The sequence below is a fragment of the Haliotis rufescens genome, unplaced genomic scaffold (genome assembly GCF_023055435.1).
Source record: "Haliotis rufescens isolate VD_foot unplaced genomic scaffold, xgHalRufe1.0.p SCAF_1, whole genome shotgun sequence".
Classification (NCBI taxonomy): domain Eukaryota; kingdom Metazoa; phylum Mollusca; class Gastropoda; order Lepetellida; family Haliotidae; genus Haliotis; species Haliotis rufescens.
The window spans coordinates 83,838,468-83,982,646 of record NW_025963779.1 but is presented as its reverse complement, the minus strand read 5'-3'; the positions used below and the strand labels follow the sequence as shown (position 1 = coordinate 83,982,646).

At 43.4% G+C, this 144,179-nt stretch overlaps 1 protein-coding gene across 5 annotated transcripts; it reads left to right on the top strand.

The window, feature by feature from the left end:
- The first annotated feature begins 74,234 nt into the window (after positions 1-74,234).
- Positions 74,235-139,151, top strand: LOC124136927 (repulsive guidance molecule A-like). 5 transcript variants are annotated; one of them, XM_046503002.2, is made up of 4 exons: positions 74,235-74,343; positions 129,806-129,975; positions 130,182-130,660; positions 135,833-139,151. In XM_046503002.2, exons 1-4 carry the CDS (start codon positions 74,318-74,320, stop codon positions 136,538-136,540), a joined length of 1,383 nt encoding a protein of 460 aa, XP_046358958.1. In that variant the 5' UTR covers positions 74,235-74,317; the 3' UTR covers positions 136,541-139,151. The 5 variants fall into 5 exon arrangements, with proteins under 5 accessions (XP_046358958.1, XP_046358960.1, XP_046358959.1 ...); XM_046503004.2 differs by lacking the exon at positions 74,235-74,343 and adding an exon at positions 102,937-103,110; XM_046503003.2 differs by lacking the exon at positions 74,235-74,343 and adding an exon at positions 108,055-108,708.
- The last annotated feature ends 5,028 nt before the right edge of the window (positions 139,152-144,179 follow it).

Here is a 144,179-nt window from a genome sequence, read left to right as displayed (position 1 = left end):
GACTACCCTACTACACTTAACCATTAGACAACCCTACTACACTTAACCATTAGACTACCCTTTAACACCTAACTATTAGACTAGCCTACTACACTTAAACATTAGACTATCCTACTACACTTAACCATTAGACTACCCTTCAACACTTAACTATTCGACTACCCTACTACACTTAACTATTAGACTACCCTACTACACTTAACCATAAGACTACCCTTCAACACTTAACTATTAGACTACCCTACTACACTTAAACATTAGACTATCCTACTACACTTAAACATCAGACTACCCCACTTTACTCAACCATTAGACTACCCTACTACAATTAGCCATTAGACTACCCTACTACACTTAAACATTAAACTACCCTACTACACTTAACCACTAATCCTCCCTACTACACTTAAACATCAGACTATCCCACTATACTCAACCATTAGACTACCCTACTACACTTAACCATTAGACTACCCTACTACACTTAACCATTAGACTATCCTTTAACACTTAAACATTAGACTACCCTACTATACTCAACCATTAGACTACCCTACTATACTCAACAATTAGACTACCCTACTATACTCAAACATTAGACTACCCTACTATACTCAACCATTAGACTACCCTACTACACTTAACTATTAGACTACCCTACTACACTTAAACATTAGACTATCCTACTACACTTAACCATTAGACTACCCTTCAAGACTTAACTATTAGACTACCCTACTACACTTAACCATAAGACTACCCTTCAACACTTAATTATTAGACTACCCTACTACACTTAAACATTAGACTATCCTACTACACTTAAACATCAGACTACCCTACTACACTTAAACATTAGACTATCCTACTACACTTAACCATTAGACTACCCTTCTACACTTAACCATTTGACTATCCTACTACACTTAACCATTAGACTACCCTACTACACTTAACCATTAGACTACCCTTCTACACTTAACCATTTGACTTTCCTACTACACTTAACCATTAGACTACCCTACTACACTTAACCATTAGACTATCCTTTAACACTTAACCATTAGACTATCCTTTAACACTTAAACATCAGACTACCCTACTATACTCAACCATTAGACTACCCTACTATACTCAACAATTAGACTACCCTACTATACTCAAACATTAGACTACCCTACTATACTCAACCATTAGACTACCCTACTACACTTAAACATTGGACTACCCTACTACACTTAAACATTAGACTATCCTACTACACTTAACCATTAGACTACCCTTTAACACCTAACTATTAGACTAGCCTACTACACTTAAACATTAGACTATCCTACTACACTTAACCATTAGACTACCCTTCAACACCTAACTATTCTACTACCCTACTACACTTAACTATTAGACTACCCTACTACACTTAACCATAAGACTACCCTTCAACACTTAACTATTAGACTACCCTACTACACTTAAACATTAGACTATCCTACTACACTTAAACATCAGACTACCCTACTACACTTAAACATTAGACTATCCTACTACACTTAACCATTAGACTACCCTTCTACACTTAACCATTTGACTATCCTACTACACTTAACCATTAGACTACCCTACTACACTTAACCATTAGACTACCCTTCTACACTTAACCATTTGACTTTCCTACTACACTTAACCATTAGACTACCCAACTACACTTAACCATTAGACTATCCTACTACACTTAACCATTAGACTACCCTTCTACACTTAACCATTTGACTATCCTACTACACTTAACCATTAGACTACCCTTCTCCTCTTAACCATTAGACTACCCTACTACACTTAACCATTAGACTACCCTACTACACTTAGCCATTAGACTACCCTTCTACACTTAACCATTAGACTATCCTACTACACTTCATCATTAGACTACCCTACTATGCTCAACCATTAGACTACCCTTCTAACGGCAACTGGTCTACAAACCAGACATTTTGGTTTTGCTGATCTATGGGTCAAATCACAATCAGACGAGGGTGTGGTGAACGGCCATCGGTCAACACGAAATGAGTTGGTTTCGTGGAGGGAAAATAGACACCAAATTGCCAGACGCATTGACAAGATTGCGTGTGAGTTAGTTCAAAGTACTGGAGAGTCTAGGGCCTGGAATTGGGAAATGTCCAGTTCAGAGATCGTGAAGGCATCAGGTATAGCCAACAGATGATGGCTCTTACTCGATGTCTAAGTCACAACGTAAGCGTAATATGTCCCCTTTTTAATTCTCACTTGTCGGGTCGGATTTCTTTTCCACACACACAAGGGAAGATAACCACACTTCATTTGCAATATATTAGAAGTAATATCACGAAAAGTGCCGCATGGAAATTGTGAACGAGATGTGTTTTCTTGTGGCCAATACAATCGCGCCCATGGTGTAATCATGACTCATCTCTACAGTATGGGGGTGGTGGGGTAGCCTAGTGGTTAAAGCGGTCGCTCGTTACGCCAAAGGCCCGGGTTCGATTCCCCACGTTGGTACAATGTGGAATATTGCTAAAAGCGGCGTGAAACCATACTCACTCACTCACTCACTCACTCTCTACAGTAAGCTACCCTATAACAAGTCGATGGGCAAACCCTTTCCCAACCGTCGCGCGATTAACGATTGGTCTAGGGAGTGAATACTGCGTCACGTCACTTCAGCACGACTGCAGCAGTCATTCGCGTTTCTTTCTTCACTCACGTTGGGCGGTGGGTAGCCTAGTGGTTAAAGCATTCGCTCTTCACGCCGCGGGCCCGGGTTCGTTCCCCACGTGGGCATTTCTTCTGTCCCGCACCGTGATATTTATATTTAATAAGTGCTAGACGCGGCGTAAAAGCATACTCACTCACTCTTCAGGCAAGTTGGCGGCCCGGGTGCTGAAACAAGGACACCCAGTCGTACTTTGGACATTCATGCTGTAATTAAGAGTTAAGAAGTTAACACTAATAATCCTCACCATGCACAGACCAAGTAATGAGCTAGTCTATCGTGACGACCGCCCCGCTCTTGTCTTTGCCATGTTTTGTTGCATATGATAGAACCTATGATAAATGACTCTTTGTAATGGTTGACTAACCAGGCCACACACCGTCGATTAGCCACGAGGGTGAGGATATGAAAAAGAACTATTACTGACTTTCGATAGGGGAAGCTTACGTTTCTCTACATCTGGTGTTGGGTTACGGGTTCATAATAGACTCTTGCTTAAGTGCTTATTTAACCGCTACTTAAAAGGAAAACGCAAACTACCTCAATGACTCTCAGTAAAAAATGAGACAGCCATGTTCTTAATGGAAAACGAAACTTATTTAAACTTTTAAAAATATATATCTTACTTCAAAATAAAAAAAGATAAAAACACGGACAAACATACATAAACTTAATTTCAACTTTGTTGATCAGTGATTATTCAATACAGTTTTAGCGTAAGAACTAAAACATTCCGTATGTTCAAACTCGTTAATTGAATATAAATTCTGCTTCCGTTCCACATACATGTACTGTATAACCTAGGTTATTAAAAACATCAGATTTGTGTTAATCCTTTATTTCTATTAAAAGAGGTTTAAACGGTTAACAGATTATGTAATAATAAACTGATTGCACATTGCTAGTACATAAACACTGAATTACAGAAGGAATTTCCCTGTACGAATTCTCTCGGAACAGCCGGTGAGGTCTAACTCACAGTAATGGCAAACCTCCACACAATGCGCACACTTGTATTTTCTTGAAATGCAAAACAAATGATTCCTCTCGGTGTAAATTCCTTGTATATGTTGGGCGGATCCACGTGTTTACTATCGTCCATGTTGTTGTGTCGTGGGGGACATTAGCAAGCTTGTGATACTGAATGGGAAGGGTTTCCGGAGAAAAAAAGGTATTTCTATAAATTAGGGGACCCTTGTTTCAGGCAGGGGGTGCGGTGCCGTGCTTCCCATCAAGACCAGCACGTGGGCACCATGCGGGGACAGTCACGTGTCTTATTACCTCAGTGGGGTCATTATGAACGTTGGTTTTTTTTATGTGGATGTCTCGATCATGTGGGTGTCGTTTACATGGTGCCACGTGCACTTGGAAATTGGTATACACCGTGGTTATCTTAAGGAAAAGAAATAACCTTACGGTTATTATTAAGTAGTTTAAACGTCAAATGTAAGTATGGTAAGTTGCATTGGAAATTTGTTATCAACAGGTCCTCACTAACACTAACGCCATTTGTATGATCATGAAAAATCCCCCCCCCCCCCCCCTCTCCCACACACACACACCCGCACACCCACACCCACGCATCCCACCCCACCACCACTCCCCTCAAGCCTGACCCCCAGTATCGCCACTCCCTAGCCGACGCTGATGCGTGATAAGATCACATACGACAAATACACCTGGGATTGTGTTTTTAAAAGTACGTACAGTCGTATTCAAGTATGCACGGAACGGACAAATGCCATAATGCAATAAATGTTTTGAATTGTTGATATTCCACGTATCGGTTACTCAACGTTAGATGCATGGGTTATAACGGGGACATTCGTGACGTTACATAGTGGCCCATGCTATTCGATAGGGTAGTATTCCCACATGCAGTGTACGTACGATATTGTGTTCGCTCCTGATCCAGCTCTTTCAGAATGACTTTGATTGATATTAGTATATTGTGAGTACTGTAGATACATCTAGATCTATATACGCTTTGGTTGTAGTACGGGAATAGCCTTGTACGGGGCATGGGGTAACTACAAAGAAGTAGTCGTTATGAGAAGCAGTTCAAGTGTCTTCCTGCTGCAGGCGACAATTGTCGCCTCTCCCTTCAAACGTCAGGAACAGCAGTGACAGGATGTCGTGTTAAACAGGAGGCAATAGTAAGGTAATAAAGAAAGCCAAGTAATTCTCAGAGACAGGCCCCTTCATCTAGTCATTTCTTGCTTATTTCAATCTTGTGTCTGTTAGAAAAGCGGTTTTGTGAGTTCAATGAGAGCATTTTCTGGTGTTTTCCAAGCCCCGCCACTCAACAAGTGTGACTCCAATACCATAGTGCCACAGCGTCCCCACCCCAAGCTTACAACACAATGTGGCAATCGCTTTCTCGCACCAGGACCGGGGATTGTATTGAAAAACATTCTTAAGTCTTTTCATTGGCGCTTTCAGCTTGATACAACCCTATATTATTATTTCTTTGTGCTTTGTCCCGACTTCGGAAGGGGCGGACGACGAGGTTTTGTGTGATATTCGCTACAGTAAGAGGCAACATCAGCCTGGTCTTAAGCCCCTCACGCGACAATAGGACTTCTTCTCGACCATCGGACCAGCAACCTTCGAGAGCTAGACCCCACTACTTCACCCCACACAGTATTTGTTACCAATTGTAGCAGATTTTTAAGATTCTTGGCCTTCGAACAGATCACCGAGCGATGTCAACAACGGCTTTTCTTACCGGCTCCGACGAGTCTGAGAGACCTGAAGAAGACGAGGTGGCTATTGTCGCCCGTCCTGATGAGCTGGGTGCAAGGAACAAAAGACTCCACTTCACCATTGGCCGTTTACACAAGCCAGTACCCCGTGAAGCTCTGCGCGGCACGTTCACACATAAGACAGACTTATTTTGTTATTTTTTATTGACTGGCCTCACATGCAATTCTCTTGTGTAAGCTGGTTTCATGAACATTGATCATGACGCAACAAATACGCTATCCAGGTATAGAGATTACGTCCTTCATCAATGAAAAAATGGTCTTTGAAATTTCACCCCCTTCCCGACATATAAACTTTACATATGTATCAGGATTCTGTTAAGTTTGACAATTTGTTGGGTGAGAATCTTTTTATAATATTTCGTGCCACAGTCGTTATCTAGGAGATTAGGAGAGTGTAGAAATCGCGGGTTTACACGAGGTTGTGTTTTTTTGGTCGCCATGCAATACACTTGTCTCAGTTCTGTCGCTGTAATCGAGATGGTTCCTTTCTTGGTGTTTTCAAAACCTATATCATAATGCAGGGCACTGTGGCAACCTTGATGCATGTTTATCTAAGGCAGGAAGGAGGCGCATTGCGGAAAAAAAAACTAACAATGCCGTCATATCACTTCTAGCGCGTGGTGATGAGTTGAAATACACAACACATAAACAAAAAAATAGACAATGAACAAGACAAGGGTGTGCAATTTTAACCTTTTTGAATGTGTTCCCAATCAAATTCCCACGTGAAGATAACGTGAGAATTCAGGTTTGTTCATGCAAGTGGAATCAGCCAATCACTGCTACATTGAAACCCCGTCAGTCCGGACCCTGTGGTCATATTTCATGCACGAAATGCCGAAATTCAAATAATTTCAAACCACTTTCAGCAGTAGTGGAGCTGTTCACGACGCATTTAACAATATTCTAGCTAGAAATGGGCTTTGCACTTTTTACCAATGTGGGGAATCGATCACGTGACGGACTAAAGCTTTATCAGCTAGGCTCCCTACAGCCTCGAAAGCGATTTGAACAGGCGAGGTTACATTCCAGGATATTATGTCCATTGTCTAGCTGCATTTGGCGTTAGTTCGAGTTAACCTGACTGGAAGATCCACTGAATCCCTGCTTTTCGTAAGACCTGACTGAAAGGTTCCCTCTATCCCTGCTTTTCGTAAGACCTGACTGGAAGGTTCCCTCTATCCCCGCTTGTCGTAAGACCTGACTGAAAGGTCCCCTCTATCCCCGCTTGTCGTAAGACCTGACTGGAAGGTTCCCTCTATCCCTGCTTTTCGTAAGACCTGACTGGAAGGTTCCCTCTATATCCCTGCTTGTCGTAAGACCTGACTGAAAGGTTCCCTCTATCCCCGCTTGTCGTAAGACCTGACTGGAAGTTCCCTCTATCCCTGCTTGTCGTAAGACCTGACTGGAAGGTTCCCTCTATCCCCGCTTGTCGTAAGACCTGACTGGAAGGTTCCCTCTATCCCCGCTTGTCGTGAGACCTGACTGAAAGGTTCCCTCTATCCCTGCTTGTCGTAAGACCTGACTGGAAGGTTCCCTCTATCCCTGCTTGTCGTAAGACCTGACTGAAAGGTCCCCTCTATCCTTGCTTGTCGTAAGACCTGACTGGAAGGTTCCCTCTATCCCTGCTTGTCGTAAGACCTGACTGGAAAGTTCCCTCTATCCCTGCTTGTCGTAAGACCTGACTGGAAGGTTCCCTCTATATCCCTGCTTGTCGTAAGACCTGACTGAAAGGTTCCCTCTATCCCTGCTTGTCGTAAGACCTGACTGGAAGGTCCCCTCTATCCCTGCTTTTCGTAAGACCTGACTGAAAGGTTCCCTCTATCCCTGCTTGTCGTAAGACCTGACTGAAAGGTTCCCTCTATATCCCCGCTTGTCGTAAGACCTGACTGGAAGGTTCCCTCTATCCCTGCTTTTCGTAAGACCTGACTGAAAGGTTCCCTCTATCCCTGCTTGTCGTAAGACCTGACTGAAAGGTCCCCTCTATCCCTGCTTGTCGTAAGACCTGACTCCCCCGACGGCGAGGTCTTTGCTCATCCCTGCAAATACTGGTAATTTGTCTGACAAAAGGGTTTTGTCGATTTTAACTGGTTGACCTTTATTCGCGTCGCCTTCACCCGACGGATGGACCGCTGGGCTCATCTGTCAACTAATGGCTCCTATCCTCGAGGCTTCATTATGAACAAACCATCATGAGTTAGCTGGACTATGAAAATACTTCAAGCTATATGGCATATGTGTCACACATGAAGATGTGAAATGTACAAGTCTTTATGTGCAAAAAAATAAGTATTACATCTTCTAAGAACCTTCTTTCAGTCTCTATCGTTGATGGATGTCTTCTGGTCACGTGTCAAGGTGTCACTTCCGGGTATTATTGTAACCTACAGGGATATGCAAAGTCTATTTGTAAAGATTTAATATGAAACGATAACAAACCAAAACTTAAACTGACACCATCACAATACACAAGTTGTCATTCAATGTATTGATAAAATCAAAAGTTGCTGCTGCTTAAATATGACGCAGATCCAAATTTGGTAACTTCTGCTAAGACACAATAAAATATAATTTAGAGCTAGGAATCATTCATAATAAAAAGAATGAATTATCGTTAATTAATTCAACGACCTCATAACCAGTATTGCGACTTCTAAGACACTTGAATTAGGATGCTGTTCTACTAAAATCTCTCATAATCCCAGATTTCACAGACGGACCTTTTCAAGTTGGTGGTGAACATTTAAGATGAAGGAAAGTCGTTAGCTGGAACACTAATCCCAAAGGCGTGTGATCTGGTCCTATTTCTCTTAACACGCTTTATCATGTTTTAGTTTTATTGACAAAACGTGGTCACCAATAGGCCGAGTGCAGGCTCCACGCATCGCTTGTCCAGGAGAAACGGCGTAATCTGGAGTTACGTAAACGCCACGTCACACCGTGTCGCTGACCCCTTTCAAAACAATTTGTTTTCTCAAATTAGGGAAGTGGGCTATGGAGAGAAATATTTTCTTAATCCGACTAGGGGGCTCCGCGGCTTTTAAGGTATAGCGTTTTAGATTAATGGATCTAACAGTAGCTTCGCGTCACAAAGCAGAACTCTGTATAGCTCGCGGCAGTTTAGTCGCTGTAAGGAAAGTGCCTGCTATGGTGGTTGGGTGTTATGCCATCAGTGGCTAAAGCGCTACTTGGTTGTTGCATGAAATAACGTCATCCGCTCGCGTCACGTCATCGGCACATTGTCAAAGACTTTCAGCTACCGTTTGTAAATATTGTACAAAGTGTGTCAGATCCTTCTTACTCAATCGTCGTCTTTCAGCGTGACGTAATAACGTCACATGATATTTATCGGTCATCATGTGAAGAAACTTGGGTGTTAAGATGCCTTGGTATTTATGACACGTGTCGCTTGCTGTCCACAAGCATATCAGTACTTAATTCAGAAACTCATCATGGTAGGTCTACACACATCTTGTTGCCTTGGGTGTATACCAGAAACATCACAATTTCAAAACGACAAAGATTGACATTATTGAAATATGCGACATGGTATAAGTTTAGGTGCTGTCTTTGGTATGTTTAGAATATGTCTCTGTGTTGGGAACCTTTTGCAGGTATATCGGTGGATGCGTGAATATACTAATAAGAATAGGTGGATCCTTAGTGCTTTCTGTTTATGTTTAAGTGGAGTTTCCTCCAAAGCACCACGCCAGTTATATTGGTTCGAATCCCCAGATTGGTACAACCCATTCTATGTGTAACCCGACTTAATATAGCTGGAATATTGCTGGTATACAGCCGCACTGTTTCATTAACGTGCTATGTTTGTTTTTTTATGTAAGGAAGCCATCAGTACTATCAGTGACAATGAAATAGTTGAACTTAGGCACAAACGCTCCAATGTACCGCATCGCCATGTGCGTAGGTCGGACTACGATGGATCGAGTGGTTACATCGTGTACCCCGACGGCGCTGTTCGTTCTTCATTTCATCAACCACTCGTTTGCTGATACAGATCGCTGTGATACAGCTGTAACATTGCTGACTGCGGCATAAACCAAAATTCACTCACCCACGTTCCTTACATATCTGTACCTTGTTCCATACAGTGTATGCAAGAGGCACCTATAGTGCGTGTATACACTGTCTGTAACCTGAAATATTGCAACACTGTACCGCAATATATGTCTTGCAACCTGGTCAATATTTGTTTCTAGAACTTAACAATTAGGGGCAACATTGACATCATGGCGAGCTTTGATTGACTTTCATTGCATGGGCGGATCCAGAGTAGGAGGGGTGTCTAGGGCATCCGGCGTATATATTCCATGCTATTAATTTAAGAAATGATAAGATGATTGACCTAAACAATTAGAAATCAATATGTCCACCCACTATCCACAAAGATGTGTACTATAGGTGTATGGTCTTTCAGTATTTCTGTAAGAAAGATTGATTGATTGACTTCTCAGTTTGGAGTTCTCAATGGGGTTAAAGAAAACAACGTTTGTGTCCTTGACCAAAAGACCATTTATTGCGGATGCTGTTTAAATGATACACATTTCTGTGGATGTAAATGTTCGGAAAGAGCTCAGACATCTTTCAAGTAATTGAGGATTGAAATCGATTTTGCCGAAACTGATGACAGAGGAAAGGGGAATTTCTGTTGTAATGATATCACTTACACCTTGAGGAAAATGTTTTGGCTTGACGTGAAAGAAAACGCCTGACATTTTCTCTTGGTAATCTGTAATATCCTCAACGTTTTGAAGACGCTGTCGTGTCGTCTGCGCACTGCTTCCCGCCAAAACAAACAACTGTCTACCACCCGACCGTACATAAAGCAAAGCCGGTGTTTTCAAGGTGTCGGGTTACCCGGAACTTGGCGCATGTCAACAACCGCTGACACTGTACACACAAAATGATGACGTAACACACAAGCCGTCATAAAGGAAAAGAATGGACGTCTCGGGATCCCTTTCAGCCATGGCCTGTATCAACTTTAAAAGAGGATAGACAAGAGATGATGGATGCGCATCGTGTGGTGGAATGTAGCAATGGTTAGAACAGCCTGCCCAACGTCTAATGAACGTACCGTCTGAACTGATCCTGGTGTCGTTTTACGTCGGGGGTAATAAGGGTGTTTGGCCCAAGTGGACTCTTATTTGATTAGACCCTAATACCCGCCCGATACGCCTCCCTGGGTGACATCTTGTTAAGGGTCAGCGTTGCACCAGGTTTAAATAAACTCGTCAAGGTATTTACTGACAGTTTCCGCTTTCAGTATGGTCCGAGGACTGTCACCGCGAGACACAGGCCGGCTCTGGTAGAACATGCAGAGTTGATGGGATAAAGTGGTGGAATAACAGTCGCCTTATTAAGGTCGCTTGCGTTAGATTGACATAGGGAAAAATAATATTATGTAATGTTAATATGATATGAGGCTGATATTATGGATGTGGATTTATTCGAAAGACATATCTGCAAGATATGACTGATGAATATACGACATTCTGTCTTCCAGAATTATGGCTGTGCAGCTGAAATGTGAGATTCTATAGTGTATTATACATTATTTTCATTACGGTTGGGTTGTTTATATAGATGTGCTTTCACCAGGTTGTTTGCTATTTATGCGTGAGGGTGGCTATTGGTGCTTAGGTAAGAATCCTTTTGCGTGGATTACGAGGTACATATATCACTTTGTATTCAATCCTGTGATGGAGAATGTTAACGGGCCACCCTATCCCCACCGATGGACTCGCTGTTCCTTTGTTTGTTTGTTGTTTAGCGCCGCACTCGGCAGTATTCCAGTTATATGACGGCAGACTGTAAACAATCTGGACCAGACAATCATGTGATTGACTTCTTGAGCCTCGATCCACCAACTGGGACACGATGACATGCATCAACCAAAACCTTGAGCCTGACCACCCAATCTATTCAGTCGCCTCTTACGACAAGCATATGCTGCCGAGGACCTGTATCATCCGAAGTCATCACGGATCCGACTACACAGGTTCATTACTCTCATGGTAGCAATGCACACGGACATCTGTTGACGGGAGCCAGAGCATGACAACGACGATGCTCCAGTCCAGGAAGCGACTGACTTCTCCTCCTGTTATTGCTGAGAGTTCCTAGACGGGTTGTTTGGGATTTGAGGGTATTTGTTTTGGAGCATGTCCAGTAAACGATTTATTTGATTTTGTATTTTGTGTAACAAATTTTATTTCCTACATCAAGTGGTCTGCCCTTTTGTTTTTCTCAACCCCCAAATTGGCAATGGTTCAACATTCGCAACACAGGGTTTTTCTCAACTATTTTATCTAGCGGCGGAGGACCCAGTTCTCTCTCTGGAATATTGCTGAGTGCGGCGTTAAACAACAAACCAACCAACCAACTTATTTCAACCAGGGCACATCTACACCTGATGTTGCTGGTACAGCTATCCGGGGCGGTCGGATAGCCTAGTGGTTAAAGCGTTCGCTCGTCACGCCGAGGACCCGGGTTCGGTTCCCGACATGGGTACAATGTGTAAAGCCCATTTCTGGTGTCCCCCGCCGTGATATTGCTGGAATATTGCTAAAAGAGGCGTAAAACCATATTCACCCACTCACTCACTACAGCTATTCCCCCCAAGGCGATGCAGAATCGAACCGAATGAAACATGGAAATGCGATAACACGAGCTTACCCGAACACCTGGTGTCATGATTGATTTGGTGTAATCCATTCAAAAAACACCACCAACCCCCCCCCCCCACACACACACACACACACACACACACACACCCAACACACCCCGCTATTTGTAAAGGAATCTGTCTTCGGCGGATAATCGAGACTGGCTATTCTCTGGCGTTGACATTATATTCAGTTACAACGGCGAGCGATTCATAATGATCTAACTTTCTCAAAAAATGTCTCACTGAGTAAAAAGGCAATGAGGGGTTTGAAAGAACATGTATTACCCAATGGGGTCATGAAGGTAGCGGGTGCATTAACAACCGACCTTGAAGAAGCTTGTTTCTCGCGCAGTCGTTCAAAATATGACAAACTTCAATCATCCATCCAGCACTGCAACACTAAAGAGATAACAAAGGCTTGGTAAAAACGTTGCCAGGGAATACAGCCTGGTTCGGGGTCATTTAGCCTGTAATAAACTGGGTGCATATAAAGTGTTTCACACGAGCGTTTACTCGGGGTGTTTAGAAACCTCCCAATTTCGACCCGCCGCACTGGGGTGGGCATCATTGGCGTTGGACTCGCTGGCGAAAATTCCTCATTTCTATTTGGTTAAGTAAAATATGAAGCCATTCAGGATACGACGACTACTTTTTAGGATCGTTATTACCTTTATGAGGTTAACTGATGTGGGAGAAGGTAGTTATATAATTTGTTAACACGCTCCTGTAATCACTGGGGCCTATTTGCCAGGGATGTATAGCACTATAACGCATGGACCATTACGCCGGAGTGATTTTTGTCTGCAGCACTATTATGTTGAGTATCCGTTTTGCGCTGTTATGTTAATACATTGTACTGAATATTCATTTTTTATAATATTTGCGACATTTTCACATAAGAATATTGTATGGGTGTACACATATACACTTTTATGGTATTTATTCAGGGGGTTGAGATAATATTTGATATTTTAAAAATCTTTTTTGTTTGGAAATATTTTTTGTATTTCTGGGCCATTACACCCAAATTACAAAGAAATGACAACCAATAATGTTCAAGTTCTAGGAGGTTTAGCCCTGTGGGGTTTCCGGGGCAGGCTAGATCCCCAGCACGCCATGCTTGTTGAGAGTAGTCCGATGAAGATGATGAACTAGTTATAATGGTTATACAATGTGACCTGGCCGGTTGTGTGTAATTCGTGCCCAGATCCGATGAGTTACAGAGCGTCCTTATACAGCTGGAATGTTGCTGACAACGGTGTAAAACAACATTCATTCATATGAGATGTCTCCCTCCTTTTACGCGAAGAATACTACATAATATATATTTGGTCAAAAGACCCGGGTTAAAATTCTTGAGGCGACTAACGGGATCAGGTGGTCAGGCTCTCTGATTTGGTTGATGCATGTCATCGTCTCTCAATTGCGTGGATCGATGCTCATGATGTCAATCACTTGATTGTCTGGTCCAGACTCGATTATTTACAGATCGCCGCCATATAGCTGGAATACTGCTGAGTGCGGCGTTAAACAACAAACAAACAAACAAACAAACAAACAAAGGTCCAGCCGATGTTGGACATCAACTACCAACATATATACGATCTGTGAAAGCCCTGTGAACAATTGATGAGTATTGCTAAAAGTGGTATCGTTGGGTTATCTAGTACGTTCAATACTGGTTTACCAAGGTTTGAGTGGACATAACAAAGTTCTATTCGGGCAAAAGAAAATATAAACCCATGTTTGATGGTGGCTAAAAATGAAAGATACATGAAATTGTTATTCGCCGATGGTGATGTATTCGAAACAAGTATCATAGTTGTGTTTCTGATCTAAGTTTTTGCAGCGTTTCGGCGACTGTTTCCAGCCCAGTAACATTTTGATAATGTTTGTAATTTTTTGTCCAATCCAATTTTCAAGTGTATACCTTCTTTTGCCCGGTAGTTTATCTTCACAGATACAGTTATTTGTTTGTTGAAGTTGATGATGCTGTTGATGATGAATTTGATGATGTCTGTGATTACGAATTTGATGATGGTTGTGATTATGGTGATGATGAGGATTATGTTGACTAAGAATTTAATGATGAATGGTGAGTGAGTGAGTTAATATTTAAAGTCACATCGGCAATATTTCAGCCATATCGTGACTAATAATGATGAATGTGATGATGGTGGTGATGATGAATGTGATGATGGAGGTGATGATGAATGTAATGATGGTGGTGATGATGAATGTGATGATGAATGTGATGATTGAGGTGATGATAAATTTAATGATGATGGTGATGATGAATTTAATGATGGTGGTGATGATGAATGTGATGATGGTGTTGATGATGAATGTGATGATGGAGGTGATAATGAATGTGATGATTGAGGTGATGATGAATTTAATGATGGTGGTGATGATGAATTTAATGATGGAGGTGATGATGAATTTAATGATGGTAGTGATGATGAATTTGATGATGGTGGTGATGATGAATTTGATGATCTGGTGATGATGAATTTAATGATGTGATGATGATGAATTTGATGATGGTGATGATGATGAATGTAATGATGGTGGTGATGAATTTGATGATGGTGGTGATGATGATGGTTGTGATTATGGTGATTATGATTTTAATTAGGAGGGTTATGATCGATATGAATGTGATGATTATGGTGATGATGAATTTGTTGAAGTGCAGAATCTACAAACCGGACACATGAATTAAATCTGAGACATAAGGAAAGCTAAAGTTTTAAACTCAACCACGTACTGTACGTTATTTTCGGAATAACAAGGCTCAGAATATTTAGCGTTGCTTTTGTATAAATGTAGCTTGGTGATTACACATCAGCCACATTATACGTCACATGACCTATACGTCGTCATGATGATGAGGATTATGTTGACTAAGAATTTAATGATGGTGGTGATGATGAATGTGATGATGGTGGTGATGATGAATGTGATGATTGAGGTGATGATGAATTTAATGATGGAGGTGATGATGAATTTGATGATTGAGGTGATGATGAATTTAATGATGGTGGTGATGGTGAATTTGATGATGGTGGTGATGATAAATTTGATGATGGTGGTGATGATGAATTTGATGATGGTGGTGATGATGAATGTGATGATGGTGGTGATGATGATGGTTGCGATTATGGTGATTATGATTTTAATTAGAAGGGTTATGATCGATATGAATGTGATGATTGTGGTGATGATAAATTTGTTGAAGTGCAGAATCTACAAACCGGACACATGAATTAAATCTGAGACGTAAGGAAAGCTAAAGTTTTAAACTCAACCACCTACTGTACGTTATTTTCGGAATAACAAGGTTCAGAATATTTAGCGTTGCTTTTGTATAAATGGAGCTTGGTGTTTACACATCAGCCACATTATACGTCACATGACCTATACGTTGTCAGGCAGGCGACGTTCACAAAGACACCACCAGTCTTTGCCTCTTGAGATCCTGCAATGGACACTGTTCCATCAAGCATGCGCTGATAGCGCGACCTCTATTTGTAGTTGTGCAGTAATGACGAGCGCCGTGCAACGTGATACACAAGTCAGTTTACAGGGGTTGTGGTTGAGATAGACTATATATTACCCGTAAATCGGGTGCACCTGATACATGGGGAGGGAGGTCCCACGAGGGGTGAGATGTGCCCCCCCCCCCCCCCCCCCCCCCCCTCGGAAGGGAAGGAGAGACTACATGTACGACACTGACAAAACGCTGGACAATATTCTTAAAACTGCGGTTGAATTTTAAAGGACGCTAGCGGGGAACCGTCTCTTGCTTCCCCTTCTCCCCACCCCCTCCTCGACATAGAGACGGCGCGTCGCTCTGAACCCCTTCTGTCTCCAAGCCTGAAAAGTTACACTCCAGCTTATTGCAGGCTTCCGCGCTTTGTGTATACGGGTGTAATCAGTCCGGCCCGACCGCAGCTCGGGTGTCGGGATACGCTCCTATCTCTATTCATGTGCTGGGCACATAGCATGCCGTTGCAAAATATCAACTAATCGCTTAATCCCCAGGGAGGCCCAGGTTTGTCTCTATGTCAGATGTAGGCAGGATATGGGAGGACGGTCGTGTAACAGAAAGAGGAGAGAGCTTCACGTGAAGTGTGTTCGTCACATGGGTAATTGGGCGTGTCCGATCCCGGCCACACCTCTCCTGTGGCACACGGTGGGGCGAGGACTGCAATACGGGGTTGAGGGAGTCATTCACCTCTGATTTATCTTGGCATGTCGCTTTTTGACTCTGTCACTGCCAATCAGAGACGAAATAATGAAGGTCCCAGCGACCATCACGAAGACTTGTTGATGCGTAGTGGCAGGTGGAGGGGTTGTTTGTGCTGCGACTACGTCTACTACTACCATGGCGAGTAATATATACCAGGGAGTCTATATAGATAGTCTCCCTGTATACATACACATCATGAAATACTCAGCGAGTCAGCGAGTGAATATATTTGTAGTTATAGTCTATGGGACACCATGATTGTAGTTTGTTTGTTTGTTTGTTTGTTGCTTAACGCCGCACTCAGCAATATTCCAGCTGTATGACGACGGTCTGTAAATAATCGAATCTGAACCAGACAATCCAGTGATTGACATCATGAGCATCGATCCACGCAGTTGGGATACGACTACATGCATCAACCAAGTCACCGAGCCGGACCACCCGATCCCGTTAGTCGCCTTTTACGACAAGTATAGTCGCCTTTTACGGCAAGCATGGGATGCTGAAGATCTATCGGATCTTCACGGGTCCCATGATTATAGTGACGAAGATGCTGATGGTAGTGTTGTTAGGCATGATGACGGTCGAGATGAAGTTGATGATGCTGAGGGTGGTGGCGGTGGTGTTGATTGTGGTGATGATGATGGCGGTGATGACGTGACATAATAGCTGGTGGTGATGGATGTTGAGGATGATTGTGATGATGTTGAGAGGGTAGTGATGATGATGACGATGATGATGATGATGGCGGTGTTGACGAGGTGTAATTGGTGATGGTGACGATGTTGAGGATGGTGATGGTGTTGATGATGATAATGACGCGGTATTATTGGCAGTGTTGGTGATAATGATAATAGCAGTAATGATGATGATGATGATGATGATGATGATGGTGTTGGTGTAAAGTGTTGATTTTCAAATTAAAACACTATGTTTACCGAGAATTCTGTACGTTCAATTTTTTTTATGTAAAACCAAAGAACAACCAACAAATTGTACGCAATCAACAATAGTATTACAAAATGAACTAGGTTTACAAATCAATACAAATTACTACGCAACAATTACAATGACAGTACACAATAGAGTGGTAGTACACTATTCAATGGCAGAATCAAATACAGAACATGATGGCAGTGGTGATAGTAAATATGTCAGTGATAATAATATTCGCCTATCCGCAACAGTGGTCAAGCTTCCGAGATAGGCCCAGGCTGAGAATCCGGGATGATAAGTGATCTTCACGCAAAAGTTGGACTTGATGCAATGTCAGATGAAATGTGAGATAAAACAGGCATGCGCCCGCTCCACTTATATAGTCTAACTAGCTTCCAGCACTTTCCACACAGTGCCAGGCCAGTAAAGTGTCACTTGAACACCACTGAATATTCCATATGTTTCTAAAAGGCCTGATACCAATCCAAGCTATTCCTGAAGTTTACAGATAATTCGAGTATCTATTATATAACAACTTCCCAACCACTGGTTACATTAAATAGTATTACATTCCTGACAACTGATCATTGTTCAAATACAGAGCAGTAAATTTCTATTGAATCTCAACAGAAACAATGTAATACAGTTACAATCATTGTTCAAGAATAAATTATTGCCTTATAACAGTAGTGATGATGTTAGTGATGATTTTGAGGGAGATGGTGATGATGGTAGTGATGATGACACGATTATAACGATGTCGACGACGATAATGGTGATGATGGTGTAGTATAAATGGTGATGTTGCTGCTTCTGATTATGATGGTGTGATCAAGGTGGTGGTGATGACGTGATGATGATGGCAGTGATGATGATGATGATGATGATGATGATGATGATGATGATGAAACTGCTAGGTCGAAGGTCTAAGCTGTCGAATGTAGATGTGGAAATACTCATTGTCCAGCGACAGCACTGCCAGCGTGTCGATGCTGCCGCAGACGCCGCGCCATCAACTCACACTCAATACCGTCCTTGTTCCAGAGATAAGTTTTTTTCCCCGACTCTAGCAAGTAAGATTGGTTATGTTACAAATAACGCCATTAGCGATGTGACACAGAGGCAATGTCTTTAAGATTAATCTGAGCGTTGCGTGTGTAGATATAGGGCTGTACGTTCGATGTGCATGCGATTATGCAAATTGCAAATTGTAAAGTATTTCTTGAAATATTTAAAAGCCGGAATGAACGTAGTAATGGCTGGCCTATCGCACGGAGCAATGGCAATTACTAAATGCCCCTTTTCAATGTTCGTGTTTGGTACTCCTTACGAGATTTCTGATATGAATGGGCGTCAATCCTGCTGGGACTATTTTGATGTAAATTACTTGTGATTCCTCCGCGCCTCATCGCGGCGGGTTGCTCAATAATTGTTGTGAAGCGGTGCAAAGGTGATCGGATTTATTTCCATATAAGAATGGAAGAACGTCTGATGTGAGCAAGTTATGAAGAAATTGTTGTATGCCAGGATGATGAATGAGCGTGGCGCGCTTCTACAGCAGACTTAGTTATGGCGTCTCTCCACGGCAAAGTCGAAGGCACTGAACCGCACAGCATTAATCCACCTGTTGTGATCTCCCAGGTAACACTACACCATCTATTCTAATGCTCATCGCGCGCACATTAAACACACCAGCATGCATTGGGTCCATCAGGCGGTTCTACTAAAGTTTCGAATTGAACTATGCCCAACTTATCATGTGCCACCCCGCGGTGAAGATAGGAATTATCAAGAACGATAACTCTCTTAAGGCTTAGAATGTTTGACATGCGCAACTGAGTGAACGTTGCGTCACTAGCAACTAGAAACTGATGTGATCACTCAACTCATGTTTCTGATACTGAAATCAGCACCGTCGGAGACTACTCGTGACGTTATGAGTGAGTACGTGAGTGAGTATGGTTTTACGCCGCTTTTAGCAATATTCCAGCAATATCACGGCGGGGGACACCAGAAATGGGCTTCACACATTGTACCCATATCGGGAATCGAACCAGGGTCTTCGGCGTGACGAGCGAACGCTTTAACCACTAGGCTACCCGACCGCCCCCCGTGACGTTATGAGTACACGTGTTGACGTTTACAATCCTCCTCACCAACCCCCATCATCACGCCACAACAGCTACCACAACTACTACCTAAGGCAATAAGGCAATAATTATTAGTTTAGATAATAATTTCTAGATTATTTAAATAATAAGAACAACTTGTCTCTATAACAGACTGGACTCGACATATCCAGACTTGCCTATTAGGAGGAAAGAATGACTACACATCCATGGACAATTCTTTCAGTACCGCCTTGGAGCAAGGCTACTACTACCACTACTAACCCCGCCATTCGACAATTGCTTGTTTTTCTTTTTAGTTGTTTTACGCAGCAATATTCCCTTTATATGACTGCGGTCTGTAAATAATAGAATCTGGACCAGACAATCCATTGATTGACCCATTCGACTATTGCAATTTCCACAGTTACAAAACACATATCATTTGCAACCATCATTATTACGAGTAACCTTGGTGGTCCAGTGGTCTAAGGCGATACATCTACGCTACTTGCCTGGATCAGATTGAACGGGTTCGAATCCCAATTTGTACCTGATTTCGGACCATGCTCGTGGGTTTAATATATTTTAATGGTTATTATGAATCATCCCCACCACCACACGTGATAAGTCACGTGATCAGTTGCATGATGTGCGTGCAGCAAGGTGTTAACAACATGTCTGATCATCATTTCTCAATGACCTGGGGCTTGAGTAGAACCACAGCACCTCATGCTGGTCGTAAAAGCCGACATAAATGGGGATCGGGTGGTCAGGACCTTTGACGTGGCTGGTCACGCGTCATCGTACCCTGACGTCACGTGTCATCGTTGCTCAAGGTCAAGGTTTGCCTGGTCCTGACTCGATTATTTACAAACATTTGTCAGAGAGTGTGTCTGGTTTTACTCCCCTTTTTGGTAATATTCCAGCAATATCACGGCGGGGGACACCAGAGATGGGCTTCATACATTGTACCCATGTGGGAAATCGAACCCGAGCTCAGCGTGACGAAAGAGGGATTAAACCACTTGGCTACCTCACAGGCACAACACGCAGCTGTGAAAGAACTGGAAAATTACTGACTGCGGCGTTAAACATTATTCACTTAATCGCTGATTAGCATGACTACACATACAACATTTCACACTTGTTTATTTATTGCAAAAAATATCCAACACACGTATCATACACTCTATTCCCCCGAGAGAGTAGCCCGACGCAACTGTACAGTGATTATTGCATCATTTCCAGGAATAGGTCATACCCAGACAGTAGTCCCGATACTGACAAAGTAATATTAAAAAAACCTCTGTCCCTTTAAAGTGATGAACCTTTGTCTGCTATTGGCATATCAGACATATTGATAGCTAAAAACACTCCTTCTCAAACTGCTCAGTCAACAAATGTGATGATTACGAAATCGTTAGCAATAATAGTTTCTTGCAACACAGAAATATATCCATTCCATCAACACAGATATATATATATCCATTCCATCAGCAGAGAAACCCTCCTATCATCACACAAACAGCTCTGGCGATGCATGCATATCAAGCACACTTCACATTCAAGGGAGACGGGGTCTGTCGTGAAGATTCGATAAAATATACAGGAATCTTTCTTATATTACTGTTTTGATAAGGATTAATGCCCAGTGTCCCGTACGCTACTCAAAGCGTGAATATCTACGCAAAGCATCTAACGACAAGGCTATGAATTCTTCCAGTGAGATCGTTATATGGCTGCAGACAAGATTCATCGCACCTAATGTGGGAAGAAGGGCCTCACAGGGAATTGGAAAACCCCTATCGTTCGTATCTGACTAAAGCATCTTCCGTTCTTGTCATCAATCGAATAAAACGCTATTCGGTATAATTGATGTAGATTTGAAGATGAGAAATGGCAGCGGCCTGTATAATCAATGGCGAATACGATAGACGGAACCGAGGCAGTCAGTCGTAGATTTCTTGGGATAATATACACTGAATGTATGAATGAAAAAATACGGCTTATGAAGTTATGGATTATTAACAACGCAGCCTAATGTTTATTTGATTGTGTTTGAGGTAATAAATCAGGAATACTCTCGAGGCAGAAACAAAATAAATGTTTTTTTTCTTTTGATATTATGAGTTTCAAACTTGTCATGTGAAACTTGCCGTTCTGGTGTTCTGATATGAATATTTTATTAGTCAAATCTAGTAAATCTCGTGGGTGTAATAATATCGTCAATTGATACCATATTTTAGAATAGTTTTGAATTATACTTAAAGTTCTGAAACACGTGGTCAATTGTCAAATCTCGTGAGAACCGAATGAGATTTGACCACAGGTGTCTCCATGGGAAAATCAGCCCTTCCTGCTACTCACTCATGATATTGAACACATTAATGTAGATAACGCACGAAGTCGGGACAAATCGCCCGCAGCGCTCAGAAGGTGACAGGACACGAGTCCTTCACACTTGGTATGCAGGCGCTAGTACAGGCTTATTCGCGGCTACAACACGTGGGACACATACGGTGGAGGGGCTTTTCCCTCAAGGGCCCCAAGCCTCAACAACAAATAAATAAAAGAAAGAAAATAAATCTCGAACCATGTGGCTATAATTTCATGTCAAAAATTCTATTGACAAGTTAATGCCGTGAAAGTGTCAATCGGACATGCTCGCGGCTAAAAGCCATGGCTCTCGGATCAATACTCTGATTGGTTTGATTGTGTTTTAGACTTGATAGGGGGGTGAGGTGAAACTTGTTGAGGGTGGGGGTATCGGGCACCTGCTGGAAAGGGGCTCCTAGGCATGTACGGGGATTACAATTTGCCGAGGATCAATAAAATAAATCAGTTAGATTTATTAGGGTATTGATGAAAGTGCTGTTGTGAAGTACAGGTGATTTGCTATTAAGATAAGCGCGTGTCCCAGCTTGGATATTTCACTCTACCACATGTATAGCTTGTCCCGAATATCACGAATGCCTTTCGAGTTGGACTGTTAAGTGCTTACTTGTGGACAATTCATGCACATAAAATCCTGATTTACCGCATTCAAAAAGGCGGTTGGCGTTTTACAAGAAATCCACCCTGTTTCTCCACTCAAAGCCAACTCTTTGAACAAATACATTACCCCTTGTTTCGTTTTAACCCGCTAAACACTTTTACATCTTTCCTAGGGAGAACGTAAGTCTCCGCCATGGTGGTAAAGAGTTGGGTAATGACGGGGTGATAGACAGGAATTTAGTATTCATGAGAAGGAATCTTAGTGTTAATTCTGTTTAAAGCTTTATGTAAATGGTGACATGAGATATCGACTTGTCTTCTAGAAGCGCATGGCCATCATAAGAAAGGTACGCCATTGCTCTGGTCACCTTGTATTTCAAACGGATACATTATATAGCGCCATTGTCTAAATCGTATTCAAGCTAAAACTGTAAATGTTTGAATGCAGGTTATGCTTGAGGTAAGTAAAAACCCGTTAAACCAGAGGATGCCGTTTCCATGGAAATCGTTCTGATTTACTTATAATGAATATGAATAACGATTCATGGTTACTGAGCAATGCCTTACTGTAGTTACAAAAACCTTCAAACCTATAATCCCACAAGGCGGCGTTTCATTTGATAACTTGACTCGTTTGACCTTTAATTATTTATTTCATTTAAAAAAATCTTTTAAAAAATAAACGCAGGGAATTTGACAGTCCCTAATCTAACAAAGTAGTATCAGTGTTGCTTAGCCACCCTAATTTACTGCTGAAGAATCTCAGGTGTATCCACGCAACGTAAGCAACGCCTCACCTAATAATCCGATGGTAGTTTTATGGGCCCAATGCCTGTTCTCATATAAGTTAGTTTTATATGGCAAGCCTAACCTCGAGTGGCCTCCCTTGGCTGAACGGAACACGCCTGACATGAAATATCGACAAAAATAAGCCAGGTTCGGTCTATTAATCCGTATAACTCGCACACTTATTCCGCATCCGTTGCGTTAGTAGGCGGGTTGTAGCTACGTAGGATGGTTGGCTGTTGTATGGTAAGTTACCACGATCTTATCGTTAGATTAAAACGTCAAAGCCTTGGGGTATTATTACCTGTATCTCTGTCACGTGACTAGAATCAGTCAATACAAAATGGACGGCATGATCTGTAACTGCCGCTGAAAATTCAAAGTACTTACGACCGTCGTAGCCGAAGTACTTCACAGACTGGTTTCTTTGCATCTGTAAATGCGCCAAACAGACTGCGCATTTATATGATAGAACCAGTTGAACTAAGAACCTTGCAATTACAACAAATAACCACAACTGCCGGTTTGTTCGTCAGGATTTCCGACGCTAAACTCGGCTTTCCAGACAGCTTGCTCTTCTCCGAGATCATCTGACGGGCTGTTGCACAACTCCGTACATCGCCTTCTCTCTGATCACAACGTTGCGGGTTCATCGTATTCAAGAATACCACGTTTGAGAAAATCTTTCACTTTGAAATGTGTTCTCCAAACAGCCGACTTGATGCTTGTGAAAGTGTTTATTCACGTGTGTTTGGCTGGCAATAAAAGACGCTGCTGTTAACGGACGACGGTCTCCGCAGCTGCGCTTCTCTCGCAATGTTTTTGTAGAAACAGTTAGCCGTCCCAGTTTGGAGTTCTGTGTTTTGGCAGATGGCGTAGAGCACACATCCCGACTGGGCCCCGTCTTGTCTTTCCCCACCAGCTCGGGATATGGTTCCGAGAATCCGATCTCAAGTCAAATATTTATTTGTCACGAGTTTCAGCTCATTCCGAGGGAAGAAGGAATCCGGATCGCCGTTTGACTTTTCAGGAGTTTTTTTTTTCGCAACAGCTCATTACAATCGGCCGGTGCGCGCGCACATGTTTGTTGGGCTTAGCATGCAACAAAGCTTTGTTCTCTGAACGTTTCTCCAATTAAGTTCCACGTCAAAAACATGACAAGAACTTACGAAAATATAACTTTCATTTGAACATGGTACAAGCAGCTGGAACAGGCCTTGTCTTGATTGGAGGTTCCAGTTGTTGCCGCTTATTTGGAAGACGTTACAGTTGATAGTACGCCTCTATTTAACATTCACTCGTGGTGTAGCTGAGTGTGGTGTAGTTATATACAATGTTCTGATTTCAAGACGTCACGTGACATGTCCATGAATTGCGATAAGGGAGTCATTATCAGTCAATAAATGCTTCCAATGCTGTCTTTCAATAATTATATCACATACAGACAGACATACAGACATACGTCACCTTAGCCTGTAAATAATAGAATGTCAATATATACCAGTGGTTGATAACTCAGTACCCACAACACCATCGGGTACGAGGACACATCATTGAGCCAGATCACACATTGTAGACAGTCGACTCCCCTACAACACGATCGGGGTACACACCGGTCAGCCAGATCACACATTGTAGACAGTACCCAACAACACGACCGGGGTACACACCAGTCAGCCAGATCACACATTGTAACCAGTACCCAACAACACGACCGGGGTACACACCAGTCAGTCAGATCACACATTGTACACAGTACCCAACAACACGACCGGGGTACACACCAGTCAGCCAGATCACACATTGTAACCAGTACCCAACAACACGACCGGGGTACACACCAGTCAGCCAGATCACACATTGTAGAAAGTACCCAACAACACGACCGGGGTACACACCAGTCAGCCAGATCACACATTGTAACCAGTACCCAACAACACGATCGGGGTACACACCGGTCAGCCAGATCACACATTGTAACCAGTACCCAACAACACGACCGGGGTACACACCAGTCAGCCAGATCACACATTGTAACCAGTACCCAACAACACGACCGGGGTACACACCAGTCAGTCAGATCACACATTGTACACAGTACCCAACAACACGACCGGGGTACACACCAGTCAGCCAGATCACACATTGTAACCAGTACCCAACAACACGACCGGGGTACACACCAGTCAGCCAGATCACACATTGTAGAAAGTACCCAACAACACGACCGGGGTACACACCAGTCAGCCAGATCACACATTGTAACCAGTACCCTACAACACGACCGGGGTACACACCAGTCAGCCAGATCACACATTGTAACCAGTACCCAACAACACGATCGGGGTACACACCGGTCAGCCAGATCACACATTGTAGACAGTCGATTCCCCTACAACACGACCGGGGTACACACCGGTCAGCCAGATCACACATTGTAGACAGTCGACTCCCAAACAACACGACCGGGGTACACACCGGTCAGCCAGGTCACACATTGTAACCAGTACCCAACAACACGATCGGGGTACACACCGGTCAGCCAGATCACACATTGTAGACAGTCGACTCCCCTACAACACGACTGGGGTACACACCAGTCAGCAAGATCACACATTATTACCAGTACCCAACAACACGATCGGGGTACACACCGGTCAGCCAGATCACACATTGTAACCAGTACCCAACAACACGATCGGGGTACACACCAGTCAGCCAGATCACACATTGTAGACAGTCAACTCCCCTACAACACGACCGGGGTACACACCGGTCAGCCAGATCACACATTGTAGACAGTCGACTCCCAAACAACACGACCGGGGTACACACCGGTCAGCCAGGTCACACATTGTAACCAGTACCCAACAACACGATCGGGGTACACACCGGTCAGCCAGATCACACATTGTAACCAGTACCCAACAACACGATCGGGGTACACACCAGTCAGCCAGATCACACATTGTAACCAGTACCCAACAACACGATCGGGATACACACCGGTCAGCCAGATCACAAATTGTAACCAGTAACCAACAACACGATCGGGTTACACACCGGTCAGCCAGATCACACATTGTAGACAGTTGACTCCCAAACAACACGACGATCGGGGTACACACCGGTCAGCCAGGTCACACATTGTAGACAGTCGACTCCCCTACAAGACGATCGGGGTACACACCAGTCAGACAGGTCACACATTGTAGACAGTCGACTCCCCTACAACACGATCTGGGTACACACCAGCCAGACAGATCTCACATTGTAACCAGTACCCAACAACACGATCGGGGTACACACCTGTCAGCCAGATCACACATTGTAACCAGTACCCAACAACGAGATCGGGGTACACACAAGTCAGCCAGATCACACATTGTAACCAGTACCCAACAACACGATCGGGGTAAACACCAGTCAACCAGATCCCACATTGTAACCAGTACCCAACAACTCGATTGGGGTACACACCGGTCAGCCAGATCACACATTGTAACCAGTATCCAACAACACGATCGGGGTACACACCAGTCAGACAGATCACACATTGTAACCAGAACCCAACAACACGATCGGGGTACACACCAGCCAGACAGATCTCGAATTGTAACCAGAACCCAACAACACGATCGGGGTAAACACAAGTCAGCCAGATCACACATTGTAACCAGTACCCAACAACACGATCGGGGTACACACCAGCCAGACAGATCTCACATTGTAACCAGTACCCAACAACACGATCGGGGTACACACCAGTCAGCCAGGTCACACATTGTAGACAGTCGACTCCCCTACAACACGATCTGGGTACACACCAGCCAGACAGATCTCACATTGTAACCAGTACCCAACAACACGATCGGGGTACACACCGGTCAGCCAGATCACACATTGTAACCAGTACCCAACAACACGATCGGGGTAAACACCAGTCAGACAGATCTCACATTGTAACCAGAACCCAACAACACGATCGGGGTACACACCGGTCAGCAAGATCTCACATTGTAACCAGTAACCAAAAACACGATCGGGGTACAATGCCACACCAGTCAGCCAGATCACACATTGTAACCAGTACCCAACAACGCGATCGGGGTACATGCCACACAAGTCAGCCAGATCACACATTGTAACCAGTACCCAACAACACGATCGGGGTACAATGCCACACCAGTCAACAAGATCACACATTGTAACCAGTACCCAACAACACGATCGGGGTATATGCCACACAAGTCAGCCAGATCACACATTGTAACCAGTACCCAACAACACGATCGGGGTACAATGCCAGACCAGTCAGACAGATCACACATTGTAACCAGTACCAAACAACGCGATCGGGGTACATGCCACACAAGTCAGCCAGATCACACATTGTAACCAGTAACCAACAACGCGATCGGGGTAAACACAAGTCAGCCAGATCACACATTGTAACCAGTACCCAACAACACGAGTAACCAGAACCCAACAACACGATCGGGGTACACACCAGCCAGACAGATCTGGAATTGTAACCAGAACCCAACAACACGATCGGGGTAAACACCAATCAGCCAGATCACACATTGTAACCAGTACCCAACAACACGATCGGGGTAAACACAAGTCAGCCAGATCACACATTGTAACCAGTACCCAACAACACGATCGGGGTACACACCAGCTAGACAGATCTCACATTGTAACCAGTACCCAACAACACGATCGGGGTACACACCGGTCAGCCAGATCACACATTGTAACCAGTACCCAACAACACGATCGGGGTACAATGCCACACCAGTCAGCCAGATCACACATTGTAACCATTACCCAACAACGAGATCGGGGTACAATGCCACACCAGTCAGCCAGATCTCACATTGTAACCAGTACCCAACAACACGATCGGGGTAAACACTAGTCAGACAGATCTCACATTGTAACCAGAACCCAACAACACGATCGGGGTACACACCGGTCAGCAACATCTCACATTGTAACCAGTACCCAACAACACGATCGGGGTACAATGCCACACCAGTCAGCCAGATCACACATTGTAACCAGTACCCAACAACGCGATCGGGGTACATGCCACACAAGTCAGCCAGATCACACATTGTAACCAGAACCCAACAACACGATCGGGGTACACACCAGCCAGACAGATCTCGAATTGTAACCAGAACCCAACAACACGATCGGGGTAAACACCAATCAGCCAGATCACACATTGTAACCAGTACCCAACAACACGATCGGGGTAAACACAAGTCAGCCAGATCACACATTGTAACCAGTACCCAACAACACGATCGGGGTACACACCAGCTAGACAGATCTCACATTGTAACCAGTACCCAACAACACGATCGGGGTACACACCGGTCAGCCAGATCACACATTGTAACCAGTACCCAACAACACGATCGGGGTACAATGCCACACCAGTCAGCCAGATCACACATTGTAACCAGTACCCAACAACGAGATCGGGGTACAATGCCACACCAGTCAGCCAGATCTCACATTGTAACCAGTACCCAACAACACGATCGGGGTAAACACCAGTCAGACAGATCTCACATTGTAACCAGAACCCAACAACACGATCGGGGTACACACCGGTCAGCAACATCTCACATTGTAACCAGTACCCAACAACACGATCGGGGTACAATGCCACACCAGTCAGCCAGATCACACATTGTAACCAGTACCCAACAACGCGATCGGGGTACATGCCACACAAGTCAGCCAGATCACACATTGTAACCAGTACCCAACAACGCGATCGGGGTAAACACAAGTCAGCCAGATCACACATTGTAACCAGTACCCAACAACACGATCGGGGTACACACCAGTCAGACAGATCTCACATTGTAACCAGTACCCAACAACACGATCGGGGTACATGCCACACCAGTCAGACAGATCTCACATTGTAACCAGTACCAAACAACACGATCGGGGTACAATGCCACACCAGTCAACAAGATCACACATTGTAACCAGTACCCAACAACACGATCGGGGTATATGCCACACAAGTCAGCCAGATCACACATTGTAACCAGTACCCAACAACACGATCGGGGTACACACCAGTCAGACAGATCACACATTGTAACCAGTACCCAACAACACGATCGGGGTACACACCAGTCAGCCAGATCACACATTGTAACCAGTACCCAATAACACGATCGGGGTACACACCAGTGAGACAGATCTCGCATTGTAACCAGTACCCAACAACACGATCGGGGTACACACCAGTCAGCCAGATCACACATTGTAACCAGTACCCAACAACGAGATCGGGGTACAATGCCACACCAGTCAGCCAGATCTCACATTGTAACCAGTACCCAACAACACGATCGGGGTAAACACAAGTCAGCCAGATCACACATTGTAACCAGTACCCAACAACACGATCGGGGTACACACCAGCTAGACAGATCTCACATTGTAACCAGTACCCAACAACACGATCGGGGTACACACCAGTCAGCCAGATCACACATTGTAACCAGTACCCAACAACACGATCGGGGTACAATGCCACACCAGTCAGCCAGATCACACATTGTAACCAGTACCCAACAACGCGATCGGGGTACATGCCACACAAGTCAGCCAGATCACACATTGTAACCAGTACCCAACAACGCGATCGGGGTAAACACAAGTCAGCCAGATCACACATTGTAACCAGTACCCAACAACACGATCGGGGTACACACCAGTCAGACAGATCTCACATTGTAACCAGTACCCAACAACACGATCGGGGTACATGCCACACCAGTCAGACAGATCTCACATTGTAACCAGTACCAAACAACACGATCGGGGTACAATGCCACACCAGTCAACAAGATCACACATTGTAACCAGTACCCAACAACACGATCGGGGTATATGCCACACAAGTCAGCCAGATCACACATTGTAACCAGTACCCAACAACACGATCGGGGTACACACCAGTCAGACAGATCACACATTGTAACCAGTACCCAACAACACGATCGGGGTACACACCAGTCAGCCAGATCACACATTGTAACCAGTACCCAATAACACGATCGGGGTACACACCAGTGAGACAGATCTCACATTGTAACCAGTACCCAACAACACGATCGGGGTACACACCAGTCAGCCAGATCACACATTGTAACCAGTACCCAACAACGAGATCGGGGTACAATGCCACACCAGTCAGCCAGATCTCACATTGTAACCAGTACCCAACAACACGATCGGGGTAAACACCAGTCAGACAGATCTCACATTGTAACCAGTACCCAACAACACGATCGGGGTACACACCAGTCAGACAGATCTCACATTGTAACAAGTACCCAACAACACGATCGGGGTACATACCACACCAGTCAGACAGATCTCACATTGTAACCAGTACCCAACAACACGATCGGGGTACAATGCCACACCAGTCAACAAGATCACACATTGTAACCAGTACCCAACAACACGATCGGGGTATATGCAACACAAGTCAGACAGATCACACATTGTAACCAGTACCCAACAACACGATCGGGGTACACACCAGTCAGACAGATCTCACATTGTAACCAGTACCCAACAACACGATCGGGGTACACACCGGTCAGCAACATCTCACATCGTAACCAGTACCCAACAACACGATCGGGGTACAATGCCACACCAGTCAGCCAGATCACACATTGTAACCAGTACCCAACAACGCGATCGGGGTACATGCCACACAAGTCAGCCAGATAACACATTGTAACCAGTACCCAACAACGCGATCGGGGTAAACACAAATCAGCCAGATCTCACATTGTAACCAGTACCCAACAACACGATCGGGGTACACACCAGTCAGAAAGATCTCACATTGTAACCAGTACCCAACAACACGATCGGGGTACATGCCACACCAGTCAGACAGATCTCACATTGTAACCAGTACCAAACAACACGATCGGGGTACAATGCCACACCAGTCACCAAGATCACACATTGTAACCAGTACCCAACAACACGATCGGGGTATATGCCACACAAGTCAGCCAGATCACACATTGTAACCAGTACCCAACAACACGATCGGGGTACACACCAGTCAGACAGATCACACATTGTAACCAGTACCCAACAACACGATCGGGGTACACACCAGTCAGCCAGATCACACATTGTAACCAGTACCCAACAACACGATCGGGGTACACACCAGTCAGACAGATCTCACATTGTAACCAGTACCCAACAACACGATCGGGGTACAATGCCACACCAGTCAGCCAGATCACACATTGTAACCAGTACCCAACAACGAGATCGGGGTACAATGCCACACCAGTCAGCCAGATCTCACATTGTAACCAGTACCCAACAACACGATCGGGGTAAACACCAGTCAGACAGATCTCACATTGTAACCAGTACCCAACAACACGATCGGGGTACACACCAGTCAGACAGATCTCACATTGTAACCAGTACCCAACAACACGATCGGGGTACATGCCACACCAGTCAGACAGATCTCACATTGTAACCAGTACCCAACAACACGATCGGGGTACAATGCCACACCAGTCAACAAGATCACACATTGTAACCAGTACCCAACAACACGATCGGGGTACACACCAGTCAGACAGATCTCACATTGTAACCAGTACCCAACAACACGATCGGGGTACACACCAGTCAGCCAGATCACACATTGTAACCAGTACCCAACAACGCGATCGGGGTAAACACAAGTCAGCCAGATCACACATTGTAACCAGTACCCAACAACACGATCGGGGTACACACCAGTCAGACAGATCTCACATTGTAACCAGTACCCAACAACACGATCGGGGTACATGCCACACCAGTCAGACAGATCTCACATTGTAACCAGTACCAAACAACACGATCGGGGTACAATGCCACATCAGTCAACAAGATCACACATTGTAACCAGTACCCAACAACACGATCGGGGTATATGCCACACAAGTCAGCCAGATCACACATTGTAACCAGTACCCAACAACACGATCGGGGTACACACCAGTCAGACAGATCACACATTGTAACCAGTACCCAACAACACGATCGGGGTACACACCAGTCAGCCAGATCACACATTGTAACCAGTACCCAATAACACGATCGGGGTACACACCAGTCAGACAGATCTCACATTGTAACCAGTACCCAACAACACGATCGGGGTACACACCAGTCAGCCAGATCACACATTGTAACCAGTACCCAACAACGAGATCGGGGTACAATGCCACACCAGTCAGCCAGATCTCACATTGTAACCAGTACCCAACAACACGATCGGGGTAAACACCAGTCAGACAGATCTCACATTGTAACCAGTACCCAACAACACGATCGGGGTACACACCAGTCAGACAGATCTCACATTGTAACAAGTACCCAACAACACGATCGGGGTACATACCACACCAGTCAGACAGATCTCACATTGTAACCAGTACCCAACAACACGATCGGGGTACAATGCCACACCAGTCAACAAGATCACACATTGTAACCAGTACCCAACAACACGATCGGGGTATATGCCACACAAGTCAGACAGATCACACATTGTAACCAGTACCCAATAACACGATCGGGGTACACACCAGTCAGACAGATCTCACATTGTAACCAGTACCCAACAACACGATCGGGATACACACCAGTCAGCCAGATCACACATTGTAACCAGTACCCAACAACACGATCGGGGTACAATGCCACACCAGTCAGCCAGATCACACATTGTAACCAGTACCCAACAACACGATCGGGGTAAACACCAGTCAGACAGATCTCACATTGTAACCAGAACCCAACAACACGATCGGGGTACACACCGGTCAGCAAGATCTCACATCGTAACCAGTACCCAACAACACGATCGGGGTACAATGCCACACCAGTCAGCCAGATCACACATTGTAACCAGTACCCAACAACGCGATCGGGGTACATGCCACACAAGTCAGCCAGATAACACATTGTAACCAGTACCCAACAACGCGATCGGGGTAAACACAAATCAGCCAGATCTCACATTGTAACCAGTACCCAACAACACGATCGGGGTACACACCAGTCAGAAAGATCTCACATTGTAACCAGTACCCAACAACACGATCGGGGTACATGCCACACCAGTCAGACAGATCTCACATTGTAACCAGTACCAAACAACACGATCGGGGTACAATGCCACACCAGTCACCAAGATCACACATTGTAACCAGTACCCAACAACACGATCGGGGTATATGCCACACAAGTCAGCCAGATCACACATTGTAACCAGTACCCAACAACACGATCGGGGTACACACCAGTCAGACAGATCACACATTGTAACCAGTACCCAACAACACGATCGGGGTACACACCAGTCAGCCAGATCACACATTGTAACCAGTACCCAACAACACGATCGGGGTACACACCAGTCAGACAGATCTCACATTGTAACCAGTACCCAACAACACGATCGGGGTACAATGCCACACCAGTCAGCCAGATCACACATTGTAACCAGTACCCAACAACGAGATCGGGGTACAATGCCACACCAGTCAGACAGATCTCACATTGTAACCAGTACCCAACAACACGATCGGGGTAAACACCAGTCAGACAGATCTCACATTGTAACCAGTACCCAACAACACGATCGGGGTACACACCAGTCAGACAGATCTCACATTGTAACCAGTACCCAACAACACGATCGGGGTACATGCCACACCAGTCAGACAGATCTCACATTGTAACCAGTACCAAACAACACGATCGGGGTACAATGCCACACCAGTCAACAAGATCACACATTGTAACCAGTACCCAACAACACGATCGGGGTACACACCAGTCAGACAGATCTCACATTGTAACCAGTACCCAACAACACGATCGGGATACACACCAGTCAGCCAGATCACACATTGTAACCAGTACCCAACAACACGATCGGGGTACACACCAGTCAGACAGATCTCACATTGTAACCAGTACCCAACAACACGATCGGGGTACACACCAGTCAGCCAGATCACACATTGTAACCAGTACCCAACAACACGATCGGGGTACACACCAGTCAGCCAGATCACACATTGTAACCAGTACCCAACAACACAATCGGGGTACACACCAGTCAGCCAGATCACACATTGTAAAAACGTTTTGACTAACCCGGCCCCTGTCATGGATATTAAAAGGGAGTGATCTGGTTCGACAAGTATTGCATGTGACGCCAGGAATAGCGCAGGTCATATGTTTTATAACTACCGCGCATAACTTACATCAGTGTAGCGGTACACGTCCGGTAAAGTTTGGGTTGATACTGAAGCTGCTGACTTGAGCACCACTGCATCTTCCATCAGGCCTGGCCAAAGTGTTTACGTTTCATAAATATGGAAATCGTATCAATAATCATTTGACAAATAAAAACGACTTGAAAACATAATCCGATATAAACTGCAGAACATATTATGGAAGCCGAGTTCTGTGAAAACAAGAGGACGTATGGCCGAAGTCTTTGAAAGCAAACATCGATTGAATCCAAACGAGAAGAAAATTAGCTATGCATATTTCATCCCATCGATCAACATTGGAAATGGCAGAATCATAACACGGCGCCTTGAGAAACAGAAGGGAAAGAGAGAAAATATCCTGTTTTTCTTCTGGAGAAATACTCAAGAATTCGACATCCCGTCGAAAAAAAACTTGCCAAGCGCTGGAAAACAAGCACTGCGTCTGACTGTCGGCGGCCTAACTGACAGAAATAACACTCTCCCCGTTACACAGGGACCTGCTAATTCGTTTTCCCGTCGAAGCTTATTTATCATGTGTGCAGACATTTTAATTAGGTTTAGTTTTACACTTTTTCCTGACATAAACCTAAGTCTACACACCGGAGAGTGTAGGGACCGCCATTCTGCTCATCCACCGTGTGTAATAGGTTTAGCGTCAGCCCCTAGAGGGGGTGGGGGACGTTCCTCTATATGCTGAACATGGCTGGAAATCTTATTTCGTTTTTTTGACGAGTTCAGGTTTTATATGCACCCCGTTTCAGTACTCTCTGTAACAACTTGTAGCACTATTCCGTCCGTGCGACTTGTGCGGTTGTCTTGAAAAGTGGATCGCACTCATCGATGCATGTCCAACATCAGACAATGTTACAAACGAACTCGGATGCTTTCAGTGCTTTAGTTTCCAGATGTCGATCTTGACTTTATTGCACGTACATAATTCCCATTCTAATACCACGTTTGAATACCACGTATTTAATATTTTTTATTAACAACACAAATATAAAATGAAACCTCGAACTATTGATATATATCGTTATCAAAATCATCACTGAATATTGTCTTCATCAAATTACTGCTAAATATATGTATGTAGTTCGTGGGTTGACGTTCTGTTCTGGTGCAGACAGATCCCGGGAGAAAGTGACGGCAATTTGTCACTGCGGGTTGAGATCTACACAAACCCAGCCAGTAACATCAGCCGCCGAGACCTCATCTGTGACTGACATCTCCATCGCCGGAAACACGTGACCTACCTTAGATGGACACCTCATCCGTCTTGTTTGTTTGTTGTTTGACGCCGCACTCAGCAATAGTCCAGCTATATGACGGCGGTCTGTACCAGACAATCCGGTTATTGAGCGCAATTGGGATAGGATGACATGCGCTAACCAGTCAGCGAGCCTGGCCACCCGATCCCGTTAGTCGCCTCTTACGACAAGCATAGTCGCTTCTTACGACAAGCATGGCCTGTTGAAGACCTATTCCATCCCGGGTCACGTCCATGTAGAAGAATCCGATATCATTGACTGTGCAGTGCAACAATGAGCCTCTTATCTGCAATGTGCAATGAATAGTGAGTTTCTTATGTGTTTTGCTTGTTTTAACTGCTTTGTTGTATTCATCAGAAACAAAAACAATGTAATATATAACCTGCTTAGATCTAATGACAACAGAGCGCACATACGTCACAGCGCAACAATGGCGGAGACAAGGCACGAATTCCAGACTTGTATTCCTATCCATCGAATCTTGGTGTTAACGGATCTTGAATTACAAAAGTTAAATCGGAACATATTATCCAACAAAATTCAACGTATCAAGACCACCTGTCTCTCGTATTATTTGTTTAAAGTCGGCACTAAGTTTGTAATAGTGCTCACTAAAATGACACACGAGAACGGATCTGTTATCAGATACGGGTATTAATGTTCTACCATACACGGCCCCGGAAAATACCCGCAGGCGTGGAGTTAGACTGAAATTAGACTGTGGTCAGGACTGGTCAGGCTAAATTTGCCCTCCCTTGCCCTCTTTTTCGGACATATGAACCGCCAAACCCCGAAACCGCCATTATTTCCACGTGACTTGTTAACGTTGCGTGCGCAACCTCCATCATCCACCTCATTCTCCCTCCTGTTCAGAAGAGTCACCAGAGCGTTTCTGAAGGTCTCTGTAAAGTGACCCCTTGCGAGCGTTTGAAACGTGACCTAGAGTTGCCTCCCATCGAAGCGATAACGTTTATGCCCTTTCCTTCTGCAAGTCGTCATGTAGTTATTTAGGCTGAAATGATGAACAGTGATTTCTCGGAATCTTGATGGATTTATTGCCAGTGTGTCTTTGAAATTCTGAAAGAGCGCAGTAAATCTCTTAAAAGCATTAGGAAGTTATATTTACTTTATTGCAATCGATATGTTTATATTTAAATGGGCATCATAACAACAATACTATCATTCTGCCCGTGCTCCAGTTCGGTAACTCCCGATCACTGGGCACTTTTTAAAAACACAATATAGGGCCAAGAATCATCTGGGCGAAAATAAAGATTTCTCCAGTAGTGGCCGCATACCGCTGGGGCCACTACTTGGGCTGGGGCTGGGGCTGGGGCTGGGGCTGGGGCTGGGGAGGGAGGGATAGGTTTTTAGGAGTTAGATTGGGGTAGGTTGAAATTTGGATGGGATGCGGGGTATGGTTGTATGTTGGGTTGGGGATTTAGATAAGGATTAAGTAGTCGGGGCTAGGAGGGGCAATGGGTTGAAGGGTTAGCGTTAAGTTCGGATTGGGCTTGGGGAGTTGTATATTGTACATGTTGTGCGTGTGACACTTTAATAACCATTTTACTACTTTACTACTACTGTAGTTGTGGTGAGTGAGTATAGTTTTACGCCATTTTCGGCAATGTTGCGGCAATATGAGAGCTACACAGTGTACTCAATTTAGAATTCGAACTCGGACTTCCAGCTTGTACCACTATGCTACCCCGCCTGCGTGTATTCGTGATAAGGTTTGAAGGTTCGTTGTGAAACATGGAGTTTGATTAGAGAATTGGATTTGAGTCTTGTAAGAGAATTGGAACCAGTTTAGGCGATTGAAGCGGTGTTCGGGTTACGCTTGAGTTAGGTTTAAGGGGTTTAAGTTAGGTTTAAGGGGTTTAACTGAGATTAAATATTTAGGTGTTGGACTGGGTCTCGGGAGTTGCCTTTAGTGGTGCCCATGTCTGGGATTTGTGTCGGTCTCGGTCGTGTTTTATTCACGATCATTTATTTTGAAAATGGCTGGATATTCTACATTCTTAATGTGAGGGCGGCGGTCGGGTAACCTAGTGGTTAAGGCGTTCGCTCGTCACGCCTAAGACCCGGGTTCGATTCCCGACATGGTTACAATGTGTGAAGCCCATTTGTGGTCCCCCCGCTGTGATATTGCTGGAATATTGCTAAAAGCGGTGTAAAACCATACTCACTCACTTATTGTGAGGCCACACGTAACTCATCATGTTCAAAACAAAAGTATCGATACACAAAAGCATGTCAATTTCCATTTATCTGTCCATTTTTCTTCAACCCAGGAATCTAAACTCCAAATGGACGTGTGTTGTACAGGACATGATTATTCATGGACACCATATCTATATTGCATTGCAGTGACAGAAAAGCGCCTTAGCTAATTTACGAGATTTAATGTTTTCAAGAATGCTTTAAAAATATATCCAATTTGTTTCCAATCGTGAGGTGGAAAGCACGAACCTTCTAGATAAATGATGATAAATGCAGTAAAACCGCAGCAGTGCCCTGGACCTGATTTGTCTCATGCTCAGGTCATGTCTCACGTCCCTCGGCTAGCATGTCCCGAGACTAACGTTTAGTCCCAGAAATAAAGTTATCTCATTTGAACAAATTATGTGTCCACTAAATCAAAAGAAAAGTCAAAATGGACCCGAGAACAATTTTTAATTTCAGGGTCGGAGTCAGTATTCTGTGTCTGAGTGGGGTATCCATGTTAAACTGATGTGTGGTACATCAGTGGGTTAGCACTATAAACCCGACATAAATCAGAGCACAGAGACACAAGCATGCACGCACGCACGCACGCACGCACACACGCGCGCACACGCACACACACGCACGCACACGTGTACCCGCCGTGATATTGCTTTATTATTGCTAAAAGCGGCATTAAACCATACTCACTTACTCACTTGGACGAGACCCACCATCGCGTGCATGGCCCCGTGACATACCGAGGATCACAACTCTGAGGGACGGTCGGGTAGCCCAGTGGTTAAAGCGTTCGCTCGTCAGGCCGAAAACCTGGGTTCGATTCCCGACATGGGTCCAATGTGCGAAGCCCATTTCTGGTGTCCCCCGACGTAATATTGCTGGAGTATTGCTAAGAAGCGGTGCCATACTCACTCACAGCTCTGACGAATCTCGGACTAGAACCACCAACAAACTCATCCCAGGTCGGTAAATGGCATCATAGCGAGATGGATGGTTGAGACCACCCTACCACCCGACTGGGCACACTAGGCATAGGAATACACCCGGATGGGGTGGGGTAGGGTGGGTGGTGGTGTGGTTGGGGGTGGTGTTTATGGGGGACGACCAGGGAGTGCATCTCTCGGATGGGACTTGGCTGTGTGTCTTTATTCCTCGACGCAATGAATTGAGGCTCATACGCTCGTCACGCCGTCATATCAGCAAATACTGACGTGTAAAGACGATTATGACGTAATATCATAACATAAATTCTAAAAATTACTGCTGCAAACATCCTGTTCCGCTTCAGACCCATCCCAAAGATTTGACACGACGGTTTCTGCAGTTATTTTCCGCCATTGATTCTGTAGTGTGGTATTTACTCATTAAAGATGCATGGCATGGTGACGCCCTTAGGGTTGGCTGTAGCCGCCAATGTCTGTCTGACATTTACGTAGAAGTTCACAGCCCAGGGTTACCAACAAACTCCACCATAGGAACTAACGTTTAGAAGACATTTGAGTCTCGGAATGTTTCACTATCCACCCGATCTTCCTTTTTTTGCAAAAAATGATTTTGCATAGTGTGTTTTTTCCAATCTTGACACGCATGCGCGATGACCAGCGCCACGAGACATTTCAATATTATCGTCACACTGGTTTTGAGATGCTCCCTCGATAAAAATGCAAGAGATTTTTTATGAAGTTTTGTTGAAATGTTTTGCTTCTGTCAGCTAGTTTGATCGAGTAACTATTAACAATTCTCTTTGATCTTTTTCCATTATCCTTTTTAGTTCCTCTCAATTCAGAAACAAGATATTGGTTTTGTACCGCCGCGTCAAGGAATAACATGTTCAATAAAATGATAGAACTTTGATCCGTTCTTTCAGTGACATAATGCACTTCCAAAACGCTACTTTGTGATAACATATCTGCATACGGTCTCTGGATTTCAACGACTTTCATTTCAAAGTGTATAGTTTAATGTTAAGTAGCGTTCGAAGCTGACTCAACACATAGCTTCAAGTGACATGTATGTCATGTACCTGTCAACTCCAACATATCGCTTCAATGTGCTTCAATGTGCTTCAATATGCTTCAGAAGTACTTAAGATATGACCTCAATATTGTTTTACGTTCATGGTAGCGGATTTACCCAAAGTGTGCACGAAGTTTATGTGCATACCTCCATGAGCGGAAAAAACATATTGAAGTCAAATCTTCAAAATAAATACTTAAAAAAATAATAACTTCACAGACTTGAGTTAATTATTAGCAGTAAACAAACGGTAGACAAGAATACGGACCCCGAGACATATTCAGAGGTAGGATGCTACACAAGCTCCGCCCATTCCATTATCAGCCAATCAGGAAACAGTAATCCGTTAGTGAGCGTGACCTATTTGAAACATATATTTGAAACATTATTGAAACATAAACGCAAAAACAATTGCTTAGTTAGCCAATGAGATGCCACTGAAACACTTACATTAAAGCGTTGTCTTCATTGTTGTCAATAGAATACATACTCGATAATTACCCAGAGTATTCTATCCACATTCTTTTAGGATAAATATCCTGTGCTTATTCGCGTAGGTTCGTTTTGACCCCATCCGAGTGACACGATGCTAGAATTAACCCTCTGGTCACCTTATATCCATGCGCGACAGAAGTTAGTGACAAGAGACAAGGAATGTGAAGTCACCTCGAAAACGAAGCTGTGGTGACGAATTGGTCCAGGGACCGGTTCCACAAAGCGATCGTAGCGCTAAGACTGTCGTAAGTGTATGTTAAAGTATGGGAGTTACGATCGGCTTGGCGCTACGATCGCTGTGTTGAACGGCTTCCAGGGCATTTATCGTAATAGAATTGAGATATAAACAGTGGACAAACGAGGATGAGTCCCGTCCCAGTAACACGACTAAGACAATAGCAACCCAATCAAATAACGCTCCTGTTACATGATTCAAACGAGTGGCGGTATGGCGTATGCATGACTCGTCTTAGCCGTCGCATCTCAAATACAAGAAAGGAGATCTATACGTAGGTCAAGAAGAGGCATTTTGATTGGTTGATGATTCGAAATTCATAAGCGTAGTAATTATGTGATACGTTTGTCGAAGGAAGACGGAGGTTGTGGTGTTACTGGCAAAGCTATATACTCCATATATATATAAAATATATGACAAGAAATCTATGGGTAAGCCAGGATAAGTTGAGTTGTGACCTGACAATTCACCCGGGATAACTATGTATGAGGTCCGCTCACTGGAGCGTACAATTGTGAAGAAAGGGGTAGCTGGTCCGCGACAAGTAGTACGATGGACTTTGTGTCTTGTCTCGGCTAGCAACGAGTCCTAGTGGCGAGTTCAATAGCACATAATAGTACCCGATAACTGTGAAAACGGTGACAGCAAATTTGCATAGATAGCGACAATTGAGAAGTATCGTGACAAAGAAAGAACTTCATTTCCTGTAAAAAAATGGAATACATGTTTTACCCCAGGGAGCAATAATGAATAGTGTCATGTCATTCATCAAATGATTGTGAAAGTTTGAGACCTTAACGTGGTGATAGTTGACTCAATGATATTCTCCTTAGTGAACCCCATGTGATTGTTTGTGGGGTTTCAGCATGCCGTAAAAGTAATTTTGGTAGCTGAATTTATATTGAGACAACTGGATCATAGCACAAGTTTTCACAGTCTGATGTAATTTATTAAAGGCCAATTCTCGAGCCTGAGAATGTATGATTTGGCCATGCTTACCTATCTTTGACATTTGTTTGTAATTAACTTCTATTAAACGACTTTCAGAGAATTCTCGTATCAACTTTTCACACCGGCCTCTTAATAGTCTTATGAACAACACGTGTGACCACGGGAGCGTAGATAAATTCATCGTCATGGCCTGCACGTGCACAACATGCGTAACCAAATATGTTTGCCCCAAACCCTGTGCACCGACTACAAAAACAATTGCAATGGCTTTGCATGTGTTTGTGACGGGTGCCACCGATGGGGCAGGATACCCTCACCTTTTCGCGAACACCTGGTGTCATCACTGCTTGATAGTGATTCATACCCGTGAGTTGGTCCAACTTATCCTGGACAACCAGTAACATCTTGCCTTATCTATCAAACTGCATAACTCCGCCCTGTTCACAGGAGGTACCTGTCCCAGTCCATTAGAGAGCAGATCAATTTGGACCAGATTGTAGATTTTCAAAGAATGTAAGACTGTGTTAACTGAGTAAGAAATCTGTTGAAACCACGCATCAGTCCTAGCAAATTTTGACTTGACTCTAAAGCCTGAGGACATGACAATTGTCTTTTTACTGCATTCCAAAGTTCCATAAAATCTAGTCAAAGAGAGATATATTGCTGGGTCCAGCAAATGTACCAGGAAATCCCTGTCTCAAAGATTCACAATAATCTATAATACAATCGAGGAATGAATACCACGTGATTTCTAAAAAACTCCAACAATTTGCTTGACTTTTATCAATCTCAGAAAAGATATCAGCTCCGTCACAACATTTAATTTTGTCAATTTTGTACACCACCATCACGCATGATGAACTTGAGGAAAGACTGCATTCCTTGACCCATGGGGCGTTTGTTACTAAACGTGATGACCATAGATATAGTTAGTTGCTTATCTGTCTTCAGAGGTTCAGGACAATTTGTCTAAAATGAAAGCAAATGCCATCTGAAGATTACTGAGAAAACAATGTGAAATACTTGTCTCCCTCGTTGATAACAACTATGTAATAATGGTGGTGAGCCATTTGGGCAAGAAGTAGGTATACCCATCGGCACCAATTGTGATCGACCGCCTCCGTGGTCTAGTGGTAGAGCGTTCGCGCGGAGAGCGGAAGGTCCGGGGTTCGATCCCCGGCCGCGTCATACCAAAAGACGTTAAAAGATGGTACTTGTTGTAACCCTGTCTGGCGCTCGGCATTAAGGGTTAAAGCAAGGACTGGTCGGCTCGGAGTCAGTATACTGTGTCTGAGTGGGGTATTCATGTTAAACTGCGGCATGGTATCTCAGTGGGCTAGCACTATGAATCGGCATCAGTCCGGTCTAGTACAAGCACACACACACACACACGTGCATGCACGTCGCTATATAAGTGCAATAATCTTGGACGCGACGTTAAACCCAATTTCACCTCACCTCATCTCACCAATTGTGATCCCCTTCTTACGGATCTGTTTCTTTCAGCAAATGAATCGGAATTTCTGCTCGGATTTGCAAGTCTTAATCTTCAGGTATATATCGATGATATGATATCGTTCAATAACCATCAATAGCTAATTCCCTTCCACTGATTTAAACACGTGTACTGGTTGTGAAGGAGATCAGTGAACCGACTGTTGCATATTTAGATCTGTGCATAACGATTCAGAAATCTCCACACTATACCGAATGACAAGATGGATGACTTCGACTTTCCAATAGTCAACCTTCCCTTTATGTAGAACTATATTCCAGCTTTTGAGGTACAATCGATGATACTCTTTCCACGACGATTTCCAAATGCGTCATACGACTCTTGCTCTAAATTGATCAAGTTTACAAAATTCAAGGCCTCAGTAAGCTTTCAAAACGTGTTATGGTAGACATTTTAAGGACATTTACAAATTTGGAAAGCAGTGACAAGACTGATGTCTGACGCAATTCCTTATTTTCACATGTACCACATGTTCCCGTGTTGTTTCGAGTGAACAATTGCAATGCCTTTGCATGTGTTTGTGACGAGTGCCACCGGTGGCACACCTGGCATCATCACTGTTTAATAGTGATTCATAAACACATGCTCATAATAAAATCGGAATTGTACAACTGTTTTCTCATGAATATGGAAAGGGTTTTGTTGCTTTTAATTCCACACGTTTAACACTGATTGATACAGGTAATCCTCGCCATGACACTGCTGGAACACGGTCCACACCGGCATAAAACAACATGACCTCACTCACTCATTAGAAATGCAACCCTTCATATTATTAATATTTTTTGGTTTTGGTTTGGATTGTTGTTTAACGCCGCACTGAGCAATATTCCAGCTATATGACGGCGGTCTGTAAATAATCGAGTCTGGACCAGACAATCCAGTGATTGATATCATGAGCATCAATCCACGCAATTGGGATCGATGACATGCATCAACCAAGTCAGCGAGCCTGACCACCCGATCCCGTTAGTCGCCTTGTACGACAAGCATAGTCACCTTTTACGGCAAGCATGGGTTGCTGAAGACCTATTCTACCACGGAATCTTCACGGGTCTCATATTATTAATAAGCAATTCATAGCACACAAAACCCTCGTCGTTCGAGGGGAAATTCAGTTTATACACAAACGCCACCCGTTCTGTCTAATGATACAGATCGCATCAGATGAATCTGTTGGTCCTGACAAGATCTATGGTGGGCTACAAGTGCAGGTGGCGCCCCATTGCGGAGTAGTCAACGCAGGCGATGCTGATAAGACGTCTTCTATTACTGGTTACATCTGATTGCGTTTGTCGGTGACAGGACTGAGTACAGCGTCACAAACAGTCTGCGGAGGCTTCAGCACCGGGAACATCGCCTACGGCAGCATCTGAGGCCGGAACGCTTTGGTATCTGCGGGATCCTTGCGGATTAAACCTTGGAAGTCCAGCTGGACAGGGGGCGCCAGGAACAAAGTAACGGTTAACAAGCCCTGCTGTCCTTCCGCTATGTTAGCCTGGTTGATCTTGTCTCTACTTCCCGAGTAAGTGAGTGAGTGGGTGGATGGGCGTGTCTACGGCATACAATATGCAATATTACATCTGTATAATGTTAACCTGGTTGATCTTGTCTCTATTTCCTGAGTGAGTGATTGAGTTGGTGGACGGGTATGTCTGCAGCATATACTAAGCAATATCTATTTCAGGACGCCATGTTAACCGGTTTGATCTCGTCTCTACTCCACTTCCCAAGGGAGTGAGTGGGCGTGTCTACGGCATATCGCCAGCAATATTTCATCTGTATCAAGACGTCATGAAAAGCATGATTGGACCTTTCAACCAGCGATCAATAAGGCCAACCAACGATCGATATGGTCGCACCAATGTGTTCCACAAAGTTATATTATATGTTTTCTTCAAAATAATTTTTTTATGGGATTTCGGAAATTGTTATTATTGCAAAATTGGAAGAAATATGACATTCCGAATACATCTCGGGGCGTTGCTCACGCTGTTACCCACGGGTTTACCAGGCCCAGACACAATCATTCACAGGTCGCCACTGTTAAACTGGTACTGTTACTGATTGAAACGTGAAAGACTGACATTAGATGAAACACAAATCCTAGCATAAGCGTCGTTGCTGATATAATACATTTTTATATAATTTTGTAATTAGTTGGATTGAGGTGATAGTGCTGTAGTAAAGGGGGATGTTGGTCAAATCAGTTGACATGAACACAGAAAAGACATTTGTCGTTGTCGTGGCCTGAATACCGGTGTTGGTTTTAATGCGTGAGAATGGTTTCAATAGAATACACTGGTCAAAATATGCTGGACTTATTCATAACACTGGCGTCACCAATGTCTCGAGAGTTCCCCCTTTCCTCTCCGAAATGTCAGTACACCTGATACCACACAACTGTTACAGTGAGTGAGTGAGCGAGTGAATGAGTGAATGAGTGAGTGAGTGAGTGAGTGAACCTGATACGACGCAGCCTATACAGTGAGTGAGTGAGTGAGTGGGTGAACCTGATACGACGCAGCCTATACAGTGAGTGAGTGTGTGAGTTAGTGAACCTGATACGACGCAGCCTATACAGTGAGTGAGTGAGTGAGTGAATGAGTGAGTGAGTGGGTGAACCTGATACGACGCAGCCTATACAGTGAGTGAGTGAGTGAGTGAGTGGTTGAACCTGATACGACGCAGCCTATACAGTGAGTGAGTGAGTGTGTGAGTGAGTGGGTGAACCTGATACGACGCAGACTATACAGTGAGTGAGTGTGTGAGTGTGTGAGTGAGTGGGTGAGTGAGTTTGTGAACCTGATACGACGCAGCCTATACAGTGAGTGAGTGAGTGAGTAGGTGGGTGAGTGAGTGAGTCAGTGAACCTGATACGACGCAGCATATACAGTGAGTGAGTGAATTGACTTACGGGGAAGCGTTAACGCAGTTAGCATGTGACGCAGTTATATCACTACCCCCATAGTGTCCTCGGACACAAAGTAGTCAAATTGGGGACTGATAATATTCACATATTAAACATTCTCAGTGACAGTGAACCAACCACCATTATCGCTATTAAGGACACGCAGCGAATCCTGGGGCCAGTTTGTCCCCGCCCCTAGGGGCTCACCCAGTCAGGTTATCCTGCATCTGTTACAACCGGTACAGAAGTAATAACTGCATCCACCCGACTGTTGTCACCCGACTGTTGTCACGAGCGGGGCACATCCGAGGTGGTTCTATTCGCTCTGCTACCCGTCTCGAGGATTACACGTCTACCATCAATGCTGTTTCATCTTGTTCTCTAAAGAGTATCTTTCGCACATCTCCTTGCCTGATCCCCGCTTGCTTCTATATTCATCACATGGAGCTTTGCCCGTGAAAGGAATTTGTCAAGAGACAGTGCGTGCAATTTACTTTGTTATCGATTCAAAGTCGCCATTAATCGCCTCACAGGATTTGGGTGTTCGCGAACAGCAGCAGGCTGGAAGGACGTGGAACTGGAGGCCAGATAGCAGAGATGGGAGATACTGTTCACAACCGTAGCGATAGTGACGTTACGATGTACCCACTTAATGGTTATATAGAGAGGAGGGTACCATATATGATAATGCGACTGATAATTGTGACAATGCCGTTTAATGCAGGTGATGCTGATGATAATGATGTCGTTACTGCTGTTGTTGCTGGTGATAATGATGTCGCTACTGCTGTTGATGCTAAAGAAGATGGCGTTACTGCAGGTGATGCTGATGAAAATGATGTCGTTACTGCTGATGCTGCTGGCGATAATGATGTCGTTACTGGTGATGATGCTGGTGATAATGGTGTCGTTACTGGCGATGATGCTAGTGATAATGATGTCGTTACTGCTGATGTTGCTGGCGATAATGATGTCGTTTCTGGTGATGATGCTGGTGATAATGGCGTCGTTACTGGCGATGATGCTAGTGATAATGATGTCGTTACTGCTGATGCTGCTGGCGATAATGATGTCGTTTCTGGTGATGATGCTGGTGATAATGGCGTCGTTACTGGCGATGATGCTAGTGATAATGATGTCGTTACTGGTGGTGATGATGGTGATAATAGTGTCGTTACTGGTGATGATGCTAGTGAAAAAGATGTCGTTACTGGCGATGATGCTAGTGATAATGATGTCGTTACTCGTGATAATGATGTTACTGCAGGTGATGCTGATGATGACAATGGTTAACATTAGAAACTTATGGGTGGAAATGGCCATCTTCCATACGCAAGGGAGTCATCTGACTATAAAAGTCCAGTTTCCACCCTCGGCCGTCCCATCATATACTGGTCTATGCATAGTCCAATCATGTCTGAAAAAGATGAAACTTATTAATTGTGATTTTGATGCAGATGGAAAGCCCAATTCACCAAGTAATAGACACGAATAAACAGCAGCAGCAACAACAACAACACCACCACCAACAACAACAATATAACAATCATGTCCAACATTCCGAAGGATCACCACTTGAGCTACTGCACAACCGTCTTAGATATACCCACAAATGCGCAAACCCTTTCTATGAACACTCAGACAATGCCACACAAGGGAGACGGGCGTTCCGAGGGGAAACATGGATCGTGACATCGAAGAATTCTGAAACAAATATGATCCTGAGCCGAGACACCATGCTAATAAGTCCCCGTCAGGGCGGATAGTGAATGTAACGTATATTGGCACAAACAAGCATTGCGGACGAAAAGAAAACACAACTCAATAGCTTGGCGATTAATGATACCACCTCAGAAACGGGGCGGGTTCCATGGCGACCAAAAGCACACAATGATACGCCCCAGTTGTTTAAATTCTACCAGTTTTTCCCTCTTTGAGTTACATCAAGATGTTACATTCCGAGATAGGTCACATACAGGGCACGGGTCAGCTACTTAACACTCCTGTCAAATAAATCAATCTACAGTCTGTGTTTCAAACTTGTTCGTCAAATAGAGACGTCATATTCAGAGAGGTCTCCAATACACGGTGAACATAAGCTGTGATATTCACCTCGGGAAATTCCGGGTTTAGTCGGGCAGGTACCGCCACTATTCGACTTTGACCGTAAACGAAAGTGAGTGAGTGAGTATGGTTTTACGCCGCTTTTAGCAATATTCCATCAATATCACGGCGGTGGACACCCGAAATGGGCTTCACACATTGTACCTATGTCGGGAATCGAACTCGGGTCTTCGGCGTGACGAGCGAACGCTTTAACCACTAGGCTACCCGACCGCCCCCCGTAAACGAAAGAACAGGGGTGGTCACAAATGACTATTACTATTATGCTACGAATAGTTTTGATGGGTGAAATACTAGTGCCATTGTTAATCTAGTTGCCCTTGTATATGGAGTTATTAGAACCCGTGGTAATTTGTCGTGAGTACGCCTGACGTTTTCATGAAAAATGTGTCGTGAATATTCCCTAACATGTTCATGAAGCTCTGGCACGGGTATTATATACTCTAACCCGGTAGATACACGCGTGAGTACCTAGTTACATCTCAGTGCAACACATTATGAAACACACGCCAGAAACCTATGAGTGTGGGTTCGAATCCCGGTTCGCCCCGATTGATTCTAAGTTTGTCAGCACCATACCCGTGCTCGTGTGTTTCACCAAAGTGGTAAACGACTAAAACTGCGGCCTTTCCTCACACAATAAACTGGAATACTGTCCAAAACGACGTCAAACCCAACTCACTAACTCAACATTACTCCGAACAAAAGTGTTACCTACGTCTGTCCGGTACTGTACTAACACCAATCGATAGTTTCCCGATTTCATGTTACCCACCATTAGAAGTTTTTTCACAGTCGCTGAATTCATTGTCAAAATCCTGTCATCTCTGCCTTGCTTTCATCGCGGCTGTTAGAGTTCTCTGGGAGATTCTAGCTGCAAACATCTCATCAATAAAATTATAATTTGCACGTCTTTTGAACAGGGCCTCTCTCCATGGGGCCCCGCCTGGAACACAGATAGTGTTTTACTCATTCTCCCACTGCATCGACCCCATTGTCAGAGAAAGGACAATATATGCACTTGTCAACATCTGCTAGGCACGACTACGTGAAACGGAAATATAAATATTGGATTTCCTAACACCGAGTTGCTTTTGATAAATTGAAATATAGTTTTTGTCAGAAAACTATAATAAGTTGGTAAAAAGTTTAAAAAACCTGCACACATACATGATGTCAACGACAATGGTTTTCTAAAGTTTAATTCTGTTGGATTTTCAAGCCAGTTAATCTTTTCAGTCAGTGCTTTTCGGTTGATTAGTTTGTGGGTGGTTATTAGGATGGTTCGTCACATCGCAGACTAGGTTCGATTCTCAGTAGTGGTAAAACGTGTGAAGAACGACCAAGCGTTCTCCGTCCTTCACTCACTCACTCTATTACTCCATGCGTATCAAGAATAACTCAAGAGTTTCCTCACAGGGCGAGAGGTTTGTTCTAGATGAATGACTGGAGCGTTGGTTCCAGATCTGACTCGTTCAAGGGTTCTTGAAATACAGGGCAACATGTTCAAAGATTTTTTGTTTAGCACGGGTAACAATACAGGAATATATCGAAGTGCCTCTGTGAGTCTGATTGTCGTCTTTGTCTGTTAGCAAAACCATATGAAATCTTTTGTTTTGTTGTTGTTTGACGTCGCACTCAACAATATTCCAGCCTTATGACGGCGGTCTGTAAATAATCGAGTCTGGACCAGACTGGATTGACATCATGAGCATCGATCTTCGCAATTAAGATACGATGACATGCATCAACCAAGTCAGCGAGTCCGACCACCCGATCCCATTAGTCGCCTCTCACTATTGGTTGCTAAAGACCAATTCTAACCCGGAACTGTCCACAAAAATTAGAGTATTTGTATAGAATTGAATGATGGTCTTAATTCAACTTAACTGCAACACTATTATTAGGATTTGCTGATATCCAGCTAAAACAATGGATGTTTGCTAGCCCAGCGGATTAATCACTCGCTGGTCACGGTTGACTGTAAGGTTCGAATCCCCTCACTGATATAAGCTAATCGATATTGATGGAATATCACTCACTCACTCACTCCAACTCAAAGAAGCAAGAGATTAAAGGCAGACAATGAACTACTTGGACGTGCGTGTGCCCCCAATAGCGTTCTATAACCATCCGATAGCCCAATGTTAAAATAAATAAACACAAACCCAACCAAAAATACTAAAACAAACGGCCAATGACTGTCTTCCTGACACTATAATGCGCTCTCCTATTTGTAGACCTGGAAGGTCTTTTATGGAATTCCGATTCCCATTTAAACAGATCTGGGCGGACATTGTAAACCTCTTTTTTCACAAATTCACTAGTCTTCAACTTTAAAAAAAATGTTGCCTTTTCCGGCTGTGACTAACATGTCCGGCTTTTCGAGTACGCACAAAACATTACTATCTCATCCTATGCCTCAACACAAGACTCCTAATTCCTTTTTTTTTCATCAAGATGCATTATTACACTGTGTAATGAAATAAAAGACTCCGCGCTGACTTAAAGCCGCATCAAGCGTGCATTAAACAAGGTTCGAAAGATAAGGTTTTCTTTTGGAATTCCTGCAAAGTCTTACTTCATGGTTTCCAAACCTAGCAGTAAGAGGAACAGAAAAGGACTCCACGGTAAACTAGCTTAGAGTTAATACGGTCTTCGTTCTGTGGGGTCGCAGCACGGATTAAGGGTAAAGAGGCTACTCACGTGGATATTCTTTTCTAAATAGGGGTCAGTCTACTGAAGGTTTTTCCGTTTTTTACAACAATGGAGGTCATCTTTGAAGGAAACCCCACTCGGAAATCGCCTCGACGATATCGCCGCATGTAACAATGTATCTCAGCAGTGTCATTCTCTATCAAATCACGGTGTACTACCGTCCGCGGGATATGGTTTCAAAGGCAAAAAAAACAAGGGAGATAATTGGAGGAAATCTTCTCCCGCGTCTAAATGGAGTCGTCTTCTTCCGCTAATGTTTTCAGGGAGCATAAAAAAGTTGACACAAGAGAGTTAGAGAAACCGAAACGAAAACAGCAATTTATTGTAGTATGTCCTGATGACGTCTCGCATAATCCCGGCGGAAACGTGAAGGCGCGGGATCTCCCTCAACCTTTCTCCCGATAGCCAGTAGCCGGTAGCATGTTGACAAAATAATTATTTTCCTTATCGTGATCTGTTTGGTATGCATCGTTTTGACCCCTCGCGGAAGCAATGGACTTCATGGGCCCTGAAACACGCATAACCCTTAATTGTTGTTTTGTCTTTATGACGACGCCATGCTGTTGAGACCAGAGGGAGGTCTCCGAAGCGAACCAGCATATGCTCGGACGTCAAGGCTCGTTACAAGGTGATAATTTAATTACCACCTGCGAACGTATCTGTGTTTGGATCGAGTCTGGACTTAATACAGTGACAATTATAAAGATACATCCGAATTGTTTCATTGACCCGCTTGATTGAAAGTCCTTATATCATGAGTTGAAAGACAAGCTGGGATCGATAGTCACAATTACCATAGCGTACTTTCACAGCCGGGTGTGGAAGTACAAGGGATCGGTCAGGAATTGTTTGCACTCAAGCGATCGTTCCATGTGAAAGGCGTTCATACGTTGCAGTACTGGATATCAAGGGTCGTGGCGATTGAGAATCGACTCTCCCTCCCAATAATCGCGAGATTCTGTACGTAGCGACATCAACCAAGGCACTTTACCATTCTAGTCTTTACTACTGTATCAATATTCAATTACATCTGTAGCCCAGTGGTTAAAGCGTTCGCTCGTCACGCCGAAGACCCGGGTTCGGTTCCCCACATGGGTACAAGGTGTGAATCCCATTTCTGGTGTCCCCAGCTATGACGAGGCGGGAATATTGCTAAAAGCGGCGTAAAACCATGCTCACTCACTCACTGAAATACACCATCGTTCCATTCGATCTTGTGAGCCAGGACTTCGAGTTCTGCCAGTGGCAGGATATGCTCAGCCTTTTCGCGAACACCAGGTGTCATCGTTGTTATTGAATATACCAATTCCATTCATTTACTCTGTCACTGTTTTGTTACAGTGATTGAAATATGAATATGCATGAGCTCTTGATGGATACCTGCTGTTTGTCAATGGCAGTTTGTGTTCGTCTTGAGAACTTCATGCGGCGGACTGAATATTCATGCCTGAAAATGCAGCCTTAAGGATTGTCACACTTTGAAAATGACGCTGAAAATACAGTAGAGACTCTTTACACTTTGTAGTAAATGTTGCTGAAAATGCAGCCTGGAGGCTTGTCACACTTTGAAAATAACGCTGACGATACAGTACAGAGACTCCACACTTTGTAAATGTTGCTGAAAATGCAGCTGATGCATGGGGGCTCATACGTGTGCAAAGGTTTAATCGACCCTCATGTACGATGGCGCTATTTGTTATCCGGGAGGTGTTCACGAACACCATTCGTCGTTTTAATTGTTAAATGCTTCGTGTGGATTTTCGAGGACCCGTTTGTTTGAGCTCTTTGTTTTTTTAATATGACAGCGAGATAAGTATAAAAATAACTCTCGGAAATAACTTCACTATAACGCTGACATCTTCAAAATCGCGTTACGAAATCGACATCCGGTTCATAATCAACATGGCGACAGCCGACTAGCCTAGTTCGGCATTGGCGGTGACATTATTCTGTCTCCCAGACCCAAGAGAATAAATTAAAAACGAAATCTTGAATAATTGAGCAAGTCTTGATTGTCCAAGCATTGTTCTGGGCTCCATTTGGATTTTATGTTTTTTATATCTTGTAGATATATATTTTGAAATAAGATAACTATATTTCAGGGGTTAAATGTCAGTCTGTGGTGCCATCAAAATCTAGCGTGGAAGTCTAAAAGCAATGACCTCGCGTAGATAAGTGACCAAGAAGGGCTTGAAGGAGGTTCGACACTTATGAGACGGGGTCGTCTTGCTGTAAGCTATGTCCCGACTCTAGCTCACATTGCACATTCCAGTCTTCCAATTTCACGAGGACATTTTCACTCAAGGCCGTTTATGAACTCAAATATGATCACCTCTGCCTCATGGCGTTTTAAATGCATGTTCAGATGATGGTGGTAGGGAAGTTATTAAGAGCCCTTTTAAGTGTGTTCAATGAAAATTGTTCGTTAAAGACTCAAGTACCCATTTCAAGGATGAAATTCCGAGAAGCCTTTGCCAAATCCTTTGTGGACAAGCGCCGCTATTCCACTTCTTCCTCCAAGTTCTTAAAGTCTCAATTCGGCTTTCAGAACTTCACAGGTCTTGGAGTAGGCCGGTGCCTAAACAGGACAATCTCACACTTAATTTCATAGAACGGCGTCATTACTATATGCCTCTGGGATATAAATTGATATTTGCGGACTTGTATTGAAATCTCCATTAGCCCGAGTACGGAGCGTAGCGGAAGGCTGGCGAACAATGTATTGGAGAGAGTTCCGAGTGTATATATTGCACGTCTAGGACGACCCTTGTAGCAGAGGGGAACATTCGGCCTTTATTTGACGACTTTGAAGTGGTGAGATCGATAAGGACTTTCTAACAAATTGGCGAAACCATTCTACGCTAATTGCCAAACTGGCGAATACTTCATAATACGAGATTTGCCTGTGGCTGTAAATTCTGTAATTCCTACTTTTATTGCACGCGGAAATAACCAGAAGGTCATGGTTCGTTTTTATCTGCTTTTAGCAATTGTTGCTCTTTAAACGGCCCGCTCCCTCTACGATCCCCCACTCTCAATATATTTTGTTTCCCATCTGAAAAATTACATTAGGAAACATCTACGGGATAAAGCATATAGATCGACAGACGACAAGGGATTTAAAGGAAAATGCCAACGTTAATGAATCGGCCGTTTTCCGCTTTCGTTTCAGCTATCACCATTCCAGCTTTCAGTATCCACTCGCGTCCGCTTGATTAGTGCCGACAGTACCTCTTTCCAAACAAGAGGCAATTATGGAAATATATCGGACTAAATCCTCGATGGAAAACTTGGAACCCATGTCTGAATCGGAATCGATTTTTATTTATTTCTCCTTTGTGCTGCGTTGAAAAAGATCTCGGGTGTTTGAACGAGTGATCAGCTATGTATCGTGCTAACGAAGAGATTCACGAATTTTGTAATAATTGCATATTTTTCTCGTGAAACAGACAGTTTGATCGTTTCCGCATTATTGCCATAAGTGGTCCGATATATACGATTAGACCGATTACTAGCACCCTGTAACGGTATATGTGTTAAAGGATTCATTAATGTTTAAAATTGACACGAATGACGTCACCTTTATCAGCATGAGATTTCAAGTGAGCGATTATCTACCTTTAGTCTTTCAGGAAAGGGTTGTTCACCCAGTGGAATTTTGGGAACAATTTTATCGTCTATTCTGCCACCTTATCCAAATATGACGAAGTGTGATTCTTCTTGACGTAATAAACAGTGCGTATCTTTACTGAGACGAACAGCGTTTAATGTCCGTCGCATTCAATAAACGTTCGCTTTATGACCGCTGAGTACTCAGAAATTTAATATTCTCAATACATTTAAGCAATAATGTATTATTACAATTCCGCCAAAATGTAATATTTTCGTAAAATCACCAGATTGCGTCAAGACAAGCTTCTCAAGTGCAATCAACATGTCCCAACTCCCAAAATGTGGATTACAATCTGAAATTGCATTTTTTCATTTCGTCAAATATTATATTGATTCAGTAATCGTAAACATTCCGTCTTAAGCCAGCTATCAGTCTTTGTCTCATGACGGGACATAGTTCATCTAAAACTGTGTTTACTCGGAAAATGGCGAAACATTTCATTATGACCGTGCCGATCCGGGTGCGGAAATTGCAAACAGTGAATGAATAACGATATCCTAACGCTTCCGGAATTCCAAAGTCTGATATGAATAGGCGGGCCCTCTGTTGATGTCACTAGACAGGTTTGACGTCGCACCATTTGTAGCCAGACTTTGGTTAACATGGCTTTGAATGATAAAAGCCTTGGATTCGATTCAGAATTTCAGAACTGAATTATATTAACATATACACTCGTTATAGCAACAGGGAACAGACACCGCTTGAATAAGATAATATTTACTTCCGGCATCACATCGACGCGAAGACAGGTCAATTTCAATAACAAAGGACACCCTGAAAGTGATTTGATTTCTAAAGCAGTTTTTTTTCTAAATCAGAGTGCAAGCACCAGAATTAATAATACAGTGTCTAATGTAGGTCTAACTCCACCGAACCATTGCCCACCATCACACCGCCCCCACCGCCCCCACCAACCAATGTCCACCACCACTATCACCCCAACCAATGTCCACCAGCACTATCACCCCAACCAATGTCCACCAGCACTATCACCCCAACCAATGTCCACCACCACTATCACCCCAACCAATGTCCACCACCACTATCACCCCAACCAATGTCCACCACCACTATCACCCCAACCAATGTCCACCACCACTATCACCCCAACCAATGTCCACCACCACTATCACCCCAACCAATGTCCACCACCACTATCACCCCAACCTATGTCCACCACCACTATCACCCCAACCAATGTCCACCACCACTATCACCCCAACCAATGTCCACCACCACTATCACCCCAACCAATGTCCACCACCACTATCACCCCAACCAATGTCCACCACCACTATCACCCCAACCAATGTCCACCACCACTATCACCCCAACCAATGTCCACCACCACTATCACCCCAACCAATGTCCACCACCACTATCACCCCAACCTATGTCCACCACCACTATCACCCCAACCAATGTCCACCACCACTATCACCCCAACCAATGTCCACCAGCACCACACCAACCAATGTCCACCACCACTATCACCCCAACCAATGTCCACCACCACTATCACCCCAACCAATGTCAACCACCACTATCACCCAAACCTATGTCCACCACCACTATCACCCCAACCAATGTCCACCACCACTATCACCCCAACCAATGTCAACCAGCACCACACCAACCAATGTCAACCAGCACCACACCAACCAATGTCCACCACCACTATCACCCCAACCAATGTCCACCACCACTATCACCCCAACCAATGTCCACCACCACTATCACCCCAACCAATGTCCACCACCACTATCACCCCAACCAATGTCCACCACCACTATCACCCCAACCAATGTCCACCACCACTATCACCCCAACCAATGTCCACCACCACTATCACCCCAACCAATGTCCACCAGCACCACACAAACCAATGTCCACCACCACTATCACCCCAACCAATGTCCACCACCACTATCACCCCAACCAATGTCAACCACCACTATCACCCCAACCTATGTCCACCACCACTATCACCCCAACCAATGTCCACCACCACTATCACCCCAACCAATGTCAACCAGCACCACACCAACCAATGTCAACCAGCACCACACCAACCAATGTCCACCACCACTATCACCCCAACCAATGTCCACCACCACTATCACCCCAACCAATGTCCACCATCACACCGCCCCCACCCACCAATGTCCACCACCACTATCACCCCAACCAATGTCCACCAGCACCACACCAACCACACCGCCATCACAACACCCAATGTCCACATCATTATCTCACCAACCTATGTCCACCACCACAATCACATCAAGCTATGTCCACGACCACAATCACCCCAACCAATGTCCACACCACAATAACACCACAAAACTTCTACCATCACAATCACACCAACTAACTTCCACCACCACAATCACACCAACCAATGTCCACCGCCACAATCACACCAACTAACTTCCACCACCACAATCACACCAACTAACTTCCACAATCACAATCACACCAACCAATGTCCACATCATTATCTCACCAACCTATGTCCACCACCACAATCACATCAAGCTATGTCCACGACCACAATCACCCCAACAAATGTCCACACCACAATAACACCACAAAACTTCTACCATCACAATCACACCAACTAACTTCCACCACCACAATCACACCAACCAATGTCCACCGCCACAATCACACCAACTAACTTCCACCACCACAATCACACCAACTAACTTCAACCATCACAATCACACCAACCAATGTCCACCATCACAATCACACCAACCAATGTCCACCGCCACAATCACACCAACTAACTTCCACCACCACAATCACACCAACTAAAATCCGCCATCACAATCACACCAACCAATGTCCACCATCACTATCACACCAACCAATGTCCACCACCACAATCACACCAACCAATGTCCACCGCTACAATCACACCAACCTATGTCCACCGCCACAATCACACCAACCTATGTCCACCACCACAATCACACCAACCTATGTCCACCATCACAATCACACCAACCAATGTCCACAGCCACAATCACCCCGACCAGTGCACACCACTATCACACCAACCAATGTCCACCGCCACAATCACCCCGACCAGTGCACACCACTATCACACCAACCTATGTCCACCGTCACAATCACACCAACCAATGTCCACCGTCACAATCACACCAACCTATGTCCACAGCCACAATCACACCAACCAATGTCCACCGTCACAATCACACCAACCTATGTCCACAGCCACAATCACACCAACCAATGTCCACAGCCACAATCACACCAACCAATGTCCACCACCACTATCACACCAACCAATGTCCACCATCACAATCACACCAACCAATGTCCACATCACAATCACACCAACCAATGTCCACAGCCACAATCACACCAACCAATGTCCACTGCCACAATCACCCCGACCAGTGCACACCACTATCACACCAACCAATGTCCACCGCCACAATCACCCCGACCAGTGCACACCACTATCACACCAACCTATGTCCACCGTCACAATCACACCAACCAATGTCCACCGTCACAATCACACCAACCTATGTCCACAGCCACAATCACACCAACCAATGTCCACCGTCACAATCACACCAACCTATGTCCACAGCCACAATCATCACAATCACACCGACCAGTGCACATCACTATCACACCAACCAACGTTTATCACCACCATCACATTAACCAATGTACCTATCCCCATCTTCACACAACCAGTGGGCATCAGCCACCACAGTCAGACTGTCAAACCTCTGATACTGTTAAAAGCGGCGTTGAACCCAACTCACCCACAACACTCAGCTCCAGTGGTCGGTCTTTAAATCTGAAAATTATCTACCCTCCTCTGAGGCTAATCTTATATAGGTTTCTGTCGACATCACCAGGGGACACTGTCTGGTGCCTTTGTTGTCACAGAATTAATGCGAGTTGGTCATATCAACTCACGGCAGATGAAACGTCCCTATTTTCGTCTCTTGCCTTGCTTTCAACACGACGGCCCTTACATACATGTATCTTACAAGAAGAAGAGGGATTGCTTCACGTTCGATTTTATTGTCATCCTATCACTGTTAATTTTATTTTAATTTCATTTTGTTTTGATACATGAATATTCTTTATGTATTATACTCGAGGTGTTTTTCCCAAACCAAATTCCTCTGAGTACCTTATAAATGGCATTTATTAATATTAACGTATATTGTTGATATTTTTGAATACTGGACCTCAAATGACAAAGTGTTCAGTGCAAATGGGACGCGAATGACATTTTGAAAGGGCAGATATTATCAATTCCTACCATGACTAATTGTGACTGTCATTATATCACCAGTTTTTCTCTGTATTTTATGAAGCATCCATACACGCATTACATAAAAAAAATAATTTTGAAATATCGCAAGTCAATGTTGATCGAGTACGACCTATTTCACGCTGGGGTTTTCGTTTAAAATGCCAGCCTTGAAAAATGTATTTTCCTTAAACAGAACAACGCTTGTTTGTATTCGTACCTCCCTCCATCGCACAATTGTACTCTTAATGAACCATACCCGTGCTCGTGGGTTTCACTGAAGTAGTAAACGTCTGCGACCTGCATCACTTCGGGCTTTCCTCCCACATTAAGCTGACACGCCGCGATATAACTGGAATACTGTTAAAAGCGGCGTTAAACCCCTCACTCACTCACTTAATGAATTTGTCCGCTAAACGGACATGCTACATGTGAGTGAGTTGGGTTTAGTTTAGTTATATTAAAGTGTCAGTCCCAAACTTAAGCACAACCCAAAGTAACGCAGGTCGTGCCACTGTTGCGAAACCTACTGTATCCTGGCTCGGCAAAGGGACGCAACTATGAACATCAAATTGTGGTGTCATTGGTGCATTAGATCCTGTGCCTCCAGCATGCTACGAGACATCTCTAGCATAGCAGTGCCTTCAACCTACACACACTGATGACAAGTTGACGGTTTAGGGGTGATGATCGTCGAATAATCGCCCTGGACAGATGAGAACTACCCACCTTCTGCAACATACTTTTAGCCTAGAATTGACCATCTAAAGTGTTGCAGGACTTGTGGGATAGCCCAGTGGTTAAAGCGTTTGCTTATCACAACGAAGACCCGGTATTGATTCCATACGTGAGTTCAATGCGTGAAACTAATTTCTCGAGTACCTCGTCATGATATTGCTACCAAAAGGTAAAAGGAGAGTCAAACCCAACTCCCTCGATCATACTTTCTCAAAATGTTGGTTACGCTTCATTGCTCTCTCGAAGTAATGGTTTTCGAATTTCGCTTTCTGGAGAAACGGCTCGGCAAAAGACATGGGATCCGTGCACAAAACGATCTTAAGCTAAGGCGATCGTAATTCGCATGCTTTAACATAAGCTTACGATAGTCGTAGCGCTAAGATCGCTTTGTGCAACGGGGCCACGATTATTATTATTTAGTAACAGGGGTCGGTTAGTCGAACAACACACCAGGTATTATTAATACAGTAAACTACGGTTATAACGAACGCAAAGGGACCACTAATTTTAGTTCGTAATAGACGTAATTCGTTATAAGCTTAAATAAAATATAAATACAGCAAAAGCGCGAGACTAAACACAGTTCGTTATATCCGTCCGTTCGTTATAAGCGTGTTCGTTATAAACGTAGTAGTAACACAAACAACCAGAATGGGATGACGTAAGAAAACCACTTTTTACGCTGTGTAAGTAATCGGTGTTAAATACACAAGAGATTCAAATCATCGATATGCTAATTCGACTAAATAAAACTTATGGCTTAATTATCGGGCTCAATCTAAATTTCAGGAGATCACTGCGATTAGAAATGAGCGGCAGCCCACAATAAAGGCTTCATTTCCAGTGTCAGTCATCGGGTTGTATTGACGTGATAAGTTGATACTCTGGGTACTGATACGCTACGAAACTACAAACTCAACACTATCCAAAAAGGTTTAGATGGCACGTGACTGTTACCACTAGGCTCGAACCCGGAACACGTATCTGGAGGAGGCTGGTTGCACCTCAGTGAAAAGGGCCACCCGCGCGTCCACTTCCACGCCACCTCACACTCAAGAACGCTCGCAGATCAGCTCCGTTCCTGACAAATTGGCAAATTTGAGCCGTCTTATCTCATCAAGGGAAACGTGTATTTTCAACTCATAAAGATAGCAGAGGCAGCGATGGCGCTGCATGGGTAGAACATCTGTGATGCGGAGATGGGGCCTTGACAAGCTGGCTTCCCCCGTCGAAGGGCGATGCAGCAGGGGTTGGTTTATCACGGTGGCGAGACCTCTCGCTGTTTACATCGCATTCCCCGCTCTACTCTACACCCCGTCAGTACAGCTTGGGAATGTCACGACCCATTTTACACCCAAAGTTATGTAATGTCAGATCTGAATGAAAGAAACGACGTTGTTGGCGCTAAGCATTTGGTTTGAGGGCTCCAGTCTTTGATGTGGCACACAGTTAGCCGTGTGGAGATGGCAATTTATGTTCCGTATAGAATCTCGCGAGACCCTGGGTCGGTTTCACGAAAGCCACTTCAGTAAATGTTATTGGTCACGATAGGTATGAAATGCGTTGGCATGGATTGGTGAAGGTATACTACTCAAAAGAAGTTGAGGAACATCCGAACTTTTTCATATGACTAATTGACTATAGTTAATGTGCCACGTCCAAAAGAAGTCGAAGAACTCCCGTTTGTTTCATATGCCTACAGTTAATCATGGCCATCGCAGATTAACCATAGTCATATGGAAATGCGGAAGTCCTGGCCTTGTTCTGTGGCACATAAGGGCGTTGTTAGGTACTTAATGTGCTTTACGATTAATAAACAAATTAATATCGAGGCGTCTTGAACTTAAATATTGTCGTCGTTTAGATTGATACAATTACAGTCAGGTCTCAAACCACATCATTTAAAGTGCAGGCAAAAAATAACTATAAAAATAAAATAATAGTATTTTATTTGATGTTAAGCAGATTCATTTAAATTATTAGACGTTTAAACCAGTCAAATTCTATCACTTTTGTCTTGCACTCTACGCCCATATCTGCGTGATATTGTAAGACGTGGAAGGAAAATCGTTATTCCCGCGGATACGTCAGCAACGACACAACGACGGCCCCGCTGATGTCTCTACCGTCCTCGGGGCACTGAAAAGTCACTCTGGGGTTTCCTGGAGTTCAGATTTCCGCGTTTGATGCCACCGCCTACTGTGATGGTTTCTGTAGAAATAATATCCTCCCCGCATACTGCACGGTACATTTAGCTAGCAGTTCATTAGCGCCATATAGCACACCAAAAACCAGAGTACCATCAGACGAAATACACATCACTGCCAGTCTGAAAATATCATGGAAGTTTTTGTTCGTGGCATCAACGTATTTTGCGAGGATGTGATAGTGATTAGCACTGTTCCAGAGGCCGGAGATTTATCATGCTACTGGCCTCCCCATTCCGTGTTTAGGCAAAGCCTATGCTGATACACTCTAACTGAAAACACAACGCCTGTCTCGTACATGCTCACATTTCGGGATTTTTTTAGTTGTTTTAAAGTAGGTCAAGTTGTTCCCCTTTGTTGTGGGGAATTTAAAGGGCGTTTTAAAAGAATGGTTGTTTTGGAATATAAACGTTTCTAAGAGCCACCATAGATGTTCCTCTGTTTATATTTCTGTCACGAATTATCCTTACTGAACTCGAGCATCAGATCTTCATGGAGCTTGTAGGGGTCCAGGGTTTTGTGGCACGCGTCCCAATACTAGGTGACTACAATGCGTCATGTCACTCACACATACACATATACACCTATGTACTTGATGTTCTTCAAGTCACCTTTAACTACCTATGTCATGCATAGACTTGCAAAAGTCTCTCAAGCAATAATTATTAGTTTAAATAATAATTTCTAGATTATGTAAATAATGAGAACAAGTTGTCCATATAAGAGACTGGAGTCCTTACTGTCCACATATCTAGACTTGCCTATTAGGAGGATATAATTACTACACATCTATGGACTTTTCTTTCAGTACAGACTTGGAGCAAGGCTAGGCCCTGATCTGCATTGAAAACCTTTGAATACAAGACTCACAGAGGGAGGGAGGACGGCTGTTCGTCTTCGCACCGCTTGATCCTTGTCACATTATATATATTTAAAACTTTAAATATATATATTCTGGTTTGTCTTGGCACAAAACAACAAATACGACGTAAAACACTATTCACTCACTCACACAGACCAGGTAGGAGGGTACGGGCGGTCCAGCGGTAGGTACATTTGCTCACCGAACAGATAACCTGATGACTCTTCCCAAAGTTTCAGCAAACGATATCCTCGTCGTCCTTGTCAGTAAACCCCTGACAAGGCTTTCTACAAGAACACCCGTCAGAGGTTCATGAAGAAATTTGGTTCTCTGATATTTGTGAGCTGGTCCAACGTGAGATTCCCATTCATACTGTGGTATTCATGAACAATTTTTACGAACAAGGAAATATCTGGTGAACCTATAGCATGTCGCGTTGTTTGTTTACATTGCCACTGCGCGAACAGAGTATGTCAAAAAGTTGGGTCTTAAAGATTTCACCAAACTTGTTTGCTATCCCATATATTAGTCTCCCTGTACTAACGGCTAAACCGATTCTTTTACGCATTTTGGACGACTTTAAGAGTACATTGAAAAAGAAACAGTTGTCAGATTGAGATAGCCAAAGGTTCGTGAAGGAACGCTGCCCTTCAGATGGCTGATAGGATATGACATATGTATTAGAACCAACCAAACGACAGCAACGCGTTCAACAAACAATCGCTATAATAGCAACTTGAACACAAGTCCTGTATCTTTCTCCCGTATATAAACACATCTGATTTCTTAGTAAAGCTCGACACGAATTCTCTGAGATCCGTGGCCAAAAAGTTGAGAAGTGTGCCAATATGGCAACGCCATGACGAATTGCCCCGGCCTCCACTTTGACACGGAGAATGCTAACTCGTTTTCCTGGCCGATCACTCGAGTTTTTTAGGTAATCTGGAAACCCTTCAGCCATGTCACGTGACAATAGTGGCGTCAACGAGATTCCAGTTGGCGTCGATCACACTACTTCGATTGTTGTGTCTGGGTTGGGAGTATTGTTTTTTATGCAGATGTGCGATGTTTGGTTATGATGGGGAAAAATTAACGCATAAATTGAATTTTTGTAGGTTTTTACGCTGCTTTAAGCAATATTCCATCAATGCTACAACGGAAATACCAAGAACGGGTTTCGCACATCAAACCTATGTGGAGAATCGAACCCATATATCTTCGCCGTCAGGGGCGAACGCGTTTACCACTAGGCTAATTTGAGCGCACTCACTTTTTTAAAAGTTTATGATAAATGACAATAATTACTGAAGTAACATGACACGCATGCCATTAGGCGTTGGCAGATTATATTGGTGATCGATTGGGAGTATTCAGTCACGTGAGTATATACGCTACAGCTTATTGCTACCGATAGTGTAATAGGGTACAGGTGTCCCATCTTAATGTTTGGCGTTGCGGTAAATGACATGTATGAAATGTTGTAATGTTGGCGTTTGTTTATGTCACTCTAACAGGTAATGTTATAAAACGACGATTTCTTTCTTACATGCACTTGTTCAGCCCCTCCAACAGGGAATGTTATCAAATGATGATTTATTTATTTCTTACTTTCCCTCGTTCCTTGCTTGGGGGGTCCCTCCAACAGGTAATGTTATTAAACGACACTTTCTGTTTTACATTCCCTCGTTCCTTGCTTGGAGCCCCTCCAACAGGGAATGTTATTAAACGACACTTTCTGTTTTACATTCCCTCGCTTCTTCTGGGGAGTCCCTCCAACAGGTAATGTTATTAAACGACACTTTCTGTTTTACATTCCCTCGTTCCTTGCTTGGAGCCCCTCCAACAGGTAATGTTATTAAACGACACTTTCTGTTTTACATTCCCTCGTTTCTTGCTTGGAGCCCCTCCAACAGGTAATGTCATTAAACGACACTTTCTGTTTTACATTCCCTCGTTCCTTGCTTGGAGCCCCTCCAACAGGTAATGTTATTAAACGGCACTTTCTGTTTTACATTCCCTCGTTCCTTGCTTGGAGCCCCTCCAACAGGTAATGTTATTAAACGACACTTTCTGTTTTACATTCCCTCGTTCCTTGCTTGGAGCCCCTCCAACAGGGAATGTTATTAAACGACACTTTCTGTTTTACATTCCCTCGTTCCTTGCTTGGAGCCCCTCCAACAGGTAATGTTATTAAACGACACTTTCTGTTTTACATTCCCTCGTTCCTTGCTTGGAGCCCCTCCAACAGGTAATGTTATTAAACGACACTTTCTGTTTTACATTCCCTCGTTTCTTCTGGGGAGTCCCTCCAACAGGTAATGTTATTAAACGACACTTTTCTGTTTTACATTCCCCCGTTCCTTGCTTGGAGCCCCTCCAACAGGTAATGTTATTAAACGACACTTTCTGTTTTACATTCCCTCGTTCCTTGCTTGGAGCCCCTCCAACAGGTAATGTTATTAAACGACACTTTCTGTTTTACATTCCCTCGTTCCTTGCTTGGAGCCCCTCCAACAGGGAATGTTATTAAACGACACTTTCTGTTTTACATTCCCTCGTTTCTTCTGGGGGGTCCCTCCAACAGGTAATGTTATTAAACGACACTTTCTTTTTACATTCCCTCGTTTCTTCTGGGGAGTCCCTCCAACAGGGAATGTTATTAACGGCACTTTATTTCTTACATTCCCTTGTTCCTTCCTGGGAGCCCCTCCAACAGGGAATGTTATTAAAAAGCGCTTTTTTTGCTACATTCCCACGTTTCTTACTGGGGAGTCCCTCCAACAGGAAATGTTATTAAACGACACTTTCCTTCTTACATTCCCTCGTTCCTTCCTGGGGTCTACCCCCAACAGGGAATGTTATTAAAAGGATCTTTTATTTCTTACATTCCCTTGTTCCTTCCTGGGAGCCCCTCCAACAGGGAATGTTATTAAAAAGCGCTTTTTTTGCTACATTCCCACGTTTCTTACTGGGGAGTCCCTCCAACAGGTAATGTTATTAAACGACACTTTCTTTTTTACATTCCCTCGTTCCTTCCTGGGGAGCCCCTCCAACAGGGAATGTTATTAAAAGGATCTTTTATTTCTTACATTCCCTCGTTTCTTCCTGGGGAGCCTCTCCAACAGATAATGTTATTAAAAAGCGCTTTTTTGCTTCATTCCCACGTTTCTTCCTGGGGAGTTCCTCCAACAGGTAATGTTATTAAACGACACTTTCTTTTTTACATGCCCTCGTTTCTTCTGGGGAGTCCCTCCAACAGGTAATGTTATTAAACGACACTTTCTTTTTTACATTCCCTAGTTCCTTCCTGGGAAGCCCCTCCAACAGGGAATGTTATTAAACGACACTTTCATTCTTTCCTGACCTATTTCCTTCCTGGGAGCCCCTCCAACAGGTAATTTTATTAAACCACACTTTCGTTCTTACGTGCACTTTAAAATCTGCCATAAACTACAACCAACACTGGCTAGGTGAAGGCTCCAATCTACAATACAATGCGTCGTCACAACTGAGGGAATAGGGATGATTTAGATGAAAAACTATGCCACATTTTCAAAACGGGCCCTTCCGACAATTGTCTTTCTACGACGTAATGATACCGAGAACGAGTCGAAAGCCGACACTGACGAGACAGTTACTTTGAAGACAACTTTTATTGCCAAAGTTTACAATGTTTGTGACGGAACGACGGGATTAACGTGGATAATAGAAAACCAAACACACTGCGTTTTTAAAATCATAAATCAGGCGGGTGAAGGTACAGGATTCAGATATGATTGCAGTCAGAGTGATAATTTGTGCTGACACTCGTAAATGCCCCTCCTCGTATAACCCATCAAGTAGATCGCTGGCTTTGTCAATGCTGGTAGACGTGAAAGCAAACGAGATGACATTGGGCGTTCCACCGGTTGTAGGCTGATAGAGAAGGAGAACACCAGATACGTGGATTAATGGTTCGATGCGGGTGTCGGGTAGAGGTTGAGTGGAGGTTGGGAGGGGTGAGGGTGGCGTTGGGTGGAGGCTGGGAGGGGTGAGGATGGTGTTGTGTGGAGGTTGGGAGGGGTAAGGGTTGTATTGGGTGGAGGTTGGGAGGGGTGAGGGTGAGGTTTGGTGGAGGTTGGGAAGTATGAGGGTGAGGTTGAGTTTAGGTTGGGAGGGATGAGGGTGGTGTTGGGTGGAGTTGGGAGGGATGAGGGTGAGGTTGGGTGGAGGTTGGGAAGGGTGAGGGTGAGGTTGAGTGGAGGTTGTGAGGGATGAGGGTGGTTTTAGGGTGGGTTGAGTCGGGTGGAGGTTCAGTGGAGGTTGGAATGGGGTGACGTGGTGTTGGTAGGATGTTGGGAAGGGTGCGGTTAAGCGGAGGTTGGGATGGGTGAGGGTAGTGTTGGGTGGAGGTTGAGTGGGGTGAGGGTGGTGTTGGATGGAGGTTGGGAGGGGTGAGGGTAGTGTTGGGTGGAGTTGGGAGGGATGAGGGTGAGGTTGGGTGGAGGTTGGGAAGGGTGAGGGTGAGGCTGAGTGGAGGTTTGGAAGGATGAGGGTGGTGTTGGGTGGAGGTTGGGAGAGATAAGGTTGGTTTTGAGTTGAGATTGGGAGGGGTGAGGGTGGTTTATTGGGTGGGTAGACTCGGGTGGAGGTTGAGTGGAGGTTTGGAGGGGTGAGGGTGGTGTTGGGTGGAGGTTGAGAGGGATGAGGGTGGTGTTGGGTGGAGGTTGGGAGGGGTGAGGGTGGTTTTAGGAAAACCACACCCCCGTTTCCCTCACACACAAACACCCCACTCCCCTGTTTCCCTCACACACAAACACCCCACTCCCCTGTTTCCCTCACACACAAAAACCCCACTCCCATGTTTCCCTCACACAAACACCCCACTCCCCCGTTTCCCTCACACACAAACACCCCGTTCCCCTGTTACCCTCACACAGAAACACCCCATTCCCCCGTTTCCCTCACACACAAACACCCCACACCCCTGTTTCCCTCACACACAAACACCCCACTCCCATGTTTCCCTCACACAAACACCTCACTCCCCTGTTACCCTCTGACACAAACATCTCACTCCCGTTTCCCTCACACACAAACATCTCACTCCCCTGGTACTCTCAGACACACAAACACCCCACTCCCCTGTTACCCTCTCACACAAACATCTCAATCCCCTGTTACCCTCACACACAAAAACCCCTCTCCCCTGTTTCCCTCACACACAAACACCCTACTCCCCTGTTTCCCTGACACACAAACACCCCACTCCCCTGTTTCCCTCACACACAAACACCCCACTCCCCTGTTACCCTCACACACAAACACCCCACCCCCCTGTTTCCCTCACACACAAACACCCCACTCCCCCGTTTCCCTCACACACAAACACCCCACTCCCCTGTTTCCCTCACACACAAACACCCCACTCCCCTGTTTCCCTCACACACAAACATCTCACTCCCCTGTTACCCTCACACACAAACATCTCACTCCCCTGGTAATCTCACACACAAACATCTCACTCCCCTGTTACCCTCACACACAAACATCTCACTCCCCTGTTTCCCTCACACACAAACATCTCACTCCCCTGTTACCCTCACACACAAACATCTCACTCCCCTGGTACTCTCACACACAAACATCTCACTCCCCTGTTACCCTCACACACAAACATCTCACTCCCCTGTTTCCCTCACACACAAACATCTCACTCCCCTGTTACCCTCACACACAAACATCTCACTCCCCTGGTACTCTCACACACAAACATCTCACTCCCCTGGTACTCTCACACACAAACATCTCACTCCCCTGTTACCCTCACACACAAACATCTCACTCCCCTGTTACCCTCACACACAAACATCTCACTCCCCTGGTACTCTCACACACAAACATCTCACTCCCCTGTTACCCTCTCACACAAACATCTCACTCCCCTGTTACCCTCACACACAAACACCCCACTCCCCTGTTTCCCTCACACACAAACATCTCACTCCCCTGTTACCCTCACACACAAACACCCCGCTCCCCTGTTTCCCTCACACACAAACATCTCACTCCCCTGGTACTCTCACACACAAACATCTCACTCCCCTGTTACCCTCACACACAAACATCTCACTCCCCTGGTACTCTCACACACAAACATCTCACTCCCCTGTTACCCTCACACACAAACATCTCACTCCCCTGTTTCCCTCACACACAAACATCTCACTCCCCTGTTACCCTCACACACAAACATCTCACTCCCCTGGTACTCTCACACACAAACATCTCACTCCCCTGGTACTCTCACACACAAACATCTCACTCCCCTGTTACCCTCACACACAAACATCTCACTCCCCTGTTACCCTCACACACAAACATCTCACTCTACCCTGGTACTATCACACACAAACATCTCACTCCCCTGTTACCCTCAAACACAAATATCTCACTCCCCTGTTACCCTCACACACAAACACCCCACTCCCCTGTTACCCTCACACACAAATATCTCACTCCCCTGTTACCCTCACACACAAATATCTCACTCCCCTGTTACCCTCACACACAAATATCTCACTCCCCTGGTACTCTCAGACACACAAACACCCCACTCCCCTGTTACCCTCTCACACAAACATCTCAATCCCCTGTTACCCTCACACACAAATATCTCACTCCTCTGTTACCCTCACACACAAATATCTCACTCCCCTATTACCCTCACACTCAAACATCTCACTCCCCTGGTACTCTCAGACACACAAACACCCCACTCCCCTGTTACCCTCTCACACAAACATCTCAATCCCCTGTTACCCTCACACACAAACACCCCACTCCCCTGTTTCCCTGACACACAAACATCTCACTCCCCTGTTACCCTCACACACAAACATCTCACTCACGTTTCCCTGACACACAAACATCTCACTCCCCTGTTACCCTCACACACAAACATCTCACTCCCCTGGTACTCTCACACACAAACATCTCACTCCCCTGTTACCCTCACACACAAACATCTCACTCTACCCTGGTACTCTCACACACAAACATCTCACTCCCCTGTTACCCTCACACACAAATATCTCACTCCCCTGTTACCCTCACACACAAACACCCCACTCCCCTGTTACCCTCACACACAAATATCTCACTCCCCTGTTTCCCTCACACACAAATATCTCACTCCCCTGTTACCCTCACACACAAATATCTCACTCCCCTGGTACTCTCAGACACACAAACACCCCACTCCCCTGTTACCCTCTCACACAAACATCTCAATCCCCTGTTACCCTCACACACAAATATCTCACTCCCCTGTTACCCTCACACACAAATATCTCACTCCCCTATTACCCTCACACTCAAACATCTCACTCCCCTGGTACTCTCAGACACACAAACACCCCACTCCCCTGTTACCCTCTCACACAAACATCTCAATCCCCTGTTACCCTCACACACAAACACCCCACTCCCCTGTTTCCCTCACACACAAACATCTCACTCCCCTGTTACCCTCACACACAAACATCTCACTCACGTTTCCCTGACACACAAACATCTCACTCCCCTGTTACCCTCACACACAAACATCTCACTCCCCTGGTACTCTCACACACAAACATCTCACTCCCCTGTTACCCTCACACACAAACATCTCACTCTACCCTGGTACTCTCACACACAAACATCTCACTCCCCTGTTACCCTCACACACAAATATCTCACTCCCCTGTTACCCTCACACACAAACACCCCACTCCCCTGTTACCCTCACACACAAATATCTCACTCCCCTGTTACCCTCACACACAAATATCTCACTCCCCTGTTACCCTCACACACAAACACCCCACTCCCCTGTTTCCCTCACACACAAACATCTCACTCCCCTGTTACCCTCACACACAAACATCTCACTCGCGTTTCCCTCACACACAAATATCTCACTCCCCTGTTACCCTCACACTCAAACATCTCACTCCCCTGGTACTCTCAGACACACAAACACCCCACTCCCCTGTTACCCTCTCACACAAACATCTCAATCCCCTGTTACCCTCACACACAAACACCCCACTCCCCTGTTTCCCTCACACACAAACATCTCACTCCCCTGTTACCCTCACACACAAACACCCCACTCCCCTGTTTCCCTCACACACAAACATCTCACTCCCCTGGTACTCTCACACACAAACATCTCACTCCCCTGTTACCCTCACACACAAACATCTCACTCCCCTGTTTCCCTCACACACAAACATCTCACTCCCCTGTTACCCTCACACACAAACATCTCACTCCCCTGGTACTCTCACACACAAACATCTCACTCCCCTGTTACCCTCACACACAAACATCTCACTCCCCTGTTACGCTCACACACAAACATCTCACTCCCCTGGTACTCTCACACACAAACATCTCACTCCCCTGGTACTCTCACACACAAACATCTCACTCCCCTGTTACCCTCACACACAAACATCTCACTCACGTTTCCCTCACACACAAACATCTCACTCCCCTGTTACCCTCCCACATAACAAACACCTTCCCCAGGCTCCCGTTCCCCTCTCATCAAAAACACCTCGTCTCCCTTGTTACTCGTACACCATAAAACGTACTGCCGACACCCCTCCCCTCAGTACAAACCCCTGCTGCACCCCGGACAACCCTTCACAACACAAAGCCCTGCTGCACCTCGGACAACCCTCCTCCTCGCACCCTACACAACAAACCCCTGCTGCAACCCGGAACACCCTCTCCTCGCACCCTACACAACACAAACCCCTGGTGCAACTCGGACAACCCTACACAACACAAACCCCTGCTGCACCCCGGACAACCCTCAACAACACAAAGCCCTGCTGCACCCCGGACAACCCTAAACAACACAAAGCCCTGCTGCTCCTCGGACAACCCTACACAACACAAAGCCCTGCTTCACTTCGGACAACCCTACACAACACAAACCCCTGCTGCACCTCGGACAACCCTACACAAAACAAACCCCTGCTTCACCTCGGACAACCCTACACAACACAAACCCTTGCTGCACCCCGGACAATCCTCTCCTCGCACCCTACACAACACAAACCCCTGCTGCACCTCGGACAACCCTAAACAACACAAAGCCCTGCTGCACCCCGGACAACCCTACACAACACAAACCCCTGCTGCACCTCGGACAACCCTACACAAAACAAACCCCTGCTTCACCTCGGACAACCCTACACAACACAAACCCCTGCTGCACCTCGGACAACCCTCTCCTCGCACCCTAAACAACACAAAGCCCTGCTGCACCCCGGACAACCCTAAAAAACACAAACCCCTGCCGCACCTCGGACAACCCTACACAACACAAACCTCTGCTGCACCTCGGACAACCCTAAACAACACAAAGCCCTGCTGCACCCCGGACAACCCTACACAACACAAACCCCTGCTGCACCTCGGACAACCCTAAACAACACAAACCCCTGCTGCACCTCGGACAACCCTACACAACACAAACCCCTGCTGCACCTCGGACAACCCTACACAACACAAACCCCTGCTTCACTTCGGACAACCCTACACAACACAAACCCCTGCTGCACCTCGGACAACCCTACACAAAACAAACCCCTGCTTCACCTCGGACAACCCTAAACAACACAAACCCCTGCTGCACCTCGGACAACCCTAAACAACACAAACCCCTGCTGCACCTCGGACAACCCTACACAACACAAACCCCTGCTGCACCTCGGACAACCCTACACAACACAAACCCCTGCTTCACTTCGGACAACCCTACACAACACAAACCCCTGCTTCACCTCGGACAACCCTAAACAACACAAACCCCTGCTGCACCTCGGACAACCCTAAACAACACAAACCCCTGCTGCACCTCGGACAACCCTACATAACACAAACCCCTGCTTCACTTCGGACAACCCTACACAACACAAACCCCTGCTGCACCTCGGACAACCCTACACAAAACAAACCCCTGCTTCACCTCGGACAACCCTACACAACACAAACCCCTGCTGCACCCCGGACAACCCTCTCCTGGCACCCTACACAACACAAACCCCTGCTGCACCTCGGAGAACCCTACACAACACAAAGCCCTGGTGCACCCCGGACAACCCTAAACAACACAAAGCCCTGCTGCACCCCGGACAACCGTAAAAAACACAAACCCCTGCCGCACCTCGGACAACCCTACACACCACAAACCCCTGCTGCACCCCGGACAACCCTAAACAACACAAAGCCCTGCTGCACCTCGGACAACCCTACACAACACAAACCCCTGCTTCACTTCGGACAACCCTACACAACACAAAGCCCTGCTTCACCTCGGACAACCCTACACAACACAAACCCCTGGTGCACCCCGGACAATCCTCTCTTCGCACCCTACACAACACAAACCCCTGCTTCACCTCGGACAACCCTACACAACACAAACCCCTGTTTCACCTCGGACAACCCTAAACAACACAAACCCCTGCTTCACTTCGGACAACCCTACACAACACAAAGCCCTGCTTCACCTCGGACAACCCTACACAACACAAACCCCTGGTGCACCCCGGACAATCCTCTCTTGGCACCCTACACAACACAAACCCCTGCTTCACCTCGGACAACCCTACACAACACAAACCCCTGCTTCACCTCGGACAACCCTAAACAACACAAACCCCTGCTGCACCTCGGACAAATCTCCTCCTCGCACCCTACACAACACAAACACCTGCTGCACCCCGGACAAACCTCCTCCTCGCAACCTACACATGAAGCCCCAACCTCAAACCCAAACAAATTTATCCCCCCCACCCCCACCCGCGCCCCATCTCCATAGCCCTGCTCTCCTCTCTCCTCCCACACTTCACCCCACCCCTCCTTCCACCCTCACCGTCACCCATCTCCTCCCCCCCCCCCCCCCCCCCCCCCGAGATATCTTCATCTCGCTCGTTAGCTATTATAACTCACTCCGGCTCAGCGCAGTAATAATCTTCCCCAAAGTCGGCGATAAATAGTAGTAATTATGCAATCCCGTTGTCATTATTTCTCCAATCTCGATCTGAATCTGTCAAACACCCATCACATCTCGTCTGCTTCTCTTCCAATACTGCACAGCAGATGAGATTTTCGACAAGCAGACGATATCGCTCGCTTGGCGCGAAGCTTTGGTCTCGTCGTTTGGAGAGTAATTTTGGTAGGGGCTTATTTACCCATCTGTTAATGTATATATATGTGAGGGCCTAACGATCCCCACGTTAGAGTAATTCACATCGTGCTAAGGATTTATTCCGACAGTTACGCGGTTGCCTCTAGCGCCAATATTGAAGGAATATTCCACAACATGAGCAATTCCAGGAATAAAGAGAAAATAGAGAAAACATGAATCCTAGACTCACCAACAAAAGGTAAATATGCCATTTGTGTGTTCATTTTTTAAGAACTGAAATGAAAAACGCAAACTTTTCAAATATGAATAAATTACTGTTATAAAATACATGTAAATAGGACGAAAAAAACGTTATTTCATATAATGGTATACCATTTATACCGTCAATCGTTTTTAAATAGTTACTAATGCAAAGATTACCGGGTGTTGAAATGGTGATAAATCAAACGCATATTTCTTTGCAATGACATGAAGGATGAAAGCCAAAACATTTGTTAATTCAATTTCGTCAGTCTGGAACAAGATAAGCAGGGAGACTTGTACAGTTTATCAGAAGTCATCGTATTTTCGAGCATATATATTTTAATAAAATGTATCACTCTCCCATCTTGATAACGTCACTGGTAAACACCTCGTAGTGTTTATCTCGGTAGTATTAACCGCGCGTTGCTAAGGTCGTTGCAGCGTATGATAAAAGAAGGCTTGTGTCGTAAACTTCACACTTCGGGTTAAGATACACTCTCAACTACTCATAACGACGCTTCTGACGAGTGAGATACATTCATCTGAAATAACGCCCAAGTCTCGGCGAATTCGGCTCCGAGAAGCTTCTGGCCTAGGTTATGGTATCTGCCCTTCCGGTGTGGACAGGATGTAGAATTAGCCGGTAACTTATTTTTTACTGTCCGCGTTAATGAACTTGTGACTTATTTCTCTTTTGAGATCAATTTGTACTTTTATTATTTTCATGTTAATGTTTAATCCAATGATGTTTTTTTATGATTATTTAAGAATTTGTACTATTGGAGATCGAGAAAATTATAACATGAATATACTAATTTTGAATTATAAAAATTGATAATTGAAATAAGTAATTATTAATATTTATAAGAAAAAAAAAGACTTTCCGTACGCGACATAGCCTTCACGAGTGACCGAAATCTACGACATGGAAGATAAATTATTTAATGGTGACATTTCGTGTAATTTGTGAAAATCATTCAAATTTTAAATGTTTTCTGCCGTTGCGGTTGTCAGCGTGCCCGTCTCCGACTGCGACTACACCTCGCTGACGCCAGACGATGCCTTCTAATACAACACAGTGATATTTCTCTGAATTATTCAATCTGTTTTTCCACATTTTTGCTGGAAACCTGTTTCTAGCACTTTGAAGAATGAGCCCGCACAACGGCAAGCTGCTTTGTTTCATTACGTTGTTAAAAATGTCCGTGGATTACTTACGTTATGGGCTTTCTAGACAAAGAGGTGCGCATTTCTCAAGGTAGAATCACTACCACAGCGGGCGAAACATTAATATGCATTAGGTTTTCCAAAACAGTTTCACACGCTTAAAACATGTCCTGGATATTCGTCTGATGTACACCATGCTGGGGGGATCTGTCCAAATAGAAAGATGTTTAATGTGTTTAATGCAATTGTTGTTTTTAAATATCTTGATGTAATCTGATATAATAGAGTATTGCATGGCAGATTTTCTAAAAAAAAATCTAATCGTGCATTGTGCTTAGAAATCGATCATGTCGAGTCGATATATCGGTAAAAGTGATTGGAAATTTAAGTGTTCCTACAACAGAGATAACCCGGTAAATTGGTTGTTTTGAGTTCTGGTATGAAAAAATGTGGGAAATAATAGGTTGTCTTAAAAATACATGGCATTCAGTGACAGTGACAGGACTTGTCGCTTATAATTCACGGAAACAAATCAGTTATACTTTTTTGGTTGTTAATGGTTAGTGCAGAGCTTAAACACATGGTATTGTGTACAAGACACCTTTTACATATGTTTTATCATTTACATTTAAATGTGAGATCCACCCCCTTGCCGCTTTCCCCCCTACTCAGACATTACTGAAGATAATGGACGATTTGTAAGATATTTTTTTTAATTTACAAAAAAGAGAAGGATCCGAACGCAGTATTCCTTCTTTCGTCACTTTCGACATTTCTAGGTTTACAAACAGCCAATCCCAAAAGCAAATAAAGACGTCATATTAACGACGATAACATAAGCGGTGTCAGTTTTCATTGCTTGTAAAAAGCCAACTACATCGTTAACCAGAGTTCAGGTCTACTTTGCCTTATGTGAAGCTTATCTCTTCCTTTCAGTGTCTTTCATCTCCGAAAAGAATATATCGCGCAATTATCTAGATGTTTCGTGTGTAAAACAATGCTACGCCGACGGAATTACGATCCATTGTCATACGTCATAAATCTCGCGGTACCAGAACGAGGCTGAAAAAATATCCAAATATAACAAATCTATCAGTAGGGATTGTTCATTCAGCATGCCCTATCGTATATCTGAGGGCGGACTTTCTATCAAATCTTGTAATCTGCCAGCCGATTCGATACTCTCGCGGCCTTATCGTTTCGCGTCTGCGCAGAAAAAACCCAGAGGGGAAGTAGGAAAGCTCCAGCTTGTGCAATACATCAGCGTACAGTTTTATATCCACTCATGCCCCCTACCCCCACCGTCCTCCATTTCCGCTTCTGTTTCTCCCCCTCTTGATACAAGCTACTCAAAAGCTTCGTTCCGTTATATTTTCCTAATCGCAATTTTGATATACCCACAAAAAACATCTTAATTTATTATCTCCCTTCGCAAGAACGAGCGAATGCAATTATAACAGGATTGAATTTCTGATCAGCATGTGTGGTGATTGGCGAGTTGATATTGTGAAGTTTTCAGACAAACTCGGAGCTTTACAGCGGTTCTATGTTCTTTTACCCTGCACGTGTTCGATTTAGCCTCAGCGGTAAAATATTTCAAATAGATGTATATCTTATTTTTAACGGCGCGCGTTGAATTGGCATACACGAGATGTTAGAGACGCCATGGCTTTTTTGTATGTTAATTCTGAGGTTGTTGCTGTGTGTTCCCTACATTCACGCTCACATCTGCGTTCTGCCATCTGCTTGGGGTAGATTCCGCAAATATGTATTACAATTTGTCTTTAAATGAATAAATTTCCATTTAAAAACCGTTTGATTACATTGCGGCGGCAAAGTAATCTGGAAGACTTGTCCATGCAACTATGAGTCTGTTGCTCTAGAGTTGCCAATAAATATTTCCTGTTTCATTTCTTCTTCTAAGCGTCAGTCCAGTTGTCCAGTTCCAGCTAATGGTTCTCCTGTAGTTTACGTTCCTTGTTATTACCGAGAGATCAGCCTTGTCACGTTTACCGACATCAGGTATTACATGGAAACGCTATTGACAAACACGGAATACACAGGCGATTTAACTTAGTTGAAAACCAGAGCATCCGATGTGAATTAAAGGGACATAACCCACCTTATAATGACTGCACCGAAGTGAACTTTTTTTTACACTGTTTCAAATGATGTATATGTGATTATTACGCTCCCATACGACTATTAACTCTCCCCGTCGTCTTCCCCATCCCCTCTCCCCCGTAACACTTGCTCCATAATGTAATGTGATGTCACCAGACGGTAGTTGGGCCTGTGAGAGACAGTCAGTCAAGTGTTAGAAGTTCAAAGGTTTAGATGAGAGGGAGCAGTGTCAGTGTGATTGCCGTAGATTACAAAGTGATTGTCTAACACTGACCTTTCCCCACACCCGGCTGTTCGCCATAGACTGACACACAACTCCAGCCCCGTGTCGCTCCTGCCGCCGTTGGAAGCCTCCGGGACCTATGGTGGTGTTCAATCTGTCACAACCTTAATCTGCCCAACTCCTTTCCTGCAACACATCGTGGAGTGAGAACAATAGCTTTGACGTTGTTTTTTCATAGACTAACACTTCGTCAATTAAAACATGTCTTTAAAATGATAAAACATTTTTCGAAAGAATCTTTCCTCTTCTGCTGTTGGAATCAAGCAAACTAGACTTGTTTAGTTTGATCTAGACTTGCCTAATAAAATACCTAAAAAATATAAATTCCACAGTCATGGTGCAGGACTAGTTTTTTCACTGCACTTTCGTTTCTCTCTGTTTGAATGTCATCGTCGTTGGGCTGTGGAACATATCGGGAAATGTTGGTTTGAAAGTGTTTTTTTTTCGTTTTTTTATTTTACATGTGTTATGACCTTAAGTGAGGTGAGATGAAATGGCGTTTAACGTCGCGTGCAAGATTATTGCACTTTTATAGCGACGTGCATGCACGTGAGTGTGTATGTGTGTGTGGCTGCTTTTACTAGTCCGGACTAAAGCCGATTTTATAGTGCAAGCCCACGGAGATACCACCCCGCAGTTTAACATGAATACTTCACTCAGACACAGTATACTGACTCCGAGCCGATCAGTCCTTGTTTTAGCCTCTTAATGCCGAGCGCCAAGCAGGATAACAAGTACCATCTTTAAGCGTCTTTTGGTATGACGCGGCCGGGGATTGAACGTTTCGCTCACAGAACGGACACTCTACCACTAGACCACGGAGGCGGTCTATGACCTTAAGTACTGTAGTAGATACGACTATAACGAAAGCTTAAGCTCTCGTAGATGTCACCTGATGTTAATTGAAGCCCTATAAGCCCTACTGTGGCTCTACGAGAAGAGACTATACCGTCTACTGTAGGTCTACGAGGCGAGACAATGACGTCTACTGTTGTTCTTCGAGAAGAGAAATGACGTTTACTGCGGCTCTTTGAGAAGAGACAACGATGTTTCTTTGGATCATCCATCAGTTTAATGTAGAAAGAAAGCCTCAAGTGGCACAGATCTACGACGTTTACCATTTTCATTTGCCCTCGAGCACGGGGTTGGTGCTAACAGACCAAAGACCATAGTCTGGGATTAGCTCAACTATATTCATGACCAGAGGTATAGTTTTTGCTAATCCCAGACTATGGTCTTTGGTCTGGGTTGGTGCTAACAGACCAAAGACCATAGTCTGGGATTAGCAAAAACTATATTCATGACCAGGGGCTAATATTTACCCTGGTCAGTATTTGATTGAAAAAGCATTCTGTTCAGGAGAACCACCAAGCGTCGTTTTCATACCCACAGACAAATACATTGTTATTATGAACACACTACGGGACACATGTTGTAACATAATTCTTGTGATTTTTTTCATAATATACAATCCCAATAACCCCAAAAGACACCAGCAATTCGGCCGTAAGGAAACCATATTGACTTCGTGTTACTCTTGGTCAGTTAATGTTGAGATTGTTTCAGGTCTATTTGGCTTAAATGTTCTGGTGGTAACCGAATGCATCGTTGTCACGACACTCGCCTACTTAGACGAGGAAATGATATCACTGGTTAATTTGATCCGTATGAATTACACCCTATCTAGCCATCTTTGATGTCACAATTTGAATTGTTATAGCGCCATAGCGTGTTGTTTAAGGCTGAAATAATCGTCTTTATTAAAGACTACCATTTAAACGGCAGTTTTGTCTGTTGGTTAAATCTGAGGATGGTTATATTATTCAGGCGTGCGCTATAATCTTGTACTAGTCTCCTTCACGAAATTGATACCGATGTTAATTTGTTGACTGGTTGAGTGGGTTTAAAATGAGAACGGATACATTAAACATGGCTTGTACAAGGCACTTCCGGTTTCGTGACGGGCACGGGTGGTCAAGAGATCTGAGGAACCGCGATTCGTTGTGCAGAACTATCTCGGCGTATTATGAGCCGCTGGTCAAGGGTTAAACTAATATTTTAAAATCGTTGGTTTGCAAGAACCATATCCGTGCTACCATCTTTTGACACAGTGGTTACCGTCTTCGGTTTTACCTCCACAGTAAGCTTGCATAACCTTGTTAATTAAATAATGTTCAATTTGCCGTTAAACCCATCTGACTTAATCCGTTGCGGTGACTTTCGAAATGTTCCTCACGGCAGGGGACAGCAAAAATGGGTTTTTAATGAATGGAATCGAACCCAGATCGTGAATGCGATGAGGTAGCGTGAGAATGAATAGTGCATTAATAGAAAAGGTCTTCAGCAACCCATTTTCGTCGTAAGAGACGACTTACGGGATCCTGTGGTCAGACTCGCTGACGTGGGTGATGCATGTCAATCGTATCCCATTATCGTATACCGCCGTCATATAACTGGAATATTGATGAGTTGCACGTTAAACAGGGAACAACAAACAATAATAGAGAGTTGTATAATGTCATAAGGAGTCTTCCGTCGGCATACCTACGCGTGATTCGTGAAACACGAAACAAACATGCCCGCCTCGCACCTGCAGATTGGCGGGAGTAAGCACGCGCTGTATAAGCATTCCTGACTGAGGCGCTCGCTCATGTGTCGATACGGTATGTGATATATACGCCAGGAGATGCAGTAACACGCCGTATCACACCAGTAATTACAAATACCACTCTGCTCACTAGATGATATCCGAGTAATAAGAAATACACGCGCAGTGTTGATTTTGACAGGAGCGATAACTGCACGCGGAAACGTGTCAAGGTCAACGTCACAAACAGGCGAAATGACGTAGGCTGTTGTCAGCGTTGGAAACATCCATATAATACACATTATACGACTTTAGTTTTGTGTATATTCGGTAGCTCTCATCTAAAATATATTAAATATCTGAGCTTTCAAGTAAATAGGACAGTGGAAGGTCCGGGGTTCGATCCCTGGCCGCGTCATACCAAAAGACGTTAAAAGATGGTACTTGTTGTTACCCTGTCTGGCGCTCGGCATTAAGGGGCTAAAACAAGGACTGGTCGGCTCGGAGTCAGTATACTGTTTCTGAGTGGGTATTCATGTTAAACTGCGGCATGGTATCTCAGTGGGCTAGCACTATAAATCGGCATCAGTCCGGACTAGTACAAGCAGCCACACACACACACACACACACACACACACACACACACGTCGCTATATAAGTGCAATAATCTTGCACACGACGTTAAACCTAATTTCACCTCACCTCTTTTCCTTGCATGGTAAGAGTGACCATAGTCCGGTTTTAAGGACAAGCTAAGTCCAAGAGTTATGACAGCCTTGGGTCTGTACGACTACTTTGTATAATGGGGCCAAGCAAGGCATATATCGTTGGCTTACGCCCAGCATTGTATTCACATATTGAGTGATACTGAATTTCTAAATGCATTTGAAAGCGCAGGATGTACTTCACACTTCCACTAATCACATCGTAATTTCAAACGTTGAAAGACAAGTTCATAAATTTGGCTTTTACAAGTTGTTTTTCATTATCTCATTTTCAAAGAATCACGCTCAGCACTCTCGTTTTGATAAAATATTACCTTCTTCAAAATGCCACAGCGACATACAGGAGAATAAACACAGTCTCTAGGGAGCGTTGATTATTCACGGACAAAGATCGGCTTTACGGCTATTTACATGGCATACAGCTCACATATATCGCGTCTAATGTGTAACGTCTGTCAACAAGATAACCGTTACAAGAAAAATGACTTCTCCCTCGTCTTGGTCGCCATGTTAGCGGTGATGCGAGCTCCATACAGCGATCTGATGTTCTCCCCGCAGTGTTGTGATAGACTCCTGATAGGGTATTCATATCGCAGGAATAATTTGTCAAAATATTTTACAGAGGCCAATGCGAAGATAACAAGGAAAGTAATGTTGAATATCTGAAGAGAAGTGTGGAGTTTTATCTTGATTGATGGAACTCTTGTTGTTGAGTCCCTGTGTTGTGTGTGTTGACGGGCCATTTGGGTGAAATATTGATGCATTATGTACGCCAAACGTAGCATGGCCATTTGATGTTGTGTATTCACTGAATACGGATGAGTTATTTACAATTGTGAAGCCTTGTACATCAGATAGCGCAAACGGGAATTACAATCACAGACTTTTAGTTTCGATATTTTGAAGGATAAAACATGAACTTGTGTTTATGGAAATATAACCGACTTAAAATCACCTTTTCCGTATGATTGTATCAATATTGATATTAATGTGTAAATGTGTTTCCTTGGAGATATGGAAATATAAGTGTATAGTGTTTATCCTAGACATAGATATGAACGCGCGCTGGGTCGGCCAAGCGCTCAAGGCGTTCACTCTTCGCGTCAATGATTCGGGTTCGATTCCTTCTTTGGGTAATGTGTGAAACCCATTCTGTGTGTCCCCGCCGTGATATTTACAGAATATTGCTAAACGCGACGTTTAACCCCACAATTTAAACACGTTTTATAATGTTTCGAATTAAAATAAAGTGCATATCATTAATAATAAGTCAAATATGGATAATATGTGTAATATATATTGAAATTAGATGTGCAAATCAGATTCACAGGCACTTGCACAACACTTATGCCACCAGGAACGACAGGGAACTTGTACAATATTTACTGAAAAATATACAACTTAACCAAAGTCGGTTAATGGTGACAAGAAAACTGACACTCGTGACGACAACAGTTTCCGTAGCACAGGTGGTAGCGTGAAGGACCACAGACCAAGAGGTTGCAGAGTCCTATCCCACCGAGGTTAAAACATCTATGTGTTCACGAATATGATGTCGCTGTAAGACAACTAGTACTCTCTCATACAGGAAGCTGACAACGAAAGTGTGTCTGATTACTACAAAGTAGACCCTTAGCTTATTTTGTTAACGGGGGCACGGGTGGCCCAGTCGTCTAAGGCGCCGCGATTCGCTGTGCAGAATTGCGTCCCGTGGGCACGCTAGAAACCTATGATTGTGGGTTCGAATCCCGGTTCGCCCCGATTATGTTTCTAGGTTTGTCAGCACCATACCCGTGCTCGTGGGTTTCACCGAAGTGGTAAACGTCTGAGACCTGCATCACTTCGGGCTTTCCTCCCACATTAAGCTGACACGCCGCGATGTAACTGGAATATTGTTAAAAGCGGCGTTAAACCCAACTCACTCACTCACTATTTTGTTAACACCACCCACCCAACCCCAAAGTAAGCCATTTTTACTTCTAAAATAGCTTTTATTGACCCCCCTTTCCTTACACACACACGTGCGTGCGCATGACTGTGTGTGCGCGTTTCAGTGTGTGTGCGTATGCGTGCGTGTGTCTGTGCGCGTGCGTGTGCGTGCGACTGTGCTCATGTGCATGTGCGTGCGTGTGACTTTGTGTGCGTGTGTGTGACTATGTGTGCGTGTTTCAGTGTGTATATCAGTCAGTGGGTGAGTCTGTATGTGAGTGTGTGTGTGTGTGTGGGTGTGTGCTTGTGTGGGTGTGTGAGTAAATATCTGTGTGTGTGTAAGTCTGTAAGGGTGTGAGTGTGTGGGTGTGTGTCTGGGCTTGTGTGCGTGTGTGAGTCTCTCTCTCTCTCTCTCTCTCTCTCGCTCTCTCTCTGGCTGATTTTACTATTGTATTACAGTCTTCCTTTACACTAACATGTATTCAGCATAACCGCATATTCCAATAGCATGATCTTCTCCACTATTGTACACCAGCATACTTGAATTAAAAAAAGTTACAAATTTATTCAACATTTTTTTACCTTCATGTCATACAGTTTAAACTTGGTCATCATACAGTACAAGCTGGGGGCTTTCGCGGAAGGGTTTGTTTGCTGGTCTCTTATCACTCGATCTACACAACCCGAGTTTACCCTGTATTTGCAATTAATAATCGTCAGGTAAGCATTGATCACAGGTGCAAATCCAGGTGATACACCTGGGCCCAGGTAATCTCGAGTTTCTCACCTGTGGCACACAAAACTGCCATTTATTCAACCTGTAGGCACTCCAGGTAATAAATTTTCCCATAGGTGTTTATGGGGTGATTGTTTGCTTGCCCCTAATATTGTTTCTCGAGATTGTAATGATAAATCATCAAGGGTGGCTACAAATAGTTTTACTTTTACAGAAACATATATCCCTTCTACCAAGTTAATGCACGGCCATGTAGTATGGATGTGTTTTAAAACTATGACGGCTGCATGATTAATGATAAATGGTTTAAGAGAGCGCATTTTTGTGACTTGTAGGTTAATGTTTTTTAGTGAGCGTTATACTGATTTGAGGTTTCCTGTGATTTATACAGGGACGATTGTAACATTTAAAACTGAAGCGGGGTTGTCGTCACCAGAATTCTTATATTTTTCATAATTGACGTTGTTTGGTTTCGTGGGAAGAAGGTATGTATATTTTTAGGGGAGTTTGTTGAAAAATACTTCTGGAAGGACAATGACTGATCGCATGATAAACAAGAATGATATATCGACACCACAAACACGAATTATTCAGTACATGTAAACACAACAGTGATTGACCTTACGGAACAAATAGTTCCACATTCAGATGTAGTTAAGGCGTATCTCTTCTTAAGCAGCGATCTGTAAAATGTGTTTAGAATGTAAACACACAGAGGTATGTTTAGATCTAAATCTGTTTAGGAATGTGTTCAAATCCCAAATGGAAAACACATTTCATGTGTCCTATCTGAAGACGTTATGGTGTAAACACATGAAATTAGCTATCATCTCACAACCTGAACACCATTAAAACACAACATCCCCATAATCTTAAAATGTTTTGAATTAGAGTTTAAACATGTTTAGAATTTATATATATATATATATTGAAATTGAGATTATATGTGCAAATCAGATTCACAGGCAATTGTATAACATATATTCCACCAGTGCAATAGTTACATAAAATGCATAAATAAACCAAGCTTAGTTAATGGTGACTTGGTAAAAAGTTACAATTGTGACGACAGTAGTCTCGCTAGCACAGGTGGTAGCGTGAAGGGCCGCCGATAAAGAGGTTCGTATACCGCCGAGATTTGAAAGTGTTGTGTTCATGAATATATTGTTGGTATATGACTCACAGTACTTCTCTCGGGAAACGGAAGCTGGCAGTGAAAGTGTATCTGATTACTACAATATACCGTTAACTTTAAAACAAATTTTAAAAACAGGTTTGACAAGGCGTCCTGAAGAACAGGGTTCGACAAGATTTCGACAGGTTATAAAACTCATTCAAATATATTTCGCAAAGTGACATCCAGCTACATCGAAAAATTCACTATTCTTACACGCTAACCCGTGAAAACGAGGGGAAAACGTCGTATTAAATGTCCTTTTTCGAATTTAAGTAATTCTCATATATCTGTAATATGTACACTTAACAGAACAGGGACAGGGAACTAACAATTAAAACATTACTTTTACAAAGTTGTTTGAAAAGTCTTTACAAAACTTGAACCATACTTTTTATTAGAGAAAATAAACCGAATACTGTTTGAGTGATTGCGTTTTATTCGCTCCTGATCCCAAACTCAAATCCCCGTCAGCAATGTGTTATTTCATTGCAGAGTTCCCCGTAGCGGGCGTCATATAGATGTCATAATAATGTCATTTCTGACAGGGACATTTAAAAAAGTGTGAAAAAACCCTCGAGGTGGTGGGACACAGGAGACCTATAACATTTTCATAATACTGGAAATATTTGGGTATGAAATATAAATATTTCCCGCCTTAAAACCTGTCCCCCACCCACGGTGTCCTCTGTCGAGGGGGTGAGGGTAGAGTCGCCTTATCGTGGGTGACGATAGAGACGCCTTATCTCTGCCTGTATGACAGGAATGCGCCCGAGGATCAAAGTACTCTCGCCCAAGTAGTTTAATATAGGATATACAAGTAGCGAGCAGGCGAGAGGAGCTCCGCTGTCGTGCGCTATCAGTCTTACCTGGGTTTGTCAATCAACGCGGCAAGCTCAACAGGTGTGTGCTGATTATAACGCCGAGCGCGACAGGTAGCCGTGATTGTATCACCTGTACAGGTTCTGTGACATATTAGGCCGACGCGAACGCTTGTGTCATATATAGGACAAATTTTTTTATATTCCGCATTAATATGTATTTATTGTTCGGAAAATAATATTATTAATTCGGGAATATGAAAATGTTTCTATTCGACCCAAGAAGAGCTAACATCAATTTCTACATTTCGTGCCGAAATACTTGATCTGATTTTACCTTGATACTTTTAGTGCAGGCGTACAAACCACCCTGCCTGTGACTGATATGATATGAAATCCTATTTGATATTAAGCGATATGATATGATTGCTTTGAAACCATATGAGACACTTAAAACATATTTGAAGCGTTTGGGTAAGATACAGCTAAGAGAGATGTGTGACTTATTATTTAAGGGGTCAATCTTTGAAAGCGTATAAAACTGGTTCTATGAACAGACATGTCAATAGTCTTGCATCCTATACTCCTATTTTAATACATCAACGCGGATGACTTGAGCCGTGTGGCTAGAGCGAGCCTTACAATTCACTACCATAGGAAGCACATGGGTGCTCCTTCATATTGCTTGTATTCAAAGGGAGCCCAGTTGATGACAAAACCAAAGTTGTAACGAATAATCGTTATTATGCGACTATTTATAAGATAGATCCCTCACCGACATCTTCAGTCAATTTAACATAAATAGCTTTTTTAATCAGCACTGCTGTGGCCAGCGTTCCGTAACACGTGCTTTCAACAACCTAGAACTCCTCAATAGAAATTCATTGGCGATATAAACGGGAGCTGAGTATCTATAGCAACTCTGAATCAAACAGTTACACAATTTATTGGTTTACACTTTTTAAATCCTTTACAGACGAGCGATCCCGTTGTCATCCCTGAACATCTTTCACTAACAAACGTACATCCCTTATAAAACCAAACAGCCACACTTCACAACAACGTTCATCGTTGACGTATCTCAAACAGTCGGACGGCTGTGTGGAGCGACATTCGCTCAGTCGGGACGGAAAGATGTGAAAACGATGGTTGTGGATGAGGGTATACATAAGTAGGATAGAGCATATCACAATGGGGTTAATCAAGAACGCGGGAACACCTGACAGGTGTGCGAGAGTGTTTACCTGGTTCTCCCTAGCGTACCTGTAATTTAGGTCCCGAGACACATATCGTCAAGTACCTCTTGTACAACAATTATTTGTCATATTTATACATTTCATGGTTGGATTATCGTTAGAAAGAAAAGCGTTGCACTTAAACACCTTTGTGAATTATTTTCATGTTCGACAGGGAACGTACATGTTCTATACAGGGAGGGGCAGGTATATCCCTGTTAATCGTTATTAATTGGACAATCATGTAGTTTTTTCGATTAGATTTAGCAAATACATCTAACTTAAATATTAGTATTAGTCACAATAAAGAAATTGCCATGTGCTAGTCCTTTTGTGACTTAAAGATAAACAGACAACCCACTGTATTTCTAGTTTTAATATGATTTGAACATGCCATTTCGATATGTTAACTTCATTTTCAAATTTTCGGGATTTTATAGAAAATATGGATTTGCACGAATGAACATTTCAGTGATTGTTTCACTGACCAGAACGAACCAATACAATCCCTGTTTGTATGAAAAGTGAAAACCTTTGGGTTTTTTAAAACTTTACATGGACTGAAATATGAAATATTCTACGAATATTTTCGCACATGGATCTTTGAGTACTGGGCATGAAAGCCAGCTAATTTCCTTTCGTGACGGTCCAACTTTTATAGTCCCTGTTCATGGCCAGGGTGCACATTGACAGCGTTATTACATACACCTGTATGGGGTATAGGGTTCCACTAGCGTCGTGTGTAGCCAATATCATGGGATCACACATGTCTTAGGTAATTGAAACACAAGCTATTAAACAACAGCTGCAACATAAACGAGTGAATATCGTTTTTACGAGACGATACGTTTGTAGAGATATTTGTCTGGTGGATTCGGGCCAAACATTGCCATGTAGGCCTTTAACTCCGACGCCTTTTACGAAGATAGTTCAGGTTAAACATTTAAAAAAAATATTTATGTTTACATACAGAAGAAGATTTCGCAAGGTCATCACATTCAAAAATATGTTTGCTGAAAGATGTCAGACTATGTTGTCATTGTAGAACTTGACGTATATTTCAGACAAGGGATGACGTACATGTCAGTGGATGTGTTATATGTGCCGTTCTTCACTGTTTTAACGTACTAATTTACATAGCTTTAAATAAATCTTGCCTAAAAACATCAAGCAGCTGTCATATTGAAGCTTACAATCGTTTTGAGAAATGGCGTTTATTCGAATCTCGTGGTGTTCACAATACAGGAAGTTGTTTATAAGTTAAACGTTGTAAAAAGTTTAAGTTACATCCTGCCCGGTTCTTTACAAGTTTAGAGGGAAGGGATACGATACTCGTGCTTAATTTACTCATTATTCGGACTTGCAATCTGAAGTTAACCAAACACATCGGGTACAGGTTAAAATATGTAAACACTGGTGAATACAGAACCCTTTCATGTTCCCTGTGTGTGTGTGTGTGTGTGTGTGTGTGTGTGTGTGTGTGTGTGTGTGTGTGTGTGTGTGTGTGTGTGTGTGTGTGTGTGTGTGTGAGTGAGTGTGTGAGTGTGTGCGTGTGAGTGAACGAGTGTGTGGGTGTGAGTGAACGAGTGTGTGGGTGTGAGTGAATGAGTGTGCGTGTGTGTGCGTGCGAGTGTGTGAGTGAATGAGTGTGTGCGTGTGTGTGTGTGTGAATGAGTGTGTGTGAATAAGTGTGTGTGTGTGTGTGTGAATGAGTGTATGGGCGTGTGTGAATGTGTGTGTGTGTGTGCGTGCGAGTGTGTGCGTGTGAGTGAACGAGTGTGTGAGTGTGTGGGTGTGAGTGAACGAGTGTGTGGGTGTGAGTGAATGAGTGTGTGTGCGTGTGAGTGTGAGTGAATGAGTGTGTGCGTGTGTGTGAGTGAATGAGTGTGTGTGAATAAGTGTGTGTGTGTGTGTGAATGAGTGTATGGGCGTGTGTGAATGTGTGTGTGTGTGTGTGTTATTGCAGCATGTGTGACATATACATTAGTAATACTACAACTTAACACCTCAGAACCATGGTAAACGTGGCCATTATGGCCTCTCCCTTCATATCACAGATAACTACTGAATATCAATACATTATAACTTATCATATTTATCTAAATGACTCTTTCACAAACCATTAAACAACAAACCAAGTCATCTTGTCAAAACTAGATGAGAAATATTCAACTTTGTCGAACAGCATTAACCTCTCTCCAGGATTTTTCACCTTCAATTTAATTTTGTACTCAGTATGAATCGATGTGATTGATTGAAGAACGATACAGTGTTGTTCGTGCTGTGGCAGGCGATCCGCGTGATTATAGTGTGGCTATAGTCTGATCCCGCATTGTAATTTGACGCAGGTGTTCTTTCTGTGGCAACTTGATATATGTACAGATAAACGTATCTCCTGGTATCGTATAAAATGTCGACACAAATGCACGAGTGATACCTGGTCTGTTCTGTGGTCCTCATGTTTGATATATTTATATATATATTGTTTCAAACTCACATCCGTGAAACTGGTTGAGTATAATTATACAGCTCATATTTGGACTTTTGTATCTTATTTGTATTTTCTATTTTTGGTGATTTCCAAGAGCCAAAATATATAATGATTTTCAAGAGCATATATATATATATATATATATATATATATATATATATATATATACACACATATATACATACACACACACACACACACACACACACACACACACACACATATATATATATATATATATATATATATATGTGTGTGTGTGTAAATTGACTGAAACTTTGGCAATTTACAAACCGACTAAATACAATTATTTTTCCATTTAATATATCATGATAACGAATTCCAAACATGTGACTAAAAATATTATGATAAAAAGAATACGAAAGTCAATGCATACATTTTATATTTTTTGGCTACAAATCCTAACATAATTAGTATATTGTGATGTTTTGCAGCCCTTTTGAGATTCTTAATAACTTTTAGGCTATCTGACGGGAAACTATTTATAAAAGGACTGAAATATTTTGGCGTTTTATAAATTGCCTAAGTGAAACTTTCAGTCGTTTTAGGAATTGACTGATTTTACACATTGACTGTAACATATACAACCCTGTAGTTGTACGCCCGCTAGTCAGACGCCGAAACCTGTCAACGACGGTTCTACCCGATGTAGTGATCCACTCTTGTCCCTCTGACTTTCGAGTGATGTCGTGTCACATTACTTTGATAGAAAAGTTCAAGTACAATCCTTCAGTTATAATACGCTATTTTCACTAACCCCCCTAACTACAAAACGGTAGACGTTAGACAAACTTTCACTCTACGGGGCTTTCACTGTACGTGGCATTGAAGAATTCATTAACCATTATAGTAAATAAAACCATTTTCATTATTTTAAGAAATCTACTAAAGGAAAGTCCAACGTGCCATTCCGACTATATCATGATCATGTATTTATGAATCACTATCAAATAGTGATGATACGAGGTGTTCGCGAAAATGTGAGCGTATTCTGCCCCACCGGTGATACTCGTAACAAACAAATGGAAAGGCAAGTCAATTGTTTACCTGAATAAAACACTGGAATGTATGGTACAAGTCAAACTAGGGAATTGACTTTTGTCCCTAATGCGTCAAATTTGGAAATGTCATCCACGTGTCTTCTTTCGCGAACACCTGGTGTCATCACTGATTTTCAGTGGTCAATTCTTATAATGTTCACAGCTATTTTTACCTTTATAAATTTTTTATGATTATAATCTGTTTCGGCGGATAATCTAGACTGGTTATTCTCTTACATCTGACACTTTATATATTTCCATAAAAGCTTTGCAGAGACCTTGATTGTTGTAACCCTGATCAAACAACTTTTGAGCAAGAGTCGTATGACGCTCTTTGAAATCTGGGAAGAATGAGCATGCACGATTACACCTCAAAAGTTGGAAGAGGGTGGAGCTGCTGGAATATGGTTCAGCATTGACTATTTGACCATTATTGAACGTTTTCAGATCATCGATATACCTGAAGCTTAAGGGGCCAAATTCCCTTCTTTTTTTACTTTGTCAACCCGAGCAGAAATTCCGATTCATTTGCATAAAAATAGATCAGCATCAATAAAGGGAGCACATTTGTGCCCATGATGATGCCTACTTCTTTTCTAAAATTCTTATCCCCTAAATACACATAGATGCTATCAATGACTCTGGCTCGTACTATTGAGGCGTGTATGTCCTGGCACAGAAGAGGTGCATTAGGTACAAGATGAATCAGGTACAGAATGGACGACATATGTATAGAGAAATACAAATTTCCCAAACAAAACACGTCACACAACTCGTCATACATCACGTCACGCAACACGTCACACAACACGTCATATATCACGTCACACAACACGACACACTCGTCGCACAACACGTCACACGCATGTCACACATAACGTCACACAACATCGTGCTATGTTAGTTTGTTTGTATCTTTATTGTTTAACGTCGCACTCAGCAATATTCCAGCTATACGACGGCGGTCTTTAAATAATCGAGGCGGGACCAGACAATCCAGTGTTTGACATCATGAGCATCGATCCACGCAATTGGAATACGATGACATGCATCAACCAAGGGAGCATCACCACCCGATCCCGTTAGTCGCCTCTTACAACACGCATAGTCGCCTTTCACGACAAGAATGGGTTGCTGAAGACCGATTCAACCCCGGATCCTCACGGGTCTGTTGGCTTGAAGGTATTGTCGTGACAGACTTGAGATTGCAGGTATGCTACTAGTTTGATCGGTGCAATGTGTATCAAGCTATGTGTTTGAACAGTGCAATTTGTATCAAGCTATGTGTTTGAACAGTGCAATTTGTATCAAGCTATGTGTTTGATCGGTGCAATTTGTATCAAGCTATTTGTTTGAACAGTGCAATTTGTATCAAGCTATTTGTTTGATCAGTGCAATTTGTATCAAGCTATGTGTTTGAACAGTGCAATTTGTATCAAGCTACTGGTTTGATCAGCGCAATTTGTATCAAGCTATGTGTTTGATCGGTGCAATTTGTATCAAGCTATTTGTTTGAACAGTGCAATTTGTATCAAGCTATTTGTTTGATCAGTGCAATGTGTATCAAGCTACTGGTTTGATCAGCGCAATGTTTGTGTGTGTGTGTGTGTGTGTGTGTGTGTGTGTGTGTGTGTGTGTGTGTGTGTGTGTGTGTGTGTGTGCGTGCGTGCGTGTGTGTGTGTGTGTGTGAGAGAGAGTGAGTGCGTGCGTGCGTGCGTGCAGAACCAGAAGTACCTTATCTTTGAACGTCTTAAGTATGACGCGGGCGGAGGTCGAACCCCCGACAAACCGCTCCCCGGGCAGACGGTCAATCCTAGATTCCTCTCTGATTATTCACTAGAATAAATAAATATAGATAGTATATCTAGGATAGATAAATATCCACTAGACGGTCAATTGTAATTTGATATATAAACTGAGCCCCACTGTGTTGCAAAACGAATATATTTTTTAACGTTTTCTTTACTTAGAATCTGCAGATCTCTGCACTTGTTCACAGAAGACGTAATTCAAAATAAACATACCGTTTTATTGGTTTCAACAAAATCAGCGATGATACTCTCACTGCCCTGGATTTTCTGGTTCATCGACCACTGATTGTCTGGTTTGTTTACAGGCTGACGTCGCATGGCAGAAGTACTGATGTAGTGCGTCAGGCAATAAAAACTTACTTTTTATGCAAACATTACACGAACATTTAATGTTTTAGGAAATTGTGTGAACGGCGGTGCTACCGATAGGACAATAACATGCTTACCCTTTTCGCGAACACCTGGCGTCATCACTGATTTTCAGTGGTCCATTCGTATAATGTTCACTGATATTTGCCCTTTACGCCAAGTGGAATCTGTTTTGGCAGGAAATCAAGGCTGGTTATTCTCTTGCATTGACAATTTATAATTCAACAGCATTTCTGTAAACCTGGATGTTTAGCACTTACACCCAGGAGAACGGGCATGGTGCTGACACAGAAATACTCAGGGGCAAGTTGGGGGGTTGAACCCACCCCCCAGGATCCCTTCAGGGACGTTGTACCACTGACCTATACCCGTACCGGTTAATATCATTCTGGTAATCCATGCATTTGACGAGCGCTAACACCAATTTAGATTCCCACTTTTCCGGATCGCGTCAGTACTGATTCCATTTCGTGAATTACCTAAGATGAAATAACATATCTCTTTGTGCATGACTTAATGTCTGTGTTTTCTTAACCATTTGTGCAAAGTTATGCATATAAGCGCGACTTTTGTGCCCAATAAACTGCCATGTGATCACAAACTCCTCAGCACCGCTTTTAATGTTCGGCCGTCAATGAAGCCAGGTTGCTCCCAAGGACACCTCCTAACTATCTAATGAATAAATTTCGCCACTTTAGTTGTAAGCTGTCATCGGTCTGACCTGCGTTACTCTCAAACCGACATCAATTATCCCCAGGTTGTAAGTAATAAAGTTGTCGCTGGAAGCTACATCATACCCAACGCGCTCTTTGACAGAGTATTTGTAAATGAGTGTATCGGCTGCTTCGGGTCTTATCCCAAGTGAGAAATAAAGTTCCGAGGAAGGTAATCGCATTTGAGTAATCACGGCCGCTTGGGAGATCAGATTGATTACAGCGCGGAGGGATACCGACATGAGATTGGAAAGTGACGTGTGATTGGTCGGCTTTGTGTGCTCGGTTTGAACGTGCATGATGTGCTGACCTTTCAGCGTGAGATAAGCGCTGTTTAGTGTATTGCCGGCGGGATGACATCTTCCCCTTGCGTATAACGTCACTTGCGGTGTGCTTCAAAATCCATTGTTGTATACAGTGATTGATCCTCGGGAAATATCTATGCAAATATCTATTCATCGGAGAAGTATCCATCATTCCAAAAAAATCTTGAGCAAATGACTATGTTCGTGTAATGTGGGCTAAGCATTGTCTCGGCATTGTTGTGCACGTCCCCTTATCAATCCATCCTTCGTAAGTGTCGTCTGAAGAGCATACGGTGGTAACAATATGTGACCTTGATGATCGCGTGTCAGGTTCCGATGTTCATGCTATCAACCACTGATTTGCCTGGTCCGTCTTGTTGTGCCTGGATTATTGCCGCATGTGGCTTCACACAACAGCCACTCTCGCTGTCATGTATAGATGGGAAAGGACTGCAGGACCCCACAGACATGGGTTTATTCAAAGCCCTCTGGGTGGCAATGAATGGTCTTTCGGCACCGATGCAGTCCGCGCCATCTAATTTTTCGGGAAGCTTCCGACAGCTCAATGTTTGGAGACGTAAGGAACATTTCGATTTAGCCGGAGTTCGAGACATAGTCCGCACTAGATACGCCCATATCCTCGTTAACTCCTAGATTTCGTTGATATGAAACTCAACCACAATCAAAGCAAACTGCGTACAGTCTTCCGCTGTTAACCTTTCATTGATGTGAATCTTGATAACCCTGTGGTTATCCCGTTCTCAGTATCCTATGCTTGATTTGTTTGGTTATTCGTTTGTTTGTTTGTTTGTTGTTTAACACCGCACTCAGTAATATGTGACTGCGGCCTGTGAATAATCTATTCTGGACCAGACAATCCAGTGATTGACATCATGAGCATCGAATTGGGATACGATGACGTGCATCAACCAAGTCAGCCGATCTCATTAGTCGCCTCTTACGACAAGCATGTGTTGCTGAAGACCTATTGTTACCCGGATGTACACGGGGGTGCCATGCTTGACACGTGGAGATCAGATAATTCCGATGTGCGATCTGGCTAATTTTGTGTACCCGACACTGTTCATTGCAATCAGGGGGCACGGGTGGCCCAGTCGTCTAAGACGCCGCGATTCTCTGTGCAGAGTTGCGTCCCTTGGGCACGCCCGAAACCTTTGATTATGGTTCGAATCCGGGTTCGCCCCGATTATGTTTCTAGGTTTGTCAGCACTATACCCGTGCTCGTGGGTTTCGCCGAAGTGGTGAACGTCTGAGATCTGCATCACTTCGGGCTTTCCTCCTACATTAAGCTGACACGCCGTGATATAACTGGAATAATGTTAAAAACGGCGTTAAACCCAACTCACTCACTCATTGCAATCAACGGTTTGTCTGGTCCGTACTACTTATTCAACTCCGTAATGACTTTGTATGTGTGGTAGTTACTCCTTGGTGTATTTGTTGTTTCCGTGCATTATTGGTGCCATACATAAGCTTCTACCGCTGACATGTTGACTGGGATACTGTCTCCAGATGACATGCATCACTTCGAAGACGCACTGAACACCATATAGAAGTAAGCTATGTCGATGTTAGCATCGCTGAAGGACATAACCAGTTACGCCTATGAAAATTTCAGAAAGAATGGGGGGCACGGGTGGCCCAGTCGTCTAAGGCGCCGCGATTCGCTGTGCAGAGTTGCGTCCCTTGGGCACGCCAGAAATCTATGATTGTGGGTTCGAATCCTGGTTCGCCCCGATTATGTTTCTAGGTTTGTCAGCACCATACCCGTGCCCGTGGGTTTCACCGAAGTGGTAAACGTCTGTGACCTGCATCACTTCGGGCTTTCCTCCCACATTAAGCTGACACGCCGCGATATTACTGGAATACTGTTAAAAGCGGCGTTAAACCCAACTCACTCACTCACTCACTCAGAAAGAATGAGATCCCAAGTAATGTTATAGCCCCTGTCTGAGCTCTTCCACCGCATAGCTCTATGGTGTTTACGGCTGGTGCTAGACTAACATCAAGTCTCTGAAATCAACATATCGTAGAGTAAAAAAGTTGTTAAATTATCTTAATAAAAAAATAATAAAAAGGATCCCAGAGACTCTCTTCATTTTCAGATACTGCAGAAATCTAGACTTGCCAAACATTATAGACTTGCATGGGCTGATATATTTGTATCAGGGTCTGTAAGACAGACTGGTGCCTTCCACAGTCCATTAGACAGCAGGCCAATATTGACCAGACTGAAGATTTGTCAGGGGAATACAATATGTTTGTGATGCAAACGTACTTCCTCTTATACGTGCTAGGCACCAGGTGTGTTTGTTTCTAGTTGTTTGACGCTGCCTTGTAGCAGGCTATGCATTGGGTGAGAAGCTCTGACCTGCTGACAACGCCCTTCTGACCCGATGACAGTATTATTGCAAAACAAGATCCTTCCATTCCTGCGAACCGTACTAGAATACAGTATGACGTGAACCGCCAACACTTTGAGAATCTACTGAGATCTCATACATACAGAAATGTCAAAATCAAGAAGCAATCTGCTTTCGTTTTCACTGACACTATTCCGATACCCTTCCGATAAGATGGCAGATAGGGTCTGCCCTGACCCCAATCATCATCCGGGGCTATCTAAGGTCACGATAGCCCGGATGTTCAATGCTACCAGCTTCCACATTATCACACGAGCACGCTGCACGCGCTAGTTTGTCTCGCGTCACGAGCAATATATTTCGCAGTAGGTGGTCCGGTCTCATTATCACTGGGATGATCGGTCGGAATGTATCACTACGCCATCTGTGCTACATTGTCACCCAGCGAGTGGCAGTGCGTGTGCCGTTATGTACCTGACTAACAGGACAGCATTACCCTTCCTTGTGCAAAACCCCGAACCACGCAACAGGAGGAAACAGGTGTGATTGGCATTTTGGACAATCTCTCGTGGTTGGGGGAGCATAAGACTAACATCTAGTCTCTGAAATGAACATATTTAACAGAAAAAACAGTTGTTAAATTATAGTTTTAAAATATAATAAAAAGGAGCCCAGAGACCTTCATTGATCTAGACTTGCCAAACATTATAGACTTGCATGGGCTGTAGGATATATTTGTTTCAGGGTCTGTATGACAGACTAAGGGAGCATGAGCAGTGATATGTTTGTATTAGACTTTGTAAATTTGATGACTAACGGGGTCGGGTGGTCAGGCTTCAGTGTGTACAGTACCCGTGAAGATCCGGGGTAGAATAGGTCTTCAGCAACCCATGCTTGCCGTAAAAGGCGACTATGCTTGTCGTAAGAGGCGGCTAACGGGATCTGGTGGTCAGGCTCGCTGACTTGGTTGATGCATGTCATCGTATCCCAATTGCGAGGATCGATGCTCATGATGTCAATCACTGGATTCCCTGGTTAAGACTCGATTTTTTACAGACCGCCGTCATATAGCTGGATTATTTTTGAGTGCGGCGTTAAACAACAAACAAACAAACAAACAAACAAACAAACCGTCTGACATCTACAGTTTACTCGTGTGTCATAACGTTATCAGGCACTGTTGTATTGTGGGAATGGTGATAAGATGTTGTTGTACGCCGAATTCAGCGATATTCCAGCTATATCCACACCATGTAAAGTATTAAGGCTGGACCAGCCAGACTAGTGGTTGATGGAATGAGCATCTGTTCACGATGACATACAATCAGGTCACACAGACACTGTAACCACCTGATCCTCGTAGATCTCGCGACAAGCAGGGAAAAAGGGTGCTTATTGTCAACTGAGATGTAGCGATACTGCAGGAAGTAAAGCGCCACTGTGGTGACATCGTGCACTGAAAGCTTCCACTATGTGTCTAAATAGAGAACCGGGGCGGTCGGGTAGCCTGGTGGTTAAAGCGTTCGCTCGTCACGCCGAAGACCCGGGTTCGATTCCCGACATGGGTACAATGTGTGAAACCCATTTCTGGTGTCCCCCGCCGTGATATTGCTGGAATATTGCTAAAAGCGGCTTAAAACCATAATCACTCACTCACTCACTAAATAGAGAACCATTAAAGACCACAATGCCATCAAAGTGCCAGGGGACTTAAAGAGGAGAATTATGTCATAAAACTACAATAATGGCAACAAAAGTCAATCATATATAGATAAATAGCGTTTTTAATGACGGAACATCGATCAGAGAAGCATCTTTGTAATAAAGATCTACACGCAGACTCTCACGTTATTCCTGCATAGGCGGACAGCTTAAATAGCCCTATCTCATTCCGACATAGCTGTCATACCACTCGAACACAGGTGGACAGCGGATGACACCCCGGGGATATAGTAACCCGTATCATGTCACGCACGCTATTTATCGACTAGTATGTCTGATAAACATTTGGCGATTACCTTTCGTATAGGATTTATTCGCATTCCGATGTATTGTGTATGCATGTTTTCGATTACGTGGCTCGTTAGGGGTAGGGAGAAGACAGTGACACTGACATCCGATCATCACCGCACTGTGTCAGGTTTCTCCGTCGGGTTGTCTATTGTTTCACAGAGGGCACTGCGTCCCGCATGTCAGCGACGGAACATTCTGTCGTGTCGTCGTCGTTAATTAGGTCTGTTTGTTAGGTGACATTCCATTCTTGGATAGGGTGACACATGTGTCCGGTATTAAACTCTACATACTTTATCGCATATCAATTGACTCGACACAGTTGTCAGGCTGTGATATAATGACCAAACGTTATTACGCCGCGCAGTGGAGAAACATGGCGTAGTGCACGTAAATGTTTTCTTCAAAATGACTTCATCAGATATCCGTTTCTAACAACATCAAAATATTGTTTGGTGGTTTTAGTTTCATGAAAAGTATCCTCCTGATGTGAAAGGAGGAACGTTCTAGCTTTAAATTTGCATAATAATTCAATCTCATTTAAAACTGATCTTAACTCTGTGTTAAAGATCTGATTTAATGAGAATACATCATAATTATGCAAGAAATTATTTCTGAAAAAATATATGGTCCGCGACACAGTCAGCATCCATTGCACTGCAAAGAAACACATAGAAGCCGATGACGTGGCAGTGTCAGCATCACTTGTTGTACAGGGACACCTAGAAAAAGATGACGTGGCAGTGTCAGCATCTCTTGTTGTACAGAGACACCTAGCTACAGATGACGTGGCAGTGTCAGCATCACTTGTTGTACAGAGACACCTAGAAACAGATGACGTGGCAGTGTCAGCATTACTTGTTGTATAGAGACACCTAGGAGCTGATGACTTGGCAGTGTCAGCATCACTTGTTGTATAGAGACACCTAGAAACAGATGACGTGGCAGTGTTAGCATCACTTGTTGTACAGAAACACCTGAAGCTGATGACGTGGCAGTGTTAGCATCACGTGTTGTACAGAGACACATAGAAGCAGATGACGTGGCAGTGTCACCATCACGTGTTGTACAGAGACACATAGAAACAGATGACGTGGCAGTGTTAGCAACACGTGTTGTACAGAGACACCTAGAAACAGATGACGTGGCAGTGTCAGCATCACTTGTTGTACAGAGACACCTAGAAGCAGATGACGTGGCAGTGTCACCATCACGTGTTGTACAGAGACACATAGAAACAGATGACGTGGCAGTGTCACCATCACGTGTTGTACAGAGACACATAGAAACAGATGACGTGGCAGTGTTAGCAACACGTGTTGTACAGAGACACCTAGAAACAGATGACGTGGCAGTGTCAGCATCACTTGTTGTATAGAGACACCTAGAAGCAGATGACGTGGCAGTGTCACCATCACGTGTTGTACAGAGACACATAGAAACAGATGACGTGACAGTGTCAGCATCGCTTGTTGTACAGAGACACCAAGATGCAGATGACGTGGCAGTGTTAGCATCACGTGTTGTACAGAGACACATAGAAACAGATGACGTGGCAGTGTTAGCAACACGTGTTGTACAGAGACACCTAGAAACAGATGATGTGACAGTGTCAGCATCTCTTGTTGTACAGAGACACATAGAAACAGATGATGTGACAGTGTCAGCATCACTTGTTGTACAGAGACACCTAGAAACAGATGACGTGGCAGTGTTAGCATCACGTGTTGTACAGAGACACCTAGAAGCAGATGACGTGACAGTGTCAGCATCTCTTGTTGTACAGAGACACCTAGAAACAGATGATGTGAGAGTTTCAGCATCTCTTGTTGTACAGAGACACCTAGAAACAGATGATGTGACAGTGTCAGCATCTATTGTTGTACAGAGACACCTAGAAACAGATGACGTGGCAGTGTTAGCATCACGTGTTGTACAGAGACACCTAGAAGCAGATGACGTGACAGTGTCAGCATCTCTTGTTGTACAGAGACACCTAGAAGCAGATGACATGACAGTGTCAGCATCACTTGTTGTACAGAGACACCTAGAAGCAGATGACGTGGCAGTGTCAGCATCTCTTGTTGTACAGAGACATCTAGAAACTGATGACGTGGCAGTGTCACCATCACTTGTTGTATAGAGACACCTAGAAGCAGATGACGTGGCAGTGTCAGCATCACTTGTTGTACAAAGACACCTAGAAACAGATGACATGGCAGTGTCAGCATCACTTGTTGTATAGAGACACCTAGAAGCAGATGACGTGGCAGTGTCACCATCACGTGTTGTACAGAGACACATAGAAACAGATGACGTGACAGTGTCAGCATCGCTTGTTGTACAGAGACACCGAGATGCAGATGACGTGGCAGTGTTAGCATCACGTGTTGTACAGAGACACATAGAAACAGATGACGTGGCAGTGTTAGCAACACGTGTTATACAGAGACACCTAGAAACAGATGATGTGACAGTGTCAGCATCTCTTGTTGTACAGAGACACCTAGAAACAGATGATGTGACAGTGTCAGCATCACTTGTTGTACAGAGACACATAGAAACAGATGACGTGGCAGTGTTAGCATCACGTGTTGTACAGAGACACCTAGAAGCAGATGACGTGACAGTGTCAGCATCTCTTGTTGTACAGAGACACCTAGAAACAGATGATGTGACAGTTTCAGCATCTCTTGTTGTACAGAGACACATAGAAACAGATGATGTGACAGTGTCAGCATCTATTGTTGTACAGAGACACCTAGAAACAGATGACGTGGCAGTGTTAGCATCACGTGTTGTACAGAGACACCTAGAAGCAGATGACGTGACAGTGTCAGCATCTCTTGTTGTACAGAGACACCTAGAAGCAGATGACGTGACAGTGTCAGCATCACTTGTTGTACAGAGACACCTAGAAGCAGATGACGTGGCAGTGTCAGCATCTCTTGTTGTACAGAGACACCTAGAAACTGATGACGTGGCAGTGTCACCATCACTTGTTGTATAGAGACACCTAGAAGCAGATGACGTGGCAGTGTCAGCATCACTTGTTGTACAAAGACACCTAGAAACAGATGACGTGGCAGTGTTAGCATCACTTATTGTACAGAGACACCAAGATGCAGATGACGTGGCAGTGTTAGCATCACTTGTTGTACAATGATACCTAGAAGCAGATGACGTGGCAGTGTCAGCATCTCTTGTTGTACAGAGACACCTAGAAACAGATGACGTGGCAGTGTCAGCATCTCTTGTTGTACAGAGACACTTAGAGGCAGATGACGTGTGAGTGAGGTTTTGCGCCGAATTTAGCAATATTCCAGCAATATCACGGCGGGGGACACCAGAAATAGACTTCACACGTTGTATCCATGTGAGGAATCGAACCCGGGTCTTCGGCGTGACCAGCGAACGCTTAACCACTAGGCTACCCAACCGACCCTCTTGTTTTGTTGAGACACCTTTAAGCAGATGACGTGGCCTTGTAAGCATCACTTGTCACAACATTTACTGTTGTCAAGATCTATCCGCTTTTTCGATACGAACCGACCTTGTACAAATATCCGGATCCCGTTTCGTTTAATATTATTAAACTTTCAACTGGAATGAACGCAAAGTGTAACGAACGCTTGATATTTAAGGACGCGTATGGAAGCGGTCGTGTTGTATGTCTGTGCCATTTGATCAACAGCGATCAAAACAACGCTAACCGAGCAGATTGTCGTATTACAATAGCATTTAATATCAACAACTGATTTTAGCACTATCGGTATTTGCAGAAACTGGTTCACATGCTATAGCTTCAAATGGTGAGCTTCGGCTCGGACCATTAGTCGTGGAAACTCGTTTGTGCCATAACAGCTAGTCTTGCTGTTGGTAGCTCAAATAAATCAATTTGTGCTGAATCACACATTTCAACATTTACAGCGAAAAGGTTTGACATTTTGACTTGCATCGACAAACAGCATTGTTGTCATGCATAAATCAGATCCTGTTATCGTCTGCTTTCTAAAAAAAGGGCGGGAAAATTCCGAAAGGACATTTGCAGGACAACTGGAGCTTCTGAACTTTCTAAAGTCCTTTCTTTTGGGTCGTTCCAACAGATTTCCTCCTTAAACCTTCAGAATTCAACATTTATACCTTTGTCCGCACCCAGGGCCTTGCCATTCAATGGAAACAGCTCAAGCATTGATTTTACTCCGAGTATTGACAACTTTTCCCGTTTCTATCAGCTGGAGTGGTCAGTCAAGGGGGAAACTCCTCTCATGAGCTTCTCAGCGGGGGACCGGCCTTTATTCAATGCACTTATATTCTTTCCGAATTGCCCTTACCTTTCTCTCCAAGCTTTTCTCCTTCGTTATCAAGCTCGTAGTACCGCTTTTGTCGGCGGTTTGGGGTCGCCATGAATTGAAAGAAGCTGACGGAATGTTGAGAGAGGTTGAAAGAAACATAGCCGGGTATATGAAATGGATTTGTACAATTCCCGTCCCTCCTGTATTGAACGAGACCCTTGCATAATTTATTAGCCTGTCGAAGTCTGTAACAATGTAGCGCCCGCGATAAACCACTAGGTAAATTTAGTTATCAGAGGCAGGCCAATACTTTCACACAAAAGGTGGGGAGAGAAGTGTGATATTTCTCGCCAGCTCGCGACGCTTTGCACGACAGATTATCGGTGGGCCGTCCGTTACGTGTTGCTTGACTCGCCCATCATATTGAGCGATCAGCGTACTGCTAATTGTACCAATTTCGCACAGCGTGTCGGGAGAGATGAAACACTCCGACTCTATGTCATATGTTAAGGGAAGATAGTGGTCCTTATGCTCCGAACAAGGTAGGTCGATGTTGTGTATTCCAACAGGTGACGGTGTATCTTCTCCTGCACTCGCCTATCTCTGGGAAACGTGGTGGCTTGTTTGTTTACTGTCAGTGTCGTGGTAAAGACGGAATATAATTACGCTCCAAAGCTACGAATTACGCGTTAGTACATACTATGTACGTGCTTGCTCTGATTGATTATGTTAATCGAATTTGAATTGTCCACGTATTTATTGAAAATAATATTGATGGCAAAAGAGTATTTTGTGTGCGTAATGTGATACATACACGCACAGACACACAGACACACAGACACACACACACACACACACACACACACACACAGACACACACACACACACATACATACATACGTACATACTCAGTTTTAATTTGTATATAAATCATCTTTAAATAAACTTGTATCACTATTTGAGGCATATTTGATAAACATACACAAACTGTTTATCCGACCTATTTAGCAGCTAGGCATGATGAAATGTTGAAATCGATAATTCGGCAGTGTATCGAAGCAGTGATAGGTACATCCAGGCAACACTTAAGGAGAGCCACGAAAGTAGTCCCAACAACTTTTCACCTGTGCTTTGGGCGAGTGTCAGGTGAGAAACTCCTAGCACCCTGAGCTCCCTACAGCTTGACCATGTGCGCGTTCATGTAGAATACATTGCCATTATGTGGGTAATATGTATTAGCATAATTTACTCATTATTTCATAATAGACCAAGCTGCGCGCTGAGCTGTGAGAACTCCAAACAGCTCTCTCCACTACTAACAACCATTATCCTATTATTTTGCATAATTCGAGGATTAGCGGTACATGTGTGTGAATATTGTCGCTAGAATGGCAGCTCGTAGTTTAATATAGTCTGTATGTACAATACATGAATCTCATTCTACATGTTGTTGATTTGAATATCTTTAGGATGCATATTTTTTCCATAAAAATACAGATTCACATGAACTGATAAAAAACATATTCACGTTGATCAATTGCGGTGCAGTTAAGTCGAGTAACATCTTAACTGCCATAGAATATACTATGTAAAGAAAGTATCGGAGGAGTGCCTCGTTGATATTGTGTGTGGGGAGATATATAACTTATTCTCCATTCAGGCCGTTTGCTTTAAACGTGTGTTAGTTATAGGACGGTTTTATGCATAACCAAGTAAACCCCCATAGCATCCTTCAATCAAATCGCTGCTTAAAAATATTAGCCTTTAAAACATCATTATTAAAACGCATTTGACAATAGTTTTCTGACAATTGTGTAATGACAAAAACATGATGTTATATATGTCAGTATAAAACGTTAGACAAATACATCGTTTTGTTTCCTCGGATATTATTTTCTAGTGTAGGATGTCTCTTTCATCATTAAGTGAAACACGTTAACACATAAAAAGCCTCACAACACAGTCGAGCATATCACTATAATAGAATAAGTGTTTTTTATCACCGCCTGTACGTTTTAAGCCGAGTCGAACTCGTAAACGCCGAAAATGCACTTAACATAACGCATGTAGCTTTTTCATCGGAGAGCCGTTTCACGCACTAACGGCCTTGATGCCATTCCTAACACCCATTCTGAAATTTAGTTCGCTCGTCATAAAATATATTTACCATAGAAAACACCACGCTACCTGTATGACAAGTGCTCATTGACAAACCTCAATTTGCTATTGCCTAAACTTCGAGGATCGTCAAACTAATAGAGATGGAGACGTCCCCACGACGGACTCATAATGCACCATCTTCTTCCGCATCAATTTAGTGAAATAAAATTGAGTTACGAGGCCCTTGATTATGGATACAATCTACAGATCAAACAGTGTGTTTCACAGGTGAGGTTGGATGTTATTACCTGTACAGAGGTAACAGAGAGCTTTCTGTTTGCCGCTCGTTCAAGCCCAAGATTAAATCTTTATTAATCCACAGCCGCTCTCCAAATTTGAAAATAGCGTAGCCACGTTTACACTCTGTTATGTTAAAGACTGATTTCACTGTAATTTGCATTCTGAAAAAACGTTGTGATTTTTACTTTCTTTTGATGTGTTAACTTAAAGGGATAATTTGGTTTATTGTAAAATTTTATATTATAATAGTCATGAGGAAATATCTGGCGTTAACTTTTAAGTTGACAGTTTCGAATAATGACAATAAATCATACTATTCATCTGAGGCGCAATCTACCTTTAACGTCTATAGGCAGAGATCAGACGCTTAGTTAAAGGCCATGGTTTACGTGTGATTGGTCGATTTCAGTTTTCAATATATGCTACTCAAAAGAAGTTAAAGAACACCCGATTTTTTTTATGACTATAGTTGATATCATGGTCATGCCAGATTTACTATAGTCATATAATAAAAATCGGGTGTTCTAATTTTTTTCATATACAAAATGCGGATGTTATTAACTATAGTCTTATGAAACAGTCGGGAGTTATTTAACTTCTTTTGAGTAGTATACAAGCAACTACATAAAGGAAAGAGGCATAATTTCGCGAAACGGGTTGGACAAAAAGGCCATGTTTGTCGAAGACATCTATATGAAGTACTCAAATCTCGAAGAAGAAATCGAAATTTGAGATTCACTTGATTTAATGAAACTGCATTAGCATAAAAACTGACAGAAGAAAACTCATGTTATTGGAAGCGCAAATCTATTTAAAGCTAAGATTTATTGAGAAGATTCATACAGTACTAAGTGGTAATTATTGATAATGAAAATTGAATTCATTCCACAGATCTTTTGAGAGTTTATGTTGGTATTCATTCACAGAAAAAGGAATATTTGCTCAACTTCGAATAACAAACACCCCAATTAGCTTGACCTTCAACCCTCTGACGTCACTTCCGTTTACACACGACAATTGAGTCCAGGGCTGCCTGTCATGCACCGCGTTGTTACAGTTCACACACAACTCCGCTTGATTAAAGTTGCTTTGAACTTTATTTGCCTCTACATCGTAACAGCAATGTAAATAACGATTTCATAACGTCCAATTTCCATCCGATCTTTAGTAGCAACAATGCTCTGTGAGCACTTCAAAAACTGTTCAAAGGTGAAGTTGGTTTTGCTGGAACCGCGTTGCACTTTGTCCGAACGCTGCTTTCTTTATCTTGCCCATTGTATGTGAAATTAGTAGCTTAGAAACGGCACTGCACACACTTCATATTTGTTTATAAAGAATTATATTTTTGGATGTGGGTCTTTGTTGATATTGTATCTTTAATTTACTGCTTTGGTATTGTAGAAATATTTCAAATATAACCGCAATCTTGTGCGGGTTTAGTGTAGAAGTTCTGTTTTGTCTTAAGGTCTGCTTATTAAGAGGTTGTGATACAAGGAGGTGGTTTGTTTCGTCTTAACGGATACGTATTTGTCGTTTATGTATTTCGTTTGTAGCATTTTCCAAAAAAGTCATTTGTTTTTACGAATTTTATGTACGTTTTTACGAATTGTAACATGAACCTGTAACAAGTTTTGATTTATTAGATAAATATCAGTGTTAGATATTTGTACCCTCAATATACGTCCCATTACATACAAACTGACCAGCAGCAAAAGTCCATCTTGTTTCATAAACTGACCAGGAGCATAAGTCTATCTTGTTTCATAAACTGACCAGCAGCATAGGTCTATCTTGTTTTATAAACTGACCAGCAGCATAAGTCTATCTTGTTTCATAAACTGACCAGCAGCATAGGTCTATCTTGTTTCATAAACTGACCAGCAGCATACGTCTATCTTGTTTTATAAACTGACCAGCAGCATAGGTCTATCTTGTTTCATAAACTGACCAGCAGCATAGGTCTATCTTGTTTTATAAACTGACCTGCAGCATAAGTCTATCTTGTTTTATAAACTGACCAGCAGCATAGGTCTATCTTGTTTTATAAACTGATCAGCAGCATAGGTCTTTCTTGTTTTATAAACTGACCAGCAGCATAGGTCTATCTTGTTTTATAAACTGACCAGCAGCATAAGTCTATCTTTTTTTATAAACTGACCATCAGCATAGGTCTATCTTGTTTCATAAACTGACCAGCAGCATAAGTCTATCTTGTTTCATAAACTGACCAGCAGCATAAGTCTATCTTGTTTTATAAACTGACCAGCAACATAAGTCTATCTTGTTTTATAAACTGACCAGCAGCATAAGTCTATCTTGTTTCATAAACTGACCAGCAGCATAGGTCTATCTTGTTTCATAAACTGACCAGCAGCATAGGTCTATCTTGTTTTATTAACTGACCAGCAGCATAGGTCTATCTTACATCCAGTGTTTCTATGAATACTGTCCAGTAATGTTCAAGAAGTATATTCATATAAGTTTACATCTTTCGGTGAGCTTCCCTTCGCTTTTATCAAAACAAATCTTAAACCTTTGTCTAAGATAAGTCATGTATATATGTCCTTAACGTTTAGCCATTACTACAATGTAATACCAGATCGTTTGATATAAAAAAATTTCCTGACATCAAGATAGTGCCTTTTGAACTAATATTACTCATCACTTATCGGACTGAACACCATGAGCGTATTTCCTGCATGACAATCGGCCCTGGTGTAACGACAGTCGGCATGACGAGTCACAACATCAGATAAGACAAACTTGCGTGTATCAAGCCACGGAAATACCTAAAGCAGTATCTACAAGATAAAACACAATACGTTTATAATCCGGAGTTAAATATATTTAATTTTCTGACACGTAAAACAGGCTTTGTTCCGATCTAGTAGTTAAATTTCTTGTACACTGAGAGTGCACTGGTGGGGAGGATGGTGGGTATATCTCCAGCCAGGTCCCAGTGATCACCGCTGACTCGCCTCACTGCTGCAAGCGGGACACAATAGGGTAACCACGCTCCTCGCTTCACCGTCCCGCTAAAGCCCTCGTCGGGGGACAATTTGTTCTGCGTGGATCATAGCTAGCATTCCCAGATCTGGGAGATAGCAAGGCGATCCTTTACCTGTCTTATGCCCCCTGCCCAGAACGTTACGGCTCGGGATAATTAAAACATCTACCGGTGTCAGGAGGTTTTCCCACTGGATTTTAAAATTCATCCACGATCCATGGATGTAGGAAGCGAGGGCGTTACGCGGGTGTGAGAGAGAGAAGAGCATTGTAGGGGAGAGCTGGGTATAAGAGAGTGAGAGAGGAGGAGGAGGAGTGGCGAAGTGGACTCTCTCGGCAGTCCTTCAAATCAGTGACGTTGTCAGGCTCAGCCAATTGCGAGCCATCGATACAGTTGAGTGTGAAGTGATTCGGCATTAATACCGGATTTGTTTGAATTCGTCGACCGCTTTAATAGAATCACTTGAACTTTGCAAGACATTTTAATTTCTTAGCGGTGAGTGACAGCCTTTGGTGTTTGCTGCTAGCGGAGTGTTTACACACTGTGGCTATACATCTAGTTGCATAAACCCGAGCACGATCTATGCCGGGTGTGCCGAGGCCAGTTCAAGGAGGAGGAGGGGGATATAGCGGATTACTGGATTGGATACATTGTCACACTTGTACAAGTGTCGTCTGCTCCCTCAAGCCGGATGGATTGCATCTCACCACCGAATGAAACCAAACGCTAAAAGGTGAGATCTTACCCCTAGTCCACATCAGAGCTCATTCTCTCCAAAGGATTTCAAACTTTTCATGATTTTCGATCGTGTCAACTTAATTAACATGTCGTCTGCCCCTGGGGTGTAATGGTGGTTCTATCGTTTGGCTCTGTCAAACATTCTGCGAATATGTTCAACGATCGCTGAGAGGATCACTGATCGGAGGTGTTCCCCGGACGTAGATTGTTGCTACCAGGTTGGACTGTGTGTAAGGAACACCTCCTGGTTCCGTATCACCAACGAGATAGAGCTACCAGCCCATGTGTCATGGGTTATGACAGACGGGTGGATCACGCAATGTGTCCGGGGGTTCGCGAATACCTCGTTCATGGAAAAGTGAAATTGATTTGTCCGAGAATTGATCTGTCTGCAGTTGTCACAGATGCCACCGGCGACTTGAAAGTTTTGTTGACGAATGATACACTTAATTTCTCCGCACTAGACAAGTCACACAATGACGACAGTATTATTGTCGTTCTTTACTGCAGTTACCTAACCATACAATCATGTATTTCATTAAAAGACTATGTCACGTCAGACATATTTTAAAATGATTGTTAACAAGTTGTAGCAGTTTTTTACTGGCTAAAAGGCACTTTCTACTGAACTATCTTCATGAACCGTTGAATTTTCGAATTAAGATAGACGTGAAAACTAAAACTTTACTACCCCATGCACCTTACTTAAATGAAAATTAATTAATTAATTAAATCTGAAAATAATTATATGTTCCCATGACCGATGCTTACCTATACAACAAGATACACAGGCAAAACTTTACATGTGTGAAATGTTTTTGAAAATGTCACTAGTCATCATTTATTGCGTCTGTAGTAAATATGTCGCCATGTCAGGAATGGGGACGAGAGACAGTCATGTCGCATGGGTATGGGGTACTATACTACAAATTGTCAGATGAAGGGGGGGCGGGGGAAGGTAGGTCCCCCCGGAGCTACAATTAGGGGGTGTTTAGCAACACTGTATCTGTCCGCTGTCACGAGCGTTCACAACATGGCACAAGCAGACGATAGCGAGCAGACGACAATGAGAGTTGTCGTCTGCTGTCCTGATTTCTTAGAAATCGCGTTTGTTACCATTTGTAGGCTGGTGTGTATATTGATTTGGTTGGGGTAGCTTTTCCTGTGATTATAGGTAAAGGAAGTCAATCAATCCTCCAGAATATTGTGTCCATTTGTCACCACCACCTTGTTTAATCTACCGACATAAATTCGCATGTTTTCACCAATTATATGTTGTTATTTGAATCATGGGGAAGACATTCTAACTAAATATGTCAAAACAAAGCCAACATACCCATAATGCCCAGGTATTTGAATTAATTCACAAGATCTTCATACAAGTATATATCCGACATGACCGACTAGAGCTAAATACGTGTATGTATATGAATTAACCGACCCGAGCTAAATACATGTATAGGTATTTTGGTTTTGTTCGTATAGTGACTTTAAATCACCTAGGTTCATTTCACTAATACACAAGCTCTTGTGTAAAGATTAACCTACATGTACTTCTGACCATTTAATTTCTAGCTACCTTTCTTTGGATAAGAAGAGATAACATTTTTGGACGACGGATATTTTCTTACTGTAAATCCCGACATGATAACAGTGAACATGGCGTCGAACCATATGGTGTCTGTGCAAAATCCATTATATTCTCCAAACCAAGGACTATCGTGTTTAAGAGCCAACAAAAGCAGATAATGTACACAAGTTGCATTCCAAAAAAGTGTGATTTTGTAAGCAAATTCATACCCACTAAAACGTCAGGCTTTCTAGAATATTATCAACTTTGTGAAGAAGGGACACGCACGAGATCCTGTGCTACTCGGGAACTGGATGTCAGCTTGTAGGCAAATTCATATTCACTAAAACTTTAATCCAGAAGCCATTCTTCTGGAAACGAGTCTGTTCCGATAACAAAGCCGTTACCTTCGGTCACAGTCACCTTGTTTGGGGGACTGTTTCCCCATGCGCTTTACAGACACCCCTTGGGGTGCTTTTGTAGCCCCTTGGGAGAACAGAGCCGGTGTTACAGACTGAAGTCGTTGCCAGCCACCCCTGCCAATCTCCATTAGAATTAAAACCTGATTGAAAAATGTCACTGTTTTTCTATTTTTGTTTCTCAATAAGATGGTTGTGTTCATCGCAAGTAATTAATCACTTAATTTCTATCCTTTGTTGTGCTTCTAACATAGGCTCGTTAAAGTTATTTAGTCCGGAACTATGAATATGGAAAATGTTTATTTTATGAAAACAAAACCAATCTAGATATATATATATATTATATATTATATATATATACAAACAAAGCAAGTCTATCCAGCTCTAGGTCTATTCCTCAGCATCAGGAAAAGTATTTGTTTTAATTTTTTGAGGAGATAAGTGTATTGTGTAATATAAGATTTCATAAACTAAATGTTTGTCTGAGAGATATTCTTCTTATTACGTTTTAGAATTAACTTCTAGTTGTCGGTTTTGGTTATCATTTGATTAATCTGAGTTGGTCAACTGTTTCACTGATTCACTGTACCACCTACAGTAGAGTCATTTACTGGCAAGTGGCAACAGATCGTACAGTGCCATTGTCGTCATATATTATCTCTGAATCGTCATATATTACCAACACAAAGCGTGGTCTTACTGAGCTCTTCTGTGTGTGTTGGAGGGGATAGTATGTGCCCGGACTTACAAACAATTAGTTTCTGTTACGGCTTTTCGGGTGGCAATTTGGTGTAATTTTAAGTGACATATATCTCCCAAGCAAACAAGCAGGGTAGTCAATATTTATTTTGTGGTGCGGATTGAAGCAACCGAGGAATCGAGCCGTATGACTGCCTATAGCTTATCTCATACGAGTGGATTGTCCTACCATAGGGGTGGATTGTCTATCACATTTATAACCCAGAGACGATGTCTGCGTTATCAGTTCATGCACGTAGCATGTTGGTAAATAGTGCGTCTCTAAATAAAAAATAATCGGATAGACAAAAACTTTTTGTGTCGTCTGCTAATGTGGAAAATGTAGAGGCAAGGTGGTGGGAATGATATCCCTTTCCTTGTGTCTGCGTATTGAACTTCACTGTATCCCTTTATTTCCCCAAACAGGGCCAAGTGGCTCGTTTTTCTTACAAGATGATGCAGAGAATTGATCGGACAGATTATGCGTGCTTTAATCTTGTTACCGCTGTCACTTTCGCTGTCAACGTCCGCGAGGGGAAGTAGTCCCTCGGTAGCGTGTGTTTATGTCCATTTCCCATTTAGTTTCCCTTGCCCCATCAACAAAGGGCGCTGTTGATTGTCAGCATGTTTCGCAGATCATATTTCGCGCCACGCATTAGACACGACGTTTGGGAAGAAAGGTTTCAAAAGTTCGTCTGCTCTCTGCCACTGAGCACCAGACGGTATCTTTCTGGGGAGATACTTCACACTTCAGTGTGTCGACTTGGGACATGCTTCATGGCCGTGATAGCAGACGACTCTCGCTCACCGTTACCCCAAGCCTGGTACGGCAACCCAACCCCGATCAGAAGGCAAAAAATATTCGCGGTGTTTCATTCTATCAGCTCGGCTATCGTCTGCCCCTGCCTCTGACAAGCAGACAAATTATTTCTTCTAGGTGAGACTTTTCACTGCGAGCGTTACACGCCCCCAGGGGGGGATACAGTATACCGAAATAGAGGGTCTCAACCGCCCGCCACAACATCAGGAAATGGTCGGCAAGTTTCTCCTAACTTTGCGTACATACACTGGCGAACTTGAGATTGGTCCGACGTTACATAAAGTAATATTTAACCCCAGATGTATACGCGATGGCATTACATACGTGCTTGCCGATAATATCGGCCATAACATCCGCCCTTCTCACCTCGGCGCGGCCCCTCCACGAGTGATGCCGAGCGTCAGAGGATCAAAACATGGCTGCTTTGTTTCTTTAGTCAGTTTTTTTTCAGTTGATCTGGGTTCAATACCACGGCAGAGTGACTGCGCAGCGAAATGGAACGAGCACTTCCCGTGCACCTCTGCTCTACCCCCTTTAATGACACAAACATGTGCCTCTGACTGCCGTCTAGTATTTCCCGTTATGTTGAGGCGTCCCACTTGGGGTTGGTTCGAGAACGGCACCGCACATTCAAGGAGGTATGTAAATAGCAGAGCCAGATTGTTTCTCGCTTGCTCGCCTGCCATGTGCGTTCAAGATGGAGTTGCCAACACGGGGCCTAATTAGCACCAGCGCAAATCCAAACCATCAGCATTGCCACACCTCGGTACTGGCTTTGCTGATCCATAAAGCTACCTCTCGGCTTGATGGCTGGCAGAGTCCTGAGCTGGACCATTGGGCAGAGGCGGCAGTACCCCCAAACCCACGTGCAGGCATCGGAACTGGCCCTGGGATCACACTCCCCTCTCTGGTACACAACTCGGATCGGGTCTGGAATATCTATCTGAAAGAGAGTAAGGCAGATAAGGAAAGCAACACCTTTCAGTGTGATGTGAAGGAAACGGAGCGGTGTGTGAGAGAGGCGGAACTGCTGGAACACATGTCAGACAGATTCTTCCCGCTACCGCGTTTTCTTGTGAAAATAAAGCTCGCATAGTTTACCATGTCTGCCACCAATTAATTAAAGCCTTCCCGGCACCGCTGGTGAAGAGAAATCGCGTCTTGGAGTGCCAGTAGAAGATCCGTCCCTCACTCCGCCTTCAAATTGAAAGATCGATAGAGCTGACTCTACTATGGTGGCTCGTTGAGCACCGAGCTATCATTCCGTCACTCGTCTGAGCCGACCGACGTCCCTAAAGTTGAAGGGGGAGACTCTCCCGGTGTCGTCTGCTACAGCGTGTCGTCTGCTACTGCCTTGTGGACAGCACCACGACAAGCAATGCTGGAACCGTGAAACTGCGCCATGGGGACCCCTAGCAGTTTAGACGTGGGGAAATGATAAAAGTTCCCTATCTAACGCGGTAAGACTCTATACTTGTTTCCTTTATCTGGTGCTCATGTAACTCTAACGCATTACTAAGTGTCTTCTGTATCAGGGTTCCGTTTGCATCTTTAAGGTGCCCTGTCTTTATGGGGTATAGTCCCACGAATTCTCCTGTTACTCCTCTGCTTCACAATCGCTGCATGCTAAAACGAAGCCGACAGTATATCAAAAGCATTGTAAATAACTCAATGAGATCGTAAGTGTGAACATCTCTACCTGTTTGAGTCGACTCTCACCTCTCACTGGAGGTGTGCGTTCACCAGTGACTCACGCCAACCCACTGCAGCTTCTGTTTGATACAAGCTAGACTATACTGCACAGGAAGAAAATTGGAGTTGACAAGCCGGTGTGATTAGTATAGTATTCTGCAGTCTCATATGCGCTTCTTATTTTGTGAATGAGTGAAAGGGCTGTCACCTCTCTTCTACAAAATCGCCTATCAGATCTAGGAATGTTAGCACTCCACGATCATAACCACAGTGAACCGAGGAGCCGAGAGGATGTGTTTATGATAGGGATAGCATCGAGTTGCCTTGGAGGAACTTACGGAATGAATGAGCCGCGCTTTGTAAATTATGCCGCTATAAAATTAAAAAAAATATTGCAAATACGTGATAAGGATCAAATTAAAGAGCCTTTGCTAGAAATTACTCGAAAAACGTGGAATTAAGTTTAGTAACTTGATTGTAAATGTACGCCATTTGAGTTGCACTTATATTGAATATTCCATCACTCTCTGTGATAGCTTCCATTCATTTTCTATAATGCGTTGAATATAAAACATTATTTCCTAGCTTATCCATGGCTTCATGTGATATAACAGAATAATCCCCTGTCGGTGGTGAAAGAGGGAAAAGGCGACCTGAGCACGCGTTAATCTCTAACGTCGTCTGCTAAGAGCTGTCGTCTGCTCGCCAACATTGTTGTGACGTAGCGAGATTCGATCGAAGAGAGTAGTCTGTCCTTGTTTGTCAGCATCACCTCCAAGGAAAACTAATTTGATCAACATTTAAAATACGTAACCCTTTGGCCCAGCGCCCTTACAAAACGAGTGTAGCCGGAGCTTCCCTGTCGTGGTTCTTCGTGCTTCCTCGTTCGGTTTGCGCCATCTCTCTCACGCACTTCTCGCGCTTCATTCACAAACACGAGCTGCAGACAATAACCACACGGTCGGAGAATGTGCAATGCAATTGTGTTTATTTACAGATATGATGAGTTATTCAACACGATCGTATTGCATAAGTAACCATTCATTCGAGTTGGTTTGTTGACGCCTATTGTGTCAGATGGGGTACCCTTAATGACCGAAACATTAATATTTCTCAAAATGTTTTTGAACATTGAGATTGATTTCATGAATGGTTTTAAATCTCGTTTTTTTTTCACGAAATTGAAAATGTTATAGATTGTGACCTGTTTTGTTATCGAATAAATATCGATATCTAGGAACGTGTAGGGAAGTGAAAAACTGAAGATGGTTTTTATGCGGATAAATAAAAAGCGAAATTGCGAAACAGATAAATTACGTACAGTGTAGATCTGTATATATACACACCGTATTTGGGTATGCGGTAGAATAAATGTGTACACTCGACCATGAGGGGTTTTACATAGAGTGGCGATGCGTGTGAAACATACGATTATGCAACACAAATTTGAAACTCATTTCTGACCATCCTTGGTGTTGTTTATGACCATGGTGATATCATCGGCTTCGTTATTCGAGACAGATTGGGTTTTGTAGGACGGAAGCAATAGGCAGCGAACAAACTGGCATGGGTCGTGACAGTGTGGAAGCCTCGCACTGTAACAAATGCACAGGCCGAGTTTTAAAAAAAACCATAGCAGTGTGTTGTAGAATATGGAGGAGGCTATATTATTGATTTTAGCAAATCTCAAGCTTTTGGTGTCAGAGGGCGAGTCGAACCCTTGAATTTGACAGACTCAGCCCGGAGAAACACACCATCGCGGTGCGAAGGCCAGGCCATTTTTTCGTGCGAGCCATTGTTGTTTGGGGAAATATTCGCTCCTTGCTGTTAAAATTTTAATGAAGCTTTTTGCAGCGTATGTTGAGTTTAAACAGAATGCTTCTTTCAATGACGGTTGTGTTGGGGGATCCGATTTCACATTTTGATTGAATGTTTTTGCATCATACTTGAAATATATTAACAAATGATATTTAACATGTGTAAGATTCTTCGGATTTCATGTGATGTATTGAAGGTAAATGGTCTTGTTCGAACCGTGTGAGCTAAAAGCATATCTCTAAGAATTAATGATTTCAGTATGGATCATACACAGGTTTTTTCTGTTGGTATTAATTTCGATTGCTGTTTGTTAACTTTCGTTATCAACTTTTTAGTCTCTTAGATCGCACGTTAATAGGCTTATATGATATATATTTAAGCCTCCATCAGTTAAAACCACACCGTTTTTCCATTACTGAAGCCTGCATGTTTCTCCTTACAGTAAATCGCCTGTCTTGATCTTATCCAAACAAAAATACCCCTTATTAATCATGTTCACATCCGAGATATCAGAAGCACGGCTCGAGAAGCGCCGAATGTATACGATAACCGGACGAGCTTCCACCAGCGGAGTAGCAAGAATGAAAGTTGATTGAAAAAGTGCTTTCCACGTTTTTAGCCGTCAGTGCAAAATTATAGTAGGTCTAACGTCTTGGTCGATAGTTCGCCAAGACTCGGTTGTATTACGTGGGCAACAACAATGAAGGAAAGCTCTAAACAAACAGATATGCGAGCTGAGTGACAGAGATAGACCACGTTCTTTACATCGGGGCTGGTGTGACATAGAATATGGTTGACTTCATACTAGGTAACCAGCCCCACCGGTGATGCAAGTGTCTTTGGGTTGAAAATCCGGCGTGTATTAATAAATAATAATAAAAACCAATGTACGTGTTTATTAAGCTCTACATCACTCGTTTTACTTTGTATAGATAATGAAAGCGATATCATTAATTGTTATTTGACTTTAATTAATGACTTTGCGCTCTCTCAGGGTGACATTTGAATAACTGCATGGTTAACTGCAGTTATATACTTCTCAAAATAAGTTAAAGAACACCGAATTTTTCATATTACAGTAGAACATGGATATAACGAACTACAGGGGACCAGAAAAATCAGTTCGTCATATCCGTTGTTCGTTATATACGTTTTCGCTCGGAAATGTCCGCCACCTTGGATTAAACAAAACACAATACAGAGTTCGTTATATACGTAAATTTTATATGATATTATACGGGAGATAAATCGGGGATTGTTTAACAGTTCGTTGTATCCATTTGTTCGCTATATCCGTGTTCGCTATATCCGTGTTCTACTGTACTATATTTAATCTGTCATGGCATGACAGATTAACTACAGTAATATGGAAGAATCGGGTGTTCTTTGCATTCTTTTGAGTGACAGATTAGCAACAGTAATGTTTAACAATAGGGTGGTCTTTAACTTCTTTTGAGTAGTATATAATCAGATTGTTTGTGTTGGTTAGGACGGCTGGAGATGTCCGAGAATTGCTATCCGAACCGATTGTCCCTCATATTACTAGGTCTCCCTGTCATTGATCCCAATTGCGTGGATCGATGCTCATGATGTCACTCACTGGATTATCTGGTCCAGACTCGAGTATTTACGGACCGCCGTCATGTAGCTGGAATATTGCTGAGTGTGGCGTTAAAAAAAACAAAAACAAAAAAACAAACTAGGTCTCCCGAAATTAGCAGAGCCATTGCCTCGTCACAATTTATCGCCGTCGTCTATGCTAGCGATAGAAACTAAGTCTCAGTCCACTAGTCCTTGTAATGATAACATATAGAAAGATTCTTAAAAGGGGTATATTTCTACTAGTCCTCGGGACATCTTTACTATTGGGCAGTTTGGCCAGGACTATAGAACTAGTGCCAATTTCTAACGCTATATGAATATATATATCAATGTATTGCAGCTCAATTGCTGTGGTAGTGGTATGTTGCATAACGTCAAGTCGTGCCAAGGATTATCATGCCAAGATGTCGTCCTCTATAGGTTGTCGATATCCCAGTGGTTTAAGATAAAGAGTTTGAACAAACAGCTTTGTAGAACCACAACTTTCTCATTAAGGCGATAATAAGTTGTGCTGTGGTCAACTGTCGAGTTCAAGCCCTGCTAACCAAATACTGGTTATGCAGATTCAACTTGGTATTAAGTCTAAATCAACACTTCTTTGAGTTAACTACCTAATTACGACGCTATTTCTGTTGCCCTTTAACCTCTGACCTCGTGATGGGGTTTTCGTGACATATATTTTTAACGACAGAAATTCAGTGAATCTGACAGATCGGGCTTCTTGCAAATATTTCGAAAAGAAATTTTCCAGTTTTCAGAATTTGGCCTCCATGATGTTTTTGGGCGAATGGTACACCAGGGGAAGTAACTCTAGATAGTGTTATGAGAACAGCTATAGTATTTGTTGGGGTCAGTAAGATTTTGTTTGTATTGTAAAAAAAAAGTAGATTGCAAGTTGGGTGTTGTCCGCGAATTTAAAAAAGAAGATAAATATTAATTATTCGATCGTCTTTTATTTAAGTGTTCGTTGAGAATTTACTTTGGACGTTGCGTGCTGCGTATTGATTAATATTGTACTGATATTTCGCCCGCAATGCAAGGCAATGACATTTTGTCGCATGTACATGCTATATAAACATTTGATTTGGTAAAGGCAGGGTTTAAACTTGTTACTGCGATGTGAAATGTTTGTCAGTGCTCACTGTGCCGTTGTTTCGCATCTGCAGGCCTTGTAGGTCCAGAGAAATAAGCCTCTCACTTGTCATCGCTTTATTTCATCACACCGATAAAAACACACACTAACATCCCTGCGGCAGAAGATTACACAAGAAATCCACATTGTGCATTCTGGAGCACCGGTGTTGCAGATTTAGCAAATTTAAAAAGCGTCATCTCAAGCTCGGGACAAATCTCACTCTATATTGAAACTGGGCGCCCAACACCTAGCAACGTGTGACCTCTAGCGGCGAGAGTGAGAAATAAAACAGCATTCAGTCACTGGGCAAATAAATACGCTGCAATCGGCATTGTAAGCAGGCTATACCACCCGATAATCTATCATGAGTTGTCACCTGCAATCCTCTCCAACACCAAGGCACAGATTGCAACAACAACCACATGTCGCGGTGAGATATATAGTGTATGAATATGCAACTACACTCTGGACTTCACTTTACCTTAACCCCGGGCGATGAGGAGTAGGTGTTCCCTTCCGTTAGGTATTATTACATAAAATTAATAAGAAACAATGATACGCTGAAGTTAGTTAAGTTGGATTTTTTTATCGGAGAATCTTTTTTGTTTGAATGCTGTAGCTGTTGGTTTTGACAAGCATGTATGAACTACTTTGTAATACCGAGATGGTTTCTTGCTAATTTGCGGTTATTAACAAATGCTGAGGAAGTTGTTGTTTTCAACCATTTAGAGCTATGGTGGTGGATCTGGAATTTTGAAATGTGAACTCTTAATCTTGTGTGACTATCAGTTACTGTGGTTTGTATGGGCTTGTGGGGTTGGACTGAGTGATTTTGAATTTTTCCGGTTTCTTGGAATTTGAGAGCGTTGTCTGACGTGTCTGTGAGGCCGCGCCTGGACCCAAGTTTGGAGATGACACTAGGAGGAGAATATTAAGGTTTGTGTGACGGTCGGCCATCTGGTCGCTCGCATCAGCCGTGGTGAAAGTTTGCCTAGAGAGGACACGTAGTCACACGGATTCAGCAGAACACAGCGAAAAGTCTCACTTTTGCTTCATCTTACCTGAGGTGAGAGATTTGTGACACTCAAGGTCTCCTGTGTTGGGAGAGCAGACGACAACCTAAGCACAAAGCTCGAGATATTTTCGCGTGAATGTGTTGTCGTACCGTGCCGAGGGGGCACATTTTGTCCCTGTCAATATTAGTGTGGCTTTGATAACACAAATTGATTGATTCAACACTGGCTGCCCACCTTAGCCTCTCGGCCGTTGCACGAGTAATGGCGATAAATCGTGTAACACCCGCCGAAATAGGAGTGAGTGAGTAAATATGGAGTTCGTTTCCTTGAAACCTTGTTACTATTGACAGTATACCGGTAAATGGTGTCTGGTAGTATGTTGGGGACGCACCTTGACCCTGCTGTCCACCAAGTCGAGTCCCAGTAATGTTTCACACTCAGTCCCAGTAATGTTGCACACACTCAGTCCCAGTAATGTTGCACACACTCAGTCCCAGTAATGTTGCACACACGCAGTCCCAACAATGGTGCACACGTAGTTCCCACACCGTTGCACACACGCAGTCCCAACAAAGTTGCACACCCAGTCCCAACAATGTTGCACACACGCAGTCCCAGTAATGTTTAACACACGCAGTCCCAACAATGTTGCACACGCAGTCCCAACTATGTTGCACACACCCAGTCCAAGTAATATTGCATACACGCAGTCCCAACGATGTTGCACACACCCATTCCAAGTAATATCGGGCACACGCAGTACCAACAATGTTGCACACACCCAGTCCCAGTAATGTCGGGCTGTCCTTGGATCCTAGCGGCGACATGTATCTGGCTCCATCTTATGGATGTGACTCCTCATCCAAATATTACCACCAGCAGGGGGTGAAGCTTGTAACAATAATGATAGCATCAGAAGACGTCGACAACACGTCAAATTCCCCTTCCACCGTCAACTCGTGACACAGGAAGGAAGAATCTCAGACTAAATTACCAGAAATTAGGGCCAGAAGTGATATGTCAATATGTCGGCCTTCACACACGACAGTCACCATTTTCTCACCGCGTCCCCCCTCCATAACCAAACGTAGGGTTTGTCTGTGAGGCTTTGAGTCCTTTGTCCACTGGTCACACGCCATCTCTACCCCCACCCTCACCGCTACCCCCACCCTCGGGTCCACACGGCGAGATACCAGACCTTCCCTCCATCACTGTGCAGTCTGTCCATATGCGCCTCCAACATATTTCTGTGAAGCGATCTGGGCCCATATGTATAAGGAAATCTTAGTGCTACAACTAGTATTCGTCTAAATAAAGGTAGTCAGTATACGAGTTACAACAGTAAGAATTGCGTTCGGCTTGCGAGCACTAGCCGATTCGACTGTCGTAAATATTCGAGTTACAACAGTAAGAATAAAGGGCACTGGTCGCTATTACGATCGCTCTGTGAATCGGGTCCCAGAGTACCACTCTCTAATTCTCTCCCTGTCTGTCACCTTGCCCGTTTGTGAATCTACCCCCATCACACCACTCTGTTCCATGTCCCTCCCGTAGAACCCCCCACCGACACCACCCGCCACCGCCCCCAGCCTCCCGTACCCCCCTAACCACCACCCTATTTCAAATCCATGGATGTCCTGGTTTCAAAGTCAGACCACACTGTCCATTTTTTTCAATTTGTCAGATTCATCAACCTTCCAATACTTGGCCCATGCCTTTGGACTTCACCATCCGCCCCCCACACCCCCCTCACCCTCATGAGCCTCAAGTCCCTGCGTTCTGGGCACACATGTTCACCTGAGTCAAGAGCTATGGAATCCTGGCGTAGATGCTACCTACTGCTTGACCACTGACTGACCGCTGACGCTGACCCCGAGGTGCGCCGTTTGTTTATCGTCCGGCCAATGTTGTCCCATTCCGACTAAAGCAACACGTCAATTTCGTCTTGTTTCCGTTTCACAGTAATTAGCAAATACATCACACCAATTGCTATTCACTGGTATACGTGTGCTGTCTTTCGTTCGACTTCGTAAAGTCGCAGTATAATAATAGATAAGATAAGATAATATTTATTGCAGAAACGTTCCATTACGGGACAGATGCAATTTTAAAGGACAAGACATTATGATTCATATATACATATAAACAGACATACATAATTTACATTCCTGTAGACACAACCAAAAACAAAACAATCAATATTACATATTTGATGATATTATTATACATAAAATGTCAACGGATGATTATGAAGGGGTATTTATTGTTTGAAATGATAGATATGGAAACAAATGCAGTTGATATTGACTGCTTCATTATTTGACAGGATGTAGGGAAATAATTTGTCTTCATGACTATGGACATTTACATTTACATTTTGTCTGGATAATTTTCCAAAGAGTATATTTCTTTCTTGAGTGTGTTTAATACAGTGAAGTAAGTCGTGTTTTTCGTCATCAATGGTTGAACATGTAGAGCATTGCCTCTGATGTAGTAGGGTTGGTGGCTTTGTATGTTTTCCAAGTTCAATATTTAATTTATGGTTAGTTTAATATAGCACATAATAACGAGAATTTTGATAATTACAGTGTAGCCTGTAACAGCCCATCCCTTCATCTCGGCTTTGCGTTTCACTTCGGATATGAAATCACTACCCTGTGCAATTAAAAGCGCTATACCGGATTGGTTTACTGGTCGATTTCTCTATTGATGCCGTTTAAACTGACCAAGTGTAAAATGTGAATTCCGATTCTTCAAAGATGTGAGGCTATTTTGGACCCGCTGAACCCTTTTATGCTCATTGCGGACGTCCGTGATAGTGTCACAATCGCTCACAACATGCAACATTCGCCCTCATGCTATACCCCTCCAACCTCCTGTATGATGTGTATACGGAAACAGTCTGGGCACATTAAACACGCCACATTTCTCTTTTCTTTCCATATAAGGCCATAGTAGATTATTTAATAATAGTAATAGTGTACATATTTACAATGCGCCACATCCACGCCCTAAAGCATGTTCAAAGTGCTGCATTACTACTCCAAACAATAGACAAGAGTGCACGTGATTTTTTATTCTCAACTCCCTGGGGAGTCAAGGGCGGAACCAGCAATTTTAAAAGGGAGGGGTCCAAAATATCAAAATCCTCTCTGTCCACAGCATACTACTTCCTACAGCATACTAGATTTGTTTTTCAAAAGTGGGGGTCTGGACCCCCCCCCCCCCCCCCCCCCCAAACCCCCATCTGGGAGTATACTCTGTTTTCTATCCATCCACCCACTCTGTTTCTTTCCCTGCTTGAGAAGGGTCCGCTCAGTGTTATTCATGTGATGTTGCGTTTCTTTAGTATTTCAGTATATCTTGTACTCCTTGATGACGCTGAAAATACCAAAATTGCCATGCGCATTTTCAGTGTTTATGTTAGTAAACAGTTGGTCCTTTCATTATACCGCGGCGTGTATGTGTGTTGGGACTGTTTATCTATACAACGCCGAACAACTCTCCGTCACAAAAGAACTTAATCCTTTTGAAAAACGTCACCCGCGGCTGCATGCGTTCCGATTGATAATCTTACAGTGTTAAAGTCGCCAAGCAATTTCGAAATCTTTCATATCTACAAATAATTGAAGTCTTAATACCACGAGAAAGAGTTTCCTCGCCAAGGGAGCGCTCCAATAACGAGACCCAATTGACTGGAAGCGAAGTTTTCCATTCACAAGCTCTTATGATATGTACAATATTTACCCACGTTTAATGAGATTGTTCAAAAACAGTAATAGCGTGCTCACATCTGTCCTAAGCGTATTGTTGTTGGTGTAGAACTCGACCTACAACTCTTTCATCTTGATAGTTGAATACGGTGGGAACACGGTTTGGTTATATTAAGGTTTTCACGCTTGGGGGAGTATGTATGAATTATACCTACTCCCCAACCCCCTCGCCTCCCCCAAACCAGGTGCGCTACCCCCAGGCAATGCCCAATCTCTGCTTTGGGTTATAGGTTTTCGTCTTACAACGTAATGAACCTTGAAACAACTTACAAATGATTCACTGATAGCGAATTAAGTATTGCCGCTGATTAAACGCATGTGTCGAGTGTTATAAAGCTTAATTGCTTGCCTCCAGAATGCGTTCTCTGGCATATTTTGCGATAAGAATATAGGAACTGCGTACATAGTGGAAAATGTGTTACATTCAAACCAGGCGTTATGCTTCTCGCACGTGGAGATCTCAAATGAAAGATTTTGAATTTCATTAAGGTTTAATTATCTTTATGCTCTCAAAGTATGCCATGTAAATCATTTAAAGCGGCCAGCGTTATCAGAGATAGCGGGGCGTGGGCCCAAGTGACATTCTACAGTCGTCTCCCATTGTTGTGGTGTCGAGAATTATCATTTTAAAAACATTTATTTCTCAAACAGTGAACGTGAGATTGCGAGTCATCGTACTTGTCAGGTGATTGTAATTACTGCCTAATTGTGTTTAGGTTTTAATGATTCACCTGTCGTTCCGTTGATTGAATCGTGATGTGATTAATTATTGCATTAATCAACAATGATTGTAAGTCACAAATGTCATGCACAGATTGCATGACACGATAATACATTATAGCGGGGCACAAGTCGTCAAGAGTTGTAAGATGAAACGACCATTTGAATATGCAATTACTTAAGTACCTACCGGACCAGTAACATTTGCGAATTCATTTCATCTTGCATGACATAATCGTTAAAGAGACTGTGTTCATTCAACTGGAACGCTTCCATTATTTTCACTTCGATCATTCCCCCTACTTGTCAGGAAAGTGCCAATTATCCTTACGTCACTCATGTATCACGTGCCAGGCTCTGACAGATGCCCCGCCCCCTTTTCGGGTCGGTTACCTTCGCCTCGGGTCCATTGATTAGGCCACATCCCGTTACGTCATCGCTCCGATGCTTTGAAAGGGTCTACAAATTAACAAACTTGTGTTAATGGCATATTATTTCGTTTTAACAAACCTCTTGTCTAAACAAACGGGAGAGCGGCTTAAGCGTTTTATTACGAGGCAATTGAAAACGCGGGGATGCATTAAGGCCTCCCAGTTATGTTGTTGCATCTGATGGAGGCAGTGACAAAGCTGGTAGCCGAAAACAATGGTACATGGGTTAGCCATCTACGGTATAATTGAAAATCTAGATACCGTAAGAATGCCTCGCATTCCTTTAATGGAAACCAGGTCTTCTAGTTTGTTAGACCCCAGAAATACTGTTGAGGAATTGATTTCGCTAAAGTACAGTGGACGGTCGACAGAACAAAAGAATTAACCGATCCTGAAGAGGTGAATTTCTTGGGTATTTACTCAGGGTCTTCTCAAACCGCTAGGGCCTACGCCAGGTGCTTGTTTACTCGAGTTTTCGCGCCGCTAGAAAACTTGACGAGTATTTGAACATGGCTTACGTGCGAAATTGAAAGATTACAAACCGTCCCAGACCCCCCCTCTGCAAGACAGTGCGAAAGAGTTTGAAGTCCAGCAGTACAAAGTTGGCTCAAAATCCCGAGTAAAATGTCACCATCTTCGCGCATGCGTGTGAAGCCCAATACCCATGAAAAGGGATGGTTCGGGTACACGGCACGAAATCTCGTTAACTCTCGTTTCGCTGCGAAGAGATTACGAATCAAGTTCTTGAGCATTTTAGTCAACTTACTCCTGACAAAAAACATAATCGAATTTGTTGTTCTCATACTTAATAAGAATATGAGAGAGATTATGCCATGATACGGGTTGTCGTAATGGGAATAATAGTGGCTTCAACACTGCAAATGACACGCAATCCATATGCAAATGGAGTGTAATGTCTTACTTCCATCGACTATTCATAAAATCATATCGAATAATCGGATATGTAAACGCATCGCTGATGTGGACGCTTATGCCTAGAAATAACGACACCGCGAAAAGCGGATCCTCGAAGCAGACGTTAGCTGCGTCGGCAGACGATAACACCAATCGGAACAGACTCAGAACTTTCTCTCGTAACCCTTAACCCCCGGCCGTGTCCGCATCTTCAATTCAGGGTAATTCCTGGCTGTTATCATCTCCTTGTCTCAAATTAAGCGCGAGCGTCTGACATTCCGCCTTCCCTCCCGCTCACCATGTTGTGAAGCTACACGTGAGACTTCACAAGGAAGAAGAGGAAGATCAACACCGCACAGACATAGTACTGGAGAATAAAGCATATTTCATATTCCATATCTTTTCATTGCGCGAGAACTCCACACATCCCCCAAACGAGTTAATGCGAACTGCAAACAGGGTTAAAATAGCGAAAGGTCAATGCGGAGGTTCGTACTCCACTTTAGTAAATTAAGTCGGATAGCGGTTCAGTGATGTCGGGCAATTTGGATACATGATAGATAGATATCATATCAGTCTCATGCAAATCCCCGAGCTTTGTTGGCCTCGGTTGTAACTGGAGCACCAGACGTGTGTGGAGGGGCATTATATCTCCGCATCTAACGCTGGCGGTGAGATAAACATTGATACATCATCTCAATTAAAGGATTCTGATACATCATGGTGTTTCTGTGGCACAGGGAGCAGAACTGTTCATATCTAGGGCATTGGTTCGTTATTCAAGGAGGGAAGACACTCCAAGTCTTTGGTCAAGCCAGTCTTATTGTTTTCTTCAGCAGTCAGAGCTTTTGTGGTCGTTTCGTATGTTGCAAGCTAGTTCAATGTTGTTTTGACAGTTTTCATGGATACACGAGTGCATCTTTTTCAATACTGACATTTGTCACACACGAATTTGCTTTCCGTTTATACGTCCAGGATGCAGATTCATTCATGTTTATTTGTATCTTGCTTAACGCCGCTCTCAGCACTATTCCAGCAGAGTGACGGCATTCTGTAAAATCGACCAGACTATTCAGTGATTGACACCATGAGCATCGATCTATGCAATTAGGTTACGATGACATGCATCAAGCACCTGATCACCTGATCCCGCTATTCTCATAACACAAGCATGGGTTACTGATGACCATTTCTAATCCGGGTCCTCCCAGGTCTTCACTCAAGTATTGTCATGGGTGGAATGAGGTCATGGTACCACTGTGATAAGGAGATAAGGAAACCCTGGGGCATTACGATGGGAGATGGGACGATTATCTAGATGGACACACCTCTGGTGTATCGTTAACACACACTCCATCCGGTATAGTGGATGACAGTCATCGGTCTCACTGGGTGTTCTATTTTATAAACAACAAACACAAAACCGATGTATACGAGGATATACTGGTCACACATGCAGTTGATGGTAGACATAGGTGAAAGGTATAAAATTGTACGCGGTATGTCGCATGCCACACGGTGATGACGCCCCCCTTCAACTTGGGAATACACCGGAAGTGCACCCATCCCATCATGCAGGGCACACGCATTCAGTTGGGGTTATGTGTTATAAAGGCAGGTACCTGATACCTTATGGTATTACACCGAGTGAGTGAGTTAAACGCCGCTTTGAAACAGTACCTATGTCATTGCGTGCCAGCTTCAGATTGGGAGGAAAACCAAGAGGTTTTCATACTCATTCACCACTATCAAGGAAACCCATTAACATGGGTTTGGAACAGACAAACCAAAGATCGTAATCAGAGAGAAGCTAGGATTCGAACCCAACTAACAGTATGGAGAATGGACATGGGGCAGGGATGGTAGAGAATACTGCTCTCTGCAAACAGAGGCGCTAGAGACATGACTCGTCAGGAAACGTAGACTTCGTGTCGGAATTCAAACGCCATCAGAGATAGGAGAGAGCTTAACAAATGGTATCTTTTTTACTTACGCTTCATTTGCTACGATGCTATTGCTCCCACGGCCGGATTGCCGGATGCGCACTTTTTGTATCTAATTAGGACTAGCCGTTTTAGGCCTTGGTCCTAATTCTTTAACGAAGGCTTGCTAATACAGCATCAAATTTATGACTAGAAATCTGCAGTCTTCATCAAAGGACTATAAATTCATTGTGTCGTAAACACCGGCAAACGGCAGACCCTTCGCACCGCAATTATCTTAACTGGTTCGCTCAACACAATAAGCTGCTACACAACACCATCAATAAAAACAGATCAAACTGGCGATATGTCGTGGAGGAATCAGCTTTGATTTCATATGCTCCAACACTGCGCGGCTGCCGTGGCCGTTTTTATGACCACATCGTACACGGGAAAATATTATAACTGGAGTGGCATTTGACCGTGTTATTATAAAAACTATCAAAGATGAAGCTATTTTATTGCTATGCGTGACGTGGGAGGGGGGGGGGGGGGGGGGGTAGATTGGGATTCTTCCCGACTAATTGGGCATAGTAAAAGACAATCGGAGGGCTCAAACCAGCCTTTGATCCTCGGTGGTTTTATATCACCGGGCATAGGAGAAGGAATCAATGTTGGGTTACAATGATAGGAGCAAGATAACGGTAATTAAGCTGGTCATATGGTTCCCTGTAAATATACTGTTGATCTAAGGAAGATAGTTTTATTCTAATGATTTGTTTCTTGGTTATAAATGACTGTAAAAGTCAAATATCGCAGCGGATACATCTTTGTAGGTAGTTGATGCGCGAACTCTTTTGTACACGACAGTGTAATTACATTTGTAATATAACATTTATATAATGTTATATCATGATATCTGAACATATTTTCCTTTACTTCTACTGTATCTGGGGGTTAGACATGATGTTCTTTCAGGCTTAGAGTTAGAAACTGTTTGCAGATATTCTAACCAGCTTTTTTTGTTGAATAATTCCACTGTAGGAAACCGGATTTTGAGCTTAAAATAAGCCAAAAAAAGGCAAAGCTGCGTCGTAAGTTTTTATGACAACTAGTTATTGCCGTGTTGTATCTTCTGCGGCAAAAAGATACATGATCACGTGGTTTCAGCGTTCTATCTGTTAAGCAAACATAGACGTCTGGAATAGCCGACCCAGGAACACCGGCCACATCCCTGTTGGAACATTCAGTGCGGAGGAATATTTCTTTGTCACTATTATGTGCTTTCGAGTAGGGCACTTCTTCATGTGGCGGATTAATATCAGTGTTTACATCTGTGTAAGGTGACTCAAAAACTGGCATTGCCCGACAGTAATACGCACTCCGGGACGGACCAGGAACAGATAAACCGATTATCATATTCTGAAGGTATATGTGTTTCGGCCCCAAGGCGACCTTAAACAACGGAAAACATACCGATGGATGTTTTATGTGCACACACTTGCAACTGAGTGTTCAAGAAAAAAATATCAGTCTTTTACCTATTAAGTCGGGGGTGGGGATCGGGTTGGGGCGGGGTATAATGCAGTCTTGTTACCCCCTACGCTCTAGTTGACATACTTTCTTTAAATTGGTGACAAAATTTCACACCTAGCAGAGATTTGTATGGCGCATGTCATAAATTATTAATACAAAAGGGCTTGTCTTGGGGACACGAGTTGAAAGTTAACAGCAGTATAGGGAAGGTACCAATTTGAAGTGCATTGTCTGAGAAAAGAAATCGTTACGTCGATATATAACCGGTATGCAATTATGTCTCGTCAGTTAGAGATCAAACGAAAACGGTTGACCCTTGCGGTTTTGCTAAACTACAGTTATCCCCCTTTCTTTGTGGTGCGAGGAGCTTTGGGCTATGTGTGGACAAGCTTCTTGTAATGGTTGCAGCGGTGTAGAGAAGCTTGTAGGTTGGCTCTGCGAGTGATGCACGCCTTGAGATTAGGATAGTTTGCTACAATTACAGCCGCTGCCATAAGAAGAGCGATAGTAATCATATCATTTCATTACAAACCCCTAGCGTTTATTTTTAGCACAAGTGTCAAGAGGGCTCGTTCGACGTGTTGGAGAGTGTGAAACATTCACGATCCAACCAATCAGCGATCAGCTTGCTGTGTTTGTTTGTAGCCCGTTTTGACAGCTTGGTTGGTGATACAGGATATATCGCCCAGTGGGCGGGCCCTTAGTAGGCGGAGCTAACACCTCGCCCGACAGTTGACATATCTAGGCTCCTCCTCTTGACCCACATTCTCGTTCTAGGCTGTCGGCTTATTCTTTCATGCACAAGTTGGCTCGGTCATTACAGGGTGTACCGTTGTGGCTAGAGGATAGTACCTACAACTTTGTTAGATTGAAGCGAATTTACTTGGCAGAGATGTAAGGATTTGTTAGTGTGAGCCGCTTGTACTCTGCTAGAAGTGTCACAATGATTAATGGCTGATGGAACGGTGTGTTTTCCTGTTATCAGAGCGTCAGAGCGGTTCCCAGCGCGAGGACAAACAGCACGGGCAGCGGCCGGGATCCTACAGAGGCGGCCTGTATGGAAGGGCATGGAATCGCGGTGCTGTCTTAGCCCGCCTCGACACCCGCTAACCACCCTCGTCTTTTTCATAAGTCTGGCCATGCTGTCGAGATCAGGTGAGTCAAATTTCATCCCTCCCCTCTTTGAATTTGTGCCGAAACTCGCTCCGTGTTGTTAGCTTACCTCGAGATTCGGGCAGGTAGGCTCCATTAGTGTTAGCTAAAGAAGTAGGTTACCCCTTGCTCGACACCGGGGCCGTCGGACGCTCCGATATAAACTTATATGACATTGTTAAATTGTGGTGTGTTTTTGTAAATTGCAGAAGGATTTCCTAGCAGCTCAGGGTGCAAAGTGGACATGTGTTGGATGAGCTATCAAAGAGCCACAGATATTCTCCCAGAACCGTTGAAGAACGATGACCGGTGCAGTGCCCTCCGGACATACATGAATTGTATCAAATCAACTGCCCGTGGGTGTCAAGGAGATATTCGATTTTATAGTGTCCGAAATGGAGTGAAAAATCAAATGAAATCTTATAATTGTACGGAGTTCGGACCGACAGTGGATCCCGATAAACATACGCCTGTTCGCCCAACGATACCCGAGGTGTGTACGTACCAAGGAAAGAAGGTGTATAGACAGTGTGGCTTGTTCGGGGATCCTCACCTCAGGACGTTTTATGACGAATACCAAACTTGCAAAGTGAAGGGAGCATGGCCCCTTGTCAATAATAAATACCTGACAGTCCAAGTTACAAACGATCCCGTGACGGGACACAATGGAGCTACCGCAACCAGCAAGGTTGGTATTTAAACTAATATATTATGTTTACACACACACTCAACCCCCGACACTGAAATATAATTTCCCAAATCTTCCCCCTCGCCCTGTCCCCTCAACTAGTTTAGCCTGACCCAGAAGGCCTGTGTTGGTTGTGGCAGGCAGCACCTCGCCGACCCCTCTGTAAACAATACATTCTCTTTTGTTCACGGTAAAATGCCACACATGCTCCTTCAAAAGCAGCTTAGCTGTGACTTGATGAAGATATATAATGACAGAACATTACTTAAGAACATGTTAGGTATCGTCAGTGACGGGGGATGCGCTAAGAAACACGTGAACATGCAACAAAGTAGCGAGAGAGTCGCGAGGAGCTATGGTCTCGCAATCAATATGTCCGCCATGTTGGTTGGAGCATTCGGGTCAATAACACTCGCTGCTTCATTCTTAGTAGACGGGAGCGAAAAGAGGGGCCGAGGGCACAAGGGGAACACGTTAGCTTGCTAGAGTAAATAGGTTTTTGGAAGATGGTGGTGTACCTTCTCTCCGGCCCACTGTACTTGTCTCCAAGCGAGCTGAAAACAAACACGAGAAAGGGAAGGCTATTGGCCCCCTCGCCGAAGTTTGCCTGACCCCCCCTCGCGCCATATTCAAGTCAAGTTTAGTACTACTAATTCTCATGATTGAAATACGGGTAGTAATCTATCCTAATTACAGTTTCCCTTTCAGAAATATTTTAATGTTATTGATAAAAAAAGTTGGGAAAGAATTTTTTCTTATAATTGAACCAGATGAGTTGCATCTACTTAAGAACACTTTTGTGGGTAAAATATTTTATGCATTTAGAGTAAGTTCTAATCCATGCATGTTCAAAGATGTCCAACGACAATAAGTTATCTCAGGTTAATATGAGATCTTTGTAATCTCAAATAAGTAAGTGTTTACACAGTTAAGGGTTTAATTGCCCTCGGTCCAGTGACAATCTACTAATTGCCTATTTGCTTTTTCGGTAACGAGGGCGAGGAGCCTTAACTAACAAGGATGCAAGGTACTACAACACTGTCTATTATGCCCCGCCATTCCAGTTTGCACCTATATAATTCCGAGAGAAAATAAGGGTTGTTATTGGCCTTAATTGGGCCCTGCTCGCCTAGCCCCCGACCAATCAATACCACATAATAACATCCTAATAGAAGGAGACAAAACTGGCTTAATATTGTTTAAGTCTTGACTTAAGATATCCATATAATTAGAGGACAGCCCAAGGCTTGATTCGATTTTTAATTGGAATTTCATATTTTTACATCGTTTGAGCGAAAAATAACCCCGATTTTTGTATGTTACTGAAGCTGCATAAATGGAAGTGAACCTTTAATATCGTTTTGATATCTGTAATGTTCATCAGAGCAATTATAGTGATATCATTGTGATAGTCTGTAGAGAATACAATGTTATTGTAAGAATTATTGTTATAAAATACAATCTTAAGAACTATTGTTATTGAATACAATATTTTAAGAATTATTGTTGAATATAGTATTATAAGAACTATTGACACTGAGTACAGTACTACTAGAACTATTGTTAATATATACAGTAATATACGAATTATTGTTGACAAGTTGAAAACGTAACATTGCCAGTGTGAATTTAGTGTTTAGAAAAACACATCACAACCAGGCTGCTGATTCACGTCTCTCCCGCACATGACAACCGTAATGTTTTTAAAACTCTCTCCACACAGTGCTTGACAATGACAGATGGGCTAAACCAGTGTGGTGACGCTACTATTTCCGTGAGATTAACTTTTATTGGAAATGTAACCATTTTTAAAGCGACTATCAGTCTTGTAGATACGTACACGAGGGACGTATATTGGCCGGTTTACGAGTTTCGTAAGATCTTTTTAGGAAGTCATTGTGGGTATATGTGCAATTCAGTATTGATGTATTGAAATGAAGTTAAATAACCCATGACTTTAAGAAAGTATATATAGTCATGTTCATTTACAAGACAGAAAACGTAGGTACCTTCCTGCCCCATGGTACACCCTAGGAGTTTTATCGTAAGGTATGCATATATATCTGGAAGAGTAATTGATAGCAATCACATCATGGTCGGACAGGTGTCTTTGACTGGTGAGCAGAGAGAGACACGATTCCCCCCCTCAAACTACCTCCTGCTGATGTAGTGGTGTTATGAGGTGGCAGGACTCCCACAAACTAGATCTACCTGTTCGTTTGCTTGTGTGTAGGTTTTGACAGTAGATTCATACCAGTTTTCATATAGTCCATTAAACACCATTAAAGCAGTTTAGACAAATGTTATGAATATCTAGAAGTTGTTCCGTATGGGCAACGTACACTCTGCCTGGGGCTGGTGATAATGTCCACATTTGCTACAGAATAACGTGATTCAGATTAGGAAACTATTTCAGCAGGTTACTCAGTTTAGGAGGTTGCCTTTGTCACTGACCCCGTGACCTACATAATGGCGTTTCCAAAATACTGGTTAGGAAATCCCATCGGACGCAACCGATCTGTACAACCAATACAACACTAGCCAGGGTGGAGCAGTTTCTTGTGTCATGGTCGTGGAAGGCAGGGTCAGGCTTCCTACCTACACTGGAGGGTACCATCCACCTACCATCCACTCACCCACCAACCCTACCATCCACTCACCCACCGACCCCACCATCCACCGACCCTACCATCCACTCACCCACCGACCCCACCATCCACCGACCCTACCATCCACTCACCCACCGACCCTACCATCCACTCACCCACCGTCCCCACCATCCACTCACCCACCGACCCTACCATCCACTCACCCACCGTCCCCACCATCCACTCACCCACCGACCCTACCATCCACTCACCCACCGTCCCAACTCAATTTGACCCATTTCTGACCCATCTATAATACATCCGTGCTCCCATCTAGCCGTTCTTCTACCATTCATCTATGCACATATCTAGCCACCCTGCTACTCACCCAACATACATCCATCTAGCCGTTCTTCTACCCACCTACCATAATCTGAGCACCCATCTAGCCGTTCTTCTACCATTCATCCGTGCACCCATATAGCCGTTCTTCTAAACACCTACCAGACACCCATGCACCCATCCAGCGATAGAAAGAAACTGCTTTAGTCCACTTGTCTTTATAATGATGATATAGCTATTGGGCAGTTTGGCAAGGACTATAGGACTAGTGCCAATTTCTAAAGCCGCCATCTGGCCGTTCTTCTACCCATCTATCTGCTTGCTCATCCATCCGTTCACCCAGTTTCACCCACCTTTCCTTTTATTCATCCCCTAATCTGCTATCAAACAAGGTTCAACCGTCTGTATGTACAGATGTTTGGCTAATCCATACCATAACATTAAATACACCCAAACCTATCAAACATTGGCCAAACACGACCGTCTATGACGACTAGGACCAAGACGTGTAGAAGCCAGGCGGAATGTAGACATATTTGCATTCCGAATAAAAGGTGCGAGAAGCCATGTTGAGGATTTATGTAGCTATTATAGATGACACCTGTCAGGACCTCGCTGCGTCACCCACTGCAAGGAATCGTCCACTCTCTCCTCTCTCAAGCGCTGAAGTCGAGAAACTGTGCTTTCATCATGTTATTCATATTAACAGCTGTATCGAATGGAAATTGCTGTTCGGTGCCCAAGGGCGTTTCGAAGGCTCTGAAATCAAACCTATTAATTTGATTTAGAAAATGTAGATTGTTTTGCCAACATCAAGGGTAAAAACTTTGAAGGATTGATAGAATTGTACAAGTTAGACACTGGGTTCTAGTAATTAACTAATACATGGGAACTTGTTTTATGACGTACACACGTTAATTGAAGGGAGCGAAATGAATGTTCAAAACTGAAAATTTCAAGAAAGGCATGGTACCGCCTAAATCAGACCAAGCTTAACTCGGCGAATTCCAAGATGGCGTAAAAACAAACAAAAGTGATTTGGACGTGTGAGCGGGTACAAGACTTATACACCAACCTTGCATGTACACGAAAACCGGTGCTGTGAGATCTGCCCCTGTGCTATGTAGGTAATTACATCGGCTTTCGCCGTGGACCGAGAGCAAGCACACATCCCCAGTGAAGAAAGCAGCGCAGCGGAGGGCACTATTCATTAACATCACGCTTTCTGCTACGTTTCAATGAACGTTGGAATTCGTGGGCATTGCTTGACACCGTCGGCCAGTCGTAGTGACGTACACGGTGTTTACAGTTAAAGTAACACCGGCTCCTATTCCTACGCGTTCCTGTCTTCAAGGCTCCTTACGAAATGTCATGGACTATTTTCAGCGAAACCTTCATTTGTAAGGGATTTGGGAAGACTGAGAGGTTGCGTTGTATGTACTCTCACGTGAAATATGTCTAAATCGCCGATTGTCAAACGTCGGCATGTTTCGTGAGAACATGCTTAAATGTGCACTAATTAGGATTAAATGGAGAGGGATTGAATACTACGTAATTTCGCGAAGTGAATAATCCGCTCCTCAAGTTCCCTTGCATGGAAATCGATGTTATGTTTCAATGTATAGAAGAAGTACCCATACCACATGACTCGCATATTTGTAGGTAGTTTGGTGGTATCACGACAGCATAGGTGTACGTGTTCTCATAGCCCAAGACAACAACCCTACTGAGTAGGAGGCCTGACTAAATGTGCTGCCAATATTTGACTTCACGTGACCCTGCCATGTTCACTTGTTAACTGTATTTACGTATACGACAGAAAACAAGATTCATTTTAACTTACATGTTTGCTTTAAGTAATTAACGCCGCTTCCGTGGTCTAGTGGATGGAGAGTCTGCCCGTAAAACGGAAAGTCGGTGGTTCGATCCCCGGCCGCATCCTACCAAGACGTAAAACTATGGTACTTTTGTTTCCGTGCCTGACCGTATTATGACAAGCACACACACACACGTACACACGCACACGCGCGCTCAACTGTTCATAATGTCTGTTTGAGATCTGGAATAAAATTGTCCCTGATCAATGTGTGTGTAACATGTCAAGTTTTTATACAGACCTCTGTGCACTATCATCATGGATGTCGAATATTGTTTTCGAAGGTGTTGCATATGTTTATTATTGGAAATATTTGTGAGTTGACGCGACGTACTTGAAATTACCTTGTTCCTCTATCTGTTTCAGCTAACTGTGATAATCAAAAAGAAGCCGGAATGTTCGTCAGATAATTTCCTTATGTACCAAGCTCAGACGGACTATCTTCCCGGGTCGTTCTACGACGGGAAGACCCACTACGGCCAGCATAAGAGCGTGGAACTCGTAGAAGTGGAAGCGGGGAAGAACGTTGAGATTCATATTCATTACATCGAAACTACACTAGTGTTGCGGCAGATTGGACGATATTTCACATTCGCCATTCGAATGCCCGAGGAAATTGCAAATAATAGTGTTTCGTTTGATAATCGACAACTGTGTGTTAGCGGGTGCCCTGAAAAGGAGAGAATTAACTATCAGGAGTTCCTGGCTCTGAGGAAGGATAGGATTGACTCTCTGTCAGAAAGTGAAAAATCCTTCATGCCAAGAGAGCAGGCTGAAGGTATATGTCGAGATTCCAATGTTGTGGATTTTTACTTCGACTCGTGTGTGTTTGACCTCATGACGACTGGGGACAAGAACTTCACTATGGCGGCTGTGAGTGCGCTGCAGGACGTGGTCAAGCTTGACCCATCAGCGGTCAGGTTCTCGGCCAACAGGACCTCTCTAGACAGTTACGATGACCAGTACGGCAATAGTGGTGTTTCAAGGACTAGGACCCCACATGACTATTCGTTGCTTGTGACGGTGACGGTATTCCTGTGTATGTTTTTTTGTCATGAGCATGTTCCAGTATGAACGAATGGGCGAGTGTAGACGACTTTCAAGACAGTACCATTACATTTCGGGGTTATTGTGTTCCCGCCTGTGGCAGGATAAAACCCAGGGCTGATGTCTCTACTCCTATCAACACTTGGCCCCTCACGTCTCCTTGGGGGTCACATCTCCCCCTTGTTGATTCTTAAGGGGCGGTGTGACCCACGTGGTCCAACCTGACCATCACACAGTGGACCAGGATACGTCATTGAGGGAGTTGTTAGCTGTATTAACCTTAGCCCCACATTCACATTGTAACCCTCTGGGCTCAGATATGTCCATGGACTGGAGTCTACAAAAGAAAATGACCAGTTCTCCACGTTTCTTGAAAAGGTTATAAGTCTAATACTACCAAGTTACGATTCGTTATGGTGGTCGTAAAGGACATTTTGTACAAATAGGTCTTGACACGTAATGATGTGTTTCATGTTTAACTTCGTCAAAATTGATATTAATTGTGATGTAATGCAGGTTCAATCTCCAACACCAAATCTTATACAGTCAAACACCGTTGTGTCGAACTTTTGGTGTGTCGAACTTACGGTTGTATCAATGTCAAAGCTTGGTTCCTTCTCTATTTATCATTTTCGGTTGTGTCGAAACTCGGATAACTCGAAGTATTTACGTAGGTCCCTTCAACTTCGACACATTAGTGTTTGACTGTATCTGAGAGTTCTGAACAAGCATTGTCAGATACCAATGCCAGGAGTGTGATGGGTTTTCAATCGTACACCGGTGTTGGTGATATTTTTGAAATACCACATGGAATATTGTCTAAACCAAAATGGAATATTGAATTAAATCTCCCTGGTATCCCCACATGACTCGACTCCCCCTCCCCTTCTCTCTTGACAGAAGCCTGGAACTCAGTCAACACGCAATGCACTCCTGATGCGTCTATTTTTGGCAAGACACAAAATCAATCTGAATGTGATTACGTGGTGCTGTGATCGGTATTTTTGCAGTTGGAATTATTCATAAATATTTTGACCATCTCTTTTCAAAGACTTGCCATTTTCGCTGACGGCATTCTTCAAAACAAAATCTCTTCCGTGATTCGGGGATTGTGCGTGTACGAACGTGACAATCATCAATCCTGTCACGCTGACGTAATCGTCATATCTTGTATGGGGGGATTTTATTTTAAAATTCAGTCTTGATTATACCTTGCAAACACACGAATTGGTCAAAATTTCATGTTGTGTTTTGATGTTTTATGACTCAATCCAGCCGAATGTCAATGAATCAAGTCTATCAAAGTTAGTATGTTACATTGTCCGGGGATGTGTTCGGAAAATAGGACACTTCTTAAAGGAGCGTTCCCATAGCTTTTTTTTCTCCCTGCCTTGCCAGTTGAACCAGTTCCATGTGGTATGATGTTGGTATGAATGTGCAGCTGAATGTAAATAAGATAAGCATTTCCCATTGTGAAGCAATCCCATTATATCTGAGCTCAGTTGGTCGCCCTTCATACATCATTGTACACGTTACGCCAGTGGTGTATGTATATAATATATTGTGTATGAATAAGTAAGATGCGTTGTGACCTCAAACTTGAATCCTAAAGGATCGACACCAAGTACCCCACATCAAGAACCCCACATCATACCTCAATTAACACAATCAGTGGGGGAGGGAGGGGCGGGAGGGAGGGTGGAATATTGTGGCCAGTTTTTACGTGACGTTATAGACCCATGTGCACGTTTTGTTATGGTGCTTATGATAAATAGGCCACCTTATGAACTAATAATTCATATGTTAACTAGCAATAGTTAGGAAGTATTCGTTACTGCAAATCTTGACCATGCAAAACAATGACAGACACACACGTGTGATTCTGGTGTCGTAAGTTCAAACTGAATTAAGAAACACGATTGACAAGACATGCATATTATTTTGTAGTTACTAAAAGGGTAAGAAAGTTTTGTGTTAAAAGGCCATCTGTAAAGATGAACACATGTAAACATTAAATTTGAAATTGAAATTATGATTTGTTTTGAGATTATCAGCTTTTCGTTATGCATTGTCTAATATTGACATTTATCCTTCATATGAATGGCACTGTGCCATAATGTTTCAACATTGTGTGTCCATCAGGCCCGTATAGCTAACATCACTTTAAGTGATATACTAGTACACACGACTGTGGATGCATTTGTTTCTCGTATGGATGAAGATGTTGGTTGAGTGACGGCAACAGACACATCGGTCTGTGATATGAGTAAGCAATATAGACAGTATTGACCTAGGAACACGCCGCAACGAGCAATACACAATGTTATGAATGGTTGATGTATAAGGAGCTTATTTATTTGTTATTTTGTTTGTCTTCAAGTTCACGTAAGAATTGGTCATGGTAGTGCACATTGTGATAAGGTAGACAAACTGTGCAAGACTCGTTTGTTGGCAAGTCCCATAATATATTACAGTAGGGCATTAACACGGATCTTTTATTGCTCTTGTGGGAGGGATGGGGGTGGGGGAGGCGAGGGGAGGGTTTTGTAAATTATGTCAGAGTTCTAATGGTCCGAACTCTTGCCTCGCTATACACAAGAGGTTGGACGACAATTTGAAGTAAACACTATGAATGTTGTGTACTTGTTTTTCATCTTTTTCCAACGAAATGCGATATGGTTGGCCGTTCCATGGATGAGCGCATTTCTCCATTCAGAAGGACAGACGACGATGCAAGCATGGGCCTCTTTATGACATCAACACATTGTCCGGGCCACGTACTGTGGGGAGTAAAACACGGGCATTATAAAAGATCCACTTCTTCAAATGCCGTGTTACGGTTTCGTATTAAACACTTCTGAATGACACTCAACACACAGGGTACCGCTCACTTCCTGTTGTGGAGTACATGGCGAGTCTTCAAAAAACCTTAAAAGTGGTATGTGCTTATACTGTTATTTTCGGCAATTGTCTCAGAAACTACCTATTGCACAGGTGATAATATGCAATACACATCAAAGACGTTACTTCGCTAGTATACTGGATCAGACATGAAAATGTCAAATCTTGTCTGATTTGTTTGTCTTAGATAACACTGTTGCATCAAAATGTTTCACCCACCCAAATATACTTCAATCAACATCCGAATAAACAGTAAACTGCGTTTATAACGAACACGCTTATAACGAACTGACGGATATAACGAACTGTTATTTTGGCCCCGTCCATTTGCTATAGTTATGCTGTATATGTGCTTATAACGAACTACGGTTATTTCGAAATAAATTAAGTGGTCCCTTTAGGTTCGTTATATCCGTAGTTTACTGTACTTCAGTCGTAGGGTACAATCTGTTTTCGCGTTAGCCGTTCATACGTATGCATGTTATATATACATTCACAAACCACCTACACTTCTACACAGTTGAAAGCCTCCATAAAAACCACAGACGTGGTCCTGATCATAAGAATATGGATCAATTAGAAACGATACCCTGTGTAGGAGAGGATAAGGGAGGTGCTTTCTCGCAAAACCATACACGCTGATGGATCCTGCGGATGAAAATAATGTGTGTAATATATACGTTGTTATTCTGTTCCTAAACCAAGTCCTGATGGTAACTCTATCGTGTGGCAGAGGGGGAGCAATTACCATATAAACTGCGCTAAATCTGATCACTTGTCTATGTGGAGTGGTGCCAAGCACATTTAATGGCCAAGAGAGATCGATACGGTTGTGTTGAAGCCGTGGTTTAAGACAGCGTGTGTGCCGTGTTTCTGACAAGGAGAGATTTTCACCATAAACTACCCCCTGCTAATCCCCTCCCAGGAATCGCGACTTTTACTCTAACCAAATGAATGATGGCCTCAATTGTCGAGGCGATTATAGTTTCTTGAAAATATTTTAACTGTCGTTTAGCAGTCCAAAACTATGTATTCAACAGAGTGAGTGAGTTGAGTTCACGCTGCCCGTAGCAATATTCCAGCACAAGATACCACACGTTGAACCGATTTTGGGAATCGAACCCATGTTTATGGTGTGAAAAGCGAACGCCTTTAACCACCCGGCCAGTCCACCACTACTTTAACATAACATTGAGCTGAATGATTGACTTTGTGCCAGAGAGCAAAACCGTTACATACTCTAGCTTGCAATTTGGTCATCTTTGGAAATGTCACTTTTAACGATTGTTTTCGAATTCAAACCGGCTTGATAATATTCGTCAACATGAAACGTCAACGCCAGAGAATATTCAGTCTCGATTATCTGCCGAAGCAGATTCCACTGAAGGCTAATCAGAAGGCAAATTAGTGGTGAAAATTATATGAATGGATCACTAGTTTGACACCAGGTGCTGGAGAATCGGGTTTGCATGGCCCGCTCTGCCGGTAGCACCCGCCTCTCACATAATTTGCATAAAAAGTGTTTGTTGCCATTTCAAATAGATAAAAAAAAGTATAATCCATCGTCAGTATTAATTTTGAAGTGAAATGCCTACAACCCAGAGTGCCACGAGCAATGCAGAGGTGGCGTTATTCGGGTGATGACATACCTCTTTGGTGTAACACCTGGGTATAGGTAATGGAGAGTTGGAGCAATCATGGCATCATGACAACTAACTATAGTAACATGAAAGAATCGGGTGTTTTTTAACCTCTTTTGTGTAGTTTGTATTTTGAAACATAACTGAACTCAACTGAAACGCTTGGCTTCTCAAATCTGAGATCGGGATATAAAAAACCCACATATCTCAAGCACAGGTATTTCGAAAACACTGATTCACTTTCACCAACACGCCTGCTTAATATCGTTGCCCTCACAGACAGGGTGACCACTGACCACCCTATCCACCCCCATCTCCCCAATTTGCAAGTAGATCTGCTGAGCGAGAGAGAGGGAGAGAGAGAGAGAGAGAGAGAGAGCGAGAGAGAGAGAGAGAGACCCTCCCTGAGGTTTATATTACTCAGCTTATTTCTGTTAACGATCTTGCAAAAATTTCCCGATTCCGCCTCAAACCCGGCTGTGCAATGTAAATCACGCTAGCAGGTGCGAGATGCAATGATTCTTCAAAATGAACGTCTAAGCTCAACCGCCTTTCGCTCCGGCGAGAATACGCCACCATTAAGACGTTGAATCCTGCATCAAATGTGGCTCTTTGGAAAATGGCGAGAAGACAATCTTTACTGGTGGCAGGAACCCGACACTCAACTTGCATTACACAGCGTTAGGAACCTTTCTTTTACTGTTTCATGTGATGTGTTTATTGACTGCCATCAACGCATCAGCGATAGCTTGACTCTCAATCACTTTAGCATTTTTAAATTGCTCGAAGGTGTAAAGTACCGACGCAGCCACAAACTTGACAAACTAGAACATTCATCAGCATGAGCATGGCGTAAAACTGCCTGGAATATGTTTTTATGCATACACATTTCGTTCAATCAAGCAAAAGAACCCATAAGTTTAAATCAGAGATTTTCAGTAGGTCGTCTGAAAATTATTATTTGAGACATGGAGATATTTGAATCTGGAAACCGTTACAAAAGTGACGAAAATGACGCAATCCTTTTCAGCTGATTAATAAGCGCTCCACATGTCACCAACCGCACCTTATACCTATTATAATAGATGAAAGAAGAGGATGCTTATCTGGAGTTGTTTCCATTCTAAAATAATTTTAAAATGAATTTAAATTTGACATCAACAGATTGATATTTCGACATCCATAGAAGAGTTATCAGCATATTCATAATTCTTCATCAACATCAATAGATTATTCGACACCAATAGATTCATATTTCGACCATACATCTATAATTCAACAATAAAACCAAAGTTAACACCATATCCCAATTGTGAAATCAATATACCCAATGTTTCGACAGCAAAACCCTTTTCCCACAACAACAGAACCCTATTTCTACATCAATATAATCTGATAACCTAATATGACCCTTTATCGACATGACCTAATCGACAACAACATGACCCTATTTCGATAATATGGCCCTGATCGACAACAACATGACCCCGATCAACAACAACATGACCCTATTTCGATAATATGTCCCTGATCCATAACAACATGACCCTATTTCGACAATAACATGACCCTGATCGACAACAACATGACCCTGACAGACAACAACATGACCCTGATCGACAACAACATGACCCTATTTCGACAACAATATGACCCTATTTCGATAACATGACCCTGATCGACACAACATGACCCTGACAGACAACAATGTGACCCTATTTCGATAATATGACCCTGATCGACAACATTATGACCCTATTTCGATCATATGACCCTGATCGACAACAACATGACCCTATTTCGACAATATGACCCTTTTTCGATAATATGACCCTGCTCGACAACATTATGACCCTGACAGACAACAATATGACCCTGATCGACAACAACATGACCTTTTTCGATAATATGACCCTGATCGACAACAACATGACCCTATTTCGATAATATGACCCTGATCGACAACATCATGACCCTATTTCGATCATATGACCCTGATCGACAACAACATGACCCTATTTCGACAACATTATGACCCTATTTCGACAACAATATGACCCTGATCGACAAGAACATGACTTTTTTCGATAATATGACCCTGATCGACAACAACATAACCCTATTTTGTTAATATGAGCCTGATCGACAACATTTTGACCCTATTTCGACAACAACATGACCCTATTTCGATAATATGACCCTGATCGACAATATTATGACCCTATTTCGACAACAATATGACACTGATCGACAACAATATGATCCTGATCGACAACAACATGACCCTATTTCGACAACAATATGACCCTGATCAACAACAATATAACAACAACATGACCCTATTTCGACAACAATATGACCCTGATCGACAACAACATGACCCTATTTCGACAACAATATGACACTGATCGACAACAATATGATCCTGATCGACAACAACATGACCCTATTTCGGCAACAATATGACCCTGATCGACAACAACATGACGCTATTTCGACAACAATATGACACTGATCGACAACAATATGATCCTGATCGACAACAACATGACCCTATTTCGACAACAATATGACCCTGATCGACAACAATATGACAACAACATGACCCTATTTCGACAACAATATGACCCTGATCGACAACAACATGACCCTATTTCGACAACAATATGACAACAATATGACTCTAATCGACAACAATATGACCCCGATCGACAACAACAAGCACCACAGCAGCAGGGCCCTGTTTGAATAACTGTCCCAACTTTCACCCATTAAAACAGTTATCTTCATCCCGACAGAAGAGTTCATGTGACGCATGCTCCCTCGAAGAACCCGGCCAAAGCTTCAATTTCCTGTCTGTTTCTAACACTTCCAGGAAATATTGTTATCTACAACTTTAACGCATCTTTCCTTTACATTTCAAAACAATTGAAAACTACACACCGAAAGCGTTTCTGTTTTGTTTCAATATTCTATCTCTGCCACTAACAAACTCACAAAAACAAGCCCACAATTAACCCCTCTCATAAAAAAGTCCCAATTTCAAGGCAGGTCTACAACTTCTCGCGCCAGTTGAAGGACAAACGAACCTGCGGCCCGTAATGACACGACACGACCGTCGACCC

Bases quoted from the DNA above. Each gene is read 5' to 3' on its own strand.
- LOC124136927 (XM_046503000.2), top strand. From the start codon at position 129,617: ATGCACAAGTTGGCTCGGTCATTACAGGGTGTACCGTTGTGGCTAGAG. The intron at 129,715-129,805 runs GTAAGGATTTGT...TCCTGTTATCAG, and splicing joins CGAATTTACTTGGCAGAGAT to AGCGTCAGAGCGGTTCCCAG. The intron at 129,976-130,181 runs GTGAGTCAAATT...TGTAAATTGCAG, and splicing joins GGCCATGCTGTCGAGATCAG to AAGGATTTCCTAGCAGCTCA.